Genomic DNA, 118,899 nt, shown 5'->3' with positions numbered 1-118,899 from the left:
AAGAACACGCATACATTTGACCTACTGACTCATTTTAGATAGTTGGGGAAAAATGGTTACTACTCTTTAAAATTAGTCTTTGTTACTACTTACTATGTATTCCAAAGATTTTTTTAACAAAATGTTTGAAGACAATACCTCTATTATCTGGCATAATCCTTGCCGTAAAACTAAAATCTGTTTAGTTTTACAGTAGTATTTGACAGCTTACAATTTAATATACTGTAAATGCTAAATATGAGAGGGTAATTGTTTCCATGTGGGAAAAACTTAGGGTTTTCCCTTAGGGTGTTAAGCTAAGGGGAAAAACTAATTTGTGAAAACATTTGGTATAATAAAATATTTGAAATGTTAGAAATAACATTGATAAAAATCTTTAGTCCAGAAAGGGTTCTGCAATTATAGTGGTATAGATATTTTCTAAACTACTGCTTGATAAAATTAGTGGAACTAAAGAAAATCGCAGACTAATTATGGTATACTGGGATATGTCTGCTACTGTATTCACATGCATAGACCGATGCATTGCTTTCTTTGTGTGTGTGACAGTGGACATGTACTAGAAAATCCTTGGAATTAGTTGAGTTGTAACCTGAAATTACCATCATTGTTTCCTCTCTATGGGATTTACTTTTGACTAATCTAAAGCTTTGCATTTACTATATTTAAACCTTAAGCCTATTTTTATACTAATTTTTGCAAGGAAATTTGTTTTTAAACAAACTTTATTGAAGTATACAATACAGGAAAGTGTATGAGTTACAAGTGTACAGTCTGAAATATCACAAAGTGACCACACATAATCAACACCAAGATAGAACATTTCTAGCACCCCCAGAGGCTTCCAAGTGCTCCCTCAATCAGTACCCTCACCCACCAAGTAATCATTGCCTAACTTCCAAATTCCTAGATAAGTTTTACTTATTTTTAAGCACTCTAAAAATGAATCTTAAGAGTTTATGTTCATTTTTGTGCCATGTGTCTTTCAATATTAGGTCTGAGGTTCATTTTATTGCATGGAGTGGTAGTTATCCATACTACAGCATAATAATACTTCATTGTGCAAATGTATGAGTACTGTAATTTATCCATTATGCTATCAATGGGTGTGTATTAATTTCCTATTGCTGCTGTAACAAACTACCACAAATTTAGTGGCTCAAAACAATACAGATTTATGATCTTACCATTCTGGAGGTTAGAAGTCCATAATCAGTGTCAGCAGGACTGGTTTCTTTTGGATGCTCCAGAGGAGCATCTATGTCCTTTTCAGCTTGTAGAGGTTGCCTGCATTCCTTGGCTTGTGGCTCCTCTATCTTCAAAGCTAGCAGCATAGTATCTTCAGCTTTCTCTATATCCATCATAGCGCTTTCTACTCTGACCTTCTTGCCTCCCTCTTATAAGGATCCAAGTGATTAAATTGGGCCCACCTGGATAATCCAGTATACTCTCCCTCAGCATTCTACATATTTCTCTTCACTCTTTTGCATGGTTTCTGAAGAGAAATCAGACGTAATTCTTATCTTTGCTCCTCTATAGGTGTTTTTTTGCCCTCTGGCTTCTTTCAACATTTTTTTCTTTATCTTTGATTTTCTGCAGCTTGATAAGCCCAGGTAAGTTTTTTTGGCATTTATCCTGCTTAATGTTCTCTGAACTTTCTGGATCCTTGGTTTGGTGTCTGACATTAATTGGGGGAATTCTCAGTCATTGCTTCAAGTATTTATTATTATTATTATTATTTTTTTAAAAAGATGACCAGTAAGGGGAACTTAACCCTTGACTTGGTGTTATCAACACCACGCTCTCCCAAGTGAGGTAACCACCAATCATTATATAGGGATCCGAACCCATGGCATTGGTGTTATCAGCACCACACTCTCCCAAGTGAGCCACGGGCTGGCCCCCCAAATATTTCTTCTATTCCTATCTCTCTCCTCCTGGTATGCCCATTACCCATATTACACTGTTTGTAGTTGTCCCACAGTTCTTAGATATTTTTTTCCTTTTTTTTTTTTTTTTTTTTGTCTTTGCTTTTCAGGTTTGGAAGTTTCTATTGACACAACTGAGATTCTTGCTTCAGCCTCAGTTCAGTGTACTAATGAGCCCGTCAAAGGCATTCTTTATTTCTTATTTATTTATTTGTAACATGTTTTGATACTTAGAAATTCCATCTCTGCTTACATTACCCATCTGTTTTTACATGCTGTCTACTTTTTCCATTAGAGTTCTTAGCATATTAATCATATCTGGTAATTTCAACATCCCTGCCATATCTGAATCTGCTTCTGATGCTCGCTCTGTCTCTTAAGACTTTTTTGGTGGGGTTTTTTTGCCCTTTAGTATGATTTGTAATTTTTTGTTAATAGCTGGACATGACGTATGGCAAAACAAACTCTGGTAAAGAGGCCTGTAGTGATGTGGTGGTAAGGTAGCCAGAGAAGGAAAGCACTGTAATCCTATGATTAGGTGTCAGTTTTGATGAGTTTGTGCCCCTGAGGTGTGAACTTCACAAGTTCTTCTCAGTTTCCTCCACCCCCTGTAGGTGGGACAGGATGGCTAGAGGGGGCTCGAGTTGGGTATTTCGCTTCCACCAGGTTGATTAGGCTCTGATAAAACCCTAATAGGTTAGCCTCATATAAAATAGTTTCTTTTGAGGGCAGGTGTATAAGTAGAACAGAATAACCTGGGTTATGTTCAAAATGGTTACTTTCTCCCTCCCCCCTTCCAGAAGCATGCAGCGATTTTTCACTGACCTTCCCTGTAAGAACCTGGTAGAATTCCTGGAGGTAAAACTTAACAAAAATATGGGAACCCTCTGTGATTGGGTGCCCCTGGAGTTCTCAACTCAGAATTGTTCACAGTGAACCTCCATCAAGTCGTCAGTAATGCAGCTCAGATTTTCCTCCCCACTACTGGTTCCCACGGAGATCTCTGCCTGGGAATTTTCTGCTCTGGTAAGTTGTGATTCTCTGTGTCTTCCTGTCAGTCTTTCCAATTTTGGGGGCACTGGTTTGCCCTGTGATCTCTTCTCTGACAGATCTAAGAAGAGTTGCTGATTTTCAGTTTGTTCCACTTCTTACTTGTTAGGATGGAGTGATGACCTCCAATTTTCTTACATGCAGACTAGAAACTGGAAGTCTTATTTTCCCTTCCAAGATCCTTTAATCACATAGGCAAACTCCCTTTGCCAAGTCAGGTAATATTCACAGGTTCCAGCAATTAGAACGTGGACATCTTTGTGGGACTGTTACTCAGCCTACCACAGAATATTGGGTGGTTTTCAGTTTTTCAGTTGCTATTATGAATAGTACTATTGTGAACGTTGTTGAAAATGTCTTATGGAAAACATGTTTTATTTCTTTTGGCTGTATATGTAGAAATGGATTGTTGGGTCCATAGCCTATGTATGTATTCAACTTTAACAGATAAAGCCAAACAGTTTTTCTAAAGTGCTTATGAGAATTCCCACTCCTGGAAAAAAAATATTTGCAAGTCATATATCCGATAAAGGCCCAGTGTCCAAAATATATAAAAAGCTCTTAAAATTCAACGATTTAAAAATGAGTAAAGAATTTTAAGACATTTCTTCAAGGAATATATCCAAATGGTAAATAAGCACATGAAAAGATGCTCGATATCTTTAGTCATTGGGGATATGCAAATCAAAACCACAATGAAATAGGACTTAGCCACTAGGATGGCTAAAATAAAAAAATGAGGATGTGGAGAAATTAGAACCACCATTCATTGCTGGTGGGAATGTAAAATGGTGCAACTGCTTTGGAAAATAGTTTGGTGGTTCCTCATAAGGTTAAACATATAGTTACCATATGACCCAGCAATTACACTTCAAGGTATATGCCAAACAGAAATGAGAAAGTATGTCCTCACAGAAACTTATATATAAAAGTTCATAGCACCATTATTTGTAATAGGCAAAAGGTGGAAACAATTCAAATATCCGTCAACAGACAAGTGGATAAATAAAATGTAGCATATCCATACCATGGGATATTATTCAGACATAAAAAGGAATGAAGTGTTGATGTGTGCTACACATAAATAGGCAAATCCACTGAGACAGAAAGTGAATTAGTGGTTAGGGAATTGGGAGAGTGGGAAATGAGTGCCTGTTAACGGGGTTTCCTTTTGGGGTGATGAAAAATGTTTTGCAATTATATAGTTGCACAATTTTGTCAATACTTGTACTAAAAACTACTGACTTGTACACTTCAAAAGTGAATTTTATGGTATGTGAATTATGTATCAATTTTTTTAAAAAGAATTCACATTACTACCAGCAACAAATGAGAGTTCCAGTTGTTCCATATACTTGCTTACCCTTGCTATTGTCTGTCTTTAATTTTAGACATTCTGGCTGGTGTATGATAGGATTTCATGGTTTTAATTGTATTCCTTGATAACTAATGGAGTTAGCATATTTCATGTTTATTGGCCATTTGGATATCTTCTTTCATAAATACTATTTTAAGAGTCTTGTCATTTTGTTGGGTAGGCTGACTTTTTCTTCCTGACTTGTTCTGTACGCATTCAAAATACTAGTCCTTGTGTATGTATCGTCTTCCACGCTGGGGTTTGCCTTTTTACTCTCTTATTGGTGTCTCTTGATGAGTAGAAGTAATTGATTTTAATGCAGTCTAATTTGTCAGCTTTTCTTTATGGTTATTGCATTTATGACCTGCTTTTTAAATGTCTTTTCCTACCCTCAAGATTATGGGGATATTCTTCTATGATTTCTTTTTTCTAGAGACTTTTTATTGTTTTACTTTTCTGCAGTCCATTTGGAATTGATTTCTATGCATAGTGTGAAGTAGGGGTCAAGATTCTTTTTTTAAATGTGAATGTTCAGTTAATCTAATATCACTATTGGGAAAAAAAAATCATTCTTTACTATACCACAGTCCTACCTCAGTCATAATTCAACTGTCCATTTATGCACGCATCTGTCTCTGGGCTTACTAATCTCAATTGCCAGTTTGTCTATCCTTGTGCCAACACTACAGTCTCAATTTTTGTAGTTAAAAAAACAAACAAAAACCAAAAATAAAACCCTTTATCTGGTAACCTAAGCTCTTGAGAATTGTTTTTCCATAAGATTATTTTTGCTGTTCTGTGCCTTTGCATTTCCATATGAGCTTTAGAACCAACTGGTTAATTGCCACAAAAACCTGGCATTTTGATTGGGATTGTATTGAATTTATAAATCAGTTTGCAGATAACCATCATCTTTACAACATCTCCAAACCATGCACAGGAATATCCATTCATTTATATAGATCTTCAATTTCTCTTCACAATGTTTATAATTTTCAGTGTATAGTCTTGCAGCTCCTTTTCGTAGATTTTTCATTGCACAGTATTTGTTTTGGATGCTATGATAAATGGCATCCTTTCAAATTTTTATTTTACTTTGTTGCTGGTGTGTATAAATACATCTTTTTCATATTGATCTCATCCATCAACCTCACTTAATCCATTTATTAGTCTAATGGTTCACCTGTAATTTGTTTTGGATTTTTTTATATAAAGTTATGTCATCTACAAAGAATGAATTTTATCTCTTCCTTTCTAATGTCTTGCTTTATTATACCTGTGCAGAATAGTATAGAACTAGTGAGAGGAAGCATGTTTAGTTGTTCCCCATCTCAGAGTGAAAACTTTCAATATTTCATCATTAGGTACATTTGCTGCATGCTTTATGTAGATCCTCTATTAAAGAAAGTACTCTTCTTTCTTAGTCGCTTTATATCATGAGTTTTATCATGAATGGGTGTTGAATGTTATCAAATGCTTTTTCTTCATTTATTATTGATTATTATTGATTATTATATTCCTTTTCTTTTTTTCTGTTCATGGTATCAGTTACATTACCTTTAAAAAATATTAAGCCAACTTTGTATTCCTAGAAACCTTAGTTTATTAGTATTAGTTTTATTGTATTGCTGGATTTGATTTGCTAACATTTTGTTAGAATTTTGCATTATGCTCCTAAGAAAGATTGGCCTGTAATTTTCATTTCTCATAATGTTTTTGTCATTGTTTGATATCAGGATTATGTTGACCTCATAAAACAATTTAGGGAAGTATTCCCACTTTGTGTTCTTTGTATAGAGTTTGTGTAAGATTGGTGTAATACTTGTCAGTTTTGTTTCTGTAAACCTATCAGATAATAATTTATAAGGCCCTTCATGGGACTGAATGGTGACCCAAATCATAATATCCATTATAGTTTTCTTACTTGGGGACTTTCTTTTAGAGAGGAATGACTTGCTTTTTAACTGGCAAAAGCCCAGAATACGAGAGTTCTTCCTTCATGTAACACTTTACTAATATCCTTACTAAATAAATGTTCCCATGCTGAAATAGGATTGTAGACAGCAATGATGCCAGGGAATTCTTGCTGAAATTGTAAGACTTGTCCTGTGACCATGATCATTTTAGGAAATTATAGGAAAAATGAGTGAATCTCTCATTACAATGGGTTAAACTTTAATAAACCCTAGGGAGAAACTGGAGCTATGTAGTAGCTTAATTTACTAGAATCCTTACCCTCTCTTTTCTTGAGCTACTTTGCCTAGAAAATGGCTAAGACATATGAATAGTTTGGAAAAACCTTGTAGTAAAATCTTTTTTTTAATGTAATTTTTTTAATATTATTTTTTTACATTCTAGGATGTTGTTGCAGAGTGGTTGGGAGGGAGGGGTAGAGGGAAAAGGGGAAGGAAATGTGATGGAAGAAGGAGGAAGGAGGAGGAGTGGGATTGAGGCCTGTGGCACCCCCTCACTCCCACAGGGGAGACCTGGGGGCTTCCAGCGGTGGCTTGGTCATTGCCAGGGTGGGTGCAAATGTCAAGGGGGTGTAGCAAAAGCCCTCACCCCCCACCATCCCATCTTGGGGACCTGAGGCCCTTCTTGCTGCAGCTTGCCGGTCATCACTGCGCTGGCTGTATGTGTTGGGGGGGCGTGGCCAAGGCCCTCATCCCCCACCCTCCGGATTGATTGGGAGGGGGCATTGCTGAGGCCCCCGACGCTCCCTCCTTTCTGCCTTGATAGCCCAGGGGACTTCCGGTCCTTCTAGATGTTATAGGTGTTCTTTGGTGAAATGAGACCTTTACTAATTATTATGGAACTTTGTCTCTGTTTGTGGGTACTTTTTTTCTTTCAGTTCTGTGTTGGATTATTTGCTGTTCCCACCACTTAAACTCTGTGCTGGAACTAATTTGTTGTCCTTTCCTTACTTCTAAAATGGGGGAACTACCTATGGGGACCAGTACTTGAGATCTCTGGTTGAGCTAAATTGCTGCTTTGCTGCTGATTCCCTAGGGAAGGATTTTTGTGCAGCACAGGTTTTAATGGTTGACTTTATAGGTATTTCCTGCTCTCGAGAGATCCAGTGCACCTGGGTTGTGTAGAAACTCTGATCTGGGCCTGAGTCTTTTCATCAAACTGCACCCCATGCAATTCTATATTCCTGACCAGTCTCCTCTGAGTGGTCCTACACTGATTGGGGGTCAGATCTGCTGTCCTTGCTGTGCCCCAGTGTTTTCCTAGTGGGCCCGTCTCCCCCAACTGCCCATGCTGCAAACACTTCCCACGGGACAAGCCATGCTCTGGTTCCTTGCAATGACTCACTGGCCTCTGAGTGGCTCCTTTTATTCAGTTGCTGTGGCTCCTCGCTCCTATGTGGGTCCACGGGAACCCTATTAGTGGTCTTGCTGTCCTAGGGGCCACCAAGGTCCTCTTCTCCCCTGCCACCTCCAAGCAACCTCATCTGAAGGGCACAGCTGTGGCTTTTGCCAGCTCCTGATCCATGTGCTCAGCAGCTCCAGCCTGGAAGTAGCCCAGGCTTGAAATGGTCAAAGTTGTCCTTTCTTTCTTTCATCGTGGCTTCTCCCACCTTCATGCAATCCGTAGGTCTCTCCTTCTCTTCCCCTGAGCTCTAGTGGTCCCAGCTTGGCTGTCATTACTTTTTTATAGTTGTAGATCAGTTGATTTGTGGGAGAGAGTGATGCTGGGGACCGTCTATTCAGCCATCTTGACCAGAAGTCTGTAGTAATATTCTTAATAGAAGGGTTTGGTTTTATTTTGTAGAGAAGAATCATGGATGTTATGCTTAGATAGCCCTCCCCACAAAGCTTTGTTTACATAGTTCAAACCTAGCAAAATTGGTTTATATTAGGAATTATTTAAACCATTTGGACAACTCGTGTAAAATAGGAGCAATATTTATTTATTTTTATTTTTATTTTTTAAATTTATTTTATTTATTGAATCAATTGATTATACATATTTTGGGGGTTGAACATTGAGATATGTTGATTAAATCAATATTACTAGCATATATATTGTTACAAATCATAATGATTCTTTATGCCCCTTGTCCAATTTCTCCCCTTCCCCCATGCCCTCCCCCTCCCCCCTCTAATTGCCCTAGATTTCTTCTCTCCTTCTGAAAGAATAATGGTTACTCTGTTAATTTGTTGCCTAGATGATCTGTCCCATGCTGAGACGTATGATCAGGTCCCCCAGTATTATCACAGAGCAGATGCTTCTTCTGTCACTTTGATATGGGTTTTGTGGAAAGAGACATCCTCTTCTTTTCTTTGTCTCTGCTGGTGACTCTTCTTGTGTGAATGCACTCCAGTGGTTGGCGGATCATCTGCGTGGTGGTTGTGGCGTCTAGCCACTTTTGCGGCAGCCATGGTTATTGTGGTGGCTGTGGTGGGACACCCACGTGGAGGTGCTGTTTTTGGTATGCTCTTTGGCACTGGCAGTATGCCTGGTTGTGGGGTGTGTTTGGTCCCCTTCTAAAATAGGAGCAATATTTTAAAAAGGAAGTGTACTGTCCATTGCTTAGTAAATTCTCGGCCACTATGTAACAGGAAATGCCTCAAATAGCTGGTATTTTATTCTCTTAAATATGTAATATGGGGGAACTCACCAGTCACTCTTGGTTTTACGGTTTTACTGTAATCCGTACATGTAATGAAAAATACGTGGTTACTAATGTGAAGAGGTACGTGGAATTCAAGGATGTTTTAAATGTATTTCTCAATCAGATAATAGAGAGAGAGGGAGGGAGAGAGAGAGGAAATATAAACACATACACATTTGGGACAGAGTAGTGCCTTGATTCCACTGTATCACCACAATCTTTTTAGAATTAGTTGGTGACAATTCCTTTCTGTCTTATCTTAGATTAAGATTATTTCTAAAATTCAAATACAAAAAAGAAAAAAAAAACAAATACAGTGATTCTCAAATTTTTTGGTCACAGGACTCCTTTAGACTCCTATTAAGGATTCCAGAGAGCTTTTGTTGGTATGTGTAATATTTATCTATATTTGTCATATCAGAAATAAAAGATGAACACTTAAAAATGTTAATTCATTTATAAGTAACAATAATAAATCCATTACATGTTAACATAAATAACATTTTTTATGGAATATAACTTTCCCAAAACAAACAAAAACATGTGTTGAGAAGATTGTTATTGATTTACATTGAATACATTTTTCAAATCTCTTTAACGGGCTGGCTTAGTATACTGCTGAATTCTCTTATCTCCTAAATTCAGTCTGATGTGCTGTTTTGGTTGAATTATATGAAGAAAATTTAGCCTCACAGATATGTAGGCAGAAAAGGTAAGAATATTTAAATAGTTTTTCTAGATAATTGTGGATTTTCTTTTTTGATAATAAAACTTTACAAGTGTTAGAGTTTGTTTGTTTTTTGGTCCTTTTTTTTTTTTTTGTGGCTGGCCCAGTATGGGGAACTGAACTCTTGACTTTGACCTTGGTATTACAAGGCTGTACTCCAACCAACTAAACCAGCTGGCCAGCCCCACAAGAGTTTTTTAAAGGTTAAGTGCAGTATGGAATCCATTGGTCTATCTTATACTTTGAATGGATTTTACCTCTCTGTGATTTTATAACAGTGTTTATTGGTCTTTTAGAAAATATCAGTTCACTGAGTTGCAAAGATCTTCCAAAACTGATGTTTCATTATAAATTATCAAAAAATCACGTTTGTTAATGTGACCACCAATCTCATTAGAAAAGTCTAAGTATTGGGAAACTATCAGGCTCAGTGGCAAGTACAAGTTTTCCAAAATGCTATTGTTTTCTTGAAAGTTTGAATTTTATCAGTGGTGACAAATACTGCCACTTGTATTCATTGTAGTGATAAGCTCACTTTGTTCATGTTTTAGAATATGTCTGCCAAATACCTAAGTCTGAAAACCCTGTTGGTCTATCGGTAGTTCTTTCAAGTAACATGGTGGGAAAAAGTGGCTAGTTTAGCTTATGACTCACTAGCACAAGTGCTTTTCCTAGAGACGGCATTGTAACTTGGCATACAGCAGAAGTGGCATATGTGTACTTCCTGTCTTGTCACTCAGAATTTTGAAAGGACTGGTATTAAATGGTTGCAACTTTTTTTTTTTTTTTTTTTTTTTTTTGGTCTTTTTCATGACTGGCACTCAGCCAGTGAGTGCACCGGCCATTCCTATATAGGATCTGAACCCACGGCGGGAGCGTTGCCGCGCTCCCAGCGCCACACTCTCCCGAGTGCGCCACGGGCTCGGCCCTAAATGGTTGCAACTTAATAAAATTAAGAATTTTTACTTTATCATGGGAATCCCTAAGTGAATGAAACTGGCTTTATTTATTCCCATGTAGTGGTGAAGAACACATGACTACAAATATAGATTGGTGTCACTGCCTTGTTTCGTGCGAGAGTGCCAGCAGTTTTACTCCACCAGTAGTGCAGACAAATGACCTCTTAGTAGTATTATGAAAATAGTTTTCACCTTACAGAACCCTTGCAAAAGTCTCAAGAACCCCTAGGGGTCCTCTGATCACACCTTGAGAAATGCTATTAAAATCCAATAGCTAAAATTGGATATTTGATTTTGCCCCATGTTGGCTTTTAAATAGCAAGGCTTTCATTCAGAAATTTGGATCGATGTATGGTAGAATGTGAATCTTCCAATTATTTTCTTCTTCTTTTTTTTTTTTTTTTTTTTGTGACCGGTAAGGGGATCGCAACCCTTGGCACAGTGTTGTCTGCACCACGCTCAGCCAGTGAGCGCACCGGCCATCCCTATATAGGATCCGAACCCGCGGCCTTGGCGCTACCAGCACCGCACTCTCCTGAGTGAGCCACGGGGCCGGCCCCCAATTATTTTCTATTAAAGTGTTTTGTGTGTCTATAATGCTTCTAACTTTACCATAGTTAACTGAGTTAGTCTCTTATTGTTAGGCTTTTCATGTATTTTACTCTGGTCTCTCCAATGTTAAGTCCTACTCAGATGGGAAATACTGTTTGGATTGCAGGGGATGACCACATCTACTGCTGCTCTCCCAAAGCCTAGTAGAAGCTGAAGTGTGGGTGCTCAATACTTGGAGCACACTGTTAACCTTCAAGTAAAATGAAATAATAACCCAGCGCCGCCTTGCAGGATATCTGAGCATCTTAGCCACCATCTCCTCCTTTAAATGGGCTTTGTAAAGTCATCAGAATCTTAACGTGCAAGATTTACAACACCAAGACGTTGCAGAAAACAGTGGAAATAGCCAGAAGAGGTAGGCTACTCCATTAACTAATCTCACGACTATGGAAGAGTCATATTGTTCTGTAGCCCTAGTTTCATCATCTGCATAACGGTAAAGATAACCTGCACAGGCGTAGAGTATAAATGAGGATAAATGAGATGGAGGATGGAAGGGTGCTTTCTAAACTGCAAAGTGTTATGCAAATGTAAGTTTTTATAGCTATCAGAGAAGGAATTTTAATTTTCTTAAAATACTCATCTTATGAAGAAGTTATTCAAGAAGCATGTTTATCAACTCTAAATGTTTTAGTGAAATTAGACCACTTCTGAAAAGCCTATTACCCTGTGTTCTTGTTTCTAGGGGAAAAAGTTTTATACTTTATATTATACCAACCACTAGCTATTTGTACAGATAAAATTGGACCGATTCCTGACATCAGTCACAAGAATAAACTCCAAAATGTATAAAACTTAAATGTAAAATATGAAACCATACAAGCACTAAAAGAAAACATGGGTAAATTTTTTGTACCTCAGTGGGGAAAGGTTTTCTAACTTTAATTCAGCCTTCATGCAATAAGAGAAAAATTTTAAATCCAACTACATAAAAATAATTGTAAAAAGCATGATGGCAAAAAGCACCATAAGCAAAGTTGAAAGAAAATATTTGTAACATATCACAGATAAAGGGCTAATATTCCTAATATGTGAAGAACTCTTAAAAATTGAGGTGAAGGAAACAAAACTCCTATAAGCATATTGATAAATAGGTAAAGACATGAACAAGCAAGTCAAAAATAATATTAAAATGGCCTTTGAACATATGAAAATATGTTGTTTATTTCAAGGGAGAAATGCAAATTAAAATTACACTGAACTATTTCTCCCTATCAGAACGAAAAAATTTCATAAGCTTGACAACATGCTGTTGGAGAGGCAATGGAGACATAAGTGCCCTCATTCACTGCTTGTGGGGGTGCAAAACGGTGCTGCCTCTGCTGAGGGAAATTTGCAACATTTAACAAAACTGCATGCACAAACTCAGTAATCACATGCCTAGGAACTTATCCTAAAAATACATATCTAACAATACAAAAGCGATGTTCACACATATTCATTGCAGCCTTATTTATAATTGCAAAATATTGGGAACAACCTAAATGTACATAATGTACACAGGAAATTGGCTGAATAAACTGTGGTACAGGTACACAATGAAGTACTATGCAATTTCTTTGTTTGTTTTTTGTGGCTGGCCAGTAAGGGAATCTGAACCCCGGACCTTGGTGTTATAAGGCTGTGCTCTAACCAACTGAGCTAACCGCCCAGCCCTCAATGCAATTTTTTTAAAAAAGAAGTTAATTTCTATGAACTGACATGGAGTAACTTTCAGGATATATTGATAAATGTAAATTAAAAAATGATAGAAATATATATATATATGTACTTGTGTAAATATATACAAGGGTACTTGAAAAAGTTCATGGAAAATAGGATTAAAAGAGAATACGAATCTTTCCATGAACTTTTTGAATATATGTATATATTACACATGCACACACACACAAACGTATCTGTCTCTTTCCACTAAAGGAATAAGGGAAGGACAACCAGACACTAACAGAATGTGCTACCTACAGAGGAAGGGTGAGTAGGAGTGAGATGGAAGGGATAGGGACCTAGTGACACTTAAGTGCACCTTTTCATATGTTTTTACTTCTGGAAACTTTATCAGTGTCTCACACTTTCGAAAAATAAAATTTAATCAATAATGAGGAGAAACTCTAAAATTGATTTCTGTCACCTGCAATGGCACTTAGTATGAGGCAAGGCTGCGTGTTAAGGGTTGTTTGGTGATGCCAGGGACTCCCTATTATCCAACTCTCCTACTTTCTCCCTTCCTCAGGCACTCAGAAGCTTCCACCTTTCTTTACTGCATCTCTCACTCAAGTGATCAAACTGTCTTGGACGAAAGTACCCAGCTGACAATGGAAGCAAGGAGACTAATGACTCAGTCTTTTTATCCCCTAATACTACTTAGGAATGAACTCACTGCACTGGTGAAAGCGGCTTTAGGACAAAAGGCATTATTAGCATTGCTTTGCCTTTGTGGCCCTCTGCTGGTATAAATGAAATGTGGAGGCTGATGATATTTGCTTAATCTCTAGTCTAGTTTTGTTGGGAGAGGAGCTTTGATAAATTATCATCCATAGAAGATCTCTGATCCAAACTATTCTTTGCTTATCTGGCACCCTTGTCTACTCTTGTGGTGTCTGGAATTATTTTCTTTGCCTTTCATACCACTGCTTTGTGTTCCCCTCCTGCTTTCTTACCACTCCTTTATGTCCTTGGCTCCTCTTCACCTTCTCTCCCACTCCTCCCAAAGTTCTAGCCTAAATCCTTTTTTTTTTCCCTATAGGTTCATCCCTTTAACTTTTTTGTGGCTCTATTTAGTTCTATGAGTATTTCCCAAATGCTTTATTTCCTCCAGTGCTCCAGGTACATATTTGAAACTATTTACCACAAACTCTGGCACCTCAACCTCAGTGTGCCCTAATCTGAGTTCTTCATCTTCCCTTTGTTGAAATAACTGACCCAAAACCCAGAAATAAGGTGAAAGGATTACTGAGTGCCTTTTCAACATCATACTTGAGCAATGCTTCTCAAAGTGCAGTCCCAGAACCAGTAGCATCAGCATCACCCGGGAATGTGCTGGAGATGCAAATCACAGGTTCCACCCAAGATCTACTGAGTCAGAAACTCTGGGGGTGGAGCACAACACTCTGGCTTAACAAGCCTTGCTTTCCAGGTAATGTTTGAGAACTACTGAACTAGAGCAAGAGTCACAAACTGTGGCTGGTGAGCCAAATCCAGCCCACTGCCTGTTCTTAAAAGGTTTTATTGGAACACAGTCACACCCATTCGTTTATGTATCATCTATGGCTGCTTTCAGTTTACAACAGAATTGAGTTGAATTAGTTGCGTTGTTTTGTTTTGTTTTTTTGGTGGTTGTGAGTTGAATAGTTTTGTCAGAGACCACATGGCCCTCAAGCCTGTAAGAAAATAATCTAGGTGATTCATTTTCAGAAATGATTTATCTGAGGGTATTTTATTGAAATGGTAATTAGTTACTAGCCTGTTTTGTTTTCTTCATTTTCCCAGAGCTCCCTTGCTGAACAGATAAGGCTCTCCTTGAGATGGTAGTCACTAGCTCCTTTTGTTTTCTTCATTCCCTGGAATTTCTCCCTTCTCAGAGCTTTAGTGGCCCTCTTTCACAGGCTTGTCCTGAGCACCAACCCCAACAAAGGAATTCCTTGCAAGGGGGTAATACATTTTAGGAATTGTTTGGGAAGACTGTGCTTCCCATAGTACTCAGCCAATGAGGAAGTGGGGGGAGGGACTTGCATACTAGGGAATAAATTGCTTGTTATAGCCCTTTTCTGTGTTCCTGTCCCATTCACAGACACCTGGACTTGCTAGGCTGTAATTAAAGTCTCACTTCATTGTACTTGTGTCTCCATGTCCAACCTTTTGCATTGGACAGGTGAGGGCATTTCTCACATGCCTAAAATATTTACTATCTGGCCCTTTGAAGAAAAAGTTTGTCAATGCCTGGACTAGAGCACTGTCTACCAAACACTCCTAAGGATCTTTCCTGATGGTCTAGGGAAAGATAATTTTATGTGAGTTACTATTTATTATCGAGTTGGGCCCAGACTCTGTAATTAAGGTATTAATTATAAACATTGATAATTGAAGATGATTTTTATCTGATAGAATTGAAAATGATTTCTCTCTGGTAAAGTTAATCACAAAGCTAGCAATTTTATTGTCTTATAGACTAAACAGTTTTGGATCTAACCTAAATTTTTTTTTTTTTCACAATTTTGTATTCTTTTATTTGCACTAAAACTACACAAACACACACACATACAAATAACTTTGGCATACATGCCCAGGACCCACAAGAAATCAATGCTTTCAAATTATTCTGATGGAACATACAGATTTTATAATTTGTGGGGATAAAATTAATGTCCATGTACTCGATACAGAAATTCAATAAGGTATTTAACAATGTAAAGATGAACTTAGTAACGCTAAATTGCCTCATTATATCAGCATCATATCACCATGGTGTCAGATCATCTAAATTAAAATGAAAAATAGCCAGACTATATTTAAATATTTGAAAATGAGGAAAATAAAAATCTGAAAAATTTAAACCTGATATCTTAAAATTCACAAATTATGCAAAACTATTGTTAAATAAATCCAACTATATATATTAAATTTTAAAACAATACTTTGGTTAACTCAGATTGCTGTTTTTCCTGTGGTAGTGTGTCTGTCATGTAATCACAGGAAGTTTAGAGCTGTAAAGGCTGAGTGTCTAGATATCTGAAACAGCATGGTTTGGTAAAAATATTAATTTTTTATTTTCTAAAACCTATGCTAAATATAATGAATACATTCTTTTTTTTTCTTTACTTTTTTTTATTAACATTTTTTTTTACATTCTATGATGTTCCAGAGCCGTTGGGCGGGAGGGGGAGAGGGGAAAGGGGAAGGAAATGGGATGGAAGAAGGAGGAAGGAGGAGGGGTGGGATCGAGGCCTATGGCACCCCCTCATTCTCACAGGGGAGACTGGGGCCTTCCAGCAGTGGCTTGGTCATTGCGGGGCTGGGTGCAGATGTGAGGGGGGTGTGGCAAAATCTCTTGCCCCCCTACAACCTCAGCTCGGGAACCCTGGGCACTTCGTGTGTCAGCTTGGTGGTTGTCGCTGGGGTGGTTGTGCTTGTTGGGGGGTGTATCTGAGGCTGTTGGCCCCCACCCTTGGGACTGGTTGTGGGTGTGGGGGGCGTGGCTGAGGCCCCTGGCACTCCCCACTTTCTGGCTTGGTAGTCCAGGGGACTTCTGGGCTTTCTAGGTGTTATAGATGTTCTTTGGTCAAATGAGACCTTTACTAGTTAATGTGGAACTTTGTCTCTCGTTGAAGGTACTTTTTTCTTTCAGTTCTGTGTTGGATTATTTGCTGTTCCCACCACTTAAACTCTGTGCTGGAACTAATTTGTTGTCCTTTGCTTACTTCTAAAATGGGGGAACTACCTGTGGGGACCAGCACTTGAGCTCTGTGGTTGAGCTAAACTGCTGCTTTGCTTTGCTGCTGATTCCCTAGGGGAAGGCTTTTTGTGCAGCTGTTTTTTTGTTTTTTGTTTTTTCCTGACTGGTAAGGGGATCACTAACCCTTGGCATGGTGTTGTCTGCAGCACACTCAGCCTGTGAGGGCACTGGTCATCCCTATATAGGATCCGAACCTGCGGCCTCCGAGCTCCTGGCGCTGCACTCTCCTGAGTGAGCCACGGAGCCGACCCTGCAACACAGGTTTTAATGGTTGACTTTATAGGTATTTCCTGCTCTTGAGAGATCCACTGCACCTGGGTTGTGTAGAAACTCTGGTCTAGGCCCCATGCAATTCTGTATTCCTGACCAGTGTCCTCTGAGTGGTCCTACACTGACTGGAGGCCAGATCTGCTGTCTTTGCTATGCCCCAGTGTTCCCCCACTGGGCCCATCTCCCCCACTGTCCATGCTCCAAACACTTCCCAAGGGACAGGCCATGCTCCGGTCCCCTGTGATGACTCACCGGCTTTTGAGTGGCTCCTTTCTTTCAGTTGTTGTGGCTCCTTGCTCCTATGTGGGTCTGTAAGACCCGTGCACTAAGCACAAATCCCACACGTCAAGGGTGGCTCACTTTACCATGACCACGAGACAAGAGATCGCTGCAATCAAGCAAGAGGAGTTTATTTCAGCATGCTGGGTCGCTTTGTCATAAGTGGCTCCGAGTTCTTTAACATCAAGGTTTTTAAACAGTTTTTTAGACAGTTTTTCATAACAGAAATAACTGCTAATTAACTGAGGCGCCTTAACAGGCTTGCACCCTGATAAGAGATGATACATTTTTCAATTGTTTATCTTCCCTGGTCCAGCCAGGTGTCTTGAAGATATGGCGGGGGGTGGGGGGGGTGGGGGGGGGGTGGCGTGCTGGTTTAGTCCTTGGGACCAATTGGTTCCTGGAATGTGTGTTTAAGTCTGCCTGACCTCTTCTTGAACTCTTAGAAGCTGCTTTACTTAAAATGCCTTTAGATATGTTTCCCGGTTTTAGCAAGCATTTGCAGAATTGTGCAGGTTAAAGCTAGCAAATTGTGCAGGTTAGAGCTATATTTTTCTATTACAATTTGTGCAGGTTAAAGTTATACAGGCAAATAGTGTAGGTTAAAGTTACACTTTTCTATTACAATTTCTTTTCTATTACAGGTCCACGGGAATCCTGTTAGTTGCCTTGCTGGCCTGGGGGCCACCAAGGCCCTCTTCTCTCCCACTGCCTTCAAGCAACCTCATCCGAAGGGCATAACTGCAGCTTTTGCCAGCTCCTGTTCTGTGTGCTCATGAGGTCCAGCCTTAAAGCGGCTGTGGCACAAATGATCTGAGTGTTTTTTTCTTTCTCTCCTTGTGGCTTCTCCTGCCTTCATGAACTCCATAGGTCTCTCCTCCTCTTCTCCTGAGCTCTAATGGCCCCAGCTTGTCTGTCGTTGCTTTTTTATAGTTGTAAATTTGCTGATTTGTGGGAGAGAGTGACGTGGGGGCCATCTATTCCACCATCTTGACCGGAAGTCCTAACTTAACAATCTTATTGCAGCATTATTTTTTTCTTCATTGAATACTGTGTACAAATGCACATGCATGGACACACAGAGACACATGCACACCACAGTCTCTCAAATCCTCCTTGAAACCAGTTTTAACGTTCTTCTGACTACTTTACCAATAAGTTAGATAAATCTTTAAAGCATGTTTACTATATACTTATATGAAAATCATCTTTTTAACTTTTTGAAATTTATACTTTGACACTAACAAGAGTTAATTCCTTCTATATTCCCTATTTGTATCATTTCCCCCCCACCCCAGTCTCCTAGTTACATAAACTCAAAACCTTGACACTTGTCTCAATTCCTCCCATATTCTCCAAACAAATCAGTCTCCAAATCTCACAGGTTCTCTTGGAGCCACCCCCTCTACTCTATTTCCATGACTATTGCCAGAGTTTAAGCCCCTGTTCCCTCTTTCTTAATCTTTTACAACAGCCCTTACCTGGATCTTTGTAGCCAATCCAGTCTGCTCAAGGCTGCTATAAAAATATCTCCAAGGAAGATCTCCAATCATTTCACTCCCCTGTTCTGAACCCTTTGGTGGTTCCTCATTGCCCAACAATAATGGAAAGGACCAGTTCCTTAGCCTGATTTTTAAGGCCCTTCAGAATTTGGCTTAAAGCTTATCTTCCTAGGCTACTCTTTGCCCTCCTGTCCCTTGCCCCCATTCCCTGTGCCTATGCATTTTCTTTGCCTTCCTTCAAATTGCCCTCCTGCCTAAACGCCTTCTGCCCTGTTTCTACACTTCCAAATCTAAGTACTGTATTGTTTAACCCCAGCTTGAAGCTCCACCATACTGCTCTTTTTAGCTGAAAGTCATTTCTCTCTGCTTTGAATTCCCAGCACATTTAACTTGTATCTCTTTTATGGCACATACCACGTTCTATTTTGTGACATGGTCCTATATGGATGTTTCTGTGGCCTCATTTTAGAACAGCATCTAATGTGGATCCAACATTGTATCCACATTATTGCCTAAGTGTGCTAACAGAGATAAGAGAGCCAGTGAAAATATTTGAGTAGGAACCACAGAAAAATTAAACTCTCAACTGAAAAAGTAGCACCAAATTATTTTTTAAATATCTAAAATCCCATCAAATCATGTGTTACCAATCTATCTCTTCTTGTGAATGTTTTCTTTCTCTCATTTTAAAAAATATTAAATATTTAAAATTAAAGGAGGAAAATAAATACTCTTCAAAACCTAAATTAAACGCATCTTCCTTTCTTCTTTTTGGTATATCTTTTCAGCATAAATAAGATTTCTCATTTCAATGTGGTGAGTACCACCATTTGACTATTCAATATTATTTATTCGTTAATGATGGTGACAGTTTTCTGTGTGGATGGGCCCATCAAAAGGGCTCCTAATACAAGTATTTGCTCATGAAGCCCTAAAATTTTTATTTTGTCTTTTAATTTATTAAGAAAACATAAGAGGTGCACACTTCTTTAACTGGGAGCGATCTTAGTCTCTAAATCCTGGGTACCCCTAAATCAATCAGGGTAAAGAAAATTAAGGCATATCTGCTGTCTACCACATAATTGGCTTTCATTTTCATCACATTAAAAAAAGATGTTCTTCCATGTGAATCGATTTCTTATCAGATTCACCTGAAAAGCTTGTTACAAAGTTTATTTTCAAGCCCATCCGAACTCAGATTCTTTGGGGCTGGATCTCCAACAATCTTTAGTTATCACCTAGATGATTCTTATGTGCCCTGAAGTTTGTGAATCACAGGATAAATTCTTAACTTCTAAATGCAAAGAGAAGCAGAGACCTCTAGAGAATTCCCCAAGTACACTCGAAGCAAACCGGGAAGGTTGAGTCTGTTCATCTCTCCTGTCTCAAGGTGTCCTTGTCTTTGTAACTTCCCCTCATCTTTATTTTGAAAATGTTTAAATATACAGAAGATGTAAATATCCATCTCTCTAGTCATCAACCCATCTTATTTTTTTTGAATGAATTTCATAGGAAATTCCATATATCAATAGTATCCACTTTGGGATGGTGGTGGCTTGAAAACTAACAGGGCAGTGAATCCTTGTAGCCCCGGTGAAAATACAGTGGCTTCTTTTTATTGGACAGAATTGGCGGTTGCTTGGCCTTGGGAGGAGAGTTAGAATGCATTTAATCAAAGACAGAAAGATAGTTTTGGCCAACTGTAGACAGCCCCCACAATGTTGTATCTGCTTGTCTCCATTAATTTGAATGAGAGCTTTTGTTTTGTTACTGGAAGAAGAAAGGGAGGTTTGGGGACATAGAGAAGAGATGCTAAATGTGGAAGCTGATGGCAGTAGTAACCCTTACCCTCTTTCATGCATTTTGAGACCCTAATGGAGAGATGAGTTAGAGGCTGAGATTTGCTGGGTTAGTGGTTGCAAGTCAGACTGCCTAGGCCTGCATCCTAGCTGCTCCTGGCTGTTTGAACTTGGATATGTTACGCAGCCTCTTGCCCTTGATTTTTCCATTGGTAAAATGAAGGTAATGATAGTACCTACTTTATACTGTGGTGGAGAATACATGTGCCTGATATGTAACTCAGTCAACTTCAGTTGCTAAAATATACTTACATTTCTTGATGAGTTTCTTTAAGATCACATAAAATTAACATACGTAACTGTAGCAGTTGGTGAAAAAGAAAGAGACAAATAAACTAAATGATTTTGACAAGCGAGGCTAAAAGGAATTCAAAGATGCAGGAGGGAGCAATGCTGAAAGTCCTTCCAGATGACACGTGTACTTAAAATGAAGTCCAGGGCCGGCCTGTGGCTCACTCGGGAGAGTGCGGTGCTGAGAACACCAAGGCCCCGGGTTCGGATCCCATATACGGATGGCCGGTTCGCTCACTGGCTGAGCGTGGTGCTGACAACACCAAGTCAAGGGTTAAGATCCCCTTACCCGTCATCTTTTAAAAAAAAAAAAAAAAAAAAAAAATGAAGTCCAAATTCTTCCCTTGGTCTGCAAGGCCTATACATTATCTGGCCTCTGACTACATGTCCAACTTCATCTCCTCTTCTTCTCCCTTGCATAGGCCGAGCCACACCAGTCTTTGGGTTTCAGACTGAGCCAAGCTTATTTGGTTCTCAAGACATTTGCACTTGCTGTTTCCTCTGCATGAAAATCTCTCTTCAGATCTTACAAGCCTGGCTGCTTCTCAACCTTTGGGTCTCATTCAACTCAAATATCACATCCTTGGAGATGCCTCTTTTGACCACTCACTCAGGCAGATGTTAATCACATCACATTGTTTTCTTTCTTTCCTTTTTTTTTCTGGCTGGCTGGTACGGGGACACAACACATTATTTTCATGTCACTTGTCATATCTGAAATTGTTATGAATCTGTTTACTTGTTTATTGTCTGTCTCTCCTGCTAGAAGATAGCAACGAGAGGGAAGGGGTCTTGTGTCTTTGGTTGGTACCTGGCTGCAACCCTAGCACCTAGAACAGGGATGGTTGCACACTGTAGGCACTCAAAAAATATTGATTGAAGAAATGAATGAATGAATGAATGAATGTCTGGAAGATGGAAGACTGAGGGAAGTGAGAGATAAATAGAAGGTCCAAGGAAAGTACCCAATCCTTGGGCGGAAGCCAGAATGCCAAGAGCTTAACAAACAAGCTTGATGAGCCGGTAAGGCCTAGGGCGGGAGACACGGGCGAGGGCGAAGGTGGGGCGAGGGCGGGGCGGGGCGAGGGGCGGGGCGAGGGCGGGGCAGGGCGGAGTCGGCCGGAAGCGGGGGAGGAGGCCCAGGAAGTGACGGCCCCAAAGGCGCTCCCGGGGACTTCTGGAGTTGGCGACGTCTGCGACACTGTCATCGCGGCTGCCGCGTTCCCCGGCCCTGGGCGATGGAGAACGGAGCGGTGTACAGCCCCACCACAGAGGAGGACCCGGGACCCGCCAGGGGTGCCCGGAGCGGCCTCTCTTCCTACTTCGTCCTTGGCCCGCTCCAGTGGTATCGGCGCCTTCTCAAAGGCTTGCAACTGGTGAGTCTGCGGCCGGGGAGCGCGATTCCAGGGCGGGGAGCGGGGTCTGGCCCGGGGCCGTCGGCCTGCGGGCTTGGGAGGCTGCCGAACGGCTTCTCCTCAAGCTGGTTGTTCAGGAAGTGGCCGTTTCCACACCCCCAGTTCCTTCCCTCTCCGTCTGGGGAAGGGGGCGTAACCTCTGCCTCCGCGCCATTGCGCCACGCCGTTCCCCGTCCCCAGGTCTCTCCCCTCCTGGGTACCCGAAGGCGACCTAGGACCATCGAGGCTGTTAGGCGGGCCCAGAAATGCGTCGGAGGAGACCCAGGTCAGACACAGACTTCTTTCGTCCGCATCATCGCCCAAAGTGCCTGTATTTAGACTACAAGAGCTTTATCATCTTTCTTCGGCTACTGCGGTTTTCCTGGTGCGAGCCTGTGGGGGTATTTTAACTTGTTGGACAAAGTCTTCCGATACCGCGCATGGCACTGAGATGTGTGTGTCCAATAAGTTATCTCCGAAAAGTGTTATATTGACTGGAAAAGAATTATTTCTGAATGAACAACATGTGTGTTCAAGGTAGAAAATCAAAAAGGACAGTTTTTTGTGTATATGTGCGGATAGCAGAACTAGGACATAGTATGCTTCTCTTTCCATTTCATTGAGTTTCAGTTTATTTTAGGCAGAGTACCATAAACCTATTAGTGAAAATATCAAAGCATCTTTGAGATTTAAATTTTAATTCAATTTACGCTTGTATTGAGCTCCTATGTAGTGCTTCCACAACTGATGAGCAACATCTTCTGCAAGAGGACCAGTTTGGGAAAAATCAGAATGCTTAGAATGTTTATGGGTTTTGTTTTATTTTTTAACCATCTCAAGTAAAAATAACTCATTGGTTTTCTTGGGAAGAACTTTAATTCTTACCACTCATATAACTAGAACTTAAATTCTTAGAACTCAGATGACCTACTTTTATTGAATAGGAAAACAGCAGTCTGTCTAGGCGGTATCACCCTGAACGGGCCCAATCTCGTCTGATCTTGGAAGCTAAGCAGGATATAGCTTGGTTACTACTTGGATAGAAGACTGCCTGGTAATACCGGCTGCTGTAGGCTTTAAAAGGGAAAAAACAAAAACAAAATCCCAGCAGTCAGCACTAGCACTACTTTTTAGCTACCAAAATTAATCACATCTGGGAATGATTGGAAAATTACTTGGAGGCAAATGACAGTGGCCTCTGGAACCCAAGAAAGTCTGGCCCTGCCTGTCTCTCCAGCCTCCCTCTAAGTAGTCCCACACTGGCCACCTTTAGGTTCTACTAGACATCAGGGGCTTTCTTTTGCCACGTTTCTTTGCGCGAGCTGTTCCTTTCACCCAGAAGTGCTTCCGTCTGCTTTTCCTCTTGTCAGCTCTCACATGGTTTTTATTTTTATTTAAAAAAAAGTTTTTTGGCGGCTGGCCTGTATAGGATTGAACCCTGGATCTTGATGTTATCAGCAGCCTGCTCTAACCAACTGAGCTAACCAGCCAGCACTCTCACATGATTTTTAGGTATCAGCTATGTTTCTGTGCTGTAAAGCCAAAATGTTTCTTCTATGTGAATAGAACTCTAGAACAGAAGAGAATTGATGTTTACTTGAAGCATTCTTGCTGCTCAAAAGACATCATCTGTGTTAGTCTGCTGCCCATTAAACCTCCTATTTTCAGTTGTCTTTGTTTTCTCTTTCTAATCAAAGCTAAAGTAGTTTAGTAAACTGTAGTTCTATTTCTTTGGAATAGAACACAACCAGAAACGCTGGTGGTAGACTTTATACTTTGATGCAGAGAAGAGAAGATGAATTTGCCTTGAAAAGGTTGTTAGACTATTCCTGTTTGTTTTCCATCATTCATAAGGAGAAATGGGGAAAGAATAAAAACTGTCTCTTTGTGAAATCTGTTTATGGGGAACTTGTAATGTTACAAGAATGTTTTCTTTATATTGAACTTTTACAGTATTTTTTATTATTGCCTTTCATTTTGGTGGTTGTCTTTTTGTTCCTGCTCTGTCTATTTTAATAATGTCTTAGCTCTTCACAACAACAGTATATTATAGGAATTACCTAGAAAGTCCCAAGGAAGTTATATATGAAGTCAATAAAAACTGCCATTCAGCCTAGGGCAGTATGCAAGATCTTCTTTGCCTTAACTCAAACTCTGCCTTTAGGTTGTTTTATTTTAGAGGATTTATTTTTAAAAAGCTAAATAGAATTGCAGAGCTCCAATAAGGAAATAACTGTAATGGAGAAACCTATAATCAGAAGAGGAGGTATTTTAACAAGGTACCTGCAAACCCTGTGAAATTTTTATTCAAAATGTTGTACATTTATGTGTTTGGGTACATTATCCTGGACCTATAAATCTCATCAGATTCTCAAAGGCCCCAAAAGAGAAAGGAAGCCTGCTCTAAAACTTAAATACCAGACATTGTATACTTAGGAAATTCTTACGTGAGAGTCCTAGGAGCTTGATGAATTGGATTACCTCTGAGGTTCTTTCCACTCTTAAAATACTTTCAAATCTCTGTGACTCCTAGGGGTTTGCTGTTACAGAGCTGAATACCAAAGGGGTAGCCTGCACACACAGAGGAGGGGAATAGAGATAAAAGAGCATAAGTTTTCTAACTCTTGGAGTTATTAGCTATGTTTACTATTAAGAGATAAGCTGAGTTTTGTCAAATCTTGTCCAAAACGTAAGCATCCCCCTAACTACCATCCACCCTTCCAGAGCTGAAGGAAAAAAATCTTCAGTTGAGAATTCAATGTAAGGAGTTACTAGAGGCCTAAATTCATGCAGTTTTTCAGTTTATTCTATTATTAGATTTGTTCTTTTACTATATGTTATTTTGTGAGGTTTTTTTTTAAAGCAGTTTGTTTTCATTTTAAGAGGAGAATTGACATTTGGCACCCTAATTGCTTGCTGATCAGCTGATGCAGTGACCTAAATATATGTAATTTTCTTTCTGCAACAAGCTCCACATTGTGTCTGTGCTGTCAGTTGAATGTCCTGATGGTTGCACAGTACTGGGATTATAGTCACTCTTCAGGCAAGCAGTGTGTTTGAGGATTCAACAGTAATTTCAGGTCATTAAATTATTGGTAATGTTATTCTGTAAGTACCAAGAAACAGATCACTTAGAAGCAATTTCTTACATTGATGCTCTTTTCATTATTTAAATGTGGAAACTGATATGTACTACATTGAAATGCTCTATTTTTTTTTGCCTTGAGGAAGATCCATACTGTCAGCCAATTACATCTTTGAACCTTTATAAGAGTAAATATTTGCCTAAGGCAAGGGAGGCCTCTCCTATTTCTACAGATTGATTTTAAAATTTGAACTTTACTTATAACTACATGGTTTTTAATAGCAAGTTCATTAATTCACAAATTCATATAATTTTGTAGTCAGAGCCTTATAACCAGTGGCAATCATTAAAAAGTTTTTATACAGAAAAATTTTAAGTAATAAACTGTTAAAGATAAATGGAGAATTAGTGTTTAATATAATGACTTAATTTTAAGCAAGACATCAAGTTTTAGAAAAGGTAGTGAAAGGGCCGGCCCGTGGCTCACTCGGGAGAGTGTGGTGCTGAGAACACCAAGGCCCCGGGTTCGGATCCCATATACAGATGGCCGGTTCGCTCACTGGCTGAGCGTGGTGCTCACAACACCAAGTCAAGGGTTAAAGATCCCCTTACCGGTCATCTTTAAAAAAAAAAAAGAAAAAAAGAAAAGGTAGTGAAACTGAAATAGAAATACAGGGTAATCGTTATCTGAATGTTTAAATCACCAGAGCCATGCGTAAGACCTTCTTTTAGTCACTGAGGCTTCCCAAATGTGTTGACCCTAGGAAATTGTTTTTAATATGTGATTTAGTAGCAAAACAGAAATATGCAAAACTATGGTTATAACTTCAAAGACCCAGTCTTACAGGGAAAACCTACCCAAACACACATAGTCATAAAATGAACTTAATAAACAGTGTTTCTTGCAGGGAACAAGTACAGAGTGGGAGTCATGAGAACTGGGTTCTTGTCTATGCCTGGCATACCTGGGGCTTAGACTGTCAGGATGTTTGAGATGTGCTGGGCTATTTCATGTCTCATTAATTTACAAAAAATCAGAGTGATAAAATTGATTTCATCCGTATGTAAATTCTTTTCAGTTGTGGGGGATATATGAGTATTTATATTGCCAGTAGAAGGGAGGGAAATTCCTTAGAGGCGTGTGTGTGGTTCTGTGCAATTTTGTCACATGTATAGCTTCCCATAATCTCCACCACAGCGAAGATACAGAACTGTTCCATCATTACAGGGCTTCCTCATGCTTCCCCTTTATAACCACACCTTCCCCCTCTCTCCTGGCCACCACTAATTTGATCTCCATCTTTTATCATTTTTGTTATTTGAAGAATGCTGTATAAATGGAGTCATACAGTTTGTAACCTTTTGAGACTGGATTTTTTTTACTTCATGTAATTGGAGATTCATCTAGGTCATTGCATATATCAAGTTTATTCCTTTTTATTGCTAATATTCCATGGTATGGATGTACCACAATTTGTTTAACCATTAAAGGATGTATGGGTTGTTTCTAGTGTGGGGTTATTATGAATAAAATTGTCATGAACATTCATGTACTGGTGTTTGCATGAACGTAAATTTTCATTTCTCTGACTTCGATGCCCAAGAGTGCAATTGCTGGGTCATATGGTACGTGCATGCTTAGGTTTTTAAGAAACTGCTGAACTGCTTTCCAGAGTAGCGGTACCATTGACTTCTTTTTAATGAAAATGTTTTGTAGGATAAGATGTTTATTATATTCTGTGAAATGTATTTCTTGATTTTTGTAGCAATCTTGTTACCACTGATGTGTCCTGTTGCTTCTATGGGCTTGACTGGTGTTATATGGCATTTTCCATTAGTCTTTGACTTGGATCATCAGTCATTGTGATGGTTTTGGTACTCAGAAGGAAACTCCTTCAGCTTCCACAAAACCTACAGAAACTGCCCAAGTGAATCACTCTTTGCTCTCTTCTCTCCTATTTCTAGAGAAGAGTTAACCCCAAACCTGAGCCATGAATCCTGCCTTTAGAGAGGTTCTTTTCTACCTCTGTCTTTAGACCCACCCAACTTAAAGGTTTCTGCCTAAGCATTTAAACATGCTCAGTCCTCTCCCATCTTGAAATTCCCTTCCCTTTGACCTCATCTACTACTACCCTATCTGGCCACTCTTTCCCAGCCACACTTCTTGACTGTGCTGTCTCTGTTCCACTGCCTTGTTTTCTCCTCACTTCCCAATATACAGTACTGTAATCTAGCTTCCATACCTGACTACACTGGAATTTTCTTGCTGATGTCACAGCAACATTCCTGTAGCTTAAACTGATGGAGATGTTTCAGTGTTGTTCTTACCACTAAGTAGCATTTAGTGCTCTTGATTACTCTCTTTTTGTGAAAATACTTTTTCTTGTCTACTACCACTTGGACTGCTGTTACTCCTTGTCCTTTGCTAGTGTTTTACCCTCTGTGTATCCCTTAAATCTTGGGATTTCTGAGGTTTTTTTTTTTTTTTTTTTTTTTTTTAAGTTCCATTTTATTTTTTTATTTTTTTTTTATTATTTTTTTTTTTTCGTGACCGGCACTCAGCCAGTGAGTGCACCGGTCAGTCCTATATAGGATCCGAACCTGCGGCGGGAGCGTCGCTGCGCTCCCAGCGCAGCACTCTACCAAGTGCGCCACGGGCTCGGCCCGGGATTTCTGAGTTCTGCATGAAGCCAGCTTTCCTCATCTGTGTGATCTAATCCTCTCACTTGGCTGCCTTCCACATCTTCATCTGCATCTCAGACCTCCCACCTGAGCTCCAGACCCATCTGTCCATTTCCCTCCTAACTCTTTCATAGACCCCCTCAATCACAGCACATTTTTTTTAAAATTTTTTTTTTTAATCACAGCACATTTAAAACAGAATTTATTCTCTCCTCAGCACCCTTGCCTCTTAAAAAGAAGAAAAAATCTGTCTCTCCAATAAGGCACAAAGTATGTTAATACCACATATACAACATTTAAACACCTTCATTTAATTGAGTTGTCAAGTTAACCAGAGTTAACGTTCTTCATTTGTTGTACCAAGCAGCCTGACCCCACAACTGTCACCCACATCTTGTTGTGGCCAGCAGGTGCCTCTTGAGCACTCCTGCACTCTTACTCTGTCATCAGTTGAGTTGTGTTGTTCTCGTACCAGTTTCTGCTAATTATGCTTTTTATGGTCATTTAAATGTTACACAAACTAAAATTGAGTGAGAAAAGGAATTGTTTCTATGAAAATTAAATTGAATGCTTTGGAAAGACTGAAAGATAAGTTATTAAAATATATGTCTGCTGTGGAATTAAGAACAAGGCAAATGTAAAAGGCTAGTAGAGCTAGTCTGACTAGAGAGAGTCTGCACCTTGTCTCTCAAGTGTCTGAGACCTCGCACCTCTTCAGATAACATCAGTCTGAAAGTGGTAGTCCATAAATAATGAAAGTGACTAATGCAAAAAACATGATGTGGAATTCCAATCAGTAGACACATACTCAAAGAAAAGACCCACTTTCAAACATTGGTGAATAAATGTGCTTTTTTGTTTTAAGTTAAAGTGCTTAAGGTACATACACATTATCTTGTGTCCCACGTTATTTATATTCATCCTGTCTTATAAGGGCTTCCATTCCATCTCTGAGTGATTAGCTGCTCCTCTCCATTACTGCTACCCCTGCACACTATCTTTCCTAATTTCCTACATCAGCTTCCCAGCTAGATGTCTGTGCAAAATTTTGCCATACCTCCAGTTCCTTCTCCATATTGTAACCAGCAAGAACTACTAAAAGTGTAAAGCTGATCATGTCACCCCTTTACTTTAAAACCCTTAGAATCCAGGCTCCTTAAACTAGTTAATGAAGACGTTTAGATCTGGCCTTTGCTTACCACTCTCGTCTCATGTAATAATTTTTCTTCCTTAAACTACATTTTAGCCATGTTGACTTCACTTGCTTTCACAGTTCAGTTGGGCATGGTGGGATGTGTGTTGGGGGCGGGGGTGAGTGCCATGCTGTCTTATCTCTGGGCCTTTCTGTGTACTGCTTCTCTGCCTGGAACTTCTCTCCCTATCTGTCACCCTCCCCACCAAACTGACCGTACAGTCCTTCAGCTTTCTTTGAGGAAGCCTTTCCTGCCTCTTATAACAACACTTTGTATTAACCCTCTTCTAGGGCCGGCCCATGGCTCACTCGGGAGAGTGCGGTGCTGATAACACCAAGGCCACGGGTTCGGATCCTATATAGGGATGGCTGGTTAGCTCACTGGCTGAGCGTGGTGCTGACAACACCAAGCCAAGTGTTGAGATCCCCTTACCAGTCATCTTTTTTTCAAAAAAAAAGACCCCTCTTCTAGCATTTAGCACATGGTACGTAATTATTTGTTTACTTATATTACCTTCAAGGCATCCAGACTGTAAGTTCTGTGTAGATAGGGTTCACTCACTAATCCCGTTTGCCATAATCTCCACTATAAATATTGGAGTGAACAGATGGTGCTTTCTGAATACTGTAGGTTCTCTGAAAAACACTAAAGTGTTTTTGCTTCTTTTGTTTATTTATTTATTTACTTTTTAAAAATTTTTAATTTTTTTCTTTTGGAAAACCTATGGAACATTTATTTTTTATTTTATTTTATTTTTTTAAATTTTATTTTGTCAATATACAATGTGGTTGATTATTGTGGCCCATTACCGAAACCTCCCTCCCTCCTCCCTCTCCCCCCTCCCACCCAACAATGTCCTTTCTGTTTGCTTGTTGTATCAGCTTCAAGGCATTGTAGTTGTTATGTCTTCTCCCCCCCACCCCCGGTTGTGTGTGTGTGTGTGTGTGTGTGTGTGTGTGTGTGTGTGTGTGTGTGTGTGTGTGTGTGTGTGTGTGTGTGTGAATTTATTTATTTATTTTTAGCTCCCACCAATAAGTGAGAACATGTGGTATTTCTTTTTCTGTGCCTGACTTGTTTCACTTAATATAATTCTCTCAAGGTCCATCCATGTTGTTGCAAATGGCAGTATTTCATTCGTTTTTATAGCTGAGTAGTATTCCATTGTGTAGATATACCACATTTTCCATATGATGGACATTTCGGCTGGTTCCAACTCTTGGCTATTGTAAAGAGTGCTGCGATGAAAATTGGGGAACAGGTATACCTTCGACTTGATGATTTCCATTACTCTGGGTATATTCCCAGTAGTGGGATAGCTGGGTCATATGGTAGATCTGTCTGCAATTGTTTGAGGAACCTCTATACCATTTTCCATAGAGGTTGCACCATTTTGCAGTCCCACCAACAATGTATGAGAGTTCCTTTTTCTCTGCAACCTCACCAGCATTTCTTGTTCAGAGTCTTTTGCATTTTAGCCATCCTAACTGGGGTGAGATGGTATCTCAGTGCAGTTTTGATTTGCATTTCCCGGATGCTGAGCGATGTTGAGCATCTTTTCATATGTCTGTTGGCCATTTGTATATCTTCCTTAGAGAAATGCCTACTTAGCTCTTTTGCCCATTTTTTAATTGGGTTGCTTGTTTTTTTCAGGTAAAGTTGTTTGAGTTCCTTGTATATTCTGGATATTAATCCTTTGTCAGATGTATATTTTGCAAATATTTTCTCCCACTCTGTTGGTTGTCTTTTAACTCTGTTAATTGTTTCTTTTGCTGTGCAGAAGCTCTTTAGTTTGATATAATCCCATTTGTTTATTTTTCCTTTGGTTGCCCGTGCTTTTGGGGTCGTATTCATGAAGTCTGTGTCCAGTCCTATTTCCTGAAGTGTCTCTCCTATGTTTTTTTTAAGAAGTTTTATTGTTTCAGGGTGTATATTTAATTCTTTAATCCATTTTGAGTTGAGTTTAGTATATGGTGAGAAGTATGGGTCTAGTTTCATTCTCCTGCATATTGATATCCAGTTCTCCCAGCACCATTTGCTAAAGAGGCAGTCTCTTCCCCAGTGTATAGGCTTGGTGCCTTTGTCAAAGATCAGATGGCTGTAGGTGTGTGGGTTGATTTCTCTATTCTATTCCATTGATCAGTGTGTCTGTTTTTATGCCAGTACCAAAACAATATGGTACTTTGTAGTATAGTTTTGTAGTATAGTTTAAAGTCAGGTAGTGTTATGCCTCCAGCTTTATTTTTTTTGCTCAGCATTGCTTTGGCTGTGCGTGGTCTTTTGTCATTCCATATAAAAGTCTGGATAGTTCTCTCCATTTCTATGGAGAAAAATGTCATTGGAATGTTGATGGGGATTGCATTGAATTTGTATATCACTTTGGGTAGTATGGACATTTTCACTATGTTGATTCTTCCGATCCAAGAGCATGGGATATCTTTCCATCTTCTTGTATCCTCTCTAATTTCTCTCAGCAGCGGTTTGTAGTTCTCATTATAGAGATTTTTCACATCCTTGGTTAACTCAGTTCCTAAGTATTTTATATATTTGGTGGCTATTGTAAATGGGCAGGCTTTCTTGATGTCTCTTTCTGCATGTTCACTATTGGAGAATAGAAATGCTACTGATTTTTGTGTGTTGATTTTGTATCCTGCTACTGTGCTGAAATCATTTATCAACTCCAAGAGTTCTTTTGTAGAGGCTTTTGGCTGTTCCATATATTGGATCATGTCATCTGCAAACAGGGACAGTTTGACTTCATCTTTTCCAATCTGGATGCCCTTTATTTCCTTCTCTTCTCTGATTGCTCTGGCTAGTACTTCCAACACTATGTTGAATAGGAGTGGTGAGAGTGGGCATCTTTGTCTAGTTCCTGTTCTTATTCCCCATTCAGGATGATATTGGCAGTGAGTTTATCATATTTGGCTTTAATTATGTTGAGATACTTTCCATCTATACCTAACTTATGGAGGGCCTTTGTCATGAATGAGTGTTGAATTTTATCAAATGCTTTTACAGCATCTATAGAGATGATCATATGGTCCTTGTGTTTGATTTTATTAATATGGTGTATCACATTTATTGATTTGCGTATGTTGAACCAACCTTGCATCCCTGGGATGAATCCCACTTGATCGTGGTGAATAATTTTACGTATGTGTTGCTGTATTCTGTTAGCTAGTATTTTATTGAGGATTTTTGCATCTATATTCATCAAGGATATCGGCCTGTAGTTTTCTTTTTTGGTTATATCTTTACCTGGTTTTGGTATCAGGATGATGTTTGCGTCATAGAATGAGTTTGGGAGATTTGCTTCTGTTTCAATCTTTTGGAATAGTTTGTAAAGAATCGGTGTCAATTCCTCTTTGAATGTTTGGTAAAATTCTTGCTGTGAATCCATCTGGTCCTGGGCTTTTCTTTGTTGGGAGCCTTCTGATAACAGCTTCAATCTCCTTTATTGTTATTGGTCTGTTCAGATTTTCTACGTCTTCATGGCTCAGTTTTGGGAGCTTGTGTGTGTCCAGAAATTTATTCATTTCCTCCAGATTTTCAAATTTGTTGGCGTATAGTTGTTTATAGTAGTCTTGAATGATTCCTTGTATTTCAGATGATTCAGTTGTAATATCACCTTTTTCATTTCTAATTTTTGTTATTTGAATCTTCTCTCTTCTTTTTTTTTGTTAGCCATGTTAATTGTTTGTCAATTTTATTTATCTTTTCAAAAAACCAACTTTTTGATTCATTGATCTTTTGTATTGTTTTTTGGGTTTCAATTTCATTCAGTTCTGCTCTGATCTTAATGATTTCTTTCCGTCTGCTAACTTTAGGTTTGGATTGTTCTTGTTTTTCTAGTTCTTGAAGGTGAAGTGTTAGGTTGTTCACTTGCCATCTTTCTATTCTGAGGTGAGCATTTTTTTGTCTTTTTCGTGACCGGCACTCAGCCAGTGAGTGCACCGGCCATTCCTATATAGGATCCGAACCCGCGGCGGGAGCGTCGCCGCGCTCCCAGTGCCGCACTCTCCCGAGTGCACCACGGGCTCGGCCCCTGAGGTGAGCATTTAATGCAATTAATTTCCCCCTTAGTACTGCTTTTGCACTATCCCACAGGTTTTGGTATGATGTATCATTATTTTCATTAGTTTCAATAAATTTTTTTTTGATTTCCTGGTTGATTTCTTCTTGGACCCATATGTCATTAAGTAGAATGCTGTTTAATTTCCATGTGTTTGTATAGTTTCCAGAATTTCGTTTGTTATTGATTTCTAATTTTAATCCATTGTGGTCTGAGAAAATACATGGGATAATTCCAATTTTTTTGAATTTATTGAGACTTGATTTGTGACCTAATATGTGATCTATCCTGGAGAATGTTCCATGTGCTGATGAGAAGAATGAATATTCTGAGGTTGTTGGATGGAATGTTCTGTAGATATCTGCCAAGTCCAATTGGTCTAGAGTATTGTTTAGATCTTGTGTTTCTCTGCTGATTCTTTGCCTAGATGATCTGTCCAATATTGACAGTGTGGTGTTCAGGTCCCCTGCTATTATGGTATTAGTGTCTATTTCCTTCTTTAGGTCTAATAGAGTTTGTTTTATAAGTCTGGGTGCTCCAACATTGGGTGCATACATATTTATGATTGTTATGTCTTCATGATGGATCAGTCCTTTTATCATTACGTAGTGTCCCTCATTGTCTCTTTTTATGGTTTTCAGTTTAAAGTCTATTTTGTCAGATATAAGAATAGCTACTCCAGCTTGTATTTCTTTTCTGTTTGCATGGTAAATCTTTTTCCATCCTTTCACTCTTAGTCTATGTGAGTCTTTATGGGTGAGGTGGGTCTCTTGAAGACAGCATATAGTTGGGTCCTCCTTTTTAATCTAGTCCGCCAGTCTGTGTCATTTGTTTGGGGAATTTAAGCCTTTTATATTAAGAGTTGTTATTGAAAAGTGTTGATTTATTCCTAGCATTTTATTGATTATTGTTTGGTTGTCTTAGGTGTCTTTTGTTCCTTGCTTTCTGATTTACTGTTTGTTTTCTGTGTTTGTTGGTTCCTTAGGTTGTAGATAGCATTCTTGTTTGATTGTTTTCTCTTCATGAATGCCATTTTTATTATACTAGTGGGTTTTGATTTTTCTTGGGTTTTTATGGCAGTGGTAGTTATTTTTCAGGAACCAAACGCAGTACTCCCTTGAGACTTTCTTGTAAGGGTGGTCGTGTGGTAGTGAACTCCCACAGTTTTTGTTTGAGAAATATACTATTTGCCCTTCATTTCGGAAGGATAGCCTTGCAGGGTAGAGTATTCTTGGCTGACAATCTCTGTCTTTTAGTATTTTGAATATATCATCCCATTCCTTTCTGGCTTTTAGGGTTTGTGATGAAAAGTCTGATGTTAGCCTGATTGGGGCTCCCTTATAGGTGATTTGACGCTTCTCTCTTGCAGCTTTTAAGATTCTCTCTTTGTCTTTGAGTTTTGCCAATTTGACTATAACATGTCTTGGAGAAGACCTTTTTGGGTTGAATACGTTTGGAGATCGTTGAGCTTCCTGGATCTGAAGATCTGTGATTTTTCCTATACCTGGGAAGTTTTCTGCCACTGTTTTGTTGAATATGTTTTCAGTGCAATCTCCTTTTTCCCCCCCATCTGGAATACCCATGACTCGGATATTTGAGCACTTAAAGTTGTCTGATATCTCTCTCAGATTTTCTTGAATGCCTTTGATTCTTTTTTCTTTCTTTTTTTTTTTTTTTTTGTCTGCTTGTGTTATTTCAAACAGCCCATCTTCAATTTCAGAGGTTCTCTCTTCAACTTCCGTGTTTTTTATTTCGCTGAATAACTTCTTCAGTTCAGCAAGTTCTGCTACATTCTTTTTCAGGACATTGATTTCCTTGTACATTTCCTCTTTCAGGTCCTGTATACTTTTCCTCGTTTCATCATGATGTCTAGCTGAGTTTTCTTGTATCTCATTCAGTTTCCTTAGAATTATCACTCGAGATTCCTTGTCAGTCATTTCAAGGGCTTCTTGTTCTATAGGATCTAGAGGTTGAGAGTTATTATCCTTTGGTGGTGTACTTTCTTGATTTTTCGTATTTCTGGTATCTTTTCTTTGATGTTTATTCATTGTGGCAGGGGGTTTCACAATCCACAGGTTTGACACTATTGTCTGACTAAGATGTTGCTGTAGTTGCCAATTTGTTATGGCTACCTCAGTGACTACTCAGTTGGCCACTAGTGCCTTGCGTGTGTGGTTGCCTCGGGTGTTGGTCCTCTCCGGGGAGACCCCTCTCTCGTTAGCTTGGACTCTGCCAGGCTGCTGGATCACAGGGCGGTACTGCAGGGTGTGTGGTCTCTGGTGAGCTTCCACCTCCCGTGCTGGACTTCTCCCTGTTCTGTGCGCTCTGGCCCGGGCTGCTGGGATGCACTGAGGCACCGCAGAGCGTGTGGTCTCTGCAGAGCTTTCCCTTCCGCTGCAGGATGTCTCCCTGCTCTGTGCGCGCTAGGCCGGGCTTGGGATGGAGCCGGGTGGCGGCGGAGAAGCCTACCTGTTGCTGGATTGTGCGGCGGCAGCCCCCCACAGGGTGCGTGTACTCTATGTAGCTTCTATCTCCCTTGCTGGACGACTCTGTGCTCTGTACGCATTGGGCTGGGCTGCTGGATCGCGCGGCCGCAGTGTGGTCCCCGTGGAGTTCCTGCCTCCCCTGCCGGACGTCTCCCTGCTCCGAGCGCTCTAGGCCAGGCTGGGAATGGAGCTGGGTGCCTGCAGTGAAGCCTACCTGCTGGATCATGCAGTGGCTGCCCCACAGGGTGTGTGGTTTCTGCGGAGTCTCTGCCTCTCCTGCCGGACGTCTCCCCTCTCTGTACGCACTGGACTGGGCTGGGAATTGAGCCGGGTGGCGGAGGTGAAGCCTATCTGCCGGATCGTGCAACGGCAGCCCCGCAGGGCATGTGGTCTCCGTGGAGCTTCTGCCTCCCCCGCTGGACGTGTCACCTTTCCATATGTACTTGATGTTATGTTTTTGTAGTTTAAATCGGTTGATTTGTGGGAGAGAATGATGCTAGGGACTGTCTATTCCGCCATCTTGACCGGAAGTCTCGTTTTTGCTTCTTTTGTAGTTGCTGTCTTTGCTGGCCTTTATCTGTGAAGAAGTTGTTTCACAATGTACTTTGTGTGGAGGACTTTACTTTTTTGAATTTGTAAGCTGCAGTGCCTTTCTTCTGAGTCTCCTCATGCTGATTATATATTGCACTCCAGTTTATAACAGAATTGATGCAGTAAAAGTAAAATCATCGGTAAGCATGAAAAAATATCCGTATTTTAAGAGTATAGTTGTTTTGTAATCTTGTGTAGTTTTTTTGTTTTGTTTTGTTTTGTTGGTGGCTGTCCAGTATGGGGATCCAAATACATGACCTTGGTGTTACCAGCACCACGCTCTCCCAGGTAAGCTAATCAGCTAACCCAATCTTGTGTAGTTTTATCATTCAAAGTACTAATGCTTTCAAAACTCGGCAACATGAAAAGACATTATCCATTGTTACAATTCTCTGCCCCTAAGCAACTCAGTTTCCTTGCCGTGGAGGAGGAGAGCCAGATTAGGATGAGAGTGACAGACACTGCCAGTGGTTGGCTATGACTGGTGGTTTAATCTAATTCACATTAGATATTTTTTCTAAAAACTAGGATTTTGTCACTTCTGATTTCTCACATTTCAGAGTGTCACTCATTGGTTCTACAGTTATTAATCGTGTGCCTGTCATGTGCCAGGTATTATGCTGGATGCTGGAGATAGAGTAATGAACTAATTTGAGATATTTTCAAAGGTTTTGAATAAAACAAGTAATTCTACTTATATTTTGCTTTCATTTTACTATGAGAAAAGTTGGCTGTAAGCGAATCAAGAATGCATTTGTTGAATTTATTGTTCAGAAATTTCCCTTATAATAAAATTGTACATGGGAGTCTTATTTTCACAAAACTAGAGATGCTTAACTTTCTGAAGACTTAGTCAGCTGGCCCTATTTTTTATTTGAGTATAGTTTGGATTTATAGGATGACATATGAAATAATCCACTGTAGGAGTAATAGGTACTGAATTTGAGGAAAGAATTGAGCAATTTACTTCTTCAATAGTGTTTGAGCTGTCAGTAGTGGTTTGTGAAGATTTTGTACATGTCAGGGTCGACATATAAAAGAGTTCACATCTCTGAGGGAAAGGATAAAAGTTATGGTAGATTTTTAATTATTAACAGCAAGATATAGCAAGGGGCTGGCTGGTTAGTTCAGTTGGTTACAGTGTGGTGTTGATAACACCAAGGTCAAGGGTTTGGATCCCCATACTGGCCAGCCACCAAAAAAAAAGAACAAGTGATAGTACAAAAACAAACAAAACAGTAAGATTCTATTGTTTTAAATTAATGAGAAGCAAGTTAATTGGATCATATATTGATTATACACCTAAGTAAGTATTTTTTTCCACATACACTTTTGTACCTCTTGAATTTTGTGCTATAGGGATCTATTACCTTTTTTAAAAAAGAATTATTTTAATTTAAAAAGTTAAAAAATTAAAAGTTGATACCAAAAAGTTAATAACTTTCTATCATCTTGGCTGCTGGTGGCTGCAGTCAGTGTGTACTGTGTGCCGGGCACTTTATGTGCTGTGATTTAAAATCCTTACACCTTATGCTCCCCTTTTCTGTCAAAGAAACTTAGGTTTAGGGTGGTTAAGTAACTTGTCCAAAGTTAATACAGTTAGGGTAAAAATGAACTGAGATTTGAACATAGGGAAAGCCCTCACACTCTATTCTACCATGTTAATAAGAATCCTATTAGAACTAATGCTCTAGCAACTTTAGATACAGTCATGGCAGATTCAATCACTACAAGAATCTCTGTATAACAATGACAACAGCACCCAGTTATTTTACGAAATACTTATTAAGAAGGGGATGCAGGTAATACCTTAAAATTTTTGTTAATTATATTTGTAGTCTTCAAAAATTCTTCCTTTTTACAGATAAGTATGCCATAAGATTTGGACAAGGGAAAAGTTCTCAAGTGTCTGAGCTGGTTGATTTGTTTATTTGTAGTTTGTATAAATTTATATTTCAAGCATTAAAGGTTGAAATTGTTTTTCATGTCTTATCTCAACAGTGAAACAAAGTCACTATCCATAAAAATATTTTTTAGAAATGTTTAGCTTTTACTGTAATGCTGTATCTGTAGTGTTTGAAGTACATTGATTTTTTAAATGAGAAACAATATTATAACATTGTCCAGTTTAGTTTAATGGTCTAACTAACCTAAACAAAATGTAAAACATTTGTTACATCAAACTTGAGCATTTGAAAAGTTATTTTAGAGTAAATACTGATTTAAAAATACTGAAACAGGAAAAATAAATCAGTCATTTCATCCTAAAACAGTTTTGTATTAGTTTGCTGTATTTCTTTTGAGTCTTTTGTTTCTATTCCTAGGTGATTTTTATTTATTTATTTATTTATTTGGTGGCTGGCAGGTCTGGGATCTGAACCCTTGACCTTTGTATTATAATACTTTGGTATTATAACACCAACTGAGCTAACCAGCCAGCCACCTAGGTGATTTTTAAAATCTAAAATATTTGTAATAATAAAAATATATATTGTACTTTTCACCTAATATAAGGATTTCATGTTTGCATGGTTTAAAAATCACTTTTTTTACTCTCTCTGTATTAATGTGCTTAAATTTTAAATATTTTTTCATGTAGGAAAGGTATTCTGATTTAGAAAAAATGTTTTGAGTGTGTGATAATGGTGGTGGTAATAATCTTGAAGAGAGAATCTTTTTTATCCCATGCTGTTGTGGATCAGATTCTATTAAGAATAACAATAGCCAACACTTATGGGACATTTACTGTGTGCCTGGCACTGATATAAGTACTTTCTATGGATTAACTCTAATCTTCAGAATCATCTTATGAAGAAGATACTTTTATTATCCCCATTTTGCAGATGAAGAAGCAGAGACACATAGATGTTAAGTAACTAGTTCAAAGTCACATAGTTAAGAAGTGGTGTAGCTGGGATTTGAATTCAGGTAGTCTAGCTCTAGAACTCGTATTTATTGGACACCGCATTATTCTGTCTCAAAATGATTGTCTTGTTTAAATATCTCCTTGAATGTACTCCAAATAATAGTAAATAGAGTTTTATATTTGTATGGAATAGATTTGAAATAATATTAAAAGGAATAAAAACATGGAGGAAGTTCTGCAGGAAAACGCTTCTTTCGTAAGCAAAGAGAAAACTTCAATTTTTTATAAATGTTAAGTAAATGATCGACAGCATAGGAATTCTGTGTTGGATAGTTTTATTGATATTAGGTTTAGTGGAAGTTGCATTTCAGAAAACTCAAAAAGTATCAGGCCTAAAACCCTTTGGAGTGGCTATCATTTTACCAGTTTCCCCCTCAGAATCAAGTATGTTTGTCAAGCACTGTCTTCAGTTGGCATATGAGAGCCTTATGAAGTAATGGCTGAGAGAGCACTTGGAAACCCATGAAGCAGTGTGTTGTTATAAGCTGCATTATGATGAGATATGAAAGCTTTTATGCAGTAGATAAGCTTCTCATACAAGCTCATCTTGGATTACCCACTTGGAACAGTTGAAGGCGATATGTTATTCCAGAAAGCTTAAGTGTCTAAAAAATACACAATTTGGTGTACTTTTATTTAGTTAATGATGGGTGGTTTTTTTGATTCTCTCTTTTCCAAAGTGCTTTCAGAGCACTGAAGTACTCACAGAGATGCTATCAGCATAGAATACTTTGAAAGGAGGAAAAAAATTTTTTTTTTGTTGGAGGTAAGATGGAATTGTAATAAATCCTTTGGCTTTGATAATTTTAATATGTCCTAGAGAAAAAGAGGACACACAGACACAGCCGTTTAGAGGACTGTTTTTATTAAAAGGTTATCTTGTGATGTACTCTGTCGATATGCCCAGCCCAGAGTGTGGATTCTTTATAGGGTATTCGTTGAATGCCAGGTTTATTGAAAACTTAGAAGTTAGGGTATGTAAGTTCAGGTTGTGTCAAAAAAGTCATTGAAGCTTTTTAAAATTAAAAAAAGTTTGTTTCCATGAATTTAACCTTACTATACTCCTTATATGTTTTACATGTATGCATAGGATTTTTATATTACTTTGGGAACGGGATGTGTATTTTTGTTGGCGTCCATCATTTTTGTTTCCACGCATGACCGCACCTCAGCTGAATTTGCTGCAATAGTAAGTACCTTGTATTTTTAACTTTGCTTATTTTTGTTTTTTCAGAAATATGGAATTTGGAAAGTACTTGACAAGTTATACAATATGTAAGAGTAGTTTGTCTTTTAACTTGTTTTTTAGTGTAATTTTGAATAGACGACCTAAAAGCAAATAAATATATGACAACCTTAAAAACCTAGAACCCGTCTAGAGTTTGACTGAGTTTTGTTAACAAAAGACCATTTACTCCACATGTGAACATGTTATTGCTAATGGAAGTGATAAAATTGACTTTATTATATTTCTCTGTTTTTAAGTTCAACAAAAGCACACCTACATGCCAGGTGCTGTTCTAGGTGTAGAGAAGTGACTCAAAGATTGTCTAATGACGGAGATAGGTAAACAAATTCTAATGGAGTATGTTAAATCAACCGATGGAAGTTGGTCTAGACAGTAGTCTTCAGTGAGTTATGCATATTCTTAAAAGTTCATGAAGACTTTCCAAGAGGTACTAAAGCAGGGATAGTTTTTGAGGAAATCAGTTTCCAGCTTTTTTACCTTTATATGTATCTTTCTTAAAATGAATGTGTCTTAGAGTTCATCTCTGGTGGTGGTCTAGTCAGTTATTTTCCATCTTCCCTTTCACAGTCACCACCCCCTCTCCTCCCCAGAAAAGAAAAAAAATGTACTTGCCTATCCTGAATCTTACTATGGTTCATTGCCATAGTTGTAAAACAAAATAAGACGAAAAACCCTTGAATAAAACAAAGAGACAATTAAAAATAAAAGTATATATTTTTTTCTTTTCTGAGGAGGAAAGGGGGTGGTGACTTAAATGAGTGAGGGAGTCCATTAAAAAAAAAATTGAAGGGGCTGGCCCGTGGCTCACTTGAAAGAGTGAGGTGCTGATAACACCAAGGCCACGGGTTCGGATCCCTATGGAGGGATGGCTGGTTACCTCACTTCAGAGAGTGTAGTGCTGACAACACCAAGTCAAGGGTTAAGATCCCCTTACCAGTCATTTTTATTAAGAAAATTTTTTTTTGAGAAGAATATAAGCAAAAGAGCTGGAAGATTACTTGTCTGGATTATATAGTATAGAGGGCCTGTAGGGACTGGAGCTCTCTGAGGTGGTCAGACAAGCTGGCGTCTGGTTTGCATTTGAAGTATTCAAGAAATTTGCAAGGCAAATAAGGGGGTAGATGGCATCAAGCCAAAATAAGACTCCAGAGGGTTTGAGAAAGACTTGGCTTTGGGGGGTGGGTTGATAATTAAATTTAGGTTGGATATGTTGGGGACATCCAAGTGAATTAATGAATTTGGAATTCAGTTTGCTGCATGGTGAAATGAAGCAGAATGCATATTCTTAGGGTACAGAAGTTGCAGAGGGGTAGAGTCAGGAGACTGCAGCAGACTAACAATGTTAAAAGTTATGGAGGTGGAGCGTTAGACTTGGAAGAGACTTTAGGCATCACCTACATCAGTTTTCTCTTTTTTATACAGCACTTCTTTGGCCCCCACTTCCTTAAGGGTTTTGCTATTGAAGAAGCTAAATTTGAAGCATGGTCTTCTGTCTCTTGACAGAATTCTCAGAATGTCTGATCATATGTTAGAAGAGTACAGTGAGAAAGTGACTTGAGGAAGAAGGAGTAGGTAGTGGCATCGTGTCACTGTGTCATTACACTGTAGCAATTAACTGGGAGATGTATTTTAGGTAATTTAACCTAATAGTATCTTTAAAATGGAATTTCTGTTTTGATATGAATAACTTTTTCCATTTTTACTTAGGTTGAGTTGCCTAGTCACATATTTCCCTTACTACATCCATTGGTCAGTCTAACCATTGCTAATAATCCTGTGTTTTGTATCATTTTATAGGATTATTTTAACTGGGAGATGTATTTTAGGTAATTTAACCTAATAGTATCTTTAAAATGGAATTTCTGTTTTGATATGAATAACTTTTTCCATTTTTACTTAGGTTGAGTTGCCTAGTCACATATTTCCCTTACTACATCCATTGGTCAGTCTAACCATTGCTAATAATCCTGTGTTTTGTATCATTTTATAGGATTATTTTTTTCATCTGCTAACCTTAATTTCATATATTGGCACCCCACACGTACACATGCACACATAAGGCAGGACATTTATATTTTGTGGGACTTTGACTAAGCCATTATTCTGGAAATTTTTCTTTTGTAACTTCTATTTTTTGATGCCTTTTTAAAAAATTTTACCATTTTTAATTAAGAGTAGTATGTACAAGATATTTATTTATGTTTTTATTGTGGCTGGCTGGTAAGGAGATCCAAACCCTTGATCTTGGTGTTACCAACACTGTGCTGTAACCAAGTGAGCTAACTGGCCAGTCCTGTATGTGTAAGATAAAATTGATGAACCGTTTTGCTTGTATGAAACACTCTCAGAGCCAAGTATGAGAGATTATATTTCAAAATTCCTTTATATATAAGGTTATGTAAGTAAACTTTTCCCCTTTTTCCTCCTCAGGTGTTTGGATTTATAGCAAGTTTTATGTTCCTGTTTGACTTTGTTGCTATGCTCTGTGAAAAACGACAAGAGTCCCAGCTGAGAAAATCTGAGAATACCACTAGGGTAGAAGCCCTCACTGAACCACTTAATGCTTAAAGACTGTATGGAGCAGGAATTACGTAAAGTAGTGACTCTGCGTCATGATGCCTGAGCCCTGGCAGAAACTCATGTAGAATTTATGTAATTGTTTAAACTACTTCTTTTGGAAAGCAAAGGGGAAGAGCAGGAGGACAGTTTTATCAATATCGTAATGTGTGTCAGTCCCCACAAATTAGGCCTGAGAGTTTTAAAAACAATTTTTTTTTTTTAAATAAAGGTCAAAACTTGCCTCAATTACAGATGGTGTTGTGGGGGTGGGATTGGGTAGAACAACTGTTTCTATAAATCACACAGCTCAACTGATGACAGATGATTTTGTAATTCTGTTATAGGACATTCTCTTACTAGACTTAGCTTTCAAATTATGCTTTATAGCTGTATAAACAGCATGATTATATTCATCCATTTGGAAGTTGTTTCATTTTAAAATTAATTTGCTTAACCATTAGTTTGTTTTGATGATTAGATTATGTTCTGTTACAGAAATTTAACATATATTTAAGAGATCAATATTTAAAATGTTGGTCTAGGTTTTTTCCTTAATACATAATACCAGGCTTTACTGTATCTCACTCAGCCTTAAAATTATATTGTAACATTTTTGGATAATTATTACTAACTCTTTCTGAGACCTTTGTAGAGCCTAATATAAAATGTATGAGAGGTGTTGGTATTTTATTTGTATGAAAACAGTATCAGCAACCTCATGTTTATACTTCACTTTGGTTGTTAATATCAAATAAAAAAAGATTATGTAACACATAGAAAAATTGCCGAAGCTGACATACATAGGACCAAAGATAAGAAAGATAGACGTTTTGTTCAATACAGTGAAAGTAATTATATAAGTCTTTGACTATTTACCAAGTGTCCGAAGAGATGAGTTCATACTACAAGTTGGAAAACGGTCCATTTTTCTGTTGCCATATGATTATTTCTATTTAATACACCTCTGTGGGTCTTCTTTAATGTTTTCTTTGGAGCCAGCCTTTTTGAAACCCTGGCCTTTGATTTTTCGTTTATTCGAGATGCTCCCTGTTCTGTCTCCTTGTCAGAATGGTCTATATGCTGCTTCATCATTTGGCAGAAGTGGGCCTCTGGCTCTGACTCTTTCTTGTTGTCGTTTGTCTATAGGTGATCCAGAATCTTGGGCTCTTTTAATTGTGAAGAGTATGTAGTAGGATCTTTAGGGTCCTTGTTCCCATGTAGACATTGCCCTAGTTTCTTTTTGGAGAAGACTAAGCAAGTGAATATCCAGAGAACCCTTCCTAGATTAATGCTGTTGATGGCGTAAGGGAGTAGTCAAACCAGTCAGTCTCAGGAGACACTTCATAACCATCTCTGATAATGTGGAAGAATTGTCTGCTGCTGGCAGGCTGTCTTAGAACCAGACAGAGAGGGCACTTGGGATAGGACCTTTCTGCCCAAGTGGTTCACAGACTAGACCTTTCTTGTCCTCCTCTAGAATTTTGACCTGAGACTCTAGTGCTAAGGTGATAAGCCCTTATGTCAGATCCTTCAGTACTTTGATGGAGGTCTCCCAGGCTAGATTTCTCTCTGAAACAGTAAAATCATGTTTCTAGTGATACAGTTTAATGACTCCATATTTTCAAAATTTCTCATCTGACATTCGTTTGTTGTAGATGGGTTTCATTTGCATGAATGTGGCTAATGTGGTTCTCAGGAATTGGTCGATACAGCCAGACATATTTTCTGCTCTGTCTTACTTACTCAGTACCTTATCCATTTGTATCGGAGTTTGGATGCTAGTGTTGATGGTGATGTCACTGCTACCTACTTGGAAGATGATGAACCAATCATGGATGCTGTTTTTATTGAGCATGTCATCAAAGAGAGGAGAAATAGCTGGGTCTTTGGTCCAAGAATAAAGACTGGTTAAAAGTTTACAGTAGGCACATTGTAGAATTTCACATCAAACTGTACTATATCATTTTAAATGTCATCTAGACCCATCTAGAAATCACAGCAAATCATCTGGGCTATCTCAGGGTCACCACCCATGCATTAGGCTTAGTTGAGACTACAGACATATTTTCAGCTGGCCTGACACATACTGGCATTGAGCTTAAGCTCTGCTTGTTCTGAGGTTTCATCTCCCATTTGTGTCATTGGTGCAGAAGTGGGCCTCTTATTTGGCCATTTATTATCTTTCTGAAATGGAAAGGATTATGTTCACTGGTATTTTTGGTCACTCTTAGAACCTTCCTTCACATTGTTTTTTATGAGATCCATGATTGTTTAGCCTCTCTATTCTATCGTAGAAAGAAGTAGGAGTAAAAAGACCATTGTAGTAAATAAGATCAAGGAGAACTTGGGACCAGAAACCACTGTTATGTACAGAAAAGGGCAAACTCGATAAACTAAAATGTAAAATAATTTTTTTACTAACAGCTGTGGTAAATTTAATTTGTTGTATTTTATACAGACAAATTGTTTAAAATGGTTAAGGGAAATACACTTATACTACAAAAATTTTATAATTACTGTACTTAAGTTATGTTCTGTTTGGGGACTAGGAAATGTATTTTTACATTGTTTATAGCCAGTCGTTTTTGTATTTGTCAGTTTAAATCCTGTGGGTCTTTTTAATCTTTCTCTATGTCATCTTTTATAATCTTTTAAAATAAATCCATTTAATTAAAATGTTCATACCTTTGTAGTTTATTACAGAAGCATGATATTTACATGAAAACTTTCTCCATAGTTGTGGAGTTGGCTCTACAGCCTTGTTGAATACCTATATAGAATACTGGATTGTGGATCTGCCCAGGTGTGGGGTAAAGCTAGAAAAGAAACAAATTCCTTTCCTATTCCTTTCTCTTGTTGGAAAGTTAGAATACATATTTAAACATTTAGGGAACCACATATGAAGAGTTACAAAAGAATGTTACAGATTAAAGGCCTTTAAATATTTCCAAAGAAGCAAATTTGGACTTTCTTTCATGTTTCTAGAGGTGGCTAACAGTGCTAAAAACAAGACGGGCATATTTTCTTTAGGATTGTTCAATGATTGGGAAAGTGTGAATCAAAATTGCGGGGTTCTGGTAACGCTACAGCTATTTGTGTAGTTTGCAAAATTCCTGCCTCCAGCCTATATGAGAACAACAAAGTCGTTATAACCATCAAGAACTCACTGGAATTTGTACTTTCTTCAGAGTTTTGTGTTTTGTTTGGTAAAGATCATTGTATCAATATGCAGTAAGCTGCAAACAGCAGAAAACCTAATTAAATGTGACTTAAACAGTAAGGAAAACTTTTTTCACAAAAAGTCTGGGTAGGGCAATTCCATGACCGGTAAATTCAGTGGCTTATTGGCGGCATTAGGGACCCAAGTTCTTTCCATGTTTTTCTGCCCATCCATCTTCTACTGTGAGTTTTGTCTTCAGAGTTGACCCTTTATGGAATAGGAAGATGCTGGTGACATCTCCAAGCATCATCTGCTTGCACAACAGTGTCTAAAGAAGAGAAGAAATTGTTCTTCTGTGTTTCTTTTAAGATGTTCCCTTTTGCAGAAGCCACTTGGTGGACTTCACCTACTTGTCTTACTAAAAGGTATTTAAATGCCCATTTCTAAATCATTTATTGACATGAAGAATGGAATTATTGTAATTGCCTTTAATCAAGATTCCTTCACCTTAGATTGTGAAGGGGCCTACCTTTGAAGCATATCACCTTCTGATACCTGAATAAAGTTGGCTCTGTTAGCAAGAGATAGGGCCATTGAGTTGGGGATCAATAGTGTCTGTCATGAGCACGCTAAGGATTGTGCCCCAACAAGGAGAAATAAAATTGGTGATGCTCTTATGAGAAATTAAATCCCCAGTTTAAAATGTTTTCGTAGGCCTGACTACCCCAAAACAGAATAGAAAAACTAACATCAGTTTTATTCTTTAGACTAAATTATAATACTACAAGTAATGTGTATTATAGAAATTCGGTGTAATAAAAGCTTGGAAGTACTGTCTTTCTCTAACATTTTTGCATTTGGCTACTTTTATTTTTAATTTTTGAAATATTTCAAGCACTGAAAGTACAGAAGATAACACCTCTTGAAGATACTATCCAGCTTTAATGGATTATTTGTTTCAAGGTCCCTTGTTTAAAAAAGAAAATAAACTTATACTTTTGAACTACCACCACATCTAATCTAATTCTTCCTTTTCCAAAGGTAAACACTATATTGAATTTGGTAGGTATCTTCCTTTTTATGTTTTTGTCTGTACTATATTTACAGATATATCCATAAACAATGTATAGCATGGTATTTATGGTATATATCTCCTTTTATAACTTGCTTTTTCAGTTAACAGTATTTTGAAATTTATCTGATAAATGTGACTCTGGTTTATTCACTTTAAATGCTATTTTGTATTGCATTGTATGAACATGTCACAATTCTTATTCCCCTATTGAAAGAAAAATTTTAATATGGTTTTTCCGTTTTTCCCCATTTCAGTGTTACAGTGAACAAACATATTTGAACATCCCTTCTTGTTCACATGTGTGAGTTTATATGCTGGGTAAGTACCTGTACTTAGAAGTAAATTGTTGGGTTAAAAGGTGTAGACCCAGTTTATATTCCCATAGCAGTGTATGAGAGAGTGCTTATTTCTCCTCTTCTGTCCTGCTCTTTTCTTTTCTTTTTTTTTTTTTTTTTTTTGCCTTTTTGTGACTGGCACTCAGCCAGTGAGTGCACCGGCCAGATCCAAACCCGCGGCGGGAGTGTTGCCGCGCTCCCAGCACCGCACTCTCCTGAGTGCGTCATGGGCTCGGCCCTGTCCTGCTCTTAATATTAGTTCATCCTAACGTTTTAGCTGGTCTGGGACTGAAATGGTGTCTCATTTTTTTTTTTTTTTTTTTTTTAAAGATGACTGGTAAGGGGATCTTAACCATTGACTTGGTGTTGTCAGCACCATACTCTCCCGAGTAAGCCATGGGCCGGCCCGATGGTGTCTCATTTTATTTTACATTCCTCATATTTACTGGTGAACCTGATTGTCCTTTGTTTTGTTTATTGGCCATTTAGGTTTCCACACTTCTGGGAGTTTATTTCCTTTGCCTTTTTTTCATATTGGGTTTTTTCTTCCTCATGAAGAAATGAAGTTTTTTCTTCATTTGACATATTATGGATATTATCCTTTGTTAGAACTGTATGCCTTGGAAATTTCTTCTTGTGGTCTGTGATTTATATTTTAACTCTGTTTCTGTGTTACCTCAAGGTCAGAAATGTTCTATACTTTCTAAAATGTTTAAAGATTTGAATCTTTAGTACTTGATTCTACCTTGATTTTTGTGTATGGTATGAATACCTCACACCATTTAGTTTACTGTTTCAATGAGTGACCCCTTCTCTGAGACACACCATTGCCTCTGTTGTTTACTAAGTTTGTGTGTATATGAAGGGGTCTTCAAAAAGTTATGGAAAATGTGTGTTATGAAAACCTATGCACAGATTTCAGATTTTTGCACCAAAACAAACTTGTACTAACTTGTTATAACATGTCTGAACAAGATCTAGTTTGAGGTGCTAAGAAGGATAAGACACCAGTTTGAAAAGTGCCCCATCACAGCAACATGAGTTTTGCTAAAATTGAAGTAAGAACAAACATCAAATTGATGGTGAAGCTTGGGTGGAAAAATGGTGAAATTACCTTTTCTTATTCTCCCTCTGGTTCTACGTCCCCTATTAGATGTATGGGGGACCTTCTCATTCCATCCTCTATATAACACATAACCCCTTTATAATATTTTCTACTTCTTTATCTCTTTGTGCTACATGCTGGATGATAGCCCCAAATACTAATTTTTTCCTTAAACTATTTGACCTATTCATTGAATTTTAATTCCATTTTGCTGTTTAACAGATCCATTGAGTTTTTAACTTCATTTACTACATTTTCTTTCAGATTATTCTATTAGTCTTTAGTCTTTTTGGTGCTAAATCTTGTTTGTTGCATTTACTGAATCCTTATGGTTTTTTTTGTTTGTTTGTTTGTTTTCTCTTTTACTTCCTTTTTATGGCTGGCCTCTATGGGGATCCAAATTCTTGACCTTGATGTTATCAGCACCAAGTGAGCTAGCTAGCCAGCCCTGAATCCTCCTTATGTTGATCCCACTTTATCATTTGGGAGTGTGAACTCTAGATTTCCAATGACTTAGCCCTTTTTATTTTATCCTTAATTTCTTTTTTTTTTTTTTTGAAGATGACCAGTAAGGGGATCTTAACCCTTGACTTGGTGGTGTCAGCACCATGCTCTCCAAAGTGAATAGGGATCCAAACCCGCAGCCTTGGTGTTATCAGTACCACACTCTCCCAAGTGAGCCACGGGCCGGCACCTTGATCCTTAATTTCTGACTTAACCACCTGTGCACTTGGCCTAACTTCTGGATACCTTGCCCAGCCACCTGTTACCCTCCTCCTCTTCTCTGTATTCAGAACATATAACACTTGCAAAAAAATCATTCTACCAGAAGCAGATTGGGACTTGCTATTGCCACTGGACAAACCAATGTCAACCTATCACTCCTGCGCTCGGAATCCTGAGTCAAGTGAAACCTGAAGTCTACACAGGCAACAGAGAAAGAAAATATCTCTTAATAAGAACAGCCGTTGTGAAGTGGGAGGTAGGGATGGAGACTCCATCCCTTGTATCTGTCACCACAAATAATAATGCATATTAAGTCACCCAAAAAATGAGTGGCTAAACTTTACTTTAGTGCATGAGTGTATGGGTCATGGCTTAGGTTGTATGGCTCTTCCCGTCTTGCTTACATGTCTGGACATAGGCTTGCTGTTGACTGGAAGCTTATGCTTCTGGGTCAGCTCATGGTTAGCTGGGGAAGTTGGTCCTCCTCCACACATCTATCACATTCCTCAGCAGGCTATCCTGGGCATATTCTGGCAGTGGTAAAGGGGCAAGAGGGACAATCCCCAAAGAGTAAGAGCTTTTCAGGCCTCTTTTGTCACATTTATTAGCGTTCCCAAACCCAGAGTCAGAGTGAGGAGGAATTACAGAGTACCGGGCAAAGGGCATGGTAAAGGAGGGGTGAAAAAGTGGGGCCACTAATGCACTCATTCTTACATCCCACACATCAATCTACTTCCTTGAGTGTGTGCTCTTAGCATCAGAAGTGGTTGCTCCTGCCATTGACAGGCATTCTCTGATTAAAGAATATTCTTACTCAAGTGTGAATCAGCAGGGGAATACATTCATACAGTGGCATATAGAAATTTACTGATATGGAAAGCTGTCCATGTCAGTTCCCTGTACACAATGCTTCCATTATCCTATAATTTATGCTGGAGTATAAATGGACACATGCAGAGAGGGACCCTTCCCCATGGTGCTGCACATGTTGATAGGGAAGTTGGAGGGGGCAACAGAGTAGTTATGCAACTTGGTAAGAATGGAAGCTCCCTGGTAGAGAAAGTGGCCGTATTAGAAAAAGGGACCCTCAAGAGTTCAGGGGCTGGAATCCGTGTATTTGTCCATTGTGCTAACTCAGACCTCTTGAGTCTTCTCTCCAATAAGCTACCAAAATGAGGGAGGAAATGAACTTCTATGGCCATCCAAATTTTTCTTAACCTCTTGCCCCTTGGGGCCCTACAGCTGAGTTAGACAGGAGTGACATATTCAACAACATAATAACTAGAAGAGTAATGGAAGGACATTTGGGACCATTTGTCCATATCTGTACTAGAAAAAGAGTTATTTACTTCCCTTTGGCTTCCATGCACTTTCCAGGGTTAAGCATGTTCACACCTGACCAGTTGAGATCCGTTATTCTTTTAGGAATGAACCAGGTTGTCTCTTTTCTGGACCCACTAGTTGCGATTTTGTTATCATAAACAGATTTGGGGCAGAGGAAGAGAAAAACACCTGAGAAAAAGTGTTCAAGGTAGTCGGCCCACATAGATCTGAACAAAATGGACCATCCATCTATTCATCTGCTGAGGTCAAAGCAAGTGCAAAGGCCTAGGAGCTGAGGTAAGCAGCTTGTGTGATTTGTAAATAGATGAAGGTAGACACACTGGCCCTATAGCAGTCATTATTGAAGAGTCTGGTATAGTTGGCAAATAGTACAGTCTGTAGTTGAGAATAGCTTCATAATTTCTCATTAGGCATCGCAGTACTTTATGGTGGTTCCATACCTATGGTGGATTTGAGCACAGATTCGTTGGTCAGTAGTAAAGATGATGGTCACATTTGTTTGATTGGCTTTTTCAGTCTAAATGCTTGTCCCTAGATGTGGTTGCTTCATATAGCCATAGTATATAGCAAATATTGTAATTAAGTAGTTATATGTTTCCATGGTGGATGGCACCCAATACATTGTATATCTTTGCTAGTCCAGTCCTGGTTGGCCCAAAGATCTGACCTTACCGCTGGGCCATTAGTGACAGCCCATGAGATATTGTTGAGTAAATCTTGGGGCAGTGCACTCTGTGGTGAGAAATCCCATCTGAAGTTCAGCCCACTGCAGGGAGTGTCCATCGCTGTGGACCGTCAGCTATTTGCCATCCCTGGCTGACTGACATTCCAAAGGACCTTCTCACCGCAGAGGTGGGTGGGCTTTTTCATAGGTGATGCTTTCTTGTTAGGTGGTTTACTTTGTAGGTGAGACCTTCATTAACCAGCAGTTTGGGCAGAACAGTAGGGAAGACACTGTCTCTGTCTAATGGGTGGCCAACCCCCTGTCTGTGAAGATGGCTAAAGCCTAAGAGGCCGGGTCATGGGAAGATCCATTTTCTCATGTTGGGACTTTCTGGAGCTTACCCCACCTATGGAATTTAGTTCAAAATTGCAGGATGAGAGTTTCAAGTTGAAGACTTTTGATGAGGGCTCAGTAATGCTAGCAGTTGCCTCTCAGAAGCAGGAGGAAGTCCTCCAATTCAAAACCTCAGAGACCCAGAACTGGAGGAGTTTGCTTTGTCAAAGGCCCTAATCATCAATGCAGTAGTCACAGAAACTTGTAGGGACTTGAGGTCTGAAGGAAACAGAGGCTCTGGGGCAGGGCTGCTTACACTGCTGCATGGTCAGCTTCTCAGATTGTTTGTTCTTAGGGCCCTCACTCAAATGTGACCACGTATCTGATGACTTGGGGTGCAGGCTGTAAGAATATTCTTAGGTTTGGGATGTTTTGTGTACAATAGCCTATATCCAATACAGCCGATTTTGCTGTGGGGTCACTTTTTTGATTGGTGGCTATGACAAAATTTGTCCTTATTTGATCGTGAAGTATCTCTTTGAGCTGTGGTACAGCTCCCAAGAGGGTCACTTGGAAGGCAGTGCACTTGGATTTTGTCCTCATTCAGGGCCCATCTGTCTTTCATTAGCTGTGCTTGGGTGGCATGTCGTGCAGCGAAAGCAGCTTCCTCTGTGCAGCCATTAGGAAATGCCTGCACATCCACCAACAGTTCACATTGTACTAGGTTTGCCCAACCCACTGATGCTATATCACTGAAGAATTGAGGGCAATAAAAGTGTACTGTATGCTGTGCCAGGTGAAAGCAAGCTGATTTTCCCCCCAGCCCTCTGAAAAATAAAGTATTAGCAATATTGTAGACTGCAAACCAAGTACCAGATATGATGGCAGCAACAATTCATTTACATTTATGATGTCAGGCACTGTGGAAACAAAGGTGACCACATTCTTGTTTAAGCTTCCATAGTCCACAGTAAAGTTCCTAGCATCCATTGGCCAGACAGGGATGTTTAACTTAAAGGAAGCCTTGTGTAGCCCCCGTCTGTACAAAAACCTTGTGTGAGCCCAAGTACTCCTTCTCCCAGGAAGAGGCGTTGTTTCAGTTGTTATGCTTGGTGAGCTTAATGGGTAAACACCATCCTTGGCTACGCATCTGGCTGACCCTTATATGAGCTACCAACAGAGGGTCACAATAAATGTTCCCAGGGAGCAGGTTCTGCAAAAGAGCAGCAAGCACAATCCAGGCCAAAAGAAAAAAAAAAGAAACCTCACAAAACCACAACTAGTATCTAGTAAGTTTAGGAATATTTAGGGCTTCCTCATGGGTGGGAGTCAATCTGGGGACCCAATCCCATATCTAATGTCCGTCTACTGTAATTTGCCATAGTCTGAGTTGTATCAGCTCAGACTTAAGTCTTTGCTTCACAGAAGCTGTGAAATCCACTCCAGGTTTTCTCCATCAACTCATTTGCTGTTCTGAGTGTCCTTACAGTCCCTAGCTCTGCCTGGCCCTTGAATTCTCAGTCCTCTGGCTTTTAGTCATAAAGCATATGCATAGGTGCAGGGTTTTTTCTGGATTACATTTTTTCCGGCCTCACTACTCAGGGTTTTTTCCATTTTGTAGGAAATCCACCTCTTGTTCAAATGACTTGCTTTGAGAATTTTAGTGGCTGAAGACTTTCTGCCTCACTCCAGTCTGGGGCCTAGAGGTCTTTCTCTTTCTAGTCCCCTGACCAATCAGCCAAGACATTCACCGTCCCCTGAGTCTGCATATTTTTTCTTGGGCCACTTCTTCCACCAAAGTGGATGATCAAATGCACTGCCTAGAGCTTTGCCCATTGGGAGTATTTCTTTCAAGGCCACCTCCGAGTAAGGCACCCTCAGTGCAGGCACCACACGTTCAGCTTGTATCCGTGTAGGTGGCTGAACCATTCTTGTCAAGGGTGAACCTGGAAGGTCAGCGAGCCAGTACAAGGATAGGAGGATGCGTCACTGAGTTGGCCACCACTGTGTGATAGCTTGCTCTATCCCATGGATTGTATAAAATGTGCCTCAGGACAGTCTGTCCCAGGAGAGGAGAAGGAAGAATGTATCCACCGATGCCTGTGTCCCATTGGCCAACGCTACCACACAAACTCCCTTGTACTTGAAGGTTGCACATATGTGGGTGCTGAGTGGGTCCCAGGGCGGCATCCACAGGAGAGCTCCAAGGTGACAGCTGAGAGGTGTAAATGGTGGCCTGAAGCACAGCTATCAGGTTACACTGGCTTGAAATGGTTAGAGCCCTTGCAGAGCTGGCACTGTAGTGGTGGCTGGATCAAAAGATAGGTGAGGTCAAGAGGATGTAAAATGTTGCATAATGGTAAGTGAATAAAGTACCCGAAGACTACATACTGTGTGGCATCCTTTTCATTTAATTATAAACTTATCGTAATAATATGCAGTTTTATGGTAATAGATACAGCTACAATAGAACTATATAATAAGAGAAGCAAATATGTGATGAATAGGGGATTCAGGAGGTTACCTTGGGAGGGGAGAGGTAGGGAAGGTGAGATGGAGAAGCATTATTATACAGTTAAATGTTAGGATATTGTCATGATTCTAGCTTCAGTGCTGACTACATTACAAAAAAGTAATAGGAAGAGAGGAAGGAGGCCATGCACGGACCAGTGATCAAAGAGTGTGTTATGAACCCAGGATTATGGTTAATCTATGCACTTGAGATCCAAATAAAATGTGCAAGTTGGCGCTTCTGCTGTGAGCCCTGGATTCGGATGACCTTGGTTTTCCAGAGGCACTACTCTCCGCAAGGGACGGAGCGGCGGTGCTCCCCGCTGGCCGCCAGAGGGCAGGCACGGCTAGCGGTGGGTGCACCGCGCGGCCTTGGGCTGCCGCTTGCGCCTAAGGGTTTTGTTTTTGCAACAGGAGAGCTGCGCCCAGCTGGGAGGAGTGGCAGGGTAGCAAGTAGGTGCAGCTGTTGGCAAGGGGACCCTGGGGGCTCCCAGGGGAGGGCCTCCGCCCCGCGCGCTGCCCAAGGTTTCGGGGGGAAGCAGCTGCCAGTAGCAGCTAGGCCTAGGCGCCCTCCGGCCTCAGCCCTGGTGTCCTGCCCGACTTCCCCAACTTCCCCCCAAGACCTGAGGCACGGGCTTGAGCTCCATCCCGGGCGGCGACGCAAACTGGGGGCCCACTGGCTGCATCGAGCTCCCAGACAGGCTTTATGTGGCCTGAACTGAATTTTTACAAAGTTTAGTTGGCAACATTGAAAGATAAGGAAATGTTTAGCCTGAACATCCAGATTTCTGTTTTTCTGGGTCCCATGGGGCCGCTGGCTGCACTGGGCCAGCTGCCCCTCCACATGCACCCCTGTCCAGCTGATGACGTTTGGCCAGTTTTGGTCAGATGGATACTCAGTGAGACCATTCTGGCTGTTATCACTATTCAGATCTGAGCCAGGTTGCACGCTTTGGGTACCATTTCCTTCCCCTGCCCCCCATCTCTGTGTGTGGCCTTTTTAATTTTTTTTTAATTTTTCGTTTTCTATATACCAACCCATCAGTTGTCTCAATCTCCTTACGAGGCCTGGGGGCATGAGGTGTTCTTAGGAGGTCTTCATGAGGGAGTCCCTCTGAGTGTCCCCCAGCTCCAACCTGGGGGCAGCTGTCCCGTCCATGCACTGGTGCCCAGCCACAGCCTTACAGCTCCATCTCAGCTGTTCCAAACTTTTTTTAAGCAGAGAAATCCCCTTTTTCAATCCAAGTCATACATGAATCTCCATTGTATAAAACAGGAAATGTGGCATGACTATCAACTATTAATTTACATTTATAACATTTACTTATTATAAAGTCAGTCTGTTAAGAACTGGGACTTTACTGGGATTAATCTGAAAAGCCCACAATTTGGAGTAAGGAGATTATTGTAGCTGTAGCTTCATCTCCGGATTTGTGCTGGGGCTGTCTTGGTTGTGCCGTTGGAGAAATCCGGGCTTGTCCAAGAGGTGGTAGCGGTTGTTTCAGCAGCTTGGCTCATACCTGTGGGTAGCCTTCTAGTAAAGGAGGCATAGAGCCCAGGGGTCCCCAATGTCGTTTGCTACTGATGACTGGAGAGTGTGCGTTTTAAGGTGTTGACATGTATTTATACATAGAATCAGAGATCTATGAGACCCCAGAAGCACCTCTGAGAGTTCACAGGATGCAAAAACCACCACAAAGTGGGGAAGTGGTGGTTGCTGAGGAGGGCCCCAAGACCTGCTGTGTTTCCATGGCAACAGAAGTTTGCTTTTCTGCTAAAAAAGGCTTGGGAGGTATGTGTTCCTGAGAATGGGCCAGCTCTGGGTCTCTGTCTTCCTCTACCTTGGGCCCTTTTAGTGGCCTGGCTGAGGGCTCAGCGTAACTGTTAACACGTCTAGAAAAGAGGCCACCAGCACACGGCCAGCTGCAATACAAGGGGTGCCTCAGGCCGGGGATCCCCTCAGGAACACACTTGTTTCCTCCTCTGGGCCTGTCTGGAGGCATCAGGGCCGAGTGTGTGGGAAGGAAGCCAGTTGGTACAGGCTGATTCCAGCCTTGCCCTGCCAGCCCATAGGCCCCAGGTGAGGTGGTCACCGGTTAGGCCCCAGAGACGGCCAGGCCTGGGCTCAAATCCCAGCACCATCACTAACCTCACTTCCACTGGGCTTTCTCCTTGGCCCTCCCCTGCTATAACACCAGTACCTCCAGGTAAGTGTGCTCCCTCACAGGCCTTCAAAGACAGGGGCAGTGCTATAGCCACAGCCCACACCACTATAGAGAACACAGACGCCACCTTCCAGAGCCTCGCAGGGCGGCAGTCTGTCAGTCTCGTGGGTGGTGAGAGAACACCTGTGGCCACACTCCACCTTCCATCCCTTTCTCCCCAAGGGCTAGGCCAGGCTGAGGGAGGCTCTGCTGGCCACGGAACTGGTTGCTTGTGGTGGCGGGTGTGGGCAAACCAGCTGTGGCATCATCTCCCAGTGCCTCGGGTTGCCACAGTGGGCCAGGCACGGCTCCTGGTCCTTGGCCTCTGCCTCCCTCCCCTCCCGTCTTCTCTTGGACCTGTATGGTGGCAACTGTTCTGGGAGCTGGGGTGGCGAGTAGAGTCTGGGTTACAAAAGAGCACTGCCCCAGGTTGAGCAGCTCCCCGAGAAGGCCTGGTTTAGAAAAGACAAACATCCCACAGCTTGAGTCCTTCAGGACCCATAATGCTCAGCTGTTAGAATATGGTGCTGGCCTTTGATGGGATGTGTTTTGCTGCTTTGGGTTGGGTGTAATTTTTGCTCTATCAGATACTGAAGTGCCTAGACAGAAGATCCTGTATTGCTTTTTTAAAAAATCGTGGTAAGATACACATACAGTGTACTTCAAAAAGTTCGCAGAAAAATAGAATTAAAAGATAATATGGATCTTTCCATGAACTTTTTGAAGTAACAAAATTTACCATCCTAACCATTTTTGGGTGCACAGTTCAGTGTCACTAAGTACATTTACACTTGTGCAACCGCCACCGTCATCCACCTCTGGAACACTTTCATCTTCCCAAACCAAAACTGTGCTCATTAAACACCAGCTCCCCACTCCCCCTCCTCTCATCCCCTGGCAACCACCACTCTGCTTTCTGTCTCTGTGAATTTGACTACTCTAGGTACCTCACATAAGTGGAATCATACAGTATGTATCCTTTCATGTCTGGTCATTTCACTTATCATGATGTCGTCAAGGTTCATCCATGTTGTGGCATGTGTCAGAACTTGCTTCTTTTTTATGGCTGCCCACATTGCATTTGATTACTGCTTTTTGTCTTGTGTGAGCAGTACTGGCTTCCACCCTAATATCATTTTACTTTGAAAATATGCAAATCTTGAGAGGCCAGTATCTTCTGCATCCTTTCCTCTTCTCACCTCCAGTGGGGCACACAAACCTGGTGGGCCCCAGGTAGCAAGTGGCCCCTTCACGTCAGTGGCCATTCCTGCCTGGGGCAGCAGGAGCACTTACCCTCCCAACAATGAGCTCTCTCCTAGTTCACAAAGCTCAGTGACATCTGGCCTCTTAGAGTGGAGCTGGTTAGGTTCTCCCCTGTGCCCTGGGGCCAGGGGTGCGGTTATATATGACTCGCCCCAGGCCCCAGACTCTTTGGCTCGTCTTCATCTCAGGCGGTGCTGCTCCCCACCCTGCCCTGGCTCTGGCTTCCCCACAGGGCACACTGGAGCAGGGACCTCTGGGGGCTGAAGCCAGAACATGGGAAAAGTCAAGAGGTTTGAAAATGCCAAGACAGGGCCGAGCCTGTGGCGCACTCGGGAGGGTGCGGCGCTGGGAGCGCGGCGACGCTCCCAGCGGCCGCGGGTTCGGATCCTATATAGGAATGGCCGGTGCACTCACTGGCTGAGTGCCGGTCACGAAAAAGAAAAAAAAAAAAAAAAAAAGAAAATGCCAAGACAGAAGGCAGTAGAGGTGCTTCTTAAAAGGAGTCTTTCTCCTACTGTAGCTGTGGCCCCAGCAACAGAAAGCAGGTTTTACTTCAGACACCTGCCAACTGACACCATTTCTCATCTCCTTTCTCAGCTTCAGATTTGCACCCACCCTAGGACACTGTTGATTCCCACAGTGCTTCACAAACGTTGAAGTGCACACAGGCCACTGAGGACTTGGTTACAGTTCTGCAGAGTGCAGACAATTCTGCTTGAGTCGGTCTTCATGGGGCCTGGGAGCCTGCATTTCCAGCCAGCTGTCCATGTGGCTGGACCACTCTGTGGGAAAGTCTTAGAAGATTCCTGGCTCCCAACCCAGAACTACTGCATCTCAGTTTCTTGGAGGGAGCTTGGTCAGCTCTCCCAGGGCTTGTGCATTGTGACAAATTACCACCTGACTTAGAGGCTGGTCCTCCATGGGGGTGGCTGAATGGCACTGCCACACTGGCTTAGATATTCACTCCCTGGGGTTGTGAGTCACCACTGGGAAACCTCCAGGTCTCCTCCCTACAGTCAACAGCATCCTCAGCTGTCAACTGAGAGCCAGCTATGTGCAGAGGTTGCCAAGATGACGAGGACTCCAAGGGGCTAGCTCTGTTCCAGAATGTCCCTGAGTGGCTGGGGAGCATATGGGGCTAAAAGAACTCGAGGAGCAGACGAAAATGGAAATCACTGCCACACCTTGAAAGTGAACAGCCACCATGCTTCACCAGGTCAGCAGGGAGCCAGCAGGCCTCTGGCAGGGGATAACCACCGTGACGCAGCTCACAGCCCGTTGCTGTGGCTGTTTCCTGCCTAGTTGCCCACAAGTGTTTCATCACTGCCCTGTGTCCACAGTGGGTCCTGGTGTCCTGCTGAAAACTGCCTCTGACCTCCTAATCCACACTTTAAAGAGTTTAAGATCTAGGAAAGTTAAAGTAAAGATGTTTTCAGCAGCCCAGCCCCTACCTGCCCCCTCCCAAAGTCAATCACTTCTGCAACATTAACCTGCTCATTTCTTGTTCTGGTACCTCCTTGGGAATTAACAACGATAACTGTTAAGCACCTTGCTATGTCACTGAATTCCAGGAAGGGCACAAGGCAGGTGGGATGGGCTTATTCTCTCCAGCATACAAATAAGGAACTGAGGCTCTGGGAGATTGTCCAAGCAATGTCATGGGGCTAGTAAATGGCAGAGCTGGGGCCCAAACCCAGGTCTTCCGACGGCCAGCCTGGTTTTCTTCCCACCACCCTTGGCTCTGTCTGCTTAAACGTTTAATCCCTGGTGCAGGGGTGTAGCCACTTAAGAGAAGGGATGGCTTATCTGACAGTTTATTGGGAGGCCATGGAAACCCCCAAGCAGCTGCCCCTCCCACCCCCATCTCCCACCCCAACTCTTGGTTCAAGAAGCTGCCTCCTCGGCCCAAGTCATTTGACAAACGGGGTGCTGCTCCTTGTCTGTGAAGGAGTCACCCAGGTCTGGGCTTTTCTTCCTTACTGAGTAGACCCTGGCTTCTGCTGCTACCCCATCTGACTTTCCCTACCCACCTTGGTCCTTCTGGGGAGACCCAAATGATCCAACCTGGCTCCTCACTGCTTGGGGAGGCCCCCTTGTCACTGCACAGACAGGGAGTTCCAGGCCCCACTGTCTCACCTGGACAGTGCACTCCTCAGCCAAGGCTGCTCCTAAGGAGCTGACCAACAACCCAGGGCTGCTCAGCCAGGTTCCTGCTTCAGCCCGGCTGAGATGCGAGAGACCCTCCCATCAGCAGCACCAGGCCCCAGACACATCACAAATAATCCCATATCCTTAGATAATCCCAGACAGATCACATTGTCCTGAGCTGACCAGCATCAACGAGAGCAGTCCAAGGGGCTGCCTGCGTTTCAGTGACACATGCATTGGAAAGGATGGGGCTGGGAGTCAGGCAGACCTGGATTCCAGCCCAGCTCCCTGCTGCTGGCTTGCCCTGTGCCTCGGGAAGGGAGCCTTGATTTCCTCATCTCTCAAAAGGTGGTCCTATAACCTGCCCAGAAGCACGGGACTTGCTTCAACTATGTCCTCACAAACAGGCTGCCCGGCAAACATTTGTTCTGCTCCCCCTTCCTGTTTTTAGCCAACTGAGCAGCCCATGACCAGGGAAGCAGCAAATTTAGGATAAGAAGGTGAGTTGTCATAGTGTAAACACAACCCTTAGCTTCCTGCAAAGCTCCTTCCAAAATGAGCAAGTTGATATTGCAGGAGAAGGACATAAATACAAATTAAAAACTGAACATGTTACCTAAAACTCAACCCTATTACCACTGCTCAAGGTGGAGAGAAAAACAGAAGCAGCTTTTGACTCCTAGTCAAAGTGTATACACAGAGCACAGGACAATGTGCCAGACACGAGCTTGAATGGAGACTGTTTCAGGCCTAGTTTTACAGACTTCTAGTTCAATAATAAATCCTTCTGCAATTGGCCAAGTCAATATTTTATTAAAAACACACAAACACACACACACAATGGTGGCAGAGGCAGAGGCAGAGGCAGAGGCACACCTCATTGTAAGGAGAGGGCATCTTTAAGAACAGAATGCCAAGCTAGATAAATAAGGAGGTGGTTTTATTTAATAAGAGGATTTAAGGCAGCTTCACTCCCGCGGAGGAACATGGGGCAGAAGTAGTCAGAGACCCCTGTTGTGTTAAATGGGGTCATCAGTACCTGAGATGGTTCAGAAGGCAGGAAGGAAGAGACCAGATTTCCCTTGAGACTGCTTTCCTTTCCCAGGAGGGGAGCAATGTTCTCCAAGGAGAAAGAAGCCCCCGGTCCGGCCAGCTCAGGAGCTCAGGGAACCGGCTTCTTCAAAGAACAGGAGGCAGGTGGAGGCCCCTTCCTGGTGCCCACCCGCCTGAGCAGGACTTTGGCACAGGAACACAGGTCCAGAAGCCTTGCCTGGGGTCAATGGTCCTCCGTCTGCTGGGCTCTGCTTCCGTCAGAGCCTCTGGAGGGGCCTGGAGGCTACGGCCTCTTCACACAGCTGCATCTTGGGAAGGAAATGGCAAAGTCAGGGCAGCTGCCAGGGACAGAGCCCACCTGGAGGCCACGCGCCAAAGGCCTGGCCCCAAGTTGTGCTTAGCGCACTTCTTTCCTGCACCAAGCACTGACTTTCAGTGGAATTATTCCACGCTTTTAAAATATTTTCTAGGGCTGGCCAGTTAGCTCAGTTGGTTAGAGCACAGCCTTATATGACACCCAGGTCACAGGTTTGGATCCCCACACCGGCCAGCAGCCAAAAAAAAGATAAAATATATTTCTAAATTTTAAAAATGAATAAATAGTGCAGAGGGGACTCCTATCCCTGCTCGTCCCTATCTCACTGTTATTCCTCAGGGGTAACCTCTTTCACTCCTTTATTTTTTAATTTTTTTGGTGGCTGGCCAGGACAGGGTTGAATCCTGAACCTCGGTGTTGTCAGCACCACACTGTGACCAACTGAGCTGACCCGCCAGCCCCACTCTCACTCCGTTAGTTGTTTCTTTTGACAATGCCTTCATAATTTTAATATATTTGTACCAATATTTGTAGATTTTTTACCTTTAGACATTACCTATTAACTTCTTTATTTTCACATCCTCCACTTTTTTTTTAATCATTTTTTTTTTCTTACACGGCTGGAATATAATTCACAGACCATAGAATTTACCCAGCAAAGTGTACAGTTCAAGGGTTTTCAGTATATGAGATGCTTCCAAGTTTGTGGAAAAATAGAATTTAAGGATAATATGAATCTTTCCATGAGCTTTCTTTTTTTGGGGGGGGTGGGGGCAGGTGGGTATAGGGATCGAATCCTGGACCTTGGTGTTACCAGCAGTGCATCACGCTTTGACCAACTGAGCTAACCAGCCAGCCCTCCATAAACTTTTTGAAGTACCCTCATCATATTCACAGAATTGTGCAACCATCACAATTTTAGAACATTTTCTCTACCTCAAAAAGAAACCCCTGGACTGGCTAGTTAGCTCAGTTGGTTAGAACAGTGTTATAACACTAAGGTCAAGGGTTTGGATCCCTGTACTGGCCAGCTGCCAAAAAAAAAAAAAAAAAAAAAGGAAACCCTGTTATTAGCAGTTACCCCAGAATCCTTCCTCCCCCAAACCCCAGACAACCACTGATCTACTTTCTGTCTTTGTGGATTTGCCTATTCTGGACATCCCTTATGAACACCCACACTATGTGGGCTTCTATGCCTGGCTGTTTTCACTGAACCTCCTGCTAACTTCTTGTCAGTGATGGCTGAAAGGAGGTTAAAACTCTGCCATGACCATCTTTCTGCAGCAACTCCAACTACATAATGTACATGCTTTGATATTTCTAGAAGTATGTGCTTTTTAAGAGAAAAGGAACACAGAAAGGAAGGTTGTTTCAAACTTGGAGCAATTCTACTTTTAAGAATTTATTCTAAAAATAAAAAATGTCAGGGATGTATATAGGAATTTATTTGCAAGGATGTTTATTACAGTACTGTTTAGTAACAAATAATTTTTTTTGAGGAAAAAGGGTTGGCCTGTTAGTGCAGCCGGTGTTATATAACACCAAGTTCAGGGGTTCAGATTCCTGTACTGGCCAGCTGCAAGAAAACCCCCCAAAAACCAGTATTGCCCTTGAATAGGACACAAGTTAAACAAACTATGGCGCAGTCATGCAACAGAGTTAATGCAACATCAAGGAGCCATCAAGAAGGATGCAGAGGAATTCCTAATGATGTCAGGAAAATGTTTGATAGATAGCTAAGCAGGGGGAAAAAAAAGCAGGTTACAAAGTGGCACATAAAGTCTGATCCTTTTAATAAAAGCAACATGTGTAAATATTTCTGAAGAGGAAATACTGGAAGGATAGACACTCAGGTGCTATTTCTATGTAGTGTGGCAACAGATGGTTTTATTAAAAAATTTTTTTCTTATCTGTATTTTCTTTTTTTTTTTTTTTTTTTTTGTCGTTTTTCGTGACCGGCACTCAGCCAGTGAGTGCACCGGTCATTCCTATATAGGATCCGAACCCGCGGCGGGAGCGTCACCGCGCTCCCAGCGCGCCGCACTCTACCGAGTGCGCCACGGGCTCGGCCCCTTATCTGTATTTTCTAAAAACTCTATGCTTGTCATTAGACTTTCTGAAGAAAAGGCTATGCCATCAGAGGTTGAAATGTTAGGGCATCCCTGGGCATGTGGCAAGCAGAGGTCCTTAGACTCCCTCTTCCCTTCTGCTGTCCCGTGACCTCACACCACTTCTGAGTCCCCCTGGGACATGGCCTCCTCAGCATGGGGTCATCCCCTATTGTTGACATCAAGAACAAGCTGTCCCCCTGCTCCTCACAGAGGGGACTTCCAGAGATGCTCTGTGTACAGATAACTGGGACTCACCTGTCGACTGGGTTATACACGAGATCTTGTAGGACAGCCATATGCTTGCCATGCAGAGGAAGGTGGCCACGAAACCAAAGATCTGCAGTGGAGAGAGATGAGAGGAAGTTCACAGCCCTGGGGCCAACCACTTGGGCCATCCTGTCTGTTTCCCATCTCTGCTTGTTCCCTATACCATCTATGGCATGAAGGGAGCATGGGAAATCCTGTGACCCAAACACCTCGTCCCTACTTAGATGCAGAGATGAAGCTCAGAGAGGCTCAGGCCCTGGCCCCAGGCTGCTGAGGTTGGGCCTGGGTCAGGCTGGCAGCCAGGCCTGTAGGACTCCACAACTCCCACTCAGGCAATTTCAACACCCAGGTTTAGGGCCAAGCCACCGGACTTTCATTACCCTGGACTAATAAAGAAGAAAAAGGTGGAACTGTAAGTTTTAATTTGGGTTTAAAATTTTTTAACGTTCAAATGTGTTTTACTGGCATGGTGGCACTGTTTGCATTTCATCTGCAATGGCTTTCTGTTGTGTTCTGGCTTTACAGCCGTGTAAGAGCCAGAAGGCGGGGCCTTTATAGCTAGTTTTATGTTTGCACATATTTAAATAACATTACAGTAAAATAAGATGAGGCAGCATCCTTTTCCTTTCTTAGGGTCCATCAAGCGTGAAGAAAGCAGACCTAGCCCAGCCCCTTGCCTCACCTGCAGCAGAGGGACAGGGTGCCTGGAGGGGATAAGGGCCTTGAGTGAGGACAAGCAAACAGCTGCGGAAGAAACAGGCCCCAGCTGGGCTGTCCCTGGAAATTTGAAGCCTGGAGCCATTTTCCTTACTTGAAACAGCACTGGCAGCTACAGCGGCTAGAACTTATTGAGCACTTACTACATATCTGCCAGGGTTGTAAGCCCTTTAGGTCTGTTGATTCCTCTAACCCTCACACCTCTGTGAACTGGCTGCTAAATTACACACCCCCCATTTTACACTTAAGTAAAGTAACGGAGGAAGTAACGGAGGAACAAGAGGTCACTACACAGTGAGCAAGAGCCAGCTGTGGGATCTGAGCCCAGGGAGTCAGGTGCCAGGGTCCATGCCTTGCTATACTATCGCCCAGCTGTTCTCAGACCCAAACAAAGGCCTCAGGTTCACTGTACCACCACTAGTGCACGGCTGAAATCACCAGCTGACTTCCAAGAGCTATGGCTTACAAGCAGCACGGCAGAAGGGTAGGATTTTCAACAAGGTCAGATTTTCTTTTCACACCCAATTGCTGGTTTACACAAACAGCTGCCCCACCAGCCCACACCCAGTTCTTCCCTGAGTTCCCTTTGCTTGGCTCCTTTTGTACCAATTGTCTGCACTACATAATTAGCCTATTAGAGCCTGTCCTGGCCTCTCATTGTTCTACACAATCAGCACATTATATACCATCCTGGTCTCCAACTGTCTGCACTGCATAATTGAACAGTTTATTATATCGCTACGTAATGCTATTCTAGACAACAATGACTTGTTTGTTAATTGTTTCATGTGCCTTGTCCTCGCCTTCTAAGCTAGATTACCACTTTCTCATAAAACAGGGACCATATTTTTTAAATTCCTTTTTGTTTCCCCAAGGCCAAGGTTTGGTCCTAAGTACAAAGACAGTGTATGATAAATGTTAGCTACTGGGACTCCAGAGCTAGCAAGGTTATATGAAGCCTGGATTATAAAACCCAGCGGGAACCTCCCCACATGGGCCCTGCAACACAGCGGGCACCAATTTCCTCTGTGCCTCTGCCCGCAGCCTGCGCTGGGGTGGAGCAGGTGGCAACCACCCTCTCTTCCGAGACTGCATGAGGGGTAGGGGGTGGGCTGCGGGAGATGCACACAGGGCATCAGTATTTGGAGACCTGGCCACCCTCTGCAGTGACGTTATGCTCCCATGCTGGCCTTTGGAGGACAGACTCCATTCTTTGGTGAAATTCCAGGAGCCAACCAACTCCCAGGCCAAAATCTGGAGAATTTTGGTAATGTGTGTAATTATGAGACAGTGAATGTCGCACACAGAGCTTCTCTTAAAACTCATTTTCAAAATCTTTCCTGCTCATCAGTGAAGCAAATCAGTCTTAGCCCACAGGCTACTGAACTGAAATAGTCAGCTAAATCAGAAACCAGATGACAGGAATCTACCAATCTTTAAAAAATAATATATACACAAATGTATGTATATACATATGTATACATGTATAGATCTCCCACAGCATTGTATTTCTGTATATTTCCATCTACTTCTATTCACAGCTATCAGATGGATCGACTTTCACTTCTGAAAAGTATAGAAGTATTATTTCCTGTCCTTTAATACTGTTAAAAATAAACAATGGCAAAGCTTGGACTCATGGCAGGTATCACTAAATGATCACAGTACCCTTCCCTCTGGGCCCAAGAGAGGCCCCCCAAATCTTTCTCCGCAGAGTGTTGAGGCAGCCACGGGCACATGATCAGAGTGGGCACATGAATTAAAACCCACTTGCCCCCCAGTTAAAATACTAAGAGAGAGAGGCCTGGGCTGCTGGGGCCCTCTGAATTTGCCAACAGCCCTGACAGTCCACCTTCTGAGACCCTCTGCTGTGAGCCCAAGTTTTAGGCTCTTTGGAGACAGCTGCTGGTTGGATCAAAGTAGGTATTGATACCGTAAAAGAAAGGCCCCAAAACCAACCCCTTCTCTGCCCCCCATCAGGAAGAAGCTGAGCATCTGAAGTATGAATTCATTCCTAAAGGCCCTCAAGAAGGTCCTCACCGCTCCGGCTACCAGTCCGCTCTGGCTGTAACTCTTGGAGGCTGCCACGATGGAGGCGATTAGGAGGAGCAGCGTACCGATTAAATAGTGCAGAAGTTCCTGGGGGCAAAAACAAAGCAAAGAAGTGGGTAGGGAGGTCCACTCCTGGAGCTTAGACTGCAGCCAGGCATCAGAAGGGATGAAAAGAAGGGGAGAGAGGACCACTTCCTCTTCTCCCTTGCAACACCCCAGCAGGAGGAGCAGTGCAGCTCACAGCAACAAGTGCAGAAGGCAGCCAGGAAGAGGCCATGCAAGAAAGGGATGATGCCGGGCAGGCAGGAAGAGACGGGGACAGAGAGAGAGGAAGCCTCTCATGAGAGCAGAGGTATCCACCATGGACGGCTCCACTCCTGAGAACAATCTGTAGACAGTACCTTGACCTCGAGCAAAAGCTTCCAAAAAGCAAAGGAGCTTCTTGCAATTCCCAGGCTGGAAAGTCGAAATGAAGCTCCAGCTCTGAGAAGCAAAGCCCTTTAAAGAGATGTGCACCCTTCTCTTCTGCTTCAGAGAAAGTTCTGGGAATGTGCTGGCTCTGTGCAGCTGACCAGGTGTCTGCCCACTCTGTCAGCCCCAAGTGTGGACTTGAGAGGAGTCATTCCTGGGGATCTCTTGGACTTGAAGTCCAAGCCTAGGATGAGGTCAGTAGCACTTCTGTGACATGCCTGTGGGTGTGTGGTGGCAGCTGGCTTCCTCCCTCCCAGGTTCTCCTTGTCTCCATTTTGTGGTTCCCTCTTCTCTTCTCTCCAGAAGTGTGGCCTCCAGCCAAGTTCGGCCAATGAGTCTACTGGCAGGACTGCCTCCACCTCTGCTTCTTGCCTGGACCATGGGCTGTCCATTTCCACCCTGTTCACTCCCCATGATTAAAATAACATCTTTGCAGGCTTTGGATGGGACTGAACCTTTCATTTAACAGCATGAGAATGCTTCCACCTCACCCTTCCTCCTACCCATTAATCAGATCAGAGGAGAACTGGGCTTGGAGCCTTTTATAGTATTCAGTCTGAATCCAGAGTGCACCCATTTTCAGCTGTCTTCAATGTCAATTTAGAAATTATTCCCTCACGAAGTTCTGCACATTAGGGCAAGCAGCTAATACATTTTGGAAAAGCATTCCATTTTTAAGCTGCAGCTTCTCTCAAAGCTGTACAAAATCAAACACCTTGATTTCTCCCACAGAGACTAGAAAGAAATATCAAAAGGTAGACCACAGAGCCTTTTACTAAAGAGCAGATTCATAATTGGAAGTTCCCTACCTCAAGATTCTCACCTATAAAGGAAGAGGAGATGATATGGAACAGAGCAACCAACTGAGAATCTCAGCTGGAAGGTACCTAAATAGTACTCAGCCAAAAATATGTGGCTGAGCCTATCTTTCCAATATTCATTGCCCACTCAGTCTACTCTTAGTCCTTGTTCTCTGGCCTTTATTCTTTCCTTTGCTTATTCAGTATCAGCATCAGGGAAGCCCAGAGGTCCTTGTTCTCATAAGAAGGAGAAAGGTGCCATAACTTTGAAAGGGGCCTTAGAAATTAGTAACAGAAATTTCTCTCAAAATATCATAGGGGGTAATGATGTTATATGTGAATGATTAAATAATCTTACCAAGAGTCAGAGGTTGTCAGACTGGATTTTAAAAAGATATAACTCTATGCTGTCTATAAGAGACATCCTTTATATGCAAAGATAAAGGTATTTCATGCAAACAACATCCAAAAGAAAGCCAGAGTGGCTATACTAGTCTTAGACAAAGTAGACGATAACAGAAAGAAATCTTAAATAGAGGTAAAAGGGACATTTTATAATAATGAAAAAGGTGAATTTGCCAGGAAGCTGTAACAGTTATAACTGTGTATGTACCTCATAAGAGAGCCAAAATACATGAAACAAAAGCTAAAAGACACGAAGGAAGAAGTAGAAAATTTAAAAATAATAGCTGGAGACTTCAATACCCCAATTTGTTCATGCAGTGAAAAACTGCATGCCAATAAATTAAATAACTTAGATGAAATAGACAAATTCCTAGAAACATGTACTATTGAAATTGACTCAAGCAGAAATAACACAATCTGAATAGACCTACAAAAGTAGAGTTTAAATTAATAATAAAAAAATTACCCACAAGAAAAGCCCAGGCCCAGATGGCTTCACTGCTGATTTCTACCAAACATTTAAAGAATACCAATTCTGCACAAATTCTTTCAAAAAATAAAAGAGAAAGAAACACTTCTCAAATTATTCTATGAGGCCAGTATTATCCTTATACCAAAACCAGACAGGTATCATAAGAGAACTACAGACAAACTTCTCTTTTGAATATAACATTTCTGAACAGAATACTAACAAACTGAATCCACTAAAAAAATATAAAATGGATAACAGATCATGACCAAAATGAAGTTCATCCCAGGAATGCAAGGTTGGTTCAACATATAAAAACATCAAAATAATACACCATATTAATAGAATAAATGGGTAAAACCTCACATGATCATATTAATAGACATAGAAAAAGCATTTGACAAAGTTTGACACTCTCTCATAATAAAAACACTTAATGTAGGACTGAAAGGAAACTTTCTAAATCTGATAAAGGGCATCTACAAAAAATTCATATCTAACATATTTAATAATGAAAGATGGAATGCTTTTTTCCTAAGATAAGGAAAAGGATAATGACATCTGCTCTTGCCATTTTTATTCAACATTCAACTAATTTATTCAACTAACTTCTTGTAAAAGGCAAGACAATGAAACAAAAGGCATCCAAATTGGAAAGAAAGAAGTTATTTGTATATTGATACAAATCAATATACAAAAATTAATTGTATTCCTACAGACTTGCATTGAACAATCTGAAAATGAAATTAAGAAGGAAAATTTTAAAATTCCACTTGAAATAGCATCAAAAAGAATAAAATACTTAAAGACAAGTTTAACAAAAAAACTGCAAAACATATACTCTAAAAACTACAAAATACTGTTGAAAGAAATGAAAGAAGATCTAAATAAATGGAAAAACCTTCCATGCTCATGGATCATCAGACTTGGTACTACTAGCATGCCAATATCCTCAAATTGAACTATGGATTCAACACAATTCTTACCAGAATCCTAGTTGATTTTTTTTGGTAAAAATTAAAAAGCTGATTTTAAAATTCATATGAAATTACAATGATCCAAAACAATCGTGAAAACGAACAAATTGGGAGGACTCACATATCCTAATTTCACAACTTACTACAAAGCTACACTAATCAAGACAGTGTGGTAGTGTCATAAAGATATACATATAGATCAATGGAATAGAATTGACAGTCCAGAAATAAATCTATGTATTTACAGTCAATTGATTTTTGACCAGGGTGCCAAGACCATTAAATGGGGGAAAGAAAATCTGTTCAACATATGGTGTGAGGACAACTTGCAAAAGAATGAATTTGAACCCTTACCTCATACCATATGCAAAAATTAACTCAGAATGAACCAAAGACCTAAATGTAAGAGCTAAAACTATAAAATTCTTAGAAGGAAATATAGAGGTAAGTCTTCCTGATCTTGGATTTGGCAGTGGCTTCTTAGATATAATATCAAAAACAGGAGCAAAACAAGAAAAAATAGATGAATTGGATTTGTCAAGATTAAAAATTTGTGCTTTACAGGACACCATCAAGGAAGTGAAAAACAACAAATAGAATGGTAGAAAATATTTGCAAATCATACATCTGATAAGCACTTTTATCTAGAATATAGAAAGAATGCTTACAACTCAATAAAAAGACAACCTAATTTAAAAATGGGCAAAGGATACCAAGGCCACGGGTTCGGATCCTATATAGAGATGACTGGTTTGCTCAATGGTTGAGCGTGGTGCTGACAACACCAAGCCAAGGGTTAAGATCCCCTTACTGGTCATCTTAAAAAAAAAAAATGGGCAAAGGATTTGGATAGACATTTCTTCATAGAAAATATACAAATAGCCAAAAAGCACATGAAAAGATGACTGATGTGATTAGTCAAAAAAAATGCAAATCAAAACCACATGAGGTACCATTTCACAGTCACTGGAATGGCTAGAATCAGAAAGTCAGAAAATAACAAGCACTGGCTAGGATGTGGAGAAACTGGAACCCTTATACACTGCTGGTGGGAATATAAAATGGTGCACTTGGCATATAGTCTGGAAGTTCCTCAAACATTTAAACATAAAGTTACCACACGACCCAGCAATTTCACTCTTAGGTATATACCCAAGAAAAATGAATACATGTCCACACAAAAAACTTGCATGTGAATGCTCATAACAGCATTATTTATAATAGCCAAAATGTAAAAACAACCGAAATGTCCACTGATGATGAATGAAAAACAAAATGTTGTATATCCATACAATGGAATATTTGGTTACAAAAAGAAATAAAGTATTGATACATGCTACAACATGGACGAACCATAAAAACATTCTGCTAACTAAAACAAGCATGTTATAAAAGCCTGCATATATGATTCCACTTACATGAAATATCCAGAATAGTAAATTTTAGAGACAGAAAGAAGATTAGTGGTTGCTAAGGGCTGAAGGGGATGAGAGGTGGGGAGGTGATAGCCAAAGGGTATGGAATTTCTCTTTGAGATGATAAAAATGTTCTAAAATTGACTGTGGCGATGGTTGCACAACTCTGGAGATACACCAACTCCACTGAGTCGTACACTTTAAATGGGAGAATGGCGTGGCATGTGAACTATATATTAATAAAGCTTTTAAAAAAAATAATATAGCGGGAAGAAAAAACTTGGTAACTTCTGATTTGTCTCCTCAGCCCCTGCCAGTCCATTTTAGCCAACAAATCTCATCATTCAGCCCTCCCAAGAATATAAATATCCATCATCTTGATCAGTTGCTCCCAGCTCACACACACACTGCCCATTCCCTCTCACATGACAAGAGAAACCCTGAGGTGAGAGTCACAGCCTTCTTGTAGCTGTAAAGTGAGTTTTAGAAACCAGTAGGACATCAGGCAGAGATGTCCACCAAATAGTGGTAGGTTCAGAGCTGAAGCAGCAAAGGATAAAGAGGTAGAATGGGCAGGTGGGAAGGCCTCTGCTGGGTCTCAACGTGCCAGCTAATACCCTGACTTCTGCATGCTGAGACCAGGGCCAGGCCACTCTCTTACCGACAGGGGCCAGCTGATACAGGTGAGCACGCGGTAGAAGCGGAAGAGGTGGACCAGGTAAAAGGCGAGGATCATTATCAAGTCGCAAATGGTGACCACTTCAAAGTAGCTGTAGGCACTGTAGTCGATCCACACAGAGCTCCGCACGCAGATGAAGGCAATCAGCAGAGTGACCTGAGACGTAACACAGAGACGTCAGAGAGGTGCCTGCCCAAGACAGGCGCCTGCCCAAGACAGGCAACCAGGGAACGAGCAACAGCAAACCAACCAAACGGCCCCCTGGCAGGCTCAAATTGAGGAACTGCTACAATTCAGGTTATTTCCACACAAATTGGCTGAAAGGCTGGCAGAGTGTGATTTCATGTAGTACAAGCTTTTTAAAATAAATGCTGGTTGTGAAAGCTGATGATGTCAGAGACCGACTTTGTCTTCTCTGAAGTCTGTTCTACCGTGCCAGCAGGATGTCTCCTCAGAGAGGAGGCAGGACTGTAGGAAAAGAACAAAGCAGAACCATTTCATTTTTTTGCTGGACTTCCACAGAGCAAATAGCATTCAGCATGATCTTGGTTTACATATAGTTTGAACTGTTTGAAGTTCCCAATATTTTACCTTTTTTTACCTACAAAGATGGCAATTCAGATATTACAACCTATCAGTCGGCAGATAATAAGTTGCCATCTACTGATATCTGACATACAAGATCTCACTGAGGCCTTGCAGAACTCTGACAGGTAGACGAAACCATCCCCATGTTGTTGTTGTTTTTCCTGAACCATTGTGTCTTGCAGCAAACCATTTTATTTTGTAACACCAAATGTTTGATTATGTCCCATCTGCATCAGTCACTGTAAATACTCCAGCAAGTGACTGGGGAGGTATCCAAGGATAGCTGATGAAGGGCTTGACCTTGACTAGCCAAAGGTCAGGAAAGATGGGGCTAGATGCTGAAGGGACATCCTAGAGAAGGCAGCATCTGGTGCACAAGCAGAGGGCTTGACCTAACAGAGAACTGAGATGGCTCTTCTGCAGTACTGGAAGGAAGGCAGAGTCTCTGGGCAGAGACGCAGGGGCAGTAGGAATTTGAAGTTCTCTTGCTCACTTCTGCCTCCCCAGTGAAATGGGGAGCAGGCTGTCAGGTGAGAGTGAAGGGGGGTAGTATTTGAGGGCAGTTTGAGGAGAGATGTGAGACAGTCACCTGGAAGAGAGGGAGCTGTAATTTAGCTGGTGAAATGTACACTCAGGGTATCCCCAAGTTCATATGGGGAAACTGAGGCACATGGGTTCCATAATTAGTCCAAGACTACCCAGCTTTTAAGTTGGAATTTGAATCCAGGTCTGTCTGACTCTAAGGACCATGTTCATCCACATCAGATGCCATTCTGCCTCCCCAAAATGTGAGCCCTCACCATAAAACAAGCTGAGAAAGACGGATGTGTTATCAAACCTGTGGGAATCCTGGTTAAGGGGCGGTGCTTGCTCCCCACCAGATCACTAAGTGGTACTGTTGGATGAATGAATGAATGTGCAGAATTAATGAATTAACAACCTATTATTGAATTAACAGGTCTGATAAATATTATTAGCAACATATGAATACTAATGGAGAGTAGATTGGATGAGGGGAAAGAAGATTCTAGGTTTTTGTGAAGACAAAGAGAATAAAACCTTGTCTGCTTCATGCAGGGAACAAACCAATAACACACAGGTGTTAAATGTATGTAAAATCTTCGGATCTATTTTAAAAGCACAACTAATTTAGGACAATGATTTTATACTGCCTCTTTTCTACAGAACAATGATTCTTAAAGGGGGTGTGTGTGCGTGCACGATTTTGTGTCTTATGGGACATTTGGAAATGTCTGGATACATTTTTGGTTGTCACGACTGGGGGGTGGGATGTTACTAGCATTTAGTAGATAGAGGCCAGGAGTGCTGCTAAACACCCCACAACGCATCAGACAGCTCCAACAATAAAGAATCATGCAGCCCCAAATGTGCCCCCCAAGCTATTATACTGCTGTTGAAGACCCTGCTGTGGAAAATGTCAGTCTACAATAAAAAGTAAATCACAAAATGAATCTAACTCCAGTTAAAGAGGTCGGTGCTGAAAATGCTCTTGTTTTCTAGAGCCCCTCGGTTTCTAACACACACTCGATCAAGATCCTCAGTTATGGGCACAGCAGCTGAGCAAGAACTCTCGACCTGAAGCTTGAAGTGGGCTTAACACATCACGACATAAGAGTGTGGCTCTGACACAAAAGGACCCTCAACATTTGCATATTTCCCTTTGCAAATGAGCAAGATGAATCTTTTCATTTTTCAGTTCCTCTGAAGCCAGTCAGCCATGGTAATACAATGATTCATGCCTTGAGGTTGTTTTAAAGCTTTGAAGGAGAGCTGGCTTCACCAGGAGTGTGCACACTGGCTAGGGCTTTGCCACCTCATCTGTTTGGGGAAGTCTAGAGGTCTCCTTCCTCCTACACTGACACCTTCATGCACTAGGGTATTTTTATTCAAGGTCTACCTTAAAATGCAGATAATCCGGGACCACACAACACAATTCCTGGGTGAAGAGGCAATCTTGCACCTATTTTAATACAAAGGTTAAAACAGTTTTTACAACTCTTCACTGATGACAGAGTCAGGTCTCGATGGTGACACAGGGAAGTGGAAGTTTCCTAGTGAACAAAAGGGGCCCAGGCACTTCTTCCTCCTCTGAGCTCCCACGGCTGAGCATTTTGGTAGGAAGTACCTTACTGCTTGGCCACAAACCATCTCAAACCTCTCTGGGAAACTTGCTTGTGAAATAAGACTTCCTGAATTCTGTCCACTTGGCCTAAGGCCACCTACCATGTGCCCTTCTTCTGGAAAGCCGAATTTTGGAAAATCTAATTTAGACAGCATATGGTGTATGTTTATACATGCTCCTAAAAACTTCATCTTTGCCCAATGTTTCATTGATTCCAACTTTAAACAGCCAGCATCTTAGCTTGTGCACTTAAAAAAAAAAAAAGAAAAGATTTGACTGACACCAAACTTTTCAAGAACACTTCCAAGAACAGTAGGTAACTTCTGCACATGCTGGGGGTCTCTGAATCACTTAGATCAATAGTCAGGCGGCAACCAGAAAGGTAAAAGGCAGAAGAATGAAAGGACAGCAGTGGAGAAAAGGCCCTGGGGGTGTTATTTTTCCCTTCTGCTCAGCCCTCTCAGGACCTTTTCTTTTTCCCAGTTAGAAAAGCAAATCAACAGACGTGGCTGAATTCAGACCCAGGCAGGCGTTCTGACCTCAGGACTCAGTGGAGAGGCAGGAGGTGCTCTGGAAGACAGATGTGTTTCTGTCTAGAGTAACTTCAATGTGGTGCTGCCCAAAGGACTAACTCGTTTCTTAAGGTAACTTCTAGCTCCTCTCATAAAGGTTTGTTCTTTTATATTGAACTGTCATGAAAGTTGAAAATATAATATCTAACATAAATGTCCAGGAGTTTAAAAGTAATGTCACAAGAGCCCTCAACTCAAAGCAAGGGTCCCATAGACCAGCTGTGACACTGTGTGGAGTCACTGGAATAGAAACATCCCTCCCCCCCGAACCTGTGTCCTTTCTGACTCCATTCTATCAGAATTCCTACTAAAGAGAGAAGAGATGATTTTGTGAAAGTAGCAGTGGGTTTCAATTTCATAGGAGATGAAGCAACATTACCCCAGAGAAACTACTGCCCTCTGAGCACTTCGGAACCAAACCAGTCTGGTCCTAACTCGAGTGGACACGCACAACCCAGCAACAGACAGCATGCCCAGGATCTCAGCCTGGGTGAGCACCACTCCAGGAAGAAGTGGAAGTTTGAAGTCTAAGATGAAAAATTTCTAGAGAAGACTCAAGAGGCAGCTCTCAGAAGAGGCCATCCTCTGAGCTGGGCAGAGGAGGCACGCGGTGGTCTTGGGGATCCTGAGGCCCAGTGCCCGCAGCCTATGCCTGGCAACATTCCCTCAGCAGGCCTGAGCCCTCGCACCCCTGCTGAGTCTGGCCCACTCAGCATGCCTGTGTCTGGCTGAAGACGGCAGCAGACACCTTTTGTTTTGGGAGCCCTGGGCTGGATGCCTACAGGCCATCCAAACTCACCCTCGCCATCCTGACCTCAGAACGATGCCTCAGTGAGAGAGCCAGGCAGGAGGAGGGAAGTTATTGAGGAAAGCCAACATCAAAAGGTCTCAGATCCAACTCTAAGAGGCTTTTCTGGAAAAGCCCAGGAGATGAGCACCAGGCTTGTTCAAAAAGTCAGAGATGTGGAAAATGATTTGGTGACAGGAAACTGCATTTGTAAATGCAAGCAGGCCAATAAATGACTTTGCTTTGCATTGGGCAGGAGTGTGAAGAATATACATTTCCAGCTTTGGCTGAGCTGTGCCCTGGGTATAAGGAAGTTTCTCCTTGCCTCCCTGTTAAAGCCTCCATTATGTCCTCATCATAAAACAACCTTTGTGCCATCTCATTAGCACTCATCATCCTGGCTCACTTCCTCCAGGCCCTGTCTCACTCACTTGCTCCAGGGTCCTCTCCAGCCCCCCAGCACATACTTTTGTTTTGTATCCATAAATATAAATGCCACAAAAACACAAGGGGAGAGAATAATCTAGGAAATATGTCAGGGGCCTTGGCTGCAGGCTCGAGCAGCCTGCTAACGCACCAGTTTCAGAATCTAACCGTGCAGCAAAGTCACCTGGCAGCATACTAAAGACCAGAGTCTATGTCTGTCCATGCTGGGGAGTATTTCGAAAGGACATGTAAGAAGCTGGAAACAGTGGCTGCCTCTGTGGAGAAGTGATAACTAGTAATTTTTTTAAATTCACTATTTTGTTTTTTTACATTATAAGGATCACATTGCTGTTGTTGTTTTTTAAAGATGACCGGTAAGGGGACCTTAACCCTTGACTTGGTGTTGTCAGCACCATGCTCTCCCAAGTGAGCCACGGGCCGGCCTGAGACATTAAGTTTTAAAAAAGCAATTTTGTTTTTTGGTTGGCTGGCTGGTATGTGGATCCGAACCCTTGACTTGTTGTTACAACACTGTGCTCTAACCAATCGAGCCAACTGGCCCGCCCCCAAAAGCAATTTTTAAATGACGCATCTCGGAGATCTTTAATGTCACATGTACAGATCTACCTTTTCCTCTCATTTTTCTTTTTTGTTGTTTTTGTTCTTTTTCTACCTTTTTCTTTTAATTGGCTGCACAGTATTCCCCAGCACAGCTGTGGCTTTATTTAAACCAGGGTTTCTCAAACTCAGCACGACTGACAGTTTGGGCTGGACAATTCTTTATAGTAGGTATCTGTCCTACAGGTTGTCCTATAACAGCATCCAGACCTCCACCTGCTAGATGCCAGTCTCTACCCACTCCCCAGCTCCAACAACCAAAAATGTCTCCAGATATTGCCAAAGGTCCTCTGGGGGCAAAATTGCCTCTGGCTGAGAACACTACTTAAACAGTCTTTTATTGATGGGTATTTAGTACCCCCCCCCCCCCGATTTTTATCAATACAAACAATCCTGCAAAGAATTGAATGTACTTCTTTGTACATATACGAATATTTCTGATAGGTTCCTAGAAGTGAAAATACGGGGTGAAAGCATACACATACTTCTGATTTTGCTGTTTGTTGTCAAAATGCTATCCAAAAGAGGTATGAGTTTCCTTAAATCAGGAATACTGTCAACACAGATTATCAATATTTAAAAAGAATGGAAATGATATCTTGTTTTAGTTTTCATTTCATTTTAGTTTTCATAGTACTAGTGGGTTGGATATTTTTTCATATGTTTATTGGTTACTGTCTGTTCATCTTCTTGGCCTATTTTTCTATTGCTTGTGTTATTATGGATTTGAAGAACTCATTATACTCTGAATATTAACTTATTATCTGTTATAAATATTACAAATATATTCTTCCAATCTCTTATTTGCCTTTATTTTTAGTCTTTTGTTTTACCAAAGTTTAAATATTTTACAGTCAAATCCACGCATCATCATTTTACGGCTTCTGGGTTTTGTGTCTTGTTCTCAACCTCAAGATTATTTTTTTTAAAAAAAGCCTCCTACACTAAAAGACATATTTGTTTCCTTCTAAAATAAACATTTAACTTTTAGCTCTTTAAGCATCTGGGATTTATTTTTGTAGATGGCATGACCTGGGGCGTGTAGTAGGGTTCTAACTTTATCCAGTGAGCCAGTAAATAGCACTAACATTATTTACTGGACAGCCCATCCTTTCCCCACTAGTCTGAAATGCCACCTTTAACACATTTTTCTACCCACTCACTTCCAATCCAGTCCACAGAGCAACTGTCATCAACTTTAAAACCCCTTAAAGTCTTAAAACATAAAACTCTCAATAGTTTCCCATAGCCTTGAATCAGTCCAAAATCCTCCAATGAGGCCCAAAGGAGATGCAAGTTCTGATCCCTGCTACCTCTGCTTCTCTGGGCACACTGGGCTTCTGGAGTTCCTCACATGCCACTCCTTAGGAAGGTCCCCAATATTCTCTGTAGGGACCTATGTTTGCTGGTTAGCTTGTTTACTACTCTCCTCCCCAACTATAACGCAAGATCCATGAGTACAGGCACCCTGTTGTTTCACTTGTACTCTCTACGTGCCCTGCACATAGTAGGTGTTCAATTTAACACTGGATGAATGAATGGCTCCTGGGGTCATCCTACCATCCTGTGACAGCTCCATGACACTAGTACATTTTAAAATGACATCTCCCACCCTTATGGGCCGATAGTCCTTTGAGGAGAGGACCACGCTGTGATTGGACAACATATAGGGACCTAGCACAATGCCTAGATGAATGACTTGGAAGCCACCCTCTGAACAAAGCTAGCAGAGTGGCCTTATCAACAGCCCCTGCAGGCCAGGCATTCAGGATCTCCAGGCAGATTACCAGGGAGTAGGTGTGATCTAAGGAGGGCTTCCAGATTCTTAGCTTGTGAAGGGGCCAGCATATTCTCTGCTTGTTACTCAGCCCAGGCCATATTTCCCTTGTCCCTGACCAATTTCCCACAATAGATGCAGCCTGGAAGGGTAGTCTGTTCAACAATCACATCACCCGAGTCACCTCTGCATTTCACTAGCAAAGGTCATCAGGATTACATTTAGGAAGACTGGGCTCAACTTGGCAAAAGTGTCATTGCATCAAAAAGGGTGAGAAGTACCACTGACATGTATTATGTAGCAAACTTGGTGGTTTGGTGCTTACATTAAACCAAACTGAAATCACAAATTTTTGTTTGCAGCAAGCGATGGTCTCTCTCTAGCTTGTTTCTCTTTCAGTGTCTTGCTCAATTTCCTGATCTCTTTAGCAGTTAACTAAATTTCAAGACAACAAAAAGAGCACCCTCTGCCTCCAACTCCTACCATTACTACGGGGGGACATCCTCCTTTGTACATGCATGGGAGTGAAAGGACAGGGCTGCAGACGGTCACCTCTTCAAGGAGGCCCCTAGAGGAACAGATCATCAGAGGACCAAGTGCAGCTGAGACAAGGTGGAGACACCACAGGGAATATGAGGGTTGAACCCCAAAAAGAAGGACACCTGCTGTGGTGATCAGCACGGCTACTTGTGGAGGACATTAACATTAATGAGATAGAAATAAAATATATGTATTTCATAGAAGGCCAAAGCCTGTAGCTTAGAAGGACAAAGCCCTTAGTTTAAGCCAAAGCCTGTAGCTTAGAAGGACCAAAGTCCTGTAGTTTAGGAGACCAAAGTCTCTAGTTTAGGGGGCCAAAGCCCAGCCCTTTAGGAAAACACATAGAAATGTTAAGATTAAGAAAGACCAGAAAATGTTCACAGGACTAAAGCCTTTGATGTAGATAAGAGAACTGAAGCACAGTGAAGTGATTGCTCTGGAGGCAGTTGCCCTTGGTGCAGCTAAACCTAAATGATGGGAAAGTATGCGAGCTAAAATCTTCAAGGATATTCTGCTAGTTAGTGCCTGGGGGACGTTAAACATCTTGCTATAAGCTGTTTCTTGGGGAGCTAAGTGCTATGGTGATTATCTCATTGTTTCTTTTTGAACGTCACATAGCTTAGTTTTATTGACTCCTTTTGATGGTAAATTGCTTTAACTATTTTAAGTTACACCTGCTTTAATGAAGGTTGTCATGTAGCCAGTTTGTTTATGTTTTCACTATGATTATTAACCACCTGTTTTTCTTCTGTAACTTTCTTGTCTTTACAATAAAAACTGAAGCAAAACCTAACTCAGGGCTGTGCCTAGGCTCTCCTCTCTTGGAGTTTTACCTGGGTGCAGTCCCTCTGCGCTTCTCATTGCTCTGAATACATGGGCTCTGAGTTATCTTTTGCATCTCTGTCACTCTGTGAGAGGTGACACTGCTAGGATGACAAGAGGAGCAAACATATCACTAACCCTGACTGGATGCTCACCATGCACCCAGTTCCATGTGCTTCACACATACTTGCCCCACACATACATGCCCATTTTATCCTCATGAGAACCTACGATGGTAGTACTACCATTCTCATCACTCTACAGGAAGGAAGCTGAGGTGCAGAAATATTAAGTGATTTTTCCCAATCACACAACTAGCATGCCTGGAGCCAGGGTTGGGATGCAGGCGGCCTGGCCACAGCAGCACCTCTTCAGCACTGCAGCCTCCCGTGGCTACCATGGAGGTTGCATCTCTGGAGGGGACCCCAGCCTCCACACTGGCTACTGAACATGTACCAGCAAAAGGGAATGGGACAGAGAGGCATGGGCGGGACAGAGGTCTAGGGGTCCATGCCATGGACACCCCCAAGGAGGGAGGGAAGCACTAGCAGAGGCAGGGCAGGAGGTGTGGAAGCCCAGGGAGCAACTTGGGTATACAGTGGGGTGAGGAGGCAACAAGAGTGGCAGTAACAACCATCTACTGTCAGCTGCTAGGTACCAGGCAGCATGCTCCTAGTTCATTTAATCCTTCCAACTAAACCAGGTAGCACTGTGCCCAATTCACAGATTTAAGGAAATGGGGATCAGAGGTGGGTCACTTGCCCAAGGAAGGTCACCTAGGTGGCAAGTGATAGAACCCAGAAGCAAATCCAGGTCCATGTGACTCCCAAGACTCTGAAGAGGAAGCATATTCCAGAGGGATGCTTGAAAAAGCTGGTTTGGGCTCTCATACCTCAGTGGTTTGAGCTTGCACCTAACCCATACAGGGTAGAGGTGTCTCCTCCAAAGTCAGCAACCTAGAAAATCTCACAGGGGCATGTGGGAAGGTGGTCACAGGCAGAGGCTATAAAGAACCAGACTTGAGCCTATCAACCCCCCTTTCTTCTTCTAAAGTTTCTTTGAATTAACTTTCCTAACATTTGCTCTTTGGAAATCTGAATTGCATTCCAGCTCAACAGCTGGCCTTAATGAGACCAACCAAAGTGGTGGCACCAAGGGATAAGGGACAAATCCATGGAGCTTTAGGGAGACAAGAAAAGGATGAAGGGGAACAGAGCCCAAGAACAGGCCACAAGGGCTTGGCCAGTGGGTCAGTCCAGTCCCCACAGTCAACTCTTCTGCTTCTCATGTAAATTTCCTTTCTGCCATGTTTTCTCTGTTGCAGTCTCTGACATCCCATTTGCTCTTCTTAACTTGATGCTCCACAACTGATGGCTGCTACCCTTTCTGAGCACTTACTATATCCCAGACATGGTGCTAAGGACTTTATAATTTTTAACTAAATTCATCTTTGCAACAGTCCTGGGAGGTAAGTACTATTATCATCTTCCCTTTACGAGGCAGCTGAGGCACAGAGAGGTTAAGCAGCTTGCTCGATGTCACACAGCGAGGTTGAGAAGCAGGCCTGCCCTGCTGCTGCACAGTCTCTGCTCCTAACCACCACACTGTTCGATTTGTAGGACACACTTATTTCTCTTCAGAGGCCCCTCTCTTGACTGCTCGCCTCTGTTTTCAGCCGAGGACTTGCCCCCACCAAAAGCGAGCCCCAGACAGCCCCTGGGACTCTGGATGATAGAAGGGAAGTCTATAGTTTAATCCTGTCTCAGATTCCCTCATGCTGGGGAGACAGGGCTCTGGGACTCCAACTCAGAAAGGTGGATCTATTAGAAATGTTCATGTCAAGTCTCTTGCTTAAAAAGAAGTGCTACGCTAATTACACAATCAATACTTGTTCATTATAGAAAATTAATTCATACAAGTATCTATTTAAGAAAACAAATTACCCATAAGGCTACTTCTCAGAGATAACTCCACCCCTGGCATTTTGGGGTATTTCTTTCCACATATCTATGTTTTCAACACATATGTATTATTTTTTCTTTTCAAAAATTGGAACAGGCTGTCCAGTTAGTTCAGCTGGTTAGAGTATGGAGCTGATAACAACAGGGTCAAGGGTTCAATCCCTTGACTGGACAGTAGCCAAAAAAAAAAAAAAAGCATATTGTCCATATACTCTGCTCTTCAAAAAGATAAGTATTTTATCATCTATAGATGCCACTCATTCAATCATTCTGCTTCAGAGCCCTTATCGCTGCTCAGCAAGCTGCATATTTTACTTGTTTATTGTCAGTCACCCCCTGAATGTAAGCCCTATGATGATGGGGGCTTTAATCTGTTTTGTTCACTGTTGTTCTCTTAGTGCTAAGAACCCTGAATGGCAAATGGGTTCTCCAAAGATAGTTGTTGAATAAATGAACAGGTGAATTTTATATCCTTTTTCTGAGGGCCTTCTATGGTCCAGGCACTGTTGGGCCACATTCCTGCTCACTCTGCAAGTGTTGTCTCGAGGAGATGTAGACCGGTGAGTAAAGGAATGTTAAGCCATCACCCTGGAGGGGACTCTGTCTTCAACACGTGCATGGGACCAGTACCATTGCTCTTCTCCTGTCCATCTGACACAAGTAGGGACATATAGAGCAAGGGGTAATCAGGAAAGTGTGTAAAAGACACATGCACACATACAGATGTAGATCAGGCCAGAGAATGCTTTAATTTGAGACAAGAAAGCCCAATCAGTTCCCATCTCAGCCGAGACTGCCTCTGATGACTGCAAATACCAACTGTGCACACAATGTGACCTTGCTGTGCCCACATGCAGGGACCACAACTAGTTCACTGCTGTATCGCCAGTGCCCAGCCATAGTAGACCTCCAATAATATCCATACAACTGAACTTGGGTTCAACTGAATTCTCAACAGCACTCCAAGTATAAAAATGGCCACTAGGACAACTGCAGCCTTCTCTGTAATCATTTCCCATGGGCTCTCTGGTGTTTGCAATAGGAGGCAGCCCTGAACACAAGGCTATGCTTTTATGCATAAGCAGAAGGGCGGCTGCCTGACCAGGTACCGCCATGACCTGCAGTGCCCAGCAATGGAGATACACACTGAAATGTTTCTAGATGCGATGGAACACAGAACAGGATCTGCTTCTGTACAATAATGTGGGAGTAAATGGGCCCGAGGGATCCTTTGGGGTGATGGAAATGTTCTATAATTGGATTACAGTGATAATTGCACAACTCTGTCAATTTACTAAAGACCACTGAAATGCATACTGAAAAAAGAATAACTTTCATGAAATTAAGTTATATTACGGCAGTGGGGATAGAGCTCAACGAGGACCGGCCGTGAGTTGGTGACTGCTGCCGCTGGGTGAAGGGTACATGAAGGTTCGCTATGCTAGTCTCCCTCCTTTTGTCTGTTTGAAATCCTCCGTAACAAACTTTAAAAAATATACTGTCCAATAAGCTCAGAGAAAGAACTAATAGCCATAAAGAGAGGAGAGGTGAGAGAAGAACAAGATGAGACTCGCAGTCATCACTCTTCCCATAAAGGCACGAGAGGAAGTTAGGAAAGTGTTCTTTTGGTTTTTAAACTACGAAGCAATAATCCCATTTAATAAGCAACTTGGGCAGTGTCATGCCATGGGGCTTCACCTGAGAGTACTAAATGATTTCTGGTTCCTTCCAGTAAACGGAATGAAAGTGCAATAGTTTACATTCCAACCACAGCCGCACCAGAGAAGAGGTTCTACATTCACAAAAGTCACCCGCGCAAATACCAGCGCAGGCCTTGCTGGGTCAGACACAGTCGAGCAAACCTCAACTGATGTCTGAATAGGGCCAGGTGGGCCACAGGTGGGCAGCTGATGTCTGCAGATTTCAATTCTCAGGTGCAAGGGGGGCCGAACACAACTTGTCCAACTCTCTGCAAAGAATAGAAGGAACTTTCTGGAGCAATGAAGACTAGGATTGACTGGGAAAACACCCAGGCTGCTTGCACCAACTTGGCAGGGGGTGTAGAGAGCATCTCCAAGTTCCTGAGATGTCATGAAATGTCTGGCATGGTATAATTCTACGAGCCAAACAAATATCCTACGGGAGAACAGAAAAAAGAAAGACGGGTCTTGCATTAAGATGAGACTGACTTCTCAACAGCCCAAACCCAAGCCAGCTTAGCCCTGGCAGGTTAGCTGCCCCACAACACCTCAGCTTCTTTCCTTTCAAAACCTTTCTTGTTCCTGAATCTCAGACACCCTTGACTTCCTGTTCTCCAGAGGCTCGGCAGCCACTTAAACCCTTTCCTGATGAACAGACAGTTCATCAAAACTCCTGTTTATTTTTTCCTTCTTTTCTATGAGGCACCTTTACCTGGTTGGAACTAAGATGAGGAAATGAAGGAGAAACCCAAGGCCAGGCAGGTGCTCCCAGGCAGCAGACTCCGAGGCTACAGTGGGCAGGCCACCCACTCAGGTCACCTCAAGTGACGGATCCTCAAGGGGCACCGGGACCCCCTCAGCACCTCTCAGGAGGCCTTGGGGAGAGCTGGTGGGCTTTTCTCACTGCTCAGGGTACAGCCCACAAGTGGCCATCCTCTCCTGCTCTGCGGTCCCTGCCATGTACTCTGGGACTGACCCCTTCTCACATCACACTCTCTGTGGGGGCCCCCTGTTAACCAGCCACTCATGCGCCTTGGGCTTCCCTTGCGTTCAGCCCAGTGACGACGCAGTCTCTGCTCCAGCCGTTTGATCCAGGATCAAGTGATGCCATATACTGGTGGCTTCCTCAGAAGAAGAGGCTGTGGGCGTGACAGACACTTAAGAGATTCATGATCTGCCAAGGACTCCCTGTTCAAAACACTACAGAGGTCTAATATAAAGTCCACACTTAAAATGAGACTTGTAGGTCACACCAAGGAATAGCTCCAAGCTCCCTTTCCAATGTCTGCTTCCACTTTCCTACACCTCACCATGTTCAAACTGAAGAAGACTACCCGCCATATTCCATCCTGTACTTTTCTATCTCCCCCTCCAAACTTCTGCTTCTAGACCAGATTTCTGGTAGAACTTTCTGTGACGATGGAAGTGTTCTCGACCTGCACTGTCGACATGTTAGCTAATGACCACCTGTGGCTCCTAAGCATCTGTGACTGAGGAACTGAATTCTTAATTTCATTGTAATTTATTTAAATTCAGATAACCACAGGTGGTTAGCGGCTTCCTTATTATACACTTCTGTACCCTCCAGGAAGCAGGGTCTGCCCTCCTGTTCCCCAGATTGTGGGGGCCTCTCACTCCCACCCATTTTCTAGCATCTGCTACATCTTTCCAGGTCTCATGCCCTTCATGAGAAGGAACTCCCTGGCAGACACAGATGGGGTCTGGGCCTCTTTGGATCTCACAAAGTAACTACCCAGCAAGAGAACTAAGTCCTTGTCCTATTCAGTTGGACCAGACCCTTGTCGCTCCTTGGATTATGTATGGAGCTTCTAGGAATGGTTGTTCACACAGTCAGAAGCTCGTGACCTTCCACAGACACTAGCTAGGGAATGGTTCCTCCAGCCACATCCTTAGTTCTTTTCTACATAAATCCAATTTTATTTCCAAGAGGCAGCTCTGCTTCAGCGCAATTGGCTCAGTTCAATGGCTAGTGCCACTTTCTAGCAGTGTGGCTTGACTTTTTCATGCCTCAATTTCCTCACCCATATAATACAGATAATAATATGCCCTATAAGGATGTCATGAGGATAAAATCAGTTAACACATGTAAAGTGCAGTGCTTGACACAAAATCAGTATGTAATAAACAGCAAAATAATATTAACAGCAAACTAACATGTAAGGGTTGACTGCTGAGCTTGGACCTAGAACACACCTTCAGACTCAACACTAAATTATCAAATATTGAAAAAAATGGATATCCTTTGACCCAAAAACGTCACCTCTAATAATTCATCCTAGTGAAACACTCACAGATATAGGCCAAGATTTATTTGTAAGAATAGCCATCACAGAGGGTTATAAAAGTGGAAAAATTAGAAAAGCCCTAAATATCATATTGATTAAATATAGTTTATCCTTACGACAAAATACTACGAAGCCATTAATAAAAATGTTCACCTAGCAAAGAAAAAAAAAAAAATCAGGTGAAAAGTTGTAAGTCCATTCTCCCCACCACCCTAATAAAACAACAGACAAAATATTTAGAGGAAAATACCACAGATGCAATGTTAACTGAATATTTGGGGGTGATGGCATTATGGATAATTTTTTTTCCTTTTGTGCTTTTTTTTTGATATTTATTAAACTTATATATTGAAAATACTACTACTTTCAAAATTATGGAAAACACGGCTTTAAACCATCTTGTTTTAATAACGTGAAGATATTCACAACATAGTAATAAATATAAAAAAGGTCTCAAGAAAGACTCAAAATGTGAAAATATAACCACTGAGAGAAAAAAAACCCAGAAGCTAAATCCCCAGCATGTTAAATTAACTCCGGTTTTAACTCAAGGTTTTAGGTTAGGGGAGCAAATGTTCTAGTAAGTTCAGGTTAATCTCAGTTGGCCAACTGGCATCCCTCTCACTCTCAGAAGTATCCTGCCAGATTATACACCCAACCTAATTAAAAGAGGTCCTAATTTTCCCATTTATGCTTTTCTATATTTTCTAAATTCTAATGAACACAATGAGTTTCCTTCATTCTAATTTATACTTTTTTCTCCCACATTTTAATACAGAAATCGAAATGTAATTTACAACAGATTGGTGTTTTCCCCCGACTACTCCAACAAGTTGTAAAAAAAAAAAAAAAAGGTCATACAGTTGGTGGCATCTCAGAATTGAGAAAACACAGCATGTTAAGTCAGCAATAAGAAAAATATAAAAATATATTAATTTCATTTTTTGGGAAAGTCAGGACCTAGAGAACTGGATAAAATCTGATGGATGAGACTCCTGTATGCAGGCAGGGTCTTACAGAGATTAGAAGATAATGTTTCCCAGAGGTTCCCTGATGAGGTGATTAACAAAATAAAAGACTATGTGACTCTCCAAGGAACCTTCTTCAGGACTTTCAGGAGTGGAGAAGGACCTATAGCACTTCGTGGGACATGACATGTTTTGCAGGACGCTGAAATAATACTGCTAATGACAGGCAGTTACTTTCACGAAGAGCTAATATTCATTAGGCACTTACCATGTGCCAGGCATAGGGTAACTGAATGATTGCAACAACCCTGCGGGGTACGTGCTATCATTCCCTTCATTCAACAGATGAGGAAACAAGCACAGAGAGGGACGTGCCCTAGGCCATAGAGCTGCGTGAGAGGATTCGGTCTGCTTATTAACCACTGACACTGCTTCCTGCCTCCTTTATGTTCTTTCTAAGCTGTGAGACTGGGCAGATCAGCAAAGCCCTACCTATAAACTTTCCCCCGAGGACTCAATGGTCTGGGGGGCAAGAAGCTTAAACAGCTCCAATGGTGAAGCTGGACAGGAGCCCTAGTAAAGCCCCAGGCCAGCGTCAACTGCAATGTGTGGGAAAGTGGGCCTTGAGATGATTCCCGCCCCAGCTTTCAAGTCTTCCCAGCTGAGGCCTCAGGTACTGTGGAATAGACAAGCCCTGTCCTCTGTGCCCTGCCCAAATCCCTGACCCGAAGAATTTGTGAGAATGAGTGGTTGTTTTACACCACCAAATTTTGGGGTAATCTGTTATGCAACCATTAGCAGCTGAAACAGGCACTTAAACAAGAAAAGGTTCTATTTGGCCTTTTCATATGTTCTGAAAGTAACATATGAATTGTTCTGGGTTTCATGTTTTGATTCTTTGCACAGGGAAGTTGAGATCTGTCCAGAGGACAGAGAGAGGTACAGGAGAGAGATACAACATCTGTGACATGCACCTAGGACTCTGGCTTTATAACGTCCCCTCTACAGAGACACTCCTGGGGTGGGCTCAGCTGAAAGGCAGCTGTCGCCTCTGGGAGCCTTGTTAGTGGATATTATACAATGAAACCCCATGGCGGGGACAACTTGAGAATGGCTTGATAAATCCCCACCTTCATACTACTTCACACTGAGTGATGTTTGTTCTCACTCATCTGCAGACTAGAGGCTCTGATGGGCCTTTAGGTAAACAACAAATGCCTGTGACAGTCAGGGGGCAGATTTGAGAGCTCCTGGTACTGGGATCCCAATAGACACGGAAGCCAACAGTGAGAGAACGTTAGGAAGACACAGAACTCCTGCCTCCACCATTCTGCCCCCGCCAACCCAACTGCTCAGCTTCTAAAACCCATTTATTTACGTTTCCTGGAAGATTACATTTGAAAAGAGGCTTCTACCACCAAATATATCTACATATTAATTTTCTTTCAGTGCCAGAGCAGAGGTAGGTCCTCTTAAGTTTGGTGTGCTCATGTCACCTAAGTGCTCTGTGACAATGCAACTCTCCCACCACTTTACTCAAGCTACTGGCTTGCTGGACTCTGAAGGATGAGAGACCCATGGACAGTGCCGAGTCACTCCAGTCTTCCCAGCTGAAGCCAGCCCAGATCAGATGCCAGCAGCCAGCTCCAGGCATAGAAGCAAGCCTAATTCATGATTAGCAGAGCCGGCTCCCGGCTGACCTCAGTCATGTGAGCAAGAAACACTAGTTGTTGTATGCCACCAAGGTTTTGTCACTATTTGTTATACAGCAAAACTGATACACCTGTTTTCAGAATTTCCCTGGTTTCCCAGTTAGGCAACCCTAGTTTTTAAAAAAGAAAGAAGAATACAGTTATTTATCCAATGATTATTTAATGAGGACCAACCCCATGAGCAATCTGTGCTTGACATTAAGGATATAACACTACACTGGTTTCCATTTTGCCAAAGACAATCCTCAGGAAACCTTGACACAGAAGAAATAGTTATGCTGCTCAGTACTTTGGCCACTATCCTGGGGAAATAAATATTTGGAGAAGCTGTGGGGCCAGTCCCAGCAGGAGGCCTGGCATCTAGCCCTGGGCACATGCCAGAAGTAAGCAGCTGTTGAGTTTCACAATTTGGGTGTGAGACACCTTGATTAAAAACCCAGGCAGCATGATGCCAAGTCAGTGCCAGCTTGAGGAAGAAGATATTAGTCTGGGATAAAAAATCACAAAGCAAGTACACAAAAATCATTAAGGGATTGTAAGCATGTGTCAGAAGGAAAACCACTATTGGTAAGGATGTGTGATCATCAATCACGTGGTACCCAGCAAGAAGTGGAGAGAGGTCTGAGTGTTGGCCTACGCCGGCCTTCCATCACAGTAAGTAAGGCTGAACGGGAGCGATAAGGCACGGCTAGCAACCCCCGGGGATCAAACAGTCATTTAACAAACAATTACTAGTGGGCCAGTTAACCTACCTGGGCCTCAGTTTCCTCATCTTTTGAATGGGGATAATAATAAAATGTACCACATAAAGTTAACACAAGGATTAAATAAGCTAATTCAGGCAAAAGAGTCAGAATAGCCTAGTACTGCTCTAATAAGCGCTCAACAAATGTTAGGTTTAAACTCCCTTTGAAGATGTTTCTACGTGGAGAAAGTGCATGGGCTGCAGTTTTCAGCAACGCATTCTCAAAAAGTCAATTTCGCCTTTTGGCAGCTCTGAAAGAATCCAGATTGCTTTAAATATAATAGCTCCAAGTAAGGGAAATAGTTAAAAACAGAATTTAAAAAAATGAAGCTCCACATAGAAGGGGTGACAAAAACAAAACAAAACAAAAACAAAAACCCTCCTTTTAGAGGTTTGTTGGGAAGAATGAATGGGATGTTTGAGAAGCTCTTAGCACAGAGTAGCACATAAATGGTGATTATTCTAAGTGCAGTGTATTGGCACCAGGAGATAAGCACGATATAAGGACAGCTTAGACACAGGTCCTGTCCTACAGGGTGAGGAGCTTAAGATCTAGACACAAGTAACAACCACAGAATGGGGGATAAATGCCATCAGAGAGGTACAATTTCTGAAGAGGGATGCTTAGAGGAGGGAGATCAAGCATGTCCTCTATGAAGAGCAGGTGTGGCCCTCGTGTGGCCCCCATGGGAGGATTCCAACACACAGAGAAGGGAAAACGGAGGCTTCCGGCAGAGGGAACACGGCAAGGGAAGGTATGGGGTGGAAAGCACGGGACGTATTTAGGAACAAGTGAGACGTTCCTGTCAGGCAAACCACACGTGTATGCGAAGGGCTGTGATGGGAAGCAAAGCTGGCAGAGAGCAGTGGGGCATGATCAGTGGGCAGTGGGGAGCCAGTGAAGGTTACTGAGTAGAGTATAGCCACAAGCAGCCCTTCATTTAGGAAAACTAATCTCACAGCAGTTGGACTGGAGATGAGGAGGAGGAGACACAGAAGCCAGTCAGTAGGAGACTGTCGATCCTAGCAAGGTAAGAAGGACTAGAATCAGAGCACTGGCCAGAGGAATAGGGAGAGGAAACGGGTGGGAAAGGAGGGCAGCACGTGGCACAGATGCCCCGGGGGCCTCCAGGGACCCAGACCACGTGGTGATGCAGGGAGCAGGCCCCCCGTCAATAAGAAGGAAATTCCCCTGCTAGCTCGGCTGCCTCAGATTCCTCAGATGTTTGACAACATGCTCAAATTAATCTGGCAAATCCACTTGTCCAAACACTTCCATGAACTAAACCACTAAGGAAGAGAAGCAGCGCCCAGCCCCGCCCCTGCTGCGCCCTCTCCTGCTCCCGGGCGCAGCGCTGAAGAACTCCCTGGAGACAGAGATGCCTCTGCCACCTGCTCTCTGGCTGCCGTCCTTCCAGGGAGCAGAATGCCTGCTGTGGCAAACAGCTCCAGGCCAGATGGCGGGCTGTGGCGCAGCCACCTCACCCTTTCTTCCTCCCTCTTCCAGCCTCCTCGACTGTGTCCCCCGTTCAAAGGCAGAAGTCATTTCAGAAGGCAGGCGTTGAGTCGGCCCTCCCTGAGGCCGGCATTCTTTGTTCTCTCATGTTTGAGTTATTTGAGTGCCTGATGAAAACAAAGACCTCCCTTCAGAAAGTCCCCCATCCCTTGGGCTTCACTTATTAAAAAATAACCTGGTAAAGCTGGAACCTGACCACTCCCTACATTGCAGCCTGCCTGGTCACTCTGTGGGCTCCTTGCCACTACAAAAGTTGCCTTGTGGTGAGACAAAGAGGACCTTTCAATCCCAGGAAAGCAGGCCGGCACCTCTGCCTTGGTCTGGATGCCTTTGGAAGAAGCAGGGAGGCCACAAAGAGACCTGTACAAAAGGTTGGTCCTCAGCAATGCCTCCTCTCATGCACCTGCTAATGGGGAACCGGACTGCTCAGGTAAATCAAATACAAACTGTCTTCCTAGGGTGATCATGGGCATTTAACAGAAAGAACTTCAATCACCTGAGGCAAATCAACTTGAATTTAGCTAATGGACTCAAACGTAAATCCTGTTTCTGAACTGAGTTGCAAAACTTCATGCTTTTCTAATGTGTGGGCAGAAGTGAGAAACTGGCAAAGCCAAAAAGAACCACCACCACAGAAAGAGAAAAGAGAGACAAGGATTCAGAATAACCCACATGAGACTCTTAGTGAATGTTTCAAAAGGAAGGACTGAAAGTGGGTTGGGTCATTAACAAGTTTATAAAGAACCCTTCAAAATATTAACATACAGAATCCAACAGTATACAAGAAATATAAATGTACCAAAACTAACTCATTCCAGGAATGCATGACCAGTTCAGTATTTTCAAATGTTTCAAATGTATGCACCATATAAAAAGACAAAAGAAAAAACATGTTATCCATATCAATTGATGCAAAAAAAAGCATTTGACAAAACTCAATACCTATTCATGATATAAACTTTCAGCAAGCTAGGATAGAAGGGAACTTCCTCAATCTGATAATGGGCATCTACAAAACAACCTACTGCTAACATTGTACTTGGTGGTGAGAGACTAGGTGCTTTCCCCACTAAGACTGGGAACAAGGAAAGAATGTCTTCTCTCACCACTTCTATTCAATACACTGCCAGAAGTTGCAATAAGGTAAGAAAAAGAAATAAAAGGCATACAGATTGAAAAGGCAGAAACAAAATTTAATTCTAGACATGATAATCTATGTAGAAAATCCCAAAGAATCCACAAAAAAACTTCTACAAACTAATAAATGAGTTTAGTAATGTCACGGGATACAAGATCAATTTACAAAAACCAACTGTATTTCTATATATTAGCAATGAACAACTGAAATTAAAAATTAAGAACAGGACTATTTATAATAGCAGGAAAAAAAAGAGAAATATTTATTAGGTATAAATCTACTTTTATAGTATTCTGAAAACTATAAAATACTGATGAAAGAAATCAAAAAAGACCTAAATAAATGGAACGGTACTTGTTCATGGATTATAAATTGCATTTTTTTTTTTTTCTTTTTTTGTGGCTGGCCAGTATAGGGATCCGAACCCTTGTCCTTGGTGTTACAAGGCCACATTCTTTTTTTTTTTTTTTTTTTTGTCTTTTTCGTGACCGGCACTCAGCCAGTGAGTGCACCAGCCATTCTTATATAGGATCCGAACCCGCGGCAGGAGCGTCGCCGCGCTCCCAGCGCCGCACTCTCCCGACTGCGCCACGGGCTCGGCCCAAGGCCACATTCTAACCAGCTATTAGCTAACCAGCCGAGCTAACCAGCCAGCCCTATAATATTGTTAATAAGCCAATTATCCCCATATTGATATACAGGTTCAACACAATTTCAATCAAATCCCAGCAGCAGACTATTTTTTTGTAGATGGACAAGCTGATTGTAAAATTCATATGGAAAAGCAAAGAAACTAGAATAACCAAAACAATTCTGTAAGAGAGCACTATTGAATTTCAAGATTTACTATAAAGTTACAGTAATCAAGACAGTGTTGTACTGGCAAAAGCACAGACACATAGATCAAAGGAACAGAATAGAGTCCAGATATAGACCCACATGAATAATAATCAACTGATTTTTTGACAGAAGGGTAAGGTAAGTTAGTGGAGAAAGGACATCCTTGTCAACAAATAGTGCTGGTATGACTGGACATCCATCTACAAAACAACCTTAACCCATACTTTGTTCCTTACACAAAAATTAATTCAAAATGGGTCACAGGCCCAAAATATAAAACTGTAATACTTGTAGCAGAACACACATGAGAAAATGTTTGTAATTTGGATTTGCCAAAGAGTTTTTCGATAAGATACCACAAGCAAAATCCATAAAGGAAAAAAACCTGATAAATTAGGCTTTATCAAAATTAATAACCTCTGCCCTGCAAGAGAGATTGTTGGGAGAAATAAAAGACAAGACACAGAGCAGTGGAAAAATTTTGCCCATTTCTAACAAACAATTTTTATCCAGAATATATAAAAAATATCCAAAACCCAACAATAAGAAAACAAACAAGCCTATTTTCTTAAATGGACAAAAAATTTGAATAGACAGATCACCAAAGATGCTATACAGATGGCAAATAAGCACATGAAAAGATGTTCAGCATTATAGTCATTAGGAAATGGAAATTAAAACCACAATAAGATACTACCTACATACCTATTTGAATGGCTGGATGTGAGGGCGATCTGGCTGTGACATCTGTCACCCCATTGATCACCAGGGTTGATTCGGCTGATCTGGCTGGCTAGGCAGGTGTCCCCTTCCTCCCTCACCGCTCCATGTGCGTCCCTCCCGAAGCTGCGCGCTCGGTCGAAGAGGACGACCTTCCCCAATAGAGGAGAGGACCGTTCTTCGGTCAAGGGTATACGAGTAGCTGCGCTCCCCTGCTAGAACCTCCAAACAAGCTCTCAAGGTCCTATTTGAATGGCTAAAATTAAAAACAAACACTAATAATACCAAGTGCTAGCAAGTGTGAACAACCAGAACTCTCAAACATTGCTATGGGAATGCAAAATGGGACAGCCACTACAAAAAAGTTTTGCAGTTTCTTATAAAATTGAACAAACACTTAACATATGACCCAACAAAACCACTCCTAGGTATTAATTCAAGAGAAATGAAAACTGAAGTGCATGCACACACACACGCATGCACACACAAAAGCTGTAAGGGAATGTTTATAGCAGCTTTATTCATAATTGCCAAAACCTGGAAACAGATGTTCTTTAACTGGTGAATGAAACACACATCCATATAATGAAATACTACTCAGTAATAAAAAGGAACAATTAATTAATCCATGTGATAATGGATGAATCTTAAATCCATTTTTCTAAGTGAGAGAAGCCAGTCCCAAGGCTACATATTGTATAATTCCATTTATATGACATCTGGAAACAGCAAAACTATGGGGATGAAAAATAGCTATGTGGTTGCCAGCGCTTACAATGTGGGGAGAGGGTCTGACCACAAAGGGGCAGCACAAGAGAATTTGGGGGGTGATGGGACTATTCTGTATCAGATGACTGTGCATTTGTCAAAACCCACAGAACTATTCTAAATGTTCTGAAATTGCTTGTGGTGATGGTGTATACATATTCTGTGAATATACTAAAAACCATTGACTTGGACACTTTAAATGAATTGTATAGTATGTGAATTATGTCTTAAAGCTGTTAAAAAAAAATTTTAAAAGACATCTGCAGAGAGATGGCAGATGACACTGCCATGGAGTGTGACTTAGGCTGGGGAGAAGGGACGAGACAAAATTCACAGTCCCCAGCCCTCACTGCTCTTGGCAAAAACCTCACTGCAGCATTTCCACAGGGCTTTCTGAGAACTCTCACTTTCTCTGCCTTGGAATTTCTTGATACCAACAGAAATACCTTCCAGGAAAGCCACAGCCTCCAACACGCACAGCCCATCTGCACCAGGGCCCAGGTGTTTGGTTTTTTTTAAACTTGCCCAGCAATTCCTACTCTTATCCAGTACCTATGAACACATAAATAACGATTAAAGCAATACTGATCTCAAAAAAATTTCCCTTTACTTCACAGGAAGGCTAAGACCAAGAGAGCAGATATGAGTCACCCAGGGTTACCCATCTGGTGGGCAGCAGAGCCAAAAGCCAACCCAATGGTCTTTCTTCATCACCTCGATGCCTCTGCCAAGTCAAAATCATGAGCCTGGCACATATGACACGCTCTACATGTGACAGCTAAATGCAAAATAAAACCTCTGAAATGCCCTTGAATGAAGGCCAGGTGGGCTCTCTCCTCATTCAGACTGGACCCACACCAATCTAACATTCCTACTGAAGGGACCAGCATAGCTTTGTACAGATAAGAGAGAGACATGCAAGGGGGAAAAAGGAATGAGGACCTTGTAGGAAATGGTATTAATATGGAATAGCAAGAATAGACCCAGTTGACTTCTAGGGAAAAGACAAAAAGCTTAATGATCTCACTAGGAGACTGAAAGGAGGTAACAGAATAACTAGCATTTACTCAGAGCTCAAATACTTCATAGAAGATCTGCACAGGAACCTTTGGAACCAGGTAATAAGAGTATTATTACCCTCATTTCACAGATGAGGAAACTGAGGCCCAGAGAGGGTAGGTGACTTGCCCAAGATCTCACTCAGGCAGTGGGAATCCAGCAGTTACACTGCCTGTGTCCCTCACTTGATCGGTAAACGAAGAGCAGCATGAAGGTTAAGAGAACACAGAGGCATCCTAACAGGAGATCCTACCGAAAAGGCAGCCTAATGTGCTTGATGACGACCTGCAGGTGTGGCAAAGCTGCTCATGGTCTCCTGTCTCCACCAGTTTGCTTAAGACACAAGACATGTGACCTGTGCGGTAGTGAGAAAGTCTACACCCGCCATTCTCACCCTTCAGAGTTTCTCGGCCAGGGGACATGTTAAAATATTGGTCCCTGTGCCCCTCAGCCAGGGTTTCTGATCCAGTTGGTCTGAGCTGTGGCCCAGGAATCTGCGTTTTGAACAGGCTGACATCCATCCCCAAAGTACTCTGTATGTCTCTGGTCCTTGGACTAGCCTGTGTACAATCTTGGTCTCTACAGAAGGGAGGGGGATTAAGAGCTTGGCTTTGGAGCCAAACAGATCCAGGGTCAAATTCCCACTGCCATTCCCACACCAGCCAGCCACCAAAAAAAAAAAAAGATAAAAAAATTCTCATTGCCTCTTACTAGATGTGTGACCTGGAAAGAGCCTGTGTTCCCACCTGGAAAGTGCAGGTGACAAATAGTACCCCATGTGGAGGGTTATCTCATCTGAGAAAATACCTGAAAAGCAGCAAGCACAGAACCTGGCCTGTACTACATGCTCTACACATGACAGTCAAGTGCAAAAATAAAATCCTTATTGGGTCCATGGAATACTTCCATGTGTAAACAATCTCCAGGCCCTGTATCATAACATTCTTGGGTTATCATTTCCTTTTCTTTAGCTGAATTTTCTGGGAGTCTCTTTCTGCATGTGAATTAGAAACTCAATAAAGGCCATTACTTCATCAGCCTCCCGGGGAAGAGGCCCTTTGTGTTTCTTCACCTTTTCCCATGCCCTGAGGAATGAAGATGGACGTTGACTTAAAGTGCATCTGTTCAGAGGCAGATGGTCTGTGCAATGCGAATATTTATTCTCTTAGTAATTTGTACTTCACCTCTTTCTAAAGCAATGAGGCAATAAAAGGAACCTCAGTAAGAAATGTCAAAGATGAGGGGAAGAGCAGAGACATGAACCAAACAGGAGCCATGAATGCTGTACAGAAGAGCAGAAAAGAAGGTGCAAGCTTTCAAAGTCCACAGAAAGTCAAGAATGAAAATGGAACTAGGAAAGCTTAGGTTGGTGGCTGTCCAGCTAGCTCAGTTGGTTAGAGCATTGTGTTGCTGAGACAGAATAAGGCTAGTTCTGTGAACCAAACTGACTCCATTTTCCCTGCAGGACAATTTGTTACTTTTCCACTCTGCAGTCATGAGAATCCCCCCACCCCCGCAGGGCACTTGATTACCTGATGGCCTGCCCTGATAAAATAAACGGAGATAAGAGAGGAACAGATACTCACTGAGTTGCAAAACCCCTCCCAAAGGCTTGTTTCCTGTAATTGTAAAAATTAAGTTACAGAAAATTAAGTTACAGATTAACCTTAAGACCCCTTCAGAAATTCCCACATGCGCACAAAGCTTCAAGGTGACCGCTACAATGATCCTCCCGGGGTGACAATGATGACCACCACCATCTTGGACCTACTGAGCAGGCACAAGGACCAAAGCCCTAACCAAGCATGTGCCCATGATACAACCAGCAAGAACAGAATGGACCACCTCCAGTGTCCTGCATCTCTTAACTACTTTCCCTATAAAAGACCCTGAACACCTCCCCTCGGGGGTCTAGCTTTCCTGTAGATACCCCTTTATGCATAAGTCTACCTCCTCTTCTAATAAAGAGCTGCTTGCTTTACTGCTGGGTACATTCTTCATTTCTGTGACTTTGGGACCCAAGAGCCTGATTCGGTAACATTGTTCACCAAGGTCAAGGGTTCGGATCTCCACACTGGCTAGCTGCCAAAAAAATTTTTTTTAAAAGAAAGGGGGATGGGGAGAGATGGGGGGTGGAGAGACTGGACAAGGGGCATAAAGAATAATTATGATTTGTAACAATATATATGCTAGTAATATTGATTTGATCAACATATCTCAATGTTGAACCCCAAACATATGTATAACAATTTTGATTCAATAAAAATTTTTTAAAAAATTCTAACCCTGAGCCACACGCTCACAGAAGTGAGAGCACAGAGGGATAAGCACTGAGGCTTTAAATGCTTAAAAACACATCTTTCTTGTTAGCCTGAAAGATTGCTTGAAAAAGAGTAAAATGTTAAACTTAATGACATTTAATAAAGCCATTTTTATTATTTGGCATCTAAAAAACCCAAAAAACAAAATAAAACAAATATATAAAAGAAAGCTTAGGTTGGCCATTTGGGTGGGGGAAGGGTTCCCTGGAAACAGACTCAGAAAGGTATCTGCGTGCCAAGAGTTCAGCAGGTAGTGCTCTCCGGAAAATAACTGTTGGGGACCAAGGCAGTATGGGCAGAGGGAGGATTTGAGGAGCTGTAACAAAGGCCTTGGCTGATCCTCCAGTGAGCTCTGGAGCTGGGACGGCTCTTCAGAGTTGTCCCTGTTGAGGGAAGGAGGTCACTGGATTCATGTTACCCCCAGGGAGTGAACAGGCATCTCCTTGGGTGAGGCAAGTCCCTTTGGCCAAGGGCAATTTCTGGAGAAGGACTCAGCAGGCCACACTCTTAGCATCTGGGGAGAATGAATACCTCAGTAATGAAGGGGGTATCCGGCTACACACCAGTGTGTTCACTGGAAGGGTTTAAGTGGGCTCTTTCCCCCTAAAAAAAAGTACGTAGTTACAAAAAGAATAGAAAAGTCTTAACCCAAACTTGAATAGCCACATAGGAGAAGCTGCCCACTGACCAGGAACCCCTATGCTGGGGGGTGGGGGGGAGCTATTGTGTTAAACCAGTGAAATTTGCTATATTAGTTAACACTAGCTCAATTTAGAACTGTCAGAAATGCCATGAATGAAAAGAACTTGGTGCTACTAGGCTAGCTATAATGGAGATATACATTAGTACCTTCTGAGTACAAACAAAATGGACCAAAGGTGCTTTAATAAAATCTTCTAATTACTATAATCTTATAACGGTTAATGAATAAATTAATCAGCTAATTCATTTGTTCTGATGATATGCCATTGCCTACATGGATGGTGTTCGTGTTTCAAATTAGAAGTTATTATTAAGTCAACAAAATAATTTATGTATTTTATTTAATTTATGAGTAAGTAAGTTTATCTCTTGGAATTTATCTTAAGGAAAATAATCCAAGTCAAAAGAAAGCTCTACCACACACTGTAAAACAGGGGTTGGCAATTTCTCTATGGTAAAGGAACAGACAGTAAATATTTTAGGCTTTGTGGGCTATACAATCTCTACTGCAACTACCCCACTCTGCTGCTGTTGTGCAAAAGTGGCCACATGCGATACATAAATGAATGGGTTTGGCTGGGTTCCAATATGACATTACTTACAAAAACACACGGCAGACCGGATTTGGTCTGTGGGCCATTGTTCACCAACCCCCGCAAATGTTCAATGTAATATCATTTATAGTAGCTAAGAGCTCAGAAGGAAACTTTTGAGCTTTTCACTTCATGTTCAAAAGTGGGAAGAGTGTTCTGTAAATTACTGTTATGTAAATTAAATAATATCCACTTAGATGACTGTACATATTATGCACAATTATGAAGGCTTTACAGCAGACATTTTACCAAATATTAAATTTTGCAATTAAAAAAATAAGCTACAAAAGAGAACTCATGTCTGTAATCAGTAGAAATACAGACTTGCAATCTTCACCATATACTCTTTAAAAAGGACCAAAATATAACATTTGTAGAATCTGTGGAAATGTGGGCCCATGGGTGAATTTTGTTTTTAAAATAATTTTTGGATTTGGTTATACAAACATATTTGTATAACATAAACTCTCAAAAATAAAAATGCTAGGTCTGTAAAGTCCCTTTAATGGAAGGCCCAGATGAAACAGGTAAATTAACAGGCTCATTGCATCATTAATTTCTCCAGCAGTTTCTATGAGACGGTAGACAGTGGTGGAGAAGTTAGCAAAGCCTAACAGAACCACTAACTTATTTTTGTGGCTAACAGCTCTTTCACGCTTCATCACTACCAAAAAAGTCCATTTTGTGAACTGACCAAGACGACTTCAAACCCTCTACCTTCTCTCTTAACTCTGGGCCTTTGCACAGGCTGTTCCCTCTTCCAGAATACTCTTCCCACCTTTCCCTCCTGCCTTGCCCCTTCCCATGCTTCAGGTCTCAGGCTGGACTTCCTTCCCCAGGAAGGTCTGACCATAGACTGGGGAAGACCCTGTCATCTGTGCTCACAGAATCCTCTACATCCCCCTTCACAACGCTCGGTGCCCAACATAACCACGCTTCACTGATTCACAGATGCATTCTTTCACATTTTTACTTCCCTTACCTCTGTGGCCTGCCAAACAGCAGTGGTAGAGGAATTATTGCCTGTCCATGTGCCAACATCAAACATGCCAGCATTAAAACTTGCGAAATAGGTGCCCGCAGCACAGAAGAAAAACCTGGAGACAAGAGTGCCACACTCTTAGCCCCCAGCAACCTGAGGGTTGTGGGGCTGAGATGGTGGGTGTGGGGGTGGGGGTGGGCATGCATAACATCGTTCCCAAAGCAGGAGTCAAAAGCCAACTTCGGAGCCCAGCACCACTGGCATTTAGTTCTTTCATAGATTCTTCTAAGAAATGCTGCAAGGCCCACACTCTTGATGGACGGCACAGAAGACAACTGAGTGTGTAAAAATACTCTTTAAGAAAAGGGACCTAGGGCCGGCCCGTGGCTCACTCGGGAGAGTGCGGTGCTGATAACACCAAGGCCGCAGGTTCGGATCCCATATAGGGATGGCCGGTTAGCTCACTGCGTGAGCGTGGTCCTGACAACACCAAGTCAAGGGTTAAGATCCCCTTACCGGTCATCTTTTAAAAAAAAGAAAAGGGATTTAGAAGAGGAGGTCTCAAACTGTAAAAAAAGTTTTACAAATATCTTAACCAATTTATTCTGCTTCACCTATTTTCCTTTCTATGTATTCATGATATATAAAATGTATATTTAACTAAGTCTAAAAGAACTCTTAATAAACATAAAATAAAAATTCTAAGTGATAAGAGAGATTTGCATCATCACAGAATTAACATTTTTATTCTTTCTTTTTTAAGGGTGCCTAAAACAATGGTGCCTCAGATGCAACGAAATACAATTCGCATTTAGCGTCTAGACTTTCAGCCCAGCCCACAGTGGGGTAGGGCCGGATCTGCCTGTTCACTGCTGTATCCCCAGCAGCTGGCACAGGGCTGGGACAGAGTAGGCACTACATAAACATCTGGTGAAGATACTTGAAGTAAAGCCTCTGCCAGGCAAGGAGCCAGGACTAGGACCACACCAAAGAGTTAGCAGCCGAGCCAGAAATGAAAATCTGAAAGTGAGCTGGCCACTTCTGGCATTTGGCTCTTTTAGTCTTTAATCCAATACAGCAATGCCATCATTCAGGGCTTCCTGGTGTTGCTTTAAACTAGAAACATGCCCTGATGAGTTAACAGACACTTCTCTCATCCCTCCCCTTGTCTGTTTGCTCTGGCTAGGAACCTGCTATTTTAACCATGAGTCAATGGAAACCTGTCAACTCAAATAAAAAAGAAAGGTGCCATCACAAAAGGCTGGCAGCCAGAACAGAACCTGCACTTTTATCAGAAACTTGGAGGACTGCTCCAGGACAGACATCCTAGCCTCTCTTTGCTGGGGTCCCCACCTGTGCCTTCTCCCAGCTTCCTGGCCTGCAGGCCTGAAGTGATGTGCCCTGGCCCCTCCCACAGCTGGGCCACACCCCAGTCCCCTCTCTCAGCAGGCGCTACTGACACAGCACAGATTTCACCTTCTGAGGAAGACCCGAGTCTCTCAAGCACTTCAGCCACGCTGACTTTTTTGAAAAAAGTGCTATTACCAGAGGCTTTGTCAAAGAAAATATGCTTTCATTTATTCAAAAAACAAATGAACAAAAAAAAGTATGAGTGCTTTCTGTGTTCCAGGCACCACCTTAGGAACTGGACATCTTGTAGCAATCTGGACAGAAAGGTCACTGCCCCTCTGCAGTTCAGGTCCTAATGGAGAAAACCCACCTAACTGAGAAACGAAGACATGAACCAGGGGATTTCAGCTAGAGATGTGCTGTGACAAAATTGGAACTGGGCAATACGATAGGGTGATGGTGGTGTTAGGGGGACTTTAAAAAAATTTTTTTTAATTGAAACATAATTGATTATACATATTTATGGGGTAGAGTTGACTATCAGTATTTGTGGACAATATGTGATAATCAAATCAGGATAGCTGGCATATTTGTCATCACAAAACGTATTCATTGTGCCCACTGACAAGTTTCTCCCTAGCCTGGGGGGACTACTTTAGATGGTGTGGGGAGGAGGTCCGGGAAGGCTGCTCTGAGGGGACAGGAAGCAGTCCAGAAAAAGCAGGCATACCCTAGACCTGGGTTTGTTTCCTCATATATAAAATATGAAAAATAATAGTACTTAAATGGTACATAAATGTTGTGAGGATTACATTAGGCAACACATAAAATTCATAGAATAAGATTTGGTAGGTGGTAAGCCCTCAATCCACTTCAGCCATTGTTCCAAGGAGGTCTCATTTGAGCCAAGACTTTTTTTTTTTTTTTAAGAACAGGACATACAACTTGAACTATTAACTACTAACTTTAGATAGGAAGTTTGCAAAAGGGACTTTTGTGGAAAAAAAAGCACAAATTGAGATAAAGTATGACACGATGCAAATATGTCGTTTCTTTTCTTTCTTTTTTTGCCTCCAGTATAGCTACAAAACACTGAGAATCAGGGGGTCCCACCCAACCAATGTTAATATCTGACAATGGGGCTGCTCTGTTCTGGACTCTTCACAAATGTTAAGGTCATGAAGGACAAGAAAGACTGAGAAGCTGCTCCAGGTTGAAGGAGCTTAGAGAGACAAGCCAACTGAATGTACCTCAAGGTCCAGGATAGGATCCTAGACCAGAAAAAGGACATTAGCAGATCAAAGACAATCCAAATAAGGCTTGCAGAAAGCATAAAAGCATTGGTGTCATTAATTTCCTGTTAATTTTCTGATAATTTAGGTAACCATACTGCAGTTATGTAAGAGAAGGTCCTTAGGAAATGAATGCTGAAGTACCAGCGAAAGAGCTTGTCTGCAAATTACTCTCAAGTGGACCCAGAGAAAAAATAACAACATATATATGGAAAATGATTAAACAAATGTGGTATAATGTTAACAGTTGGAGAATCTGGGGGAGGGGATTTGAGGAGTTCCTTGTACTGTTCTTGCAAAGTTCCTGTAAATCTGGAATCATTTATAAATAAGAAGTTAAAAATGTATCTATAATTTAGAGACAAATCATCGGACACTTCTACAAACATTTAATAAAAACAGCAACCATTTTACAAGCAGTAGATTAAGCAGTGTTAACCTGACCACCTTAATACATATGTTTTTGAGCTGAAGTAGTTTATCTTTAAAGATTCTACTAAGATTCTACTAAAATTGCCACAAGATTTGTCATTCTAACGGTTTGGGGGAATCTGGAGACACTTCCTTAAATGTCAGTGGAAGTCCAGAAGCAGCGCTGCTATGGAATATACTTCTTCACTTTGTTGCCTCTACCTGCCATCTGAGGATCACTCTCTGATGTTCTCCATCTTTATTGTTCTGTTTTTCTCAGCAGAAATTCAAGGACTGCTTCTCTCTTTGAATAAGCTAACAAGGAAAAAGATGTACTCAAAGAGGACCAAGATGGAGTTGTCATTCAGAGTGGCAGAGAGGGTAGCCATCACCTCTCTGAAAATTCATTCCTGGAAATGAGTAGAGCATTTCTAAAAGGAGAAAGTATCAAATGCCTACAGTCTACCACGTTGAAGATTTTTAGAATCTGACTGTAACGGAAAGTATTTAATTGGTTGTATTAGGTCTCTCTGGCTGCAGTTAACAAATTACCACAAATTTGGTGACTTAGAACAAAAGAAATCTATTCTCCCACAGTTCTGGAGGTCAGAAGTCTGACACCGGGCTGAAGTCAAGGCATCAGCAGGACCATGCTCCTTCTGGAGACCCTAGGGGAGAATCCTTGCTGCTTCCGGCTTCTGGTGGCTGCCCCAGCATTCCTGGGATCTTGGCCGCGTCACTGTCACCTTCTCCTCCTCTGTGTCTCTTACCATGGCACTTGCATTATGGCCTGCCCTCATTTCGAGATCCTTAACTTAGTTATATGTGAGAAGATCTTTTATCCAAGCAAAGTAACATTCACAGGCTCCACAATTAGAAAGTGGATAACATTTTGAGGGGCAACCATTCAACCCACTACATCAGGAAAGTAATTTTGCATCCCTACAGTAAGACAATTATTTGTTAAAGTAGTGATCATATCTCTATACAGGATTAATGTCACCACAAACTGTGACAGCAGACTTACTGTCAGCAAGGGGACCCCCATCAGGCCCAGGCGATGCACATTCCACTACAGAGTTCTTTCCTCTACGCAAAGTGCAGCCAGTAAGCAGGACGTGCTGCTCAATCATAGAACCCTTGTAAAACCAATGCCACATTATCAACACAAGGGTCTGTGATGCCTCCTTTGCCTTTTCCAAGTGAAACCCACAACAGTATGTGTCAATAAGGTCCCCATTCCAGAAATCAAATATCTGATCTACAGAACTTTTTCTGTGGTTATGACCTTAGGGCATTCCAATGAGTGAAAAAGACACGGTCAAGTTATTTATATTACCATGACATTGCCTGCAATTCTCCCATAAAAAGGCTACAGAAATAATTTTGCTCCCTATTGATTTTATTTTTCATTCAGTAAACATTTTTCTTCCCTCCCCATATTTCAAATTGGAATTGAAAAAATATGACACTTTGCTTTAAGTGAACAGCAAAAAGTAATATCAAAAGTCCTGTGAGGTCTGCCAGGCCACTGCCTGGCACTGCAGGTCTGGGGAGGATGCTTGGGTAAGAATACAGATAAGCTGGGTTTGCAGGTAGAAGGAAGATGCAGTCGGGATTGTATGTTCCCAGAGTGCATCAGCTTAGAGCCTCAGCAGAGATCAGACAGACAGGAGGCAATTCCAATGGCACCTTGGAACACAAGCAGGGATTCCACTGGTGCCCTGCTCAGATCTTCTGCGCTCCTTTTCCCAGATCAGTGCATCCATCCCCCAGATACTGCAGGTGCTGCTGTTCACCTCTCACCTGCACCCTTCTGCTAATGACTTCCCTTGGACCACTAAAGCTGTCTGGCTCAGATCTCTGAGAGTTCACCTACCCTCTCCCTTGTCTGTAGCCAATGAAGGGTATACAAAAGCCAAGCTCCCCTGCCTCGAAGTACGACAATTTCTGTGGTGCCCTTCACTCTGCAGAACTCCCCTAAGATCAGGCTGAAGCTGGGCTTCTGAAACTCATCTTTGTCTCACTCCTTCTGCCCTTGCTTGCTTTCTTTACTCAATAAGCCAGTCACATAAGAATCCCCATCTAGCTCTGCTTCTACAGAAGCTGTCTTCAACATTCCCTGTGATGGACCATGGGAAATTCTAAGAAAAATCCTGCTCATGCAGATTTTCTTGTTCCCTAGACATTTCTGGTTCCTAATATCCTAAATAAAGTTAAGTGGGATTACTAGAGCAGTAGAACTCTGAACATGAAGTAGTCTTTCTCAATAACAACGAACATGGAAGATGCCTGAAACTCTCGGGAGAAGATCACAAGGTGATGTTTGAGAACCTGGGTTTCAGGACAGATGAAAAAATTTCCAAGAGCATGTAACATGTGGTCTAGGAACTCTAATTTTAGGAGTTTCTCCTTCTGATATTCTGTGTACACACAAAACTATGATAAATACAAAGGTAGCCACCACATCACTATTAGATAAAAGATGAGAAATAACCTAAATGCCTGTCAATAGGGAACTGGTTAAATACATCACAGTAAATTCCATTCTCTGGAACACAATGCAGCTGTTAAAGAGAATGAGAGGACTGGCCAAGTAGCTCAGTCAGTTAGAGCGCGGCCTTATAACACTAAGGTCACATATTCAGATCCCCACACTGGCCAGCCTCCCCCCGCCCCCCAAAAATAAAGAGAATGAGGACACTCTTTCTGAATGGATATAGCATTATCTCCAAGATAAAGAGTTAAGGAATAAAAGTACAGAACAATGAGTATAAGTATTCCATCTGGGATAGCAGGAGAGACATCCTGAAAATTATACTAGAAACTGGTAGCTTCCAGGGAGGGAAACTAGGAATTGGGGACTTTTGGTACTTACTGAATCTTGATCATGCAAAATGTTATCTATTCAAAAAAGCAAATACAACTTCAAAAATGTACAACCATGGTTACTAGTTAGATCAAGATTGCTATTTTTTTAGACTGGCCGGGGAAGGGACCATGGAGGAGAGACTGACAGCTGGGAGATGAAGTCAGCTCTTACAAGCCAGGTGGCAGCAGACAAGATATTTAAATGCCCCACATCAGTCTCCTCATCTGTAAAATGGGAATTCTAACATCTCATTGAGATGTTGTAACGAGGAGTGAGCTCTTGCATGTAAAACATTCAGCACAACGCCCAGAGCAGTAACTCAAAGGGATTTACTCCACAATAATCCAACACACAACCATAGCCTGCTCTAAAAATGGCCACTGAAACTTCTGCCTGCACAGCCGGGCTGTCGCTCCATCTTCCCTTGCTAAGGAGCAGCCATGAGAGCTCTCATGGGGGATAAAGAGGGTTTTGTGGGTGTATTAGTTACCTACTGCTGTGTAACAAATTGCCACAAAATTGGTTACTTCATACAACATACATTTATCATCTCACAGTTTCTGTGGGGCAGGAGTCTGGGCAGGAGTCCTCTGCTCAGGGTCTCCCAAGGCTACAACCAAGACGTTGGTCCTCTTCCAAGTTCACATGGTTGCTGGCAGAATTCAGTTCCTTGCAGCTGTAGGACTGAGGTCCCTGTTCTCCTGCTGGTTATCAACTGAGGGCTGTTCTCAGCTTCTAGGCACAGCCCATCAATGCTGGCCACAGGGTCCCCCTAGGCCCTCTCCCACCAAAGCAGATTACTTCTTCGGAGCTAGCTGGAGGATCACTCCCTTTGAGAAGGATCCAGTACCTCTTTCAAAGGCTTTTACCTTGATGAAGTCAGGCCCACCTAGGGAAAAATCTCCCTTTGATTAACTCATAATTGACTGATTCGGGACCTTCATTACATCTGCAACATCCCTTTACCTTGGCCTGTGACATACTGTAATCATGAGAATAACATCCCACCACCTTTGCCATATGCTATTGGTTAGCGGCAAGTCAGAGATCCCACCCGCACCCAAGAGAATGCAATCACGCAAGGGGATGACTCACTGGGGGTCACCCTAGGCTAGGCTAGCCACACTGGGCTGGACTGGGAGCCTGCTCACCACAAGCAGAGAGACAGAACACCATGATGGGAAAAGGAAAGTTGGATGGACCTATGTTCAAATGCTGACTCTAGAATTTAATGGAATTATTTAACCTTGGGCAAGTTACAAAACCTCTCAGCTTTCATTCAATCAAAAGAAGGGGAAAATAGGTAATCCACAGAATCATTAGAAGGGGTAAAGCAAAACTGCAAGGAAAATCAAGTGATATGGGAGGGCAGTAACTCACACCTTAGTTCCCCTCTCTCTTCCCAACCCTTCCTGGGGAACTTATGGCTTTAAAATGAGGACAATAATAATGTGGGCAACATATAAAATCCTTTCTAAAATACAACACACATAGTGTCTGTTCAAATACCCAGTGAGGGCTTTTCCCCACTCAGAATGATCTCATCTCTGGCAAAAGTGAAATCATCACCAGTAGCTGCTGTCATGTCTCACACAGCACAGCTTTCTAGATCTGCTACAGCCAGCCCACCCATCAATGCAGCACCACATGGATAACTTATGGTACAACCAAATAACGGACTTGCACACAGTTATTGCAACATCATATTTAAACAATGTGTAATGACGTGGGAAAATACACACAGCATATTAATAATGAAAAAGGAAGACCCCAAATTGTCCTTTTAAGAGCTTAAGTTCTGAATTCAGACCACTTGGTCCAAACCCAGCTCCACTATTCATGGCTTTGTGGCTTTGGGCAAGTTACCTAACCTCTCTGTGCCTCAGTTTCCTCATGTGTAGGTTGGGGATAATGATAGGACCCACCACATAAATTATTGCGATGATTAAACACGGTAACACATGTAAAAGAAAACACCTTACCCGGCGGCTGTCACCTAGTGGGAGCTCAATGTGCTACCATTTAATTAAGTACCACTTTTATAAATTAAGAGGGAAAATTAAAAAAACAAAAAGACTTCTTCATAAGCAATATTTAGAGTTGCTGCTGCCTTCTCAGGGGAATAAAGAAAACCTAAGAGGAAGAAGAGAATAAAAACATATTGAGTTTATTCTATAATTAGCAATTCCCTCTGCTTTCCAGAAGGTTCCACTTTACTCTGTACACAAAAGCATTTAACTAATTTCTCCCCTTTTTCCCTCTTCCCATCCCCCTGGGAAGAAACTTCATTTTCTCCATCCTAAAAAAAATGAGGATGATACGGCTTTTCTCTTAGGTTTCACAGCAACCCTTTTATAGTATGTGGAAAGTGCTTTACAATTTCTCTCTTTATCAGTCTATCTTTTTAACTACCTAAAGGGGGAGGGGAGAGACAGAGGAAAGGATCGCCCTGCTCCTAAGCAGGAAGAGCCGTGTCACAGCCCTTGCAGGTTCCAGCAGGCGCAGGAACTTTCTGCAGGAGGCTGGGCGGCGCTGGGTGGCGCTCTCCGCCGGGGAGCGTGGGGAGGCGCTCAGTGAGCCGGGCCCAGCCTCAGCTTCCCTCACTCAGGAAGCCCGGGACCTGCTGGCAACCGGCAGACGGCGCTGGGCTCTGATCCAGGCCCCCGCGGATCCCAGGAGTCGCAAAGCACCCCAGTGAGGAATGCCAGGGAGTGAGCAGCTAGCGAGGGCACCGCTGAGCCAAACTGGTGACAAAGCAAGTCAGCACGCGGCGGGCGGCCGGGCAGAGGGCGGCGCGGGGCCAGCACGGGCGAGGCCGATGGCAGAGGGACGGAAACAGATGGACGTCCACTGGCGCTGAACAGGAAGCGCCAGGGCTGGGGAAAGGGAGGAGAGAGGCCTTCCCTGGAACAAGAATTTCAGTAAATGCACTGGCACACTCAGGGAATCGCCCAAGTGAGCCCAGGAGGGTCCCTAGGACCTGCTGCAGTGCCAGAAATCCTATGCGACTCTCTCCAGACTCACACCAGACAACGACCCCAGCCTTCATCTTCCCTCCACCCCTTGAGCCTCCTGGGCCCTGCAGCTGGTGTTTTCATCACCTCTGGCCACTGGCTCCCAACCTGACAGCAGGTAGTATTTGGGGAGCCCTGGGGGGGGGGGGGTCTTGCCAGTGGTGTTACAAAACCCTTAGGCTCTGCAGCCTGAATAGATAAGGTCTTTCATGCTGTGTGTGGCACTACCATTCTTCAGATGTACGCAGATGCTGTCGCCATCACTTAAATACATGCGCATGTAAAAGCATTACAGGGCGTTCTGAGTGCAGTGGTGTTCACAACTAATTGATCACAACCAGTTACAGATTGCTTTGTTCCTTCTCACTCCCACTGCTTCACTTGACTAGCCTTAAAAAAAAAAAAAAAAAAAAAAATTCCTGAATTTTCTAGTCTCTGTCATTGTTCCTTTTCCAAACTATCAGACACCAAAAATACTACTGCAACTTAAAATACGATTGCTATCTCACACACTTGGCTCTTTTAAATTCCTGGATAATAAAGAGACACATTAAGTTCTAGATGTTAAAAAGTCTAGAAAATTGTTTAACGCCAACCATCTCAGAAGGGCAAGAAGCACTTCCTTTCTCTCTCTGCAAGAAGTCAGTGTCAGTTATCCTGAAGAGTATTTACGGATTTGTACACCAGGACTTCTCTACAGGGAAGCTCATCACAGTCTTGTCTGTACATGGGCAGAATTGGAAGCTCCCTAAGCCCCAATGGGGGTTGGAGGGAGCTGGTCAAATAAACCATGGCAGCTCCATGGCTGGCTACAACTACACTGTCATAAAACAAATTGCAGACAAACATTAAGTAACATGAGAAAACATCATCACGAATTAAACAAAAGAAAAGCGTTTTACAAAACATGTATAGTATCATTCCAATTTTATTTTAAAAAAATACCAAAAGTATATGTACTATACCTACTGTAAAAAAACTATAAAGTTTTACTTTAAATATTAATCTTGGGGGAGAGGGAAAGGGAGAGTCTATTTTCTTTTTTGTGTTTCCCAAAGTTTCTACAATGAGCAGGTATTACTTTTGTTACCAAGAATAAAGCCCATAACTTGTAGTGTTTTATTATTTTTATTTTTTCTTTTGTTTGGCCATAGGTGGAAAGCAGTTTCTTGCTCTTGGACCAGGATTGGGTTGGGGTCAAAGAATCTTGGCAGTGAGGTTCTTTGCTGCCTTTAACTCGCCAACTTCCAGGAAGTAGGGCACGGATGTGCAGACAGCACTTGGGAAACAAACCAGAGCCCCCCTGCCATACAGATCAAAAACAGCACACAAAGGGGTGGACCATTCTGGAGTATGCTGGGCCATTCCCCACTCATAGGTCTATATACATGGCTATATCAGACACTGAGATCCCCCACAGTCCAATTCCATTTGACAGCTGGGCTATGAATTCCCAAAGTGAAGCCCAGGAGGACTGAATTGTGGACCCACTCACCTGCCAGAGAATTTAGTGCACTCTCCCCAGACTCACCAGACTCATACCCCCACCTGGGTGCCACCCAGCCTGGGTAGGTTCCTTCAATCTTATTTCAGACAAAACATCCTATTAGGATACAAAATATTTTCCAATGCCCTCATTGCTATCCTGAAATAAATAAAATGTATGTGTATATATGACCCTAATCCCTGTGACAACCCCAAAAAGTTTCCACAAAATTCCAAAATGACCCCTAGGGGGCAATACATCCCCTGTTTGAGAACCACCACTTCCACGGTGAGCTGATATTGGCAGGATGCTGGCAGACCTTGGGCCTGGTACTTGCATCCTTGGCCAGTCTCACCCATGCCCCTTCTACCCATTCCCTCCCCTCCAACGGTAGACATACTCCTTCCTCCAGACTCAGTGCCATCGTCCATGCACTTCTGCTTGTAATGCTGTCTCCTCACATCAAGCCTCCCTTCCTCAGAAAAGCCCTTCCTGACCTCCCAGAAAGGTCAGGCCCCCCTAGTATAAGCTCTGTACCACTGAGTACCTCTTCCTCTTCCTTCATGACTTCTGTCCTGGTTCGTAATTATGTATTTATAATCATTTGATTAATGTGTGTTTATTAGAGTATAAAGAGGCAGGGGCTGATCTGTCTTACCTACTCCTCTTTGCAAAGTGCCCTAGCACACAGTAGGTGCTCAATAAATATTTGCCAAATAAATAAACCTCCTGGAAGACATTTAGTTTTCCATCTCTGCTGCAACTACATTCTGATTCTCCTTACATATTATAGTGCAAATGTCACAGCTCCTAACTTTCTGCACAGCAGAAAGGGTCTATCTTGTTAATAGCTGTATTCCACATGTTTTGCAAAGTTCAGAGCATAGTGGATGCTCAATAAATGAGATGAAACCAATCTCTAAATGTCTGGGGTGGGAAGATAAAAAATTATGTGGATACTGGCTCATCTCTTGCTACACCTTCTTCCTTCCCATCACCCCCAACATATCACTTGCTTCCAACTTAAACATATACTGAAGACACAAGAGGGGTAAAAGGGGCACTCCCAACCTGATACACTCATCTGTGAAGACTCAACTCAAATGTCACCTTTGTTTCTTCCCTAATGTGGGTAACTATCTGAACTTTTACCTTCCTGACCAGCCAGTTTTGGTAATCTGTCTTCTCAAGAGGACAACAGATTTCTTGAGGGCAGGAGCTTTGACACAGTCATCTGTTTCTGCACGAATGGATATGAATGTGGCACTCATAAATGTCCACTAAATGAACAAATGGATGAGGAGTCCTCGTGAGGCCACAAGCCCCATTTTGGGGTCTCCTTACTACTATAGCAAGGTTATCTGGACCCCTTCAGACTGGTGATCACATCATGATGAAAACACATCATAAGGAGTAGAGGGCAAAAGGGTCAGCCTGTTCAGCATGCAATTGAGACATCACTGGTCAAAATGGGACACAACAGCCATTTTAGCTGCTTCTGCCCTTCTCCATTGTAAAATCTGGGTAAGTATCTTCCAGGCAAGAAGACACATGAACATCATATGCTGAAGGAAGAGTTAGAAGAAAGGCCCAAGTAGACTGCCCTAAATAGTCTATTATAGTATGACCAACTTGCAAGGGCAACTTCACTCCCAGCTGGTCTGAATAAACTAGACTGCAGCTATGAGGCATCCTCCAGCGAAGGTGTAAGAGGGGTTTTAAGAGGTACATGGTTTTAAGAAGGGTACACAGAGAAGCAGCAGCCAGATAAAGTAATTCTTCAAGTTTCTGTTCTCTTGTTTTTTATTTTTCTTATGTGCATATTTTTATTTTGCTTTTGTTCTTTTGAACAACAGGCTCCATCATTGTCACCTACAACCTTGCACAAGGACCACAGGTGAGAGGATTGTCAAGGAGCTTAAAAATGAGAGATGGAGGTTTCTCATCTTCCAATCTTTGTTCATCAGACTCATGGACCAACATGAAAGCTTCTCATCTCCATTACCTTTGTGTACCAAACTTTTAAACCCAAAAAGGAGACTTTTCATCCCCCAATATCTTTGCCCACCAAACTCATGGACCAAGATGGAAGCTTCTGATCACAATCTCTGTCCACCAAATTCATCACTTCCAATGCCTAGCTGGCCTGTCCCACCACCACAGCCCATCTTTTATCAATGGGGAGGTGGGCTGGTCTTCTCTATTTAGCTGATCAAATCTCTTAGCCCTGGGCCAAAAGAAAAAGCCTTGCTCAAACCCAACACAGCACCAGGTTTTTTTGTATGTTGATAACATGCCTCTACTTCCTACTTTTTGATCCATTTAGACATCCTTCTTATATTAGAGAGAACACAGCCACCCTTCTCTTTAGGTCTGGCCCACGCAGGAAATAAGAGCCACTTTTATACACACTTGGCACCTGGAATAACAGAGCATGGACTGCTCTGTGGCCAGCCCCTGCGGCTGGCACACCTTAGCTTGCCCCAGCTTCTGAGTCTGTGACCTTCTGCCCACCCTCACTCCTTTCCCTACACCTCTTTTCAAAACAACCACGTCCCTCCTCTCCACCATGCATGCTGCAAACTACAATGAGTGAAGAGTCACAAACAGCCCAACCCAGTTTCAAAACACATCATGCAAACGGAAAAGGTGTTTTAGATTCTAAATTTTTAAAGAAGAAAAAAAATAAGATGGGGGGGAAAAGTGGGGAACAAGAGAACAGGCCGGGCGACATCTGCCCCAGCGGAAGACCCCTGAGCTGCGCTGATCACAGTCACAACCCACACTCACCCTGCCTGGCTCCACCCGCATTCAGAAGACTGCCTCCCCAAATAAGTGTCAGCCCCCCAGAACAGGCCTTTCCCAATTGATGACCTGCCGTCCGGTGCTCCATGACACCTGGGCCCTGCCTTGGAACTGGAGAGCGCAGGTAACCAGGACGGCCGTCCCGAGATCCCAATTCTTTTCCCCACCACGGAACCAAGACTCTCTGACGTCCTCCGTGGGGCGAAACTGTGCACCGAGCAGGGAAGCCCCGCCGCTGTGGGTGCGGGTGGAAGCTGAGGCCGCGCACCCGGAGGAGGTCGGCTTCCGCTGCCTCAGCGCCGCCGCCTGGGCGACTCTTCCACCCCGCGCTCGGGTTCGAGGCGGCGCGGCCAGAGAAGAGGAAGGACGACAAAAAGGAACTTTTGTCCGTGGTTCCCGTCAGTAGGCGGCTAGGCCCCGGGGAAGAGTGGCTGCAGAACAACGTGAGCCCCTGGAGACCTGGGTCCGCGGGAGCAAGCGCCGGGGGTGGAGCTGGGGGCTGCGCTCCGGCAACTTCCCGGGAGGAAGCCTCCCTCGAACTTGACTTTGGCGACGCGCCCCCCGCCCCGCCCGCCGCGCGATGTCCCGGGGGCTCCAGCCGGCTCCAGCCGCCCGGCGCGTCCGCTCCCCGGGCCCCTTCCTGCCTGGGCCACGCCGTGTGACCCCGGCCCCGCGCCCGCGCCCCTCTTACCATCTGCGCCACTTTCAACAGAGCCGCGTAGGTGCGGGGATAGACCGGGTCCAACAGCCCCTCCGACGGGCTCGCGCCGGGCGGGGCCGCACCGGTCCCGGGTCCGAGCGCGCTGCCGCTGCTGCACGTGGTGCGGACGAGCACGGTTCCATGCGACATGGCGCGGCCCCAGACGGCCGGCCGCCTCCCCCGGCCGCGGCCGAGCGGCCAGATAAGGAGGGGCGGGCCGGGGGCGGGGCCGGGCCGGGCCGGAGGTCGGCGGGCGCTGGTGAGGGCGGGGCGCACGCGTCCCCAGCCCCGGCGCCCGGGACCCCGAGCCGGCTACGGCGGGGCCGCAACGGGGACGCGCTGGCCCGGCGCTTTCCAGAAAGGTAGCGGCAGCCCCGGCTCGCGGGGATGTGCGGAAGTTGGGCTGCAGCGAGAGGAAACCGGACGCCTTGGGCCGTGGCCTCTCCGAAGTGGGCAAGGCCCGGACCACAGCTGGTCTGAGCCTCCTGGGATTTTGTGGGGTGCGGCTGCGGATGTGTGCTGAGTCCTTGATTGAAGTTTAACTTACAAACACTGAAATGCCCGACCTGACACGTTCCGCTCCATTAACTTTTATGTGTGTGCACACACCTGTGTGACCCTCACCGGATCAGCAAATAGAACATGCCGGTCACCCCAGAAAGGCCCCCGCGCTTCTTCCTAATCCCCCACCCTTCCCGCACGTACCCCGCTCAACACGCCCCTCCCCAGCCTCAGGCAGCCGCTGTCTTCTGCTTTCTGTCCCTGTAGATGACTTTTGTCTGTTCTTGGATTTATAAACTTGAAATAATACAGAATGTTTTCATTTGTGTCTGGCTTCTTTCAGTGAGCGTACGTAATGCGTTTGAAATTCATCCTGTTGGAAATAAAAATAGTTCACCGTAGTAGTTCCTTCTTTTTATGGCTGAGCAGTATTTCACTGTGTGAAAATACCACGTTTTAAAAAACGTATTCATCTATTGATGGGCACCTGGCTATTTTCTTTCTTTTCTGGCTATTATGAGTAAAGCTATGCTGAATATTCTGGTACAAGGTATTTTGAGGTTTTTCGTTTTTTCGGGTTTTTTTGTTTTTTTTATTTTTTATTTTATTTATTTATTTTTTGTGTGTGGACATAAGCTCTCATTTTTCTTGGGGTAAATATTATTAACCTAGAAAAAACACATTAGAGAAAAATATCTCCAAATATGTTCAGTTTACTTTGGGAGTAGAAAATAGGGTTATATTGAAGTTGATAGGACAAGCAAACAGAAAGGACATTGTTGCGGGGGAGGGAGGAGAGGGAGAAGGGAGGGAGGTTTTGGTAAGGGGCAACAATAATCAACCACAATGTATATCGACAAAATAAAATTTAAAAAAAAAAAAGAAAAGAAAAGAAAATAGGGTTATAATCCAGAACGCACACCATGGCAAGCCACGAATGCACTCAGTGAGGGAGGGTAAGAGAAAGCTTTTATTAGCAAAAAGGGAGAGGTTCAGGTAAGCTGCCTGGAAACAGTACATTGTTTTCAGAGACTCAAAGCCAGATTTGTCTTCTGTTCCTTGGTTGAGATGACATTTCTAGGTGGTTTCTTCTCAGAGCATCTCATCTGAATTAGTGCAGTTCTAAAGAATGTCTAATGATTTTGTTACAGAAATGTCCATAAATGCAAAGTAGGAGGTGTGTGTAGGACGTAAAGGGATTTCTGATGGGTTTTTTTTTTTTTTTTTTTTTTTTTTTTGTCGTTTTTTCGTGACCGGCACTCAGCCAGTGAGTGCACTAGTCAGTCCTATATAGGATCCAAACCCGCGGCGGGAGCGTCGCCGCGCTCCCAGCTCAGCACTCTACCAAGTGCGCCACGGGCTCGGCCCCCGCTGATGGGTTTTTAGAAGGCCCTTGGAAACAGTTCTTATCTCAGGCTGTTGTGAGGCACTCTCCCACAAGAAATGCACTTACATGCCACTCGTGCAGAAAAGGGCAGTTTATTCACTCCAGCTGGCCAGCGTCCATCTCCCAAGGTGCAACCAAGGAAGAACGGCGTCCAGCTTTGGGCTCGTAGGGTTTTTAAAGACAAAAACTACATCCCGTTGGCACACGGGTTTATCCAGGTGCACAAAGCAAGCCAGGGGGCTAGGTCACAGAGGCCAAGAATGAGCCGTTCGAGCAACCAAGCATACAACTTTTCATTGTGTGTGGTTCCTGTTCCCATGTAATAATTCACTGTGTATGGCTCCTGTTTCTATGCAATTGTTTTTTGTTTCTATGAAAAGGTCAGCGGTTTCTCATGCAGAAGAGGGGGTAGTCTGCAGGTCAGACAGGGGGCAAAATGGAGTTACTTAGGTTAAGCAAGCAATTCTACAGAAGCAGATAGCGTATGTTATGAGGGTGTAGGGAGCTCTATTTCAAAGCAAGCAAGTAGGAGACCCCCTCCTTTGTGCCTTTCCCAGCTTATTATCTGGGTCTGAGAGAAAGTGATTTCAACAACTTTTGCAATATGTACAAGGGGACTTGCTGGGTCACAGGGTGAGCATATGTTTACTTCTATTAGAAACTGCCAAAAAGTTATCCAGGTGACATACTATGTTGTGCCCTTTCTGGATCGTTTTAAAAATAAAGACAGGCCCAAGCAGGACTACCCAAATGAGGTAAGTTATCACCGTTCCCTTTGAGCAGGGTGTCCATGTGGCCATACTTACATTTATTCATTTGGAGATAACATCAAAAATCTACTCCTGTGAGTGCATTGAACGCCAACATCGTCCTGTCATCAGAAGACTTTTCAGTGTGGCGGTCTTAATAATTCTAAAATGTGGGTGATACCCATGTTATCTGTTTTGATATGTCTCCCAGGTGATTCTGATGCACATTCAAGTTTGAGAATTACTGTCATTGCCAGAGTCCATTAGAGTTGAGACATTTGTGGATTCATTACACTATTTTCTCTACTTTTATATACACTTTGTAATTTTCGTGACCAAAAAAAAATTGCCTTCAATATCTGCCTTCTCTTTAGACAATAGTCACTGCCACCTGGTACGTCCATTTCTTTCTCTGTAAAACAGGAATAATTGCACCTAGGGGCTGCTGGGACAATGTGATAGACATGCAGCCATGCTGTAACATTTCTGGCTCTATGCGCACAGACATGGAGTTGGTCATTTATCATGTAGATTTACATTTTTACTCCTGAACTTGTCCAAGGCTTCAGAACCCATAATGGAGATGACAGAGGGCTTCAAGGAGGCAGAAAAAACAAGCGCTGGATAATTTCTCCTCGGAGGGGCCTTCATCCAATTCTCCAGTAATCTTAATTTAGTAATTTTGAATCTATGGTTCCCGGACCAGCAGCACCAGCAGCACCTGAGAACTTGTGAGAAATGCAAATTCTCAGGCCCTACCCTGACCTGCTGAATCAGAAACCCTGGGTGTGGGGCTCAGCAGTTTGTGTTTTGACAAGTCACCTGCCATAACAAAATACCACAGACTCAGTGGCTTAAACAACAGGAATCTATTTCTTACAGTTCTGGAGGCTGAAAGGCCAAGATCAAGAGGCCATCAGGGTTGGTTTCTGATGAGGCCTCTCTTCCTGACTAGTAGACAGCCACTTTTTCACTGTGTCCTCACATAGCCTTTTTTGTGTGTGCACAGAGAGAGGGAGATCTCTGATGCCTCTTTCTCTCCTTATAAGGACACTGGTCCTACTGGATTAAGGCCCCATCCTTATGACTTCATTTAACCTTAATTTTTTCCCTATCTTCAAATATAGTCACATTGGGGGTTAGGGCTTCAACATATGAATTTGAGGGTTGAGGGGGACACACTTAAGGCCATAACAGACATTAACTCTCATTGGTCCAAAAATGAGTCATAGTTTCATCTTTCAACCAATCATTATGGGGTTCAGATCCCCATACCGGCCAACTGCCAAAAAAAAAAAAAAAAAAAAACCCACAGAAAGACAAACAAAAAAATCATTATAGCCAGGAGGGTGGAACATTTTTATTGGATAGGCTAAGTTCTACATACCCATGGAGCTGGGTAGGCCAGTCTAGCAGAACCATAGGAACTGAGTGGGGGAAGGGTGATTCCAAAAAGGAAAATCAGAGTGCAAGTATCAGAAAGGGGAGTGAATATTAGGCAGTGTTATGGACTGAATGTGTCTCCTTAAAATTTATAAGTTGGGGCCGAGCCCGTGGCGCACTCGGGAGAGTGCGGCGCTGGGAGCGCGGCGACACTCCTGACGCTCCCGCCGCGGGTTCGGATCCTATATAGGAATGGCCGGTGCACTCACTGGCTGAGTGCCGGTCACCAAAAAGACAAAAAAAAAAAAAAAAAAAAAAAAATTTATAAGTTGAAGACCTAACCCCCAGTGTGATGGTATTTGGAGATTATTTATTAACTGATTATTTCTTGTGTGTTTGCCATGTCTCCCCAAGTAAACTGTGGGCTTCCTATGGACAATCTGCTTTGTGGCTGTAACTTGCCTTTGGGAGGTATTCCAGGAAACAGGAAGAGGAAGCTTCCAGGAAAGTTAAGGGCTGTACCCGGAAATGGAACATCATTACTTCCTCTGTATTCTACTAGTTAGAGAATTCATAGGGTTGCCCAGATTCAAGGGGGTAATACGGATTGAATTGTGTCCCTCATATTGTATGTATTAGAAGCTTGATCCCCACTGTGACTGGTAAGAGGGTGGGAAAACCTATTACGGTAGTTGAAAGGTGGAGCCTTGAAGAGGTGATTAGATTCTGAGGACCATGCCCTAATGAATGGATTAATAATGGTGGTCATGGGTGTGGTTCTGAGGGCTTTAAAAGGACAGCACATGAGAGTCTCTCTCTGCTCCGCCACTTTCTGCCATGTGAGACCCCTGGGTAACTGTTGCCACCAGCAAGGCCTTCACCAGATATATTCCCTGGACTTTGGACT

General features: G+C 42.3%; 2 protein-coding genes across 4 annotated transcripts; one reads left to right on the top strand and one right to left on the bottom strand.

The window, feature by feature from the left end:
- The first annotated feature begins 22,080 nt into the window (after nt 1-22,080).
- CMTM6 (CKLF like MARVEL transmembrane domain containing 6) lies at nt 22,081-43,584 on the top strand. Its single transcript, XM_063115176.1, has 4 exons — nt 22,081-22,280; nt 36,368-36,544; nt 40,421-40,519; nt 43,010-43,584. Exons 1-4 carry the CDS (start codon nt 22,143-22,145, stop codon nt 43,145-43,147), a joined length of 552 nt encoding a protein of 183 aa, XP_062971246.1. The 5' UTR covers nt 22,081-22,142; the 3' UTR covers nt 43,148-43,584.
- A 17,223-nt stretch (nt 43,585-60,807) lies between these two features.
- On the bottom strand, nt 60,808-114,185 carry CMTM7 (CKLF like MARVEL transmembrane domain containing 7). 3 transcript variants are annotated; one of them, XM_063115024.1, is made up of 5 exons: nt 113,964-114,185; nt 71,721-71,894; nt 66,511-66,609; nt 63,742-63,823; nt 60,808-61,367 (listed from the first exon to the last, which is right to left on the bottom strand). In XM_063115024.1, the coding sequence occupies exons 1-5, from the start codon at nt 114,120-114,122 to the stop codon at nt 61,354-61,356; spliced, it is 528 nt and encodes a 175-aa protein (XP_062971094.1). In that variant the 5' UTR covers nt 114,123-114,185; the 3' UTR covers nt 60,808-61,353. The 3 variants fall into 3 exon arrangements, with proteins under 3 accessions (XP_062971094.1, XP_062971095.1, XP_062971096.1); XM_063115025.1 differs by having other exon boundaries at nt 60,808-61,361; XM_063115026.1 differs by lacking the exon at nt 66,511-66,609.
- Between the last annotated feature and the right edge of the window lie 4,714 nt (nt 114,186-118,899).

The sequence above is a fragment of the Cynocephalus volans genome, chromosome 11 (genome assembly GCF_027409185.1).
Source record: "Cynocephalus volans isolate mCynVol1 chromosome 11, mCynVol1.pri, whole genome shotgun sequence".
NCBI lineage: Eukaryota > Metazoa > Chordata > Mammalia > Dermoptera > Cynocephalidae > Cynocephalus > Cynocephalus volans.
The sequence above is the reverse complement of the archived record's forward strand: the minus strand, read 5'-3'. Positions and strand labels throughout refer to the sequence as shown.

What these genes read in the sequence shown, in the direction of transcription:
- CMTM6 (XM_063115176.1), top strand. Translation starts at nt 22,143, where the DNA reads ATGGAGAACGGAGCGGTGTACAGCCCCACCACAGAGGAGGACCCGGGA. An exon ending in TTCTCAAAGGCTTGCAACTG is followed by an intron (nt 22,281 to 36,367) that starts GTGAGTCTGCGG and finishes CTTCTTTTGTAG; the next exon opens with TTGCTGTCTTTGCTGGCCTT. An exon ending in CAGCTGAATTTGCTGCAATA is followed by an intron (nt 40,520 to 43,009) that starts GTAAGTACCTTG and finishes TTTCCTCCTCAG; the next exon opens with GTGTTTGGATTTATAGCAAG.
- CMTM7 (XM_063115024.1), bottom strand. Translation starts at nt 114,122, where the DNA reads ATGTCGCATGGAACCGTGCTCGTCCGCACCACGTGCAGCAGCGGCAGC. An exon ending in GTATCAGCTGGCCCCTGTCG is followed by an intron (nt 66,610 to 71,720) that starts GTAAGAGAGTGG and finishes TTTTGCCCCCAG; the next exon opens with GAACTTCTGCACTATTTAAT. An exon ending in GCGGACTGGTAGCCGGAGCG is followed by an intron (nt 63,824 to 66,510) that starts GTGAGGACCTTC and finishes TCTCCACTGCAG; the next exon opens with ATCTTTGGTTTCGTGGCCAC.